The sequence below is a fragment of the Dreissena polymorpha genome, chromosome 9 (genome assembly GCF_020536995.1).
Source record: "Dreissena polymorpha isolate Duluth1 chromosome 9, UMN_Dpol_1.0, whole genome shotgun sequence".
NCBI lineage: Eukaryota > Metazoa > Mollusca > Bivalvia > Myida > Dreissenidae > Dreissena > Dreissena polymorpha.
Genome location: NC_068363.1, coordinates 84,033,856 through 84,178,034, shown reverse-complemented (window position 1 = coordinate 84,178,034; position 144,179 = coordinate 84,033,856). Strand labels below are relative to the sequence as shown.

At 35.9% G+C, this 144,179-nt stretch overlaps 5 protein-coding genes and 1 pseudogene across 21 annotated transcripts in view; 3 read left to right on the top strand and 3 right to left on the bottom strand.

Moving 5' to 3' along the window:
* The window catches only part of LOC127845750 (vesicle-associated membrane protein/synaptobrevin-binding protein-like), a 257,512-nt gene extending 214,186 nt beyond the window's left edge, over positions 1-43,326 (bottom strand). Inside the window, exons 1-7 of one of the 5 annotated variants that reach the window (XR_008033370.1) lie at positions 43,154-43,326; positions 35,489-35,641; positions 34,659-34,765; positions 34,244-34,318; positions 30,803-30,919; positions 25,693-25,794; positions 17,564-23,324 (exon numbers count right to left, since the gene is read on the bottom strand). Coding sequence is in view for 2 of the 5 variants with exons in the window: in XM_052376871.1 (XP_052232831.1) it covers positions 25,693-25,794; positions 30,803-30,919; positions 34,244-34,318; positions 34,659-34,765; positions 35,489-35,641; positions 43,154-43,211 (612 nt within the window). In the remaining 3 variants the exon portion in view is untranslated. The remainder of the gene's footprint in view (positions 1-17,563; positions 23,325-25,692; positions 25,795-30,802; positions 30,920-34,243; positions 34,319-34,658; positions 34,766-35,488; positions 35,642-43,153) is intronic. The other 4 variants (XR_008033371.1, XR_008033372.1, XM_052376871.1 and 1 more) reach the window with 4 other exon arrangements.
* The window catches only part of LOC127845741 (DNA repair-scaffolding protein-like), a 590,230-nt gene extending 534,908 nt beyond the window's left edge, over positions 1-55,322 (top strand). For 4 of the 12 annotated variants that reach the window (XR_008033352.1, XR_008033353.1, XR_008033351.1 and 1 more), the window contains one exon: positions 54,294-54,965. The gene's annotated coding sequence lies outside the window, so the exon portion shown is untranslated. Of the gene's footprint in view, positions 1-54,293; positions 55,049-55,249 lie in introns of those variants that run through there. The other 8 variants (XR_008033366.1, XR_008033363.1, XR_008033356.1 and 5 more) reach the window with 8 other exon arrangements.
* LOC127845753 (cilia- and flagella-associated protein 418-like) lies at positions 43,522-54,087 on the top strand. 2 transcript variants are annotated; one of them, XM_052376881.1, is made up of 7 exons: positions 43,522-43,718; positions 48,589-48,655; positions 49,875-49,939; positions 50,404-50,469; positions 52,122-52,270; positions 52,889-52,999; positions 53,144-54,087. In XM_052376881.1, the coding sequence occupies exons 1-7, from the start codon at positions 43,615-43,617 to the stop codon at positions 53,239-53,241; spliced, it is 660 nt and encodes a 219-aa protein (XP_052232841.1). In that variant the 5' UTR covers positions 43,522-43,614; the 3' UTR covers positions 53,242-54,087. The 2 variants fall into 2 exon arrangements, with proteins under 2 accessions (XP_052232841.1, XP_052232842.1); XM_052376882.1 differs by lacking the exon at positions 52,889-52,999.
* A 6,063-nt stretch (positions 55,323-61,385) lies between the features above and the next one.
* LOC127845749 (uncharacterized) lies at positions 61,386-63,306 on the top strand. Its single transcript, XM_052376870.1, has 2 exons — positions 61,386-62,415; positions 62,871-63,306. Exons 1-2 carry the CDS (start codon positions 62,007-62,009, stop codon positions 63,269-63,271), a joined length of 810 nt encoding a protein of 269 aa, XP_052232830.1. The 5' UTR covers positions 61,386-62,006; the 3' UTR covers positions 63,272-63,306.
* Positions 63,307-67,769: 4,463 nt separating this feature from the next.
* On the bottom strand, positions 67,770-129,443 carry LOC127845740 (exocyst complex component 2-like). The gene is made up of 26 exons (XM_052376851.1): positions 129,300-129,443; positions 120,862-120,982; positions 119,817-119,987; positions 118,848-119,021; positions 117,342-117,411; positions 117,015-117,139; positions 113,600-113,671; positions 110,227-110,372; positions 109,352-109,433; positions 107,647-107,749; positions 105,738-105,907; positions 103,564-103,596; positions 103,022-103,149; positions 102,792-102,833; positions 95,116-95,282; positions 92,234-92,355; positions 85,773-85,846; positions 82,954-83,037; positions 82,104-82,237; positions 78,757-78,826; positions 78,209-78,325; positions 75,915-76,056; positions 75,461-75,639; positions 73,262-73,323; positions 69,055-69,111; positions 67,770-68,300 (listed from the first exon to the last, which is right to left on the bottom strand). The coding sequence occupies exons 2-26, from the start codon at positions 120,971-120,973 to the stop codon at positions 68,216-68,218; spliced, it is 2,721 nt and encodes a 906-aa protein (XP_052232811.1). The 5' UTR covers positions 120,974-120,982; positions 129,300-129,443; the 3' UTR covers positions 67,770-68,215.
* A 10,340-nt stretch (positions 129,444-139,783) lies between these two features.
* The window catches only part of LOC127846231 (vesicle-associated membrane protein/synaptobrevin-binding protein-like), a 15,087-nt pseudogene continuing 10,691 nt past the window's right edge, over positions 139,784-144,179 (bottom strand).

The window sequence follows — 144,179 nt, the reverse complement described above, 5'->3', positions numbered from 1 at the left end:
TTTCAGGGGATTAAATGCATGAGTTATTTTATAATATCAGAGTAAGGACAAAGTAAATTTACACTACTCAATCTACATGCATATGGGCAGTTCTACTTTTAGGATAAAAAACTTCATAGTACGTGAAAATCGTGAATGTTTTTTCTGATGGAAAAAAAGGAATTAAACAAATAAGCCGCCTCGCCCTCTCCTTCATTCGGTTTGACAAACAACGTGGCCTGAAAAAAATAACATTATTTTTTAGTTTTAAGAACGAATTGTATTCATTTGTTGATTAATTGCACCATGATTGTTATGGTATAATGCAGGACTTGCATGCTTGTAGTCGGCTTATAGCTAATGAAGTCATAAATGTATTGTTTGATTTGCGTTATGCCTCTTATGCTTATTTTGATGTGAATAATATTTAAGTCAATCAAATAAGGCATTTTTGTATAACTTATATAAGGTCATATGATATACATATTTAATTTAAATATTGTTTCATACATATTCTTTTCAATTTTTGTACTAACTTAAATATTATCCATGAACGTGCACGCCATTGTCCTATTAACAACGGTACCATGATTACACACAATTACCCCTGTTGGTAAACGCCAATTTCCCGTTGGACATTATTGAAGTTCCACGGTGATAGCGCGCTTAAGTTCCTCTCTTGGTTAACACAATTCCTGTTGGCGCTCATTAAAGTTCCACGGTTGGTACGCACATAGTACCCCTGTTGGTATACACCGTTCCCCAGTTGGAACACATTGAAGTGCCACAGTTGGAACGCACTAAGTTCCCCTGTTGGTATACACCATTCCCCTGTTGGTACACATTGAAGTTCCACAGTTGGTACGCACTTAGTACCCCTGTTGGTATACACCGTTCCCCAGTTGGCACACATCGCAGTTCCTCATTTGGTACGCACATAATTCCCCGGTGTGCATGTAAAATTTTCTTTGATTTATTACCCTATTTATCATAATTTTTATGTCAAAATCGTATTTTAGGTTCGAAACCTGTCTGTTATTTATCACTTTCAGCTTTCTAGAATATGTGGAAATGGTGGTCCCCGGTTGGTAGGTTAAGAACACATTTCCCCGGTTGGAAGGTTTTACAAGTGTGTGTGTGTGTGTGTGTGTGTGTGTGTGTGTGTGTGTGTGTGTGTGTGTGTGTGTGTGTGTGTGTGTGTGTGTGTGTGTGTGTGTGTGTGTGTGTGTGTGTGTGTGTGTGTGTGTGTGTGTGTGTGTGTGTGTGTGTGTGTGTGTGTGTGTGTGTGTGTGTGTGTGTGTGTGTGTGTGTGTGTGTGTGTGTGTGTGTGTGTGTGTGTGTGTGTGTGTGTGTGTGTGTGTGTGTGTGTGGTGTGTGTGTGTGTGTGTGTGTGTGTGTGTGTGTGTGTGTGTGTGTGTGTGTGTGTGTGTGTGTGTGTGTGTGTGTGTGTGTGTGTGTGTGTGTGTGTGTGTGTGTGTGTGTGTGTGTGTGTGTGTGTGTGTGTGTAACAAAACAAGAATAGATATCAGAATTGTGAACCTGCACCAATTCCCAAATGAAAATACCACATAAATCTTTAACATATTGTTTATACACTTTGTAACAAAATTACACTGCAACTGAATTAAGAAAGTATTTTTAAAATTTTGAAGTAAAAGTGCTAACATAATATATACATTTCATCTTGAATATGTTTCCTTAGATTTTTCCCATGTTTAGCTTGCACTGCAGAAGCATTTTTAAATAGCACAAGGCAATTATCAAAGCATCAGATATCAATAATTTCAAGAAGCTACTGACTGTCTATTTCAATGTTAAACTTAGCAAGACCTCTTAATGAGGCAATTTATAGCAAAGACTCCACTCTCCATATCTAACTGATTTAAATCAGTCAATTTTTGGCACAAAGTAAATCGTGAAAAGGAGGGAAAGTCACTTCTACTTTATGTAATAAATGTGCAAAGTTAATATGTCTCGTGCAAAGTCCCAGAACAAATCCACGACATTAAATATAATTTAATCAATTATACAGTTTTTTTTGTAGGATATTGGTTCTCTGTGGTATTTGGTCATCAACCAATATTGACGTAGAAGGAGTTTACTTCTTGTCACATTCAATAATCTGGTAACAATGGAAACAATTGATAAAAAACAACACTTAATCTAACAAATTACAGTATTGTTAAGTTTTATCTAGGCACAATCAACAATCTGCTGCGCCTCTTTATTAATCCTTAACCATGCCCTTTTTAATATAAAACATAAACCTTTACAATTAAATATGTACTGTGATATTTTAAGCAGAATCACAGCACACATAATGCCTGTTTTGAAATAAAGAGTTCCAATCTGACATTCTGGATTCAACACTATTAGCAGTTTTACATTCTGGATTCAACACTATTAGCAGTTTTATATTCTGGATTCAACACTATTTGCAGTTTTACATTCTGGATTCAACACTATTAGCAGTTTTACATTCTGGATTCAACACTATTAGCAGTTTTAACTATTAGCAGTTTTACATTCTGGATTCAACACTAATAGCAGTTTTACATTCTGTATTAAACACTATTAGCAGTTTTACATTCTGGATTCAACACTATTAGCAGTTTTACATTCTGGATTCAACCCTATTAGCAGTTTTACATTCTGGATTCAACACTATTAGCAGTTTTACATTCTGGATTCAACACTATTAGCAGTTTTACATTCTGGATTCAACACTATTAGCAGTTTTACATTCTGGATTCAACACTATTAGCAGTTTTACATTCTGGATTCAACACTATTAGCAGTTTTACATTCTGGATTCAACACTATAAGCAGCTTTACATTCTGGATTCAACACTATTAGCAGTTTTACATTCTGGATTCAACACTATTAGCAGTTTTACAATCTGGATTCAACACTATTAGCAGCTTTACATTCTGGATTCAACACTATTAGCAGTTTTACATTCTGGATTCAACACTATTAGCAGTTTTACAATCTGGATTCAACACTATTAGCAGCTTTACATTCTGGATTCAACACTATTAGCAGTTTTACAATCTGGATTCAACACTATTAGCAGCTTTACATTCTGGATTCAACACTATTAGCAGTTTTAGATTCTGGATTCAACACTATTAGCAGTTTTACAATCTGGATTCAACACTATTAGCAGCTTTACATTCTGGATTCAACACTATTAGCAGTTTTACAATCTGGATTCAACACTATTAGCAGCTTTACATTCTGGATTCAACACTATTAGCAGTTTTACATTCTGGATTCAACACTATTAGCAGTTTTACATTCTGGATTCAACACTATTAGCAGTTTTACATTCTGGATTCAACACTATAAGCAGTTTTACATTCTGGATTCAACACTATTAGCAGTTTTACATTCTGGATTCAACACTATAAGCAGTTTTACATTCTGGATTCAACACTATTAGCAGTTTTACATTCTGGATTCAACACTATAAGCAGTTTTACATTCTGGATTCAACACTATTAGCAGTTTTACATTCTGGATTCAACACTATTAGCAGTTTTACATTCTGGATTCAACACTATTAGCAGTTTTACATTCTGGATTCAACACTATTAGCAGTTTTACATTCTGGATTCAAAACTAATAGCAGTTTTACATTCTGGATTCAACACTATTAGCAGTTTTACATTCTGGATTAAACACTATTAGCAGTTTTACATTCTGGATTCAACACTATAAGCAGTTTTACATTCTGGATTCAACGCAATTAGCAGTCTTACATTCTGGATTAAACACTATTAGCAGTTTTACATTCTGGATTCAACACTATTAGCAGCTTTACATTCTGGATTCAACACTATTAGCAGCTTTACATTCTGGATTAAACACTATTAGCAGTGTTACATTCTGGATTCAACACTATTAGCAGTTTTACATTCTGGATTCAACACTATTAGCAGTTTTACATTCTGGATTCAACACTATTAGCAGTTTTACATTCTGGATTCAACACTATTAGCAGCTTTACATTCTGGATTCAACACTATTAGCAGTTTTAGATTCTGGATTCAACACTATTAGCAGTTTTACATTCTGGATTCAACACTATTAGCAGTTTTACATCCTGGATTCAACACTATTAGCAGTTTTACATTCTGGATTCAACACTATTAGCAGTTTTACATTTTAAACATTATCACACTTATGCTCGATGACAAATGCTTAATAACTGAAAGGTTTTTCTTATTTCAGAAACAGATATAAATCTGTTAGAACATATTAACAGATATAAATCTGTTAGAACATACATGATAAGCATGGAAACTAATATTACAAAGTCTTCTTGTTAGCTTGTTCTGGTTATTTTGTTTTATTGAGGTATTATAAATTACATAGTAGTATTGGTGAAAGATTATCTTTCATACACGTTTCTATATACAAGCAGTTCAAACACAGATGATATATTGAACAATCTCTGAAACTACATAATCTACTTTGAATTCTTTTTCAAATATTTCTTTAGAGGACTAAATGATGACAGAAAGAAAGAAAGCTAGCATACAATGGTAGGATGATAAAGAAACAAGAGGGCCTCAAAGGCACAAAGTCGCTCACCTGAGCTTCAACTGACCTGTTCTGTGAAGCCCAAGATGTCATACGAACAAAATGTTCTTACCAACTTTCATGACTAGTTAACACCCTGGCAGCCTCCTTTTTCTACAGACCAAAACCCTTTTTATACACATCCAAGATATCATTTAAACAAATATTCTGACAAAGTTTCATGAAGATTCATGAGGCCATATAAGAAAAAATGCCCAGCCCCTTTGTGGCCATATTTTTCAAGCAACTGGATTTATTTTCAAACTTGTCCAAGATATCTTTGGGACGAATCTTCTGACAATGTTTCATGATGATCAGAAAATAATTTTGGATTCTAGAGTGTTAACAAGGTTTTACTATAGCTATATAAGAAAAATGCCACGCCCCCTTGACAGCCATGTTTTTCCACCAACCGGAACCATTTTCAAACTCATCCAAGATATCATTGGGACAAATCGTCTGACCAAGTTACATGATGTTCGGACAATGAATGTGGCCTCTAGAGTGTTAATAAGGTTTTACTCAAGCAATATATAGCCATATTAGGAAAAATGCCCTACCCCCTGGTTGCCATGTTTTTAAAGCAACCCAAACCATTTTCGAACTCATCCAAGATATTATTGGAACAAATCTTCTGACCAAGTTTCATGACCATCAGAAAATATAAGTGGCCTCTTGCGTGTTAACAAGGTTTTACAAAAGCCATATGAGGAAAAATGCCCTGCCCCCTGGCGGCCATGTTTTTCAACCAACCGGCATCATTTTTAAACTCGTCCAAGATATTATTGGGATGAATCTTCTGACCAGGTTTCATGAAGATCGGACAATAAATGTGGCCTCTAGAGTGTAAACAAGATTTAACTATAGCCATAAAAGGAAAAATGCCCCGCCCCTTGGCAGCCATGTTTTTCAAGCAAACGTAACCAATTTCAAACTCATCCAAGATATTATTGAGACCAATCTTCTGACCAAATTTCATGAAGATTGGACAATAAATGTGACTTCTAGAGTGTTAACAGGGCAAATGTTGACGCTGCACGCCAGACAAAAGGCGATCACAAAAGCTCACAATGAGCAGATTGCCCTCAGGGGAGCTAAAAATCAATGTATTTGTAGAAATTGTATGAGGAGTACATAAGCAAACAGCTAAACAAGCGATGTGTTTGTCAGAAACACAATGCCCCCTACTCGCTGCTTTGAAGCCATATATTTTACCTTTGACCTTGAAGGACAACCTTGACCTTTCACCACTCAAAATGTGCAGCTCCATGAGATACACATGCATGCCAAATATCAAGTTGCTATCTTAAATATTGCAAAAGTTTAACCAACAAGTATAACCAAGGTTAAAGTTTGGAGACAGAATGACAGACAGGCCAAAAACAATATACCCCCGATCAATCGATCGGGGGGCATAAACAATATTTGCAGACACAAAAGAGTCAAATAGTCTTTCCATGTCAGGGATCTTGTGAGAAAGCAAACACTTGACAAGTATTTATCAGTTTACTTGCAATAATATCATATATCTGATATTCATTAATGCATAGAGCCAGGGGTCTTGTAAGTGGGCGACTGGGGAAAAGATGACACCTTTCAGCCATTTTAGGAACTTAATCAAGATGATTCGTGTGGAATTATTCATTGAACCTGCCCATAAAATACTTTGTGACAGAAGGACAAAGTGAAAACTTACAAATAAGTATCGTTAATGCCAATATTACTAGACACTACGACAGCAAGGATAGAGAGCTGCAGGAGTTACAAAATGAGATGTGTTAAAGCTACATGTTAGCTTCTTCGGCAAGGTGTTAGCGGCTACTGTCACCCAGGACATATAACACATGGCCTTACTTTAGCTGACACAATAGGGGGCTCTTCCTGCCCCATAAGTTTGACAGGTTCTTTTCTTACTGGCTTCATCTTTACTGGAATTACCTTTTCCTCTTTAATAGGTGCAGGCGATGAGGCCTGAAATGAAACATATACATGATGCAATGAAATGTGGATTCACCAAAATAAAAATATATGGTTTCTCTTTTCAGAAATGACAATTTACATATTTTTTGGTTCAACAATTCATAGCATATTTTCAAAAATTAAATTAATAAACACAACATGTAATTTGCATCAGAAAGGTAAATGAACAAATCACATTAATTGATTTTTAAAATTTAATTAGTATGTTGTATGCATATTTGTGGAAGTCCATGAGATCTACTGAGCTTTTCATCAAATAAGCCAATGGCTACACACCTACAAAGGTGGATAAATAAATGCCCTTTAGGTAAAGACGTTTAAGTAATAACAGGCAAAAAATAAATAAACAAGACTATTGTCAAGCAATATAAGTCTCCTACCAGCTCCACCATTGTCAGAAATTCCAGATTTTTTAAAATATATATTTGTTGCCAAAGCAACCAAATTTTTTTTTATTTAGAAACAAAATGAAATGACGTGCATAATGTCCATATTGCCATCTATCCATGTTCAAGTTTCATTAAAAATATTAAGAACTATAAAAGTAATTGCAGGATCCAGAAAACCACCATTTTCAGCAGTATGTCTAGTCTATTTGTTGGCATAGCATCCAGAATTGTTTACGTCGTAACGAAATGAAATGACGGGCATTATGTCCATATTGCCATCTATCCATGTTTAAGTTTCATGAAAAAATATTAAGAACTTTATAAGTTATCGCAGGATCCAGAAAAACCACCATTTTCAGCAGTATTTCTAGTCTATTTGTTGCCATAGCAACCATAATTTTTGACATAGGATCGAAATGAAATGACGTGCATAATGTCCATATTGCCATCTATCCATGTTCCAAGTTTCATGAAAAAATATTAAGAACTTTTAAAGTTATCGCAGGATCCAGAAAAGTGTGACGGACGGACGGAGACAAAACCATAAGTCCCCTCCGGTGAAACCAGTAGGGGACTAACAAGATATGTGTCCATAAGGCAAAGATGTTCCCTCAATCCACTTTTGTCTCATAACTCTAAATATGAAAAAAATCAATCTTGCTCTGACAGTCTTTTAGACTCACACACCAAAAATAAGATAAATATCTATATGCATATCGCAAAACTGCCAGAAAAGTTTGGATTTAGAGAAAATAGCTAAGTCCAAAGCAGGTATTTTCATCAAAACCAATGGACTGGAACTTCATCTGTAGGTCATGCAGGTAGACTCTCACACCAAAAAAAATCCGTAAAAGTATTATTAAGAAGAAAATGCCTGTGCAAGGCCCATAACTTTGTCAAAAAATCAATGGACCAGAATGAACATCCTACTTGAACTGGAATTCATGAGGGTGGGCTTACCTACCAAAAATCAGGAAAATATCTCAAAGTATTCCAGAAAAAATTACCGAGTATTATCATTTTCAAGAAAATTCGAAATATTGTAAGTTCATTAAAAATTAAAGAATCTCAAACTTGATATGTCAGTCATGCAGACACACCAAAAAAAAATCAAAGTTCTGCAACAAAACATGATTTTGATATTAAACTTGTGTACGTAGATGCACATACCAAAAATCAGGTATATATCTCGATACCTTTAGGAACAAACTCAGGAATCAATATACCAGACGAACTGATAGGTTAGCTGTCTATATTTCTGGCATTTTTTTCCCCCATAATTTCTGACATTAAACAGAAACAAGAGATGTGTTTGTCAGAAACACAATACCACCTATTGTGCCGCTTTGAAATAAAATTTCAATATTTCATTTGGCAGGTTTACAAATTATCTCCCTTTTAAAGCTTATTACTTCAATTGGATTGTATTTTTTGACTTTTGACCTTGAAGGATGACCTTGACCTTTCACCACTCAAAATGTGCAGCTTCATGAGTTATAAATACATGCAAACTATCAAGTTGCAATCTTCAATATTCAAAAAGTTATGAGCAAACTTTAACGAAGATAAAAGTTTTGGTAAAAGCTTTGGAACACACACATACAATTACAGACAGACAGGCCAAAAACAATATACCCCCGATCTTTCGCTCCGGGGGCATAAACATGAATCCAAATACATTCAGCCAGGGGGAGCACAGTCAATTCAAAACATGAACAGTATTGAGAACACGGTCAATCTTGAGCTAAAACTTATGGTTTACACTATTTCATCAAGATAAAGTGCAACACACACTCTAGACCACAGAGGCTTTAAAGCCGCATATTCACATTTGTGCAATCTGATTGCTATACATTTGTGCAATCTAATTGCTATACATTTGTGCAATCTTATTGCTATACATGTTTGCAATCTGATAGCTATGCATTTGTGCAATCTCATTGCTAAATAGTTGTGCAATCTGAATGATTGCTATACATTTGTACAAACTGATTGCTATATATGTGTGCAATCTGATTGCTATACATTTGTGCAATCTGATTGCTATACATTTGTGCAATCTGATTGATATATATGTGTGCAATCTGATTGCTATACATTTGTGCAATCCCATTGCTATAGGTGTGCAATTTGATTGCTATATATGTGTGCAATCTGATTGCTATACATGTGTGCAATCTGATTGCTATAAATGTGTGCAATCTGATTGCTATACATTTGTGCAACCTCAGTCCTATATATCTGTGCAATCCCATTGCTATACATTTGTGCAATCTCATTGCTATACATTCATGCAATCTCATTGCTAATCATGTGTGCAATCTAATTGCTATACATTTGTACAATCTAATTGCTATACATTTGTGCAATCTCATTTCTAATAATTTGTGCAAACTTATTGTTATACATTTGTTCAATCTCATTGCTATACATTTGTGCAATCTCATTGCTATATATATTTGTGCAATCTCATTGCTATACATTTGTGCAATCTCATTGCTATACATTTGTGCAATCGCATTGCTACACATTTTGCAATCTCAATGCTATACATTTTGTGCAATCTCATTGCTACACATTTTGCAATCTCAATGCTATACATTTGTGCAATCTCAATGCTATACATTTGTGCAATCTCATTGCTATACATTTGTGCAATCTCATTGCTATACATTTGTGCAATCTCATTGCTGTACATTTGTTCAATCTCATTGCTATACAATTGTGCAATCGCATTGCTTCACATTTTGCAATCTCAATGCTTTTCATTTGTGCAATCGTATTGCTACACATTTTGAATCTCAATGCTATACATTTTGTGCAATCTCATTGCTATACATTTGTGCACTCTCATTGCTATCACAAAAACTTACCACAGAGTTACCAGTTGGATCAAGCACACATTTCAGCTTTGAGTCCATCAGCTTATCTGGGGACACATCTCGCCACTGAAATCGTGCAATGCAGATGAATCTGACGAAAGTATACCAAGCATGTAGCGAACAACACTTATTATAAAGCAAGCAAAACTTGTGTGTTTTGGTAATTTGATTGTGTTCATTGGAATTCCTTTGTACTATGAATTTAAGAAGAGACAATGATATGTCAACGTCTTAAGACAATTAATTAAGATAAGAACCCAGATACAAATTATTCTATGTTTCACACCAGCACAGAAAAAGAAGACACTCAACAGGCACCACTTGGGCTCTACGAAAAATAACGATATTGTTTCACAATGTGTTTGACTTGCTATAGATGTATAGGTGTTACATAGGTTTTCCTTACCAGCTGGTCCTGGTTGTCAATCTTCCCATCAGGGGCAAACATGGTTTGCACCATGAACTTGTGCTTGTTCTTCTCTGTTGGGTCATAGTCAAACGCCTGCAGCATTACTGAAACAGTGATTTTGTTAACAATTTGTATTATGTGAGTCCCAGGACTATCTAGGCTACAAAAGTACAAGTCCCACAGCTACAAGTATGCATCCTATTAACTGTTATGAATTCCTTAAAACAATCTAATGAAAATAAAGATTGCATAAGTTTTTGTTATATTCCCTGAATAACATTTCTTTTTATAATAACAGTTTTAACATAACACACAATAAGACTAGAATAATCATTGACTGGTAATAATGTCAACTACAACAAGTAACTAGACAATTGACTGACTAGTACAGGTATGACTAGAATTGACTTGATCAACCTATCATCACAAATGAGAAGATTTTTCAGCTCATAACTCCTTCTTTCTCTAGCTTGCTGCCAGTTTTAACTTAAAATCATTGTGGGTTCTGTAATTTTGAGGTAAAATCAAAAGATTGTATGCATCCTGCTCTCTCACGGGATTTGCATTTATGCATTCACAACAAAAAGTTTTCCCATTAAGGTTAAAAAATCAGTGCACATAGTCAATTTTTTTCTATTTTGCGCAAAGTAAGAAAACCTTGTCGTCAAATGCAAGAACACATAAATACAAACTTTGGTCAGAACCATATTATTTTAACCTTAGTGTCAAGCTACTTGAAATCAGATTCATTCATTTCAGACTGAAATGTGGTCCAATCAGGAAATGATTTGTGGAATTGCACTTTTGCTCTATCTTATTCTACATACTAGCGACAGTGACAGACTGCCTTGGTTCGATGATGCCACTGTTTGGTCTGACACAGTACCGTTTTGGGGCAGTGGTCTTCACTTTGAAACATACCCTCTTGTCAGAAGGGTTCCTCAAATGAAGGTCTGCTGTGACCACTTCAGTGAATGGACCTAAGCAAAAAATAATTCAGCAATTATTGGACAGAAAAAAGTTTTTTTTAAAGCCAGCATTGGTCAACTAAATCAAAATACACATCACAATACACATTTTATCATTTGTTCTTGAAGACAAGTTTTTTTAATGAAACCTTGTCGGATAAATGGCCAGAATATCAAGATATACCGGTACTCTTGATTGTCCCAAATTGTGATTTTTAGGATAAAAAATGATATTGGAAAATACAGTTAAGTTGAATGCCTGCAGAGTTTTTCTCATTTGTTTGTGTTTTTATTAACATTACATACACATAAAAGTGCTTCTCGATAAAAATTTTATTTTAATTCTCTCCCATTGGATGAGGTATTGAAAAATTTTACATTTACATTTTTATTTCACAATCAATATATGTAATCCCCATAGAAAGTTTATATATGTATTTGTTAAGACCTCAGACAATTTTAGGCAATTTTTTCATATATATGTACCGGTACGTGGAAACCTACGGTATTGAACTCACAATATTTGAAATCTATGCGACAAAGAAGTATGTATGAAAGTTACTACAAGGTTGTAGTTTGACCAACGAGTTCAAAGATGAGCATGTGATGTACCGATACTCGCTAGTATGAACCTGTAATTAACACAATAAAAAAGCAAACTATGAATTCTTTTTTTGCTCATTTCCGATAGTTGTTGTCTAACACCTTCCATTGTTCGTAAAACTTGCAATATGGTGCATCACACTTTGAAGCGTTTAGTATTTGTCACAGTTATTTTCTGAGAAGGGGTAGTACCATTGCGGTAGATAATTGAACTGTTAATTGGCACTTCCCCTGGTAATTGTCATTATAACGCTTATGCTATCGGGCGAAACCATTTTTTAATACCGGTTTGCAAGGTAATTTACCCAATAACGCAAATGTAATGGTCCGTTGCCCTCAGGCATGCACCTGCCATGTTTTATGATGTTAATCTGGTTGTAAAACCCCATGATCGAAGAGTCATTAGATATCGAAAACAGGACCGAAATTTGGTAAAAAGGCGCTGTAAAATATACTGTCTGATAACTTAGAGACATTAATTATGGACGAAAACTTGTGTGTCCGAAAATTAAAAAGCACGAAAAATAATTATTTTTCCTTAAAAAAGGGGTGTCCGAAAACTAAGTGTCCGAAAACATAGAGTAATTACGGTAAACCAAGTTAAAGAATATTATTCATTCGTGCTCTGTGCTGGGAATTATAGTTCACCCCATACTGTTTGCAGTAATGACCAAGTTAAAGAATATTATTCATTCGTGTTCTGTGCTGGGAATTATAGTTCACCCCATACTGTTTGCAGTAATTAAATTAGTTATTTGTTTCACATGTAATTACATGTACATTCTTATTGAACATGATTAAAGGTTGCATATGCATGCATTATTTGACACGCCTCGTTGTTTTAAAGGAAAAGTCTATGATACATTCTAGTTAATGACCTTGTTATGATTCCAATATCAGAGGGTGGGGATTTTTTGTTCATGGTTCTTTGTCAATTTTTTTCTCATTAAACATAAGTTTATACATTTATTTGAATATATTGAGCTCCTAACAAAAATTCTATCCAGGGTACGTTACTTCCACCTGTGCTTCCAAATGCCTCTTCCAAATGCCTCTTCGGTTACGCCGGTGGCCGATAAGAGGTTTGAACCTCAACCAGCAGACATGAGGGGTCGTTAAGAGTTATTTTTTAGCGGGCGAAGACGACTTGTTTCAATCATATGTTCTACACACCTGATCATGCCCATTCGCCGCGGTGACTGTCAGTGGCGAGTTGCCCATGTCGTCTGTACTGTCCACAGGCAGACCTTCGTCCAACATCGCCTCGGCCGACCGCACATCTCCCTGCTCGCACGCGCTCATGAGCTGTCTCAGGGGATCCATGGCGGCGTTTAAAACTACGTAACGCTCGACGTGACCATTTCCTGGTAATTATTTACGAAAAAAATCACTCCACGACCAAATACGAAGTCGTTTCCCATGTCGCATTCTTTGTTTTGGAATCTATGACTCCATTTTGACAGATGTGACGTCACGGGTTTTGGGTTAACTTGCACAATACGGGGTATCTTTGTCAGCACAATGGGTTAAAATACAATAGACATATTACAATACAATAAACTGGGATGTTAAATTATATTCTATCATGACTGTCGAATAAATGTAATAGGTTTCAAGAGGATACTTATATATACAAAGTGGCATCATTACTAAATGGTAGCAAGCTAGATATGTCATGGCAATTATTTTTTATTTCAATATAAAACAAAATATGTTCATATGATTTATTCATTTCGATTTTTTAAATAAAGCTGTTGCTTTAGTCTGATCATAAAACCATACCTATTATGTGCACAGTCAATAAACAATATATACTATGAACAATTGAAATAATCTCATCAATATTGGAACTGAACTAACCCGTTTACGTGATTTGTCTGTGTCTATAGCAATGCATACACTTCAATATTATACAGACAGGTATGCGGATAAAAGAAACAACCCAGTGTATTTCAACTGGATCGCCAGTTCATATTGCTTCAAAAGAGCACTTACACATTGCAAAGCAACATGTACAGATTCTTATGTCCATAGCTATTACTGCTCTGGTACTGTACAGATTCGTATGCACATAGTTATTACTGCTCCGGTACTGTACATATTCTTGTGCGCATAGCTATTACTGCTCTGTAACTGTTCTTATTCTTATGCACATAGTTATTACTTCTCTGGTACTTTACAGATTCTTTTGCAGATAGTAAATACTGCTCTGGTACTGTACAGATTTGTATGCCATACTTATTACTGTTCTGTTACTGTAAACATTTGTATGCATATAGTTATTACTGCTCTTATACTGTACATATTTAATGCCATAGTTATTACTGCTCTGGTACTGTACGGATTCATATGCACATAGTTTTAACTGCTCTGGTACTGTACAGATTCTAATGCACATAGTTATTACTGCTCTGGTACTGTACAGATTTGTATGCCATATTTATTACTGTTCTGTTACTGTACAGTCTTATGCACATAGTTATGACTGCTCTGGTACTGTACAGATTCGTATGCACATAGGTATTACTGCTCTGGCACTGTACACAGTCTTATGCACATAGTTATTACTGCTCTGGTACTGTACACAGTCTTATGCACATAGTTATTACTGCTCTGGTACTTTACAGATTATTATGCACAAAGTAATTACTGCTAGATTACTGTGCATATTCATATGCACATAGTTATTACTGCTATGGTACTGTACAGATTCTTATGCACATAGTTATTACTGCTATGGTACTGTACAGATTCTTATGCACATAGTTATTACTGCTCTGAAACTGTACTGATTCGTATGCACATAGTTATTACTGCTCTGAAACTGTACTGATTCGTATGCACATAATTATTACTGCTCTGAAACTGTACAGATTCTTATGCACTCTTCTAGTCTTATGTGTAAGAAATTGTTGACAATCAAAAATTATAGTAGAAATACCATTAAAGATGTTACATTTGTATTTCAATTCTCTGGGTCCTGGAATAAACATGTGTTAACTCAGCATTTTTAATACGAAATTCACCATTTAATGCTTCAGGATATGAACATAAATAACACAACACTTAAGTATGAATAAACAGTAATAGTTTATTGAAATCTAGTTTGGGAAAATGTTTCATTTCACAATAAAAACAACAATTATGTGAAAGCTACAAAACAAAGATATTTAAACGTAAACAGCTGAATTTCAATATGAACAAAATGATGCTTTAATTTTAAAGAAAATCAATGGACACAAGAACTGTTAATACAATTAGACTACCAATGTGTATAAAACACTATTCATATCACAACTGTGAAAACAAAAATCTGCTTTGGAAAAGAAAGTTGTAAAGCTAGAACTAAACATTTAGGGAATCTGTGTTATGACCATGATTACTTGATTAAGCATTGACTTTCAACATTCATGAATCTGATGGAAGGAATATGCCTTTCATTCATCTATAAACACATGATGTTTGGTACTGTGTTATTACTAATAAAGTAAGAACAGTGATAAAATAAAAATATTTTCCAGTTAATCACTGCATAATGTTTGAACTATTTTAACAAAGGTTTCTGCAAATCTAATACAACCACGTACACCTTAACATAAATGCCTGCATACTCTCAAGACAAAAACAAGCATAACCAATAGTATCAGCATATTTTAGAGAAACAACAAGTGAACACAAATATTTTTCAATTATACTAAACTATTCTTTCTTTAAAAAAATAACACAAGAACATAACATAATAAGCTGCACACAAACAAAAGTTGAAAAGAACTATCAGACAAGTTAATAAAATGCTTGGATAAAAAAGCATAATTCAGGGAGAGAAGTGGATGTTTTTTTATACATTAATACTTGTTCTTGAATATCATGGGTTTACAATTAAAACTAAATATAACACGCCTTTCCAAATACAAGCTGATTTCCCTTGAATATTCAGTCATTACCCATAGTTCATAATCAACTTGCAGTGACTCTTTTTCCGAATTGTTCATTTAAATAATGTTGCTATTAATTGCAAGGAACATGTTGAATGTGTCTTTCAACAACAACAATTGTGATAAAATTATTAAAAATAATTTAGTTGCTATTTGATACTTAATGAATGAACTAACAACATCAATTTCCAACCTTATACAGTTGTACGAGTGAGTTAACAGAGATGAGAAAAGATTAGAGTAAGTGACTTTGCAAGCCTAGTACCATGCATTTATTAGTCTGTGTCACATGTTTTTTTAAACAGATTATTGATATACTGTAGCTCAGAATCATGAATATTTCAAAGTCATAATGTCGGGGTTAAATAAAACACTAAAATAATATTTCTTTTACAAATTCTTTGTAACGAGATAACCTCCTCAAAATCATACATATGGATGCTTGCTCTAGTATTTATCAATAAATATTTGGTATGTCAGTATGCTTCAAAATTAACAACAAGTCACCGAAAAAATACAGGGAACATCACTTGTTATTACACATAGGAAGTTACCTAGTGTTGGGAAACACCTATTGTGACCCATACTAAGCACTCAATAAGTCAACAAAACTCTCATCAAGTGAAAACACAAATAATACATTAATCAAGCATACCATCCATTATTAACACCTATACAACATTTCTTTCATTTTTAGTCCGTTTATAAATGCAATTACATGCACTGCTAAAATCTTATGTGAAAAGATAAATAAACAACACAGTGTCCATTAGGCACAAATACCCACACATCCCACCTTTGTCCCAAAACCTTATTGATGTCATTAACAAGTTATTTATGGATTTTTTAAATATTAATCCCTGGAGTGTGACCTTGATCATTGAGGCCAAGAGTCAGATGATACATGCGAGGATAAGTCTCCTATTGACAGTCATTTGTGGCAAGTTATTTTGACTGACAGAATTACAGCCAGGAGAAGCATTTTTACGGCTTAATTTAACCTTTGACCTCTAAATGTGATCTTGACCTCTGAGGAGGGTAGACATGTATAACTACTTTTTAGACACACAAAAAACCTCATTATGATGGTTATTAGTATTGAGTTATTTCAAAATAGCTTGACAAATGCCAAAATTACAGTCCAAACAAGCTGTTTTACAACATTAGACCTTGACATTTAAGGAAGTGGATACATGCGTTACATGGATCAGATTGTCTTATGATGGACTGCATTTGTGCCGAATTGTTTAAAATTCCTTCAGTATACAGCAAAGTAATGGCTGAGACAGGAATTTACCAGCTGTATAACAGCCAAGTCTGACCTCTACATGCAACCATGTCCTTTGATTAAGGGAGATATTACACACTACATGCAGTTTTATATTGCCATGATTGACATTCATAAAGAGAGACAGTCGGACAGTGCAACTGCTATATGATGCCTTCTTATGGTGGCATATATCACCTGTTTTTATGTGAAAATAAATGTCAAAACCCATATCTGTATGTCATGTAAACACAGTTAAATTTTAGGGGAACCACAATGACAATAAAATGTAAATTGTAAAAGAGGAAAGAAACTTGAATAGATAAGTAATTATATTCCATTTTTCAGTTTGTTATATTTCAAGATGGTGACATGTCGGCTAAGTATGACTCGTAGTTTTTGACAACAACAAAGAGTTAACCCGACAGTCAAAACAATATTTTTTAAGTTCACGAGCATGTCTTTTACCAGACAGTTATTTGTTAACATCCTGAATACATAAGATTAATCTCACAGTAAAACATACGACATATGGAATTTTATGATTAATATACAACATGAACATCATCAATCAAACAGTACAAAAATCTGTATGGGGTGTATGCAATGAATGCACATGTGTGCCATATACTAGTATACCACATACCTGCAAACATGTGTGCGTATCCTATACACAGTTATATACATACATGAATAGTATAAATATTAAAAGCAAATTATGCATAACAACTATGACAACATCTTCCCCTTCACATATTGTTACATAGGTGTACACAAAACGCAATGAACAAGTTTATGAACATCAATCAACACCTACGAATCCAGCTAGAATAATCGGATATATCAAAATGTGTTGTACACAAAGATGACTCATCTTGGTAAAACACATGATTTGTTTTCACCATTTAATGGAGTAAAATAAATAATTACTTTTGTTCATAAACACATTAAACCAATAAAAGATATGTCTAAAAGAAAAGACAACAGTTACAGGAAATGGAAATATCCAAACTACAAACTTGTTCCATAGACAAATCTTATGTTTTAACAAGGAAAAGTAAAATGTTGAAATAAAAGTAGTTTTGTATCAGTCATTCCTTTATAATTAACTAAAGAAACAAGAGGCCCTGAAAGGCCCAAAGTCGCTCACCTGAGATTCAAAGAAACTGACCTGTTCTGTGCAGCCCAAGATGTCATTAGAACAAAATGTTCTTACCAACTTTCATGACTAGTGAACACTCTGGCAGCCACTTTTTTCAACAGACCAGAACCATTTTCATACACATCCAAGATATCATTTAAACAAATATACTGACAAAGTTTCATGACGATTCATAAGTCCATATAAGGAACAAGAGGGCCTGAAAGGCCCAAAATTGCTCACCTGAGATAACAAGATATTATTGGGACAAATCTTCTGACCAAGTTTCACGAAGATCGGAAAATAAATGTGGCTTCTAGAGTGTTAACAAGGTTTTACTATAGCCATATAAGGAAAAATGCCCCGCCCCCTGGCAGCCATGTTTTTCAACCAACCAGCATCATTTTTGAACTCATCCAAGATATTATCGGGATGAATCTTCTGACCAAATTTCATGAAGATTGGACAATAAATGTGGCCTCTAGAGTGTGAACAAGATTTTACTATAGCCATATTAGGAAAAATGCCCCGCCCCTTGGCAGCCATGTTTTTCAAGCAAACGTAACCATTTTCGAACTCATCCAAGATATCATTGAAACCAATCTTCTGACCAAATTTCATGATGATCGGAAAATAAATGTGACCTATAGAGTGTAAACAAGATTTTACTATAGCCATATTATACATGTAGCCATTTAAGTAAAAATGCCCCGCCCCTTGGCAGCCATGTTTTTCAAGCAAAGGTTACCATTTTTGAACTCATCAAAGATATCAGTGGGACAAATCTTCTGAGCAAGTTTCATGAAGATCGGAAAATAAATGTGGCCTCTAGAGTGTTAACAAGGTTTTACTATAGCTATATAAGGAAAAATGCCCCGCCCCCTGGCAGCCATGTTTTTCAACCAACCGGCATCATTTTTAAACTCGCCCCAGATATTATTGGGATGAATCTTCTGACCAAGTTTCATGAAGATCAGACAATAAATGTGGCCTCTAGAGTGTTAACAAGATTTTACAATAGCCATATAAGGACAAATGCCCTGCCCCTTTGCAGCCATGTTTTTCAAGCAAACGTAACCATTTTCGAACTCATCCAATATATAATTAAAACCAATCTTCTGACCAAATTTCATGAAGATTGGACAAAAAATGTGGCATAGAGAGTGAACAAGGCAAATGTTGACGTCGCACAACGGACAACGCACGACGGACAAAAGACGATTACAAAAGCTCACCATGAGCACGTTGTGCTCAGGTGAGCTAAAAATGCCCTGCCCACTAGTGGCCATGTTTTTCAAGCAACTGGAACCATTTTCGAACTTGTCCAAAATATCAGTGGGACAAATGTTTTTACCAAGTTTCATGATGATCGTACAATAAATACGGCTTTTAGAGTGTTAACAAGGTTTAACTATAGCTATATAAGGAAAAATGCCACACCCTCTTGGTGGTCATGTTTTTCCACCAACCGCAACCATTTTCGAACTCATCCAAGATATCATTGAGACAAATTATCTGACCAAGTTTCATGATGATCGGACAATAAATGTTGCCTCTAGAGTGTTAACAAGGTTTTACAAAAGCATGATATATAGCTATACAGTAGACTCTGCCAATACAGGACTCTCTGAATACCGTAACTCTCCCAATTCCGAATGGTCGGGCCAGTCCCGTATTTTCTACTATTTCTTTGATAAAAAATGTTGTATAAACCGAACTCTCTCAAAACCGGAAACTGAACGGATATCTCCGTGAATTAGGTCATTTTCAACGTAAAATACATTGAGTACACCGGACGGTCCAAATTCTCAAGATGCCCGAGGCGTGAAAATTACAATACCTAGTCAGCACAGCGCGTGCGGTGTCACACATATTGCTCGCGCAATCATCGATAATCGGATTAAACATACCATAAAGGTGTCAAGTCGTTACTGCGCTAAAGAAGTCCGATTAAATAATGTAAAACAAACTGTGAATGTCTATTATAGACGTGCGGTAACACCAAAAAGTGATTGCCTCGATCGTTTTATAAAGCTTATGATAAACAATTTAATTACAAAATTAATGCATTCCGTTGTGACAATCACTTTCTTGTGATCTTCTCGGGTAGTTTAAAAGATCTTATAGCCATGTTTTTAACGCTAAAATGGATGTTTGTTTGTTTGTTAGATAAAACTGTGAGAAATATGACCGTTAAATATCCATCTATCTGTCTGCAAATTCATTCATTGCCTTTTCTTAATTTCAAACGCATCTTCAGCATAAATAGTCTCAAATCTACAAGTCTTCTCAAACCGTTATTCGTCAAAATTGTCTTTGAGGTTAAATTAATTCAGAGCTATTTATAGCGAACTCGAACACGACTCCTCGCCTATATGACAAATGTCACGTATGTACATGTATAAAGCACCACACTCACATTGGGATTAATCAAAACAAGTCGGTATGGAATGTTTTTTGCTATTAATCGAATAAAAACACATTTTTTGAAGAATGCTTAAAACATTAACCTTACAGTTGTACAGTTATCACATGGTACATGAAAATGTATATGGTTTGTTTTATTCTTATATGATTTTGTACACAATGCATACAATGTATATTTCGGCAATATGCATACTCTTAGTAAACCGGAACTCTCTGAAAACCAGACGATCACGCCGGTCCCCAGACCGTCCGGTTTACAGAGAGTCTACTGTATTAGGAAAAATGCCCCGCCCCTTGGCGTCCATGTTTTTTAAGCAACCAAAACCATTTTCGAACTCATTCAAGATATCATTAAGACAAATCTTGTAACCAAATTTCATCAAGATTGGACAATAAATGTGGCCTCTAGAGTGTTAACAAGGTTTTACTATAGCCATATAAGGAAAAATGCCCCGCCCCCTGGCGGCCATGTTTTTTCAACCAACCGCCATCATTTTTTAACTCGTCCCAAATATTATTGGGATGAATCTTCTGACCAAGTTTCATAAAGATCGGACAATAAATGTGGCCTCTAGAGTGTTAACAAGATTTTACTATAGCCATATATAGCCATATAAGGAAAAATGCCCTGCCCCTTGGCAGCCATGTTTTTCAAGCAAACGTAACCATTTTCGACCTCATCCAAGATATCATTGAGACAAATCTTCTGACCAAATTTCATGAAGATTGGACAATAAATGTGGCCTCTAGAGTGTTAACAAGGTTTTACTAAAGCCATATAAGGAAACTGCCCCGCCTCCTGGCAGCCACGCTTTTTCACCGATCTGGACCATTTTCAAACTCTTCCGAGATATCAACAAAACCAATGTTTTGACCAAGTTTCATGATGATTGGGCAAATATTGTGACTTCTAGAGTCTTCACAAGGTTTCTCTATAGCCATATAAGGAATACTGCCCCGCCCCCTAGCGGCCATGTTTTTTCACCGATCTGGACCATTTTCGAACTTGGCCGAGATATCAATAAAACCAATCTTTTGACCAAGTTTCATGATGATTGGGCAAACATTTTGACTTTTAGAGTGTTCACAAGGTTTCTCTATAGCCATATAAGGAATACTGCCCCGCCCCCCTGGCGACCATGTTTTTCAACGGACCGGAACCATTTTTGAACTCAATCAACATATCATTTAGACAACCACTTTGACAAAGTTACATGAAGATTGGATATAAAATTTGACTTCTACAGTGTTCACAAGGTTTTTCTATTTTTGACCTAGTGACCTAGTTTTTGACCCAGCATGACTCAGTTTCGAACTCAGTCGAGGTACCAATGGGACAAATGTTCTGACCAAATTTCATGAAGATCAGACAATAAATGTGGCCTCTAGAGTGTTCCCAAGGCAAAATGTTGACGACGGACGACACACGACAGACAAAAAGCCATCACAAAAGCTCACCATGAGCACGTTGTGCTCAAGTGAGCTAAAAATAAATTGTTAAGAAATAACAATGTGTAATTGCTGTCAAAACAAGATGTGTTTGTGAAACACTATGTCCCCATATATTTGACCTTTGACCTTGAGGGATGACCTTTACCTTTCACCACTCAAAATGTGCAGCTCCATGAGATACACATGCATGCCAAATACATGTATCAAGTTGCTATCTTCAATATTGCAAAAGTTATGGCAAATGTTAAAGTTTGACGCAAACAAACAAACACACAAAGCAACAAACCAACAGACAGGGCAAAAACAATATGTCCCCCACTATAGTGGTGGGGGACATAAAAATGTGGAAATTTGTGACATGATAATGAATTTGCAACCTAAACAAACTTTTTCAGGTACAGTTTTCATGTTGGACAGTTAATTTACAAACTTTATCGATGTGAGACAACTCAGGGCTAACCTTTCCACACCCCTTAGAATTTTGTTGATTAAGTGGACGTATTGTAATAACTCTTTCCATGTTTTTCACTCTTTAAATGTATTTTGTAATTGTTTTATGAAAATTATCATCCCAGGCTTGTTTGACGGACATATGTCCCCTATTGAACATAAATATTTACATTCTATTTAAATTTGTACACCTAATAACAAAGACGAAACTTTTAAAACAGTAAGCAAGCTTGCACACTTATGTACGCAGCTTTCAATGGCCCCAATTTATTATGTATTTTGATGCTCAGCTTTAATATGAACAAATTTATAAAGAACACCAATTAATAAAGAAAGCTGCAAGTTTTTCGTTTACAAAATATTCATAATTATAAGCTTGAGGTGATTTCTAGTGCAGTATTACAAGTATACATCTGACCAACTACCAATAAATAAAGAAAGCAGCCACATATTATATTCTTATAGATTAGCTTGGAGTGCATTTTATTAGTATATGTACATTTCTGTGTATGAAATAAGCTATCAACAATTGCACTATGGGCATCACCCTAAAAGAACAAGTTTTGTAAAATCCATAAATAGATAGAACAGTAAACTCTTAAACTGCAGAAGCTCTTTTTTGTTTAAACAACAATCGCATCAGTTTGTAAAGTTCACATACAGGCGTACCAGCTTGAACATTCAAGCAACTACAGAATCACCTTGCCAATTAGGACACCAATAATTAGACAAATGATCAGGTAAAGGTAAGGTGGAAGACCGCTGCTGGTGGATTCTACATTGCCAGGCATAGTCGTTGGGGTTTGGGACACTGTATCCGATATGGCTACCTTCCGTAAACGAACCTCATTTTCCTGAAAAGAAACCATCCTATGCTCCAAACTTATGTTCAAAGTCAGCATGATTGAAACAAACTATGAATGTGGTTTTTTGTTAAAATAATTAGTACCAAAACCCCACATATTTCTAAAGCTTAATTTAGTTTCATAGAATTCTTAAGCAGAAACCATAATATTAATTGTTTACCTTTTATTACAGAAAGCATCACCACATTTACTTCTTAAATATTAATTTCATTTCAATAGCTTAACTTTTTGAAACCATTACAGTGACCATAATCATCATTAACACCCAACGTTTACTAAATAACAAGCATAGTTTTGATAATAACTAGTATATATGTATCAAGTTTGTTTAACAATGCCTCAATTTGTTATCTAATTATTCAATTAATTGAGCAAAGACCATATCTCTAAATTAAGTTTTGGCAAACCAACCTGAACAATCTACTCCAGTCACACATTGATAAAAAGGCGCCCGCACAATCAACCTATCTTATGACTCTTACTCTGGCAAAGAATTTTATTAAAAGAGCCTCTTTCCAGTAAAAATGGGCTTAATGCATGTGTATTGGGCAGGAATCATATTTTCCCGCAACATCAATCGGTCTGGATATAAATGGGGAAAAAGTATCAGAAAATTTATATCCGAAATCATGACAAATTACGTTAAAATATATACCATTGATTTTGCCATTTACGAAGGTGGTATAATAATGTACAAGTAAAATTCCCTTAGGCATTTAAAAAAAAACAACCCGAACATACGAGTTTTCTCAACTGGTTTTATCATTTGCTATTTCATTGTTGTTTCGTGTGCTGTTTTATCCGGGGTTTTATCAGACTTTTTTCATCGTTGTCAATATTATTAATCTGTGTAAGTCTGATGTTTTAAATCGTTGTTGACTTGATAATAGCTTACAAACATGCACTGAACCAAACAAATGTCTGTGCATAGGTTGGCTACTGACAATAGCAAAACCAAATAATTAAAAAAATAATGTGTGTATGTTATAGTTTGTTGTCGAATAACCCACGGCCGATATTTTAGATGTGTAGGGATTAAATCACGAGTGCAAAGCACGAGTGATTTGAAACCTTTCATCTAAACTTCCGGTTGTGGGTTATTCAACAACAAACTATAAAGTAGGAGAATTATTTTGATTCTAACACAGTCTTTACTCAAGATTTATACAATGCATATTATTTTTCTTGTGTTCTATTTTTATGTGAAGTAAAAATAACATTCGGCTGTTCTGTCGATCAGATCCGCGACTTTCATTCATAATTATATTACCACAGTATTACACTGGTGGAAAATGTAGCGGCATGTTTTGTTTAGTTACAGCGCTAGCTTTTAGTGTATAAGGTCCGCCCATAATTATTGCAGAATAACCCATAGACGATTTTCTTTTTGTTTACCGGTATGTGAAAGTTTTCACGTGCCGTGTTAGAATCGTTTTTTACTTCTATCTCAGATATTATTAAATTCATTACAGTTTACAGTGATAACAATACATTACAATCACAACATATTGTTTTGTATCACATGCACGTCAATTAATGTCGAAGACCGATTATAATTAAACCAGTGCGCGCCGTCACATTAGCAGACAAAACCGCCATAACAATGATAACTATCAATAGACACACAATGACGCTGATAATCGATCAATATGTACATCAAAGGCCTTAAGTCTCTTAAATTATTTTGCGATTTTTTCAGTTTGAAAATTTTTCGAACACCCTCATTAATTTCGGACGCGTCTTTTATCGCTCCGCTGGTCACAAGTTTTTGATTCTTGGTCTGAGTGATGTGCAATAAACCGGTCCTGACCGGTTTAGAGACTGCAGCGAATGGTTTATAACACCTAATCAAGATAAGAATGTCATTAGGGTGTGTTAGCATGTGCTGTGTGTAATCAAATTGATGACATGGGAATTTTAGCAAACAGAATCGGACCGACTGTTTGGGATTTTCAATTGGTCTTTCATGACTCCAATCTGTCTAGGACCGCCAAAACCAAAAACAATATGATCCCTGGTATTAGGTGTTGTCCCTGATTGGCCTGTACAGTCAGCATATGATATCAGGGACAACACTTTTCACTTTTATGGTATTTTTTGTTTTGAGGAAGTCTCTTCATGGCAAAATCAAGTTAAGTGTCATCTTTCATAAGCCTTAGCAGACTGGACTGCATGCATTAAGTGTCATCTTTCATAAGCCTTAGCAGACTGGACTGCATGCATTAAGTGTCATCTTTCATAAGCCTTAGCAGACTGGACTGCATGCATTAAGTGTCATCTTTCATAAGCCTTAGCAGACTGGACTGCATGCATTAAGCCCACTTTTCCCAGAACAAAACTCAAACATCAAGCATACTTCAAGTCTCTTTTTCTCAGCTTTCAGCTGACGTATCTCCTCAATATATTGCTGAATTTTATCCTCTTCCCTCGGGCTACTTGACTCAGTGCTACTTGTATTCTGTAACAGACATAAATACATCATTAACATCTAATGTTGTCAGTTTCGAAATTAATAATAAACCAGCTTCCTTTCTTAAAAGTATGCTGCTGGGTAGACAACAATTACATTTGTGTGACTCCAACTGTTCACCATCTAACCACAAGCAGAGATAACAAAATTACAAAACAGTGACACCTGTCTAACTAACCTTGAAAATGAACCGATATGAAAATATGTTCTTACATAGATGAATGATCATTTTAACAGTTTAAAGTTTTATTATCATATCTAGAACATGTTTTAAATTTATAAATAATAATCTTTTATCTTATCATCCTTCGCAAAAAAGTGCTTTGACCTGTGTGTGTGTGTGTGTGTGTGTGTGTAACAAAACAAGAATAGATATCAGAATTGTGAACCTGCACCAATCCCTAAAAGAAAATACCACATAAATCTTTAACATATTGTTTATACACTTTGTAACAAAATTACACTGCAACTGAATTAAGAAAGTATTTCTAAAATTTTGAAGTAAAAGTGCTAACATAATATATACATTTTATCTTGAATATGTTTCCTTAGATTTTTTCCATGTTTAGCTTGTACTGCAGAAGCATTTTTAAATAGCACAAGGCAATTATCAAAGCATCAGCTATGAACAATTTCAAGAAGCTACTGACTGTCTATTTCAATGTTCAACTTAGCAAGACCTCTAAATGAGGCAATTTATAGCAAAGACTCCACTCTCCATATCTAACTGATTTAAATCAGTCAATTTCTGGCACAAAGTAAATCGTGAAAACGAGGGAAAGTCACTTCTACTTTATGTAATAAATGTGCAAAGTTAATATGTCTCGTGCAAAGTCCCAGAACAAATCCACGACATTAAATATAATTTAATCAATTATACAGTTTTTTTTGTAGGATATTGGTTCTCTGTGGTTTTTGGTCATCAACCAATATTGACGTAGAAGGAGTTTACTTCTTGTCACATTCAATAATCTGGTAACAATGGAAACAATTGATAAAAAACAACACTTAATCTAACAAATTACAGTATTGTTAAGTTTTATCTAGGCACAATCAACAATCTGCTGCGCCTCTTTATTAATCCTTAACCATGCCCTTTTTTAATATAAAACATAAACCTTTTCAATTAAATATGTACTGTGACATTTTAAGCAGAATCACAGCACACATAATGCCTGTTTTGAAATAAAGAGTTCCAATCTGACATTCTGGATTCAACACTATTAGCAGTTTTACATTCTGGATTCAACACTATTAGCAGTTTTACATTCTGGATTCAACACTATTAGCAGTTTTACATTCTGGATTCAACACTATTAGCAGTTTTAACTATTAGCAGTTTTACATTCTGGATTCAACACTAATAGCAGTTTTACATTCTGTATTAAACACTATTAGCAGCTTTACATTGTGTATTCAACACTATTAGCAGTTTTACATTCTGGATTCAACACTATTAGCAGTTTTACATTCTGGATTCAACACTATTAGCAGTTTTACATTCTGGATTCAACACTATAAGCAGTTTTACATTCTGTATTCAACACTATTAGCAGTTTTACATTCTGTATTCAACACTTTTAGCAGTTTTAACTATAAGCAGTTTTACATTCTGGATTCAACACTAATAGCAGTTTTACATTCTGTATTAAACACAATTAGCAGTTTTACATTCTGGATTCAACACTATTAGCAGTTTTACATTCTGGATTCAACACTATTAGCAGTTTTACATTCTGGATTCAACACTATTAGCAGTTTTACATTATGGATTCAACGCAATTAGCAGTTTTACATTCTGGATTCAACGCAATTACCAGTTTTACATTCTGGATTCAACACTATTAGCAGTTTTACATTCTGGATTCAAAACTATTAGCAGTTTTACATTCTGGATTCAACACTATTAGCAGTTTTACATTCTGGATTCAACACTATTAGCAGTTTTACATTCTGGATTCAACACTATTAGCAGTTTTACATTCTGGATTCAACGCAATTAGCAGTTTTACATTCTGGATTCAACGCAATTAGCAGTTTTACATTCTGGATTAAACACTATTAGCAGTTTTACATTCTGGATTCAACACTATTAGCAGTTTTACATTCTGGATTCAACACTATTAGCAGTTTTACATTCTGGATTCAACACTATTAGCAGTTTTACATTCTGGATTCAACACTATTAGCAGCTTGACATTCTGGATTCAACACTATTAGCAGTTTTACATTCTGGATTCAACACTATTAGCAGTTTTACATTCTGGATTCAACACTATTAGCAGTTTTACATTCTCGATTCAACACTATAAGCAGCTTTACATTCTGGATTCAACACTATTAGCAGTTTTACATTCTGGATTCAACACTATTAGCAGTTTTACATTCTGGATTCAACACTATTAGCAGTTTTGCATTCTGGATATAACACTATAAGCAGCTTTACATTCTGGATTCAACACTATTAGCAGTTTTACATTCTGGATTCAACACTATTAGCAGTTTTACATTCTGGATTCAACACTATTAGCAGTTTTACATTCTGGATTCAACACTATTAGCAGTTTTACATTCTGGATTCAACACTATTAGCAGTTTTACATTCTGGATTCAACACTATAAGCAGTTTTACATTCTGGATTCAACACTATTAGCAGTTTTACATTCTGGATTCAACACTATAAGCAGTTTTACATTCTGGATTCAACACTATTAGCAGTTTTACATTCTGGATTCAACACTATTAGCAGTTTTACATTTTAAACATTATCACACTTATGCTCGATGACAAATGCTTAATAACTGAAAGGTTTTTCTTATTTCAGAAACAGATATAAATCTGTTAGAACATATAAACAGATATAAATCTGTTAGAACATACATGATAAACATGGAAACTAATATTACAAAGTCTTCTTGTTAGCTTGTTCTGGTTATTTTGTTTTAATGAGGTATTATAAATTACATAGTAGTATTGGTGAAAGATTATCTTTCATACACGTTTCTATATACAAGCAGTTCAAACACAGATGATATATTAAACAATCTCTGAAACTACATAATCTACTTTGAATTCTTTTTCAAATATTTCTTTAGAGAATTAAATGATGACAGAAAGAAAGAAAGCTAGCATACAATGGTAGGATGATAAAGAAACAAGAGGGCCTCAAAGGCCCAAAGTCGCTCACCTGAGCTTCAACTGACCTGTTCTGTGCAGCCCAAGATGTCATAAGAACAAAATGTTCTTACCAACTTTCATGACTAGTTAAAACCCTGGCAGCCTCCTTTTTCTACAGACCAAAACCATTTTTATACACATCCAAGATATCATTTAAACAAATATTCTGACAAAGTTTCATGAAGATTCATGAAGCCATATAAGAAAAAATGCCCAGCCCCTTTGTGGCCATATTTTTCAAACAACTGGATTTATTTTCAAACTTGTCCAAGATATCTTTGGGACGAATCTTCTGACAATGTTTCATGATGATCAGACAATAATTTTGGATTCTAGAGTGTTAACAAGGTTTTACTATAGCTATATAAGAAAAATGCCACGCCCCCTTGACAGCCATGTTTTCCACCAACCGGAACCATTTTCAAACTCATCCAAGATATCATTGGGACAAATCGTCTGACCAAGTTACATGATGATCGGACAATGAATGTGGCCTCTAGAGTGTTAATAAGGTTTTACTCAAGCAATATATAGCCATATTAGGAAAAATGCCCTGCCCCCTGGTTGCCATGTTTTTAAAGCAACCGAAACCATTTTCGAACTCATCCAAGATATTATTGGAACAAATCTTCTGACCAAATTTCATGACTATCAGAAAATATAAGTGGCCTCTTGCGTGTTAACAAGGTTTTACAATAGCCATATGAGGAAAAATGCCCTGCCCCCTGGCGGCCATGTTTTCAACCAACCGGCATCATTTTTAAACTCGTCCAAGATATTATTGGGATGAATCTTCTGACCAGGTTTCATGAAGATCGGACAATAAATGTGGCCTCTAGAGTGTAAACAAGATTTAACTATAGCCCCTTGGCAGCCATGTTTTTCAAGCAAACGTAACCAATTTCAAACTCATCCAAGATATTATTGAGACCAATCTTCTGACCAAATTTCATGAAGATTGGACAATAAATGTGACTTCTAGAGTGTTAACAGGGCAAAAAATGTTGACGCTGCACGCCAGACAAAAGGCGATCACAAAAGCTCACCATGAGCAGATTGCCCTCAGGGGAGCTAAAAATTAATGTATTTGTAGAAATTGTATGAGGAGTACATAAGCAAACAGCTAAACAAGCGATGTGTTTGTAAGAAACACAATGCCCCCTACTCGCTGCTTTGAAGGACAACCTTGACCTTTCACCACTCAAAATGTGCAGCTCCATGAGATACACATGCATGCCAAATATCAAGTTGCTATCTTCAATATTGCAAAAGTTTAACCAACAAGTTTAACCAAGGTTAAGGTTTGGAGACAGAATGACAGACAGGCCAAAAACAATATACCCCCGATCAATCGATCGGGGGGCATAAACAATATTTGCAGACACAAAAGAGTCAAATAGTCTTTCCATGTCAGGGATCTTATGAGAAAGCAAACACTTGACAAGTATTTATCAGTTTACTTGCAATAATATCTTATATCTGATATTCATTAATGCATAGAGTCAGGGGTCTTGTAAGTGGGCGACTGGGGAAAAGATGACACCTTTCAGCCATTTTAGGAACTTAATCAAGATGAGAAGTTGTACATGATTCGTGTGGAATTATTCATTGAACCTGCCCATAAAATACTTTGTGACAGAAGGACAAAGTGAAAACTTACAAATAAGTATCATTAATGCCAATATTACTAGACACTACGACAGCAAGGATAGAGAGCTGCAGGAGTTACAAAATGAGATGTGTTAAAGCTACATGTTAGCTTCTTCGGCAAGGTGTTAGCGGCTACCGTCACCCAGGACATATAACACATGGCCTTACTTTAGCTGACACAATAGGGGGCTCTTCCTGCCCCATAAGTTTGACAGGTTCTTTTCTTACTGGCTCCATCTTTACTGGATTTACCTTTTCCTCTTTAATAGGTGCAGGCGATGAGGCCTGAAATGAAACATATACATGATGCAATGAAATGTGGATTCACCAAAATAAAAATATATGGTTTCTCTTTTCAGAAATGACAATTTACATATTTTTTGGTTTAACAATTCATAGCATATTTTCAAAAATTAAATTAATAAACACAACATGTAATTTGCATCAGAAAGGTAAATGAACAAATCACATTAATTGATTTTTAAAATTTAATTAGTATGTTGTATGCATATTTGTGAAAGTCCATGAGATCTACTGAGCTTTTCATCAAATAAGTCAATGGCTACACATCTACAAAGGTGGATAAATAAATGCCCTTTGGGTAAAGACGTTTAAGTAATAACAGGCAAAAAATAAATAAACAAGACTATTGTCAAGCAATATAAGTCTCCTACCGGCTCCACCATTGTCAGAAATTCCAGATTTTTAAAATTATATATTTGTTGCCATAGCAACCAAATTTTTTTATTTAGGAACAAAACGAAATGACGTGCATAATGTCCATATTGCCATCTATCCATGTTTCAAGTTTCATGAAAAAATATTAAGAACTATAAAAGTTATTGCAGGATCCAGAAAACCACCATTTTCAGCAGTATGTCTAGTCTATTTGTTGGCATAGCATCCAGAATTTTTTACGTCGTAACGAAATGAAATGACGGGCATAATGTCCATATTGCCATCTATCCATGTTTAAGTTTCATGAAAAAATATTAAGAACTTTATAAGTTATCGCAGGATCCAGAAAAACCACCATTTTCAGCAGTATTTCTAGTCTATTTGTTGCCATAGCAACCATAATTTTTGACGTAGGATCGAAATGAAATGACGTGCATAATGTCCATATTGCCATCTATCCATGTTCCAAGTTTCATGAAAAAATATTAAGAACTTTTAAAGTTATCGCAGGATCCAGAAAAGTGTGACAGACGGACGGAGACAAAACCATAAGTCCCCTCCGGTGAAACCAGTAGGGGACTAACAAGATATGTGTCCATAAGGCAAAGATGTTCCCTCAATCCACTTTTGTCTCATAACTCTAAATATGAAAAAAATCAATCTTGCTCTGACAGTCTTTTAGACTCACACACCAAAAATAAGATAAATATCTAAATGCATATCGCAAAACTGCCAGAAAAGTTTTGATTTAGAGAAAATAGCTAAGTCCAAAGCCCGTATTTTCATCAAAAACCAATGGACTGGAACTTCATCTGTAGGTCATGCAGGTAGACTCTCACACCAAAAAAAATCCGTAAAAGTATTATTAAGAAGAAAATGCCTGTGCAAGGCCCATAACTTTGTCAAAAAATCAATGGACCAGAACGAACATCCTACTTGAACTGGAATTCATGAGGGTGGGCTTACCTACCAAAAATCAGGAAAATATCTCAAAGCATTCCAGAAAAAATTACCGAGTATTATCATTTTCAAGAAAATTCGAAATATTGTAAGTTCATTAAAAATTAAAGAATCTCAAACTTGATCTGTCAGCCATGCAGACACACCAAAAAAAAATCAAAGTTCTGCAACAAAACATGATTTTGATATTAAACTTGTGTACGTAGATGCACATACCAAAAATCAGGTATATATCTTGATACCTTTAGGAACAAACTCAGGAATCAATATACCAGACGAACTGATAGGTTAGCTGTCTATATTTCTGGCATTTTTTCCCCCATAATTTCTGACATTAAACAGAAACAAGAGATGTGTTTGTCAGAAACACAATACCACCTATTGTGCCGCTTTGAAATAAAATTTCAATATTTCATTTGGCAGGTTAACAAATTATCTCCCTTTTAAAGCTTATTACTTCCATTGGATTGTATTTTTTGACTTTTGACCTTAAAGGATGACCTTGACCTTTCACCACTCAAAATGTGCAGCTTCATGAGATATACATGCATGCAAACTATCAAGTTGCAATCTTCAATATTAAAAAAAAGTTATGAGCAAACTTTAACGAAGATTAAAGTTTTGGTAAAAGTTTTGGAACACACACATACAATGACAGACAGACAGACCAAAAACAGTATACCCCCGATCTTTCGATCCGGGGGCATAAACATGAATCCAAATACATTCAGCCAGGGGGAGCACAGTCAATTCAAAACATGAACAGTATTGAGAACACGGTCAATCTTGAGCTAAAACTTATGGTTTACACTATTTCATCAAGATAAAGTACAACACACACTCTAGACCACAGAGGCTTTAAAGCCACATATTCACATTTGTGCAATCTGATTGCTATACATTTGTGCAATCTAATTGCTATACATTTGTGCAATCTGATTGCTATACATTTTTGCAATCTGATAGCTATGCATTTGTGCAATCTCATTGCTAAATATTTGTGCAATCTGAATAATTGCTATACATTTGTACAAACTGATTGCTATACATTTGTACAATCTGATTGCTATACATTTGTGCAATCTGATTGCTATACATTTATGCAATCTGATTGATATATATGTGTGCAATCTGATTGCTATACATTTGTGCAATCCCATTGCTATATGTGTGCAATCTGATTGCTATATATGTGTGCAATCTGATTGCTATACATGTGTGCAATCTGATTGCTATAAATGTGTGCAATCTGATTGCTATACATTTGTGCAACCTCAGTCCTATATATCTGTGCAATTTCATTGCTATACATTTGTGCAATCTCATTGCTATACATTCGTGCAATCTCATTGCTAATCATGTGTGCAATCTAATTGCTATACATTTGTACAATCTAATTGCTATACATTTGTGCAATCTCATTTCTAATAATTTGTGCAATCTTATTGTTATACATTTGTGCAATCTCATTGCTATATATATTTGTGCAATCTCATTGCTATACATTTGTGCAATCTCATTGCTATATATATTTGTGCAATCTCATTGCTATACATTTGTGCAATCTCATTGCTATACATTTGTGCAATCGCATTGCTACACATTTTGCAATCTCAATGCTATACATTTTGTGCAATCTCATTGCTACACATTTTGCAATCTCAATGCTATACATTTGTGCAATCTCAATGCTATACATTTGTGCAATCTCATTGCTATACATTTGTGCAATCTCATTGCTATACATTTGTGCAATCTCATTGCTGTACATTTGTGCAATCTCATTGCTATACATTTGTGCAATCGCATTGCTTCACATTTTGCAATCTCAATGCTATACATTTTGTGCAATCTCAATGCTTTACATTTGTGCAATCGTATTGCTACACATTTTGAATCTCAATGCTATACATTTTGTGCAATCTCATTGCTATACATTTGTGCACTCTCATTGCTATCACAAAAACTTACCACAGAGTTACCAGTTGGATCAAGCACACATTTCAGCTTTGAGTCCATCAGCTTATCTGGGGACACATCTCTCCACTGAAATCGTGCAATGCAGATGAATCTGACGAAAGTATACCAAGCATGTAGCGAACAACACTTATTATAAAGCAAGCAAAACTTTTGTGTTTTGGTAATTTGATTGTGTTCATGGGAATTCCTTTGTACTATGAATTTAAGAAGAGACAATGATATGTCAACGTCTTAAGACAATTAATTAAGATAAGAACCCAGATACAAATTATTCTATGTTTCACACCAGCACAGAAAAAGAAGACACTCAACAGGCACCACTTGGGCTCTACGAAAAATAACGATATTGTTTCACAATGTGTTTGACTTGCTATAGATGTATAGGTGTTACATAGGTTTTCCTTACCAGCTGGTCCTGGTTGTCAATCTTCCCATCAGGGGCAAACATGGTTTGCACCATGAACTTGTGCTTGTTCTTCTCTGTCGGGTCATAGTCAAACGGCTGCAGCATTACTGAAACAGTGATTTTGTTAACAATTTGTATTATGTGAGTCCCAGGACTATCTAGGCTACAAAAGTACAAGTCCCACAGCTACAAGTATGCATCCTATTAACTGTTATGAATTCCTTAAAACAATCTAATGAAAATAAAGATTGCATAAGTTTTTGTTATATTCCCTGAATAACATTTCTTTTTATAATAACAGTTTTAACATAACACACAATAAGACTAGAATAATCATTGACTGGTAATAATGTCAACTACAACAAGTAACTAGACAATTGACTGACTAGTACAGGTATGACTAGAATTGACTTGATCAACCTATCATCACAAATGAGAAGATTTTTCAGCTCATAACTCCTTCTTTCTCTAGCTTGCTGCCAGTTTTAACTTAAAATCATTGTGGGTTCTGTAATTTTGAGGTAAAATCAAAAGAGTGTATGCATCCTGCTCTCTCACGGGATTTACATTTATGCATTCACAACAAAAAGTTTTCCCATTAAGGTTAAAAAATCAGTGCACATAGTCAATTTTTTTCTATTTTGCGCAAAGTAAGAAAACCTTGTCGTCAAATGCAAGAACACATAAATACAAACTTTGGTCAGAACCATATTATTTTAACCTTAGTGTCAAGCTACTTGAAATCAGATTCATTCATTTCAGACTGAAATGTGGTCCAATCAGGAAATGATTTGTGGAATTGCACTATTGCTCTATCTTATTCTACATACCAGCGACAGTGACAGACTGCCTTGGTTCGATGATGCCACTGTTTGGTCTGACACAGTACCGTTTTGGGGCAGTGGTCTTCACTTTGAAACATACCCTCTTGTCAGAAGGGTTCCTCAAATGAAGGTCTGCTGTGACCACTTCAGTGAATGGACCTAAGCAAAAAATAATTCAGCAATTATTGGACAGAAAAAAGTTTTTTTTAAAGCCAGCATTGGTCAACTAAATCAAAATACACACACATCACAATTCACATTTTATCATTTGTTCTTGAAGACAAGTTTTTTTAATGAAACCTTGTCGGATAAATGGCCAGATTTTCAAGATATACCGGTACTCTTGATTGTCCCAAATTGTGATTTTTAGGATAAAAAATGATATTGGAAAATACAGTTAAGTTGAATGCCTGCAGAGTTTTTCTCATTCGTTTGTGTTTTTATTAACATTACATACACATAAAAGTGCTTCTCGATAAAATTTTTATTTTAATTCTCTCCCATTGGATGAGGTATTGAAAAAATTTACATTTACATTTTTATTTCACAATCAATATATGTAATCCCCATAGAAAGTTTATACATGTATTTGTTAAGACCTCAGACAATTTTAGGCAATTTTTTCATATATATGTACCGGTACGTGGAAACCTACGGTATTGAACTCACAATATTTGAAATCTATGCGACAAAGAAGTATGTTAGCAGAGATTTCTTATGTTGATATTTATATTCATCCCACCATTAATAACAAAATCACTCAAGTGTGCACATTACTATAAACTATTATTTATAACCTATGGTTGTAGATTAGTAAATAGCTGTGATTTTTAGACCATTAAAATTGCTATTAATTTAATAAAATTACGTTTTTTTCTTTTGATTTTTTTTTCAATCTTGTATATACTGTAATGATGTTTATAACGCATGTAAGTTTGTCCAATACTAATGAAGTGTGATTTATAAAGTGACCATTAATTTTACTTTTCTTACCACTCTTCACACCTACACAAACGATGTATTGGATTTATGAATGTGGGTCAATCGGGACGACCACATTTCCAATAACCCACAGACCCATTCCTCAAATGTTACAGAGTCCAATAAATAAATATGAAAAAATTCCCAAATAAAATTTTACACGTTCATTGAACAACACTTTATTTCAGATCATACACTGTAAACTAATGTCAACATTGTTGACAGGTTCATTCGGATATGAAAAGATATGAAAATATCAAAATAACACATTACTTGCATATTACCAAATCCTCCATCCAACCAAGATCTTTATTTGTTGAAATAACAACTGTCTGCCCAATGTTAATGTCAAAATTCATCATGATTGAGGACTGACAGTAATTTAAAGTTCCTGAAATCAAATACATTTAACAAATATGTTTTATTATGCTGCAATTGAGCCTTGTTTTGAAATAAAAGGCAACAGCATTTCCGAATAAAAACATGATGCTTTAAAATTGTGCATTCCTCTTTTGAAAATCATTACATTGCAAACAATATCATTAAAAAATTCCAGAAGATTAAAATATATGTTTTACTTTGTTCTCTGTATATAGAAGGATATGTTTGCAATGTATTTTGTGAATGAACAGTGTGGTTATATTTCACATGACATTCATCTAAAAGACATCTATGCTGTCAAAAATGTGCTGTTTGAAAATTGTGATTGAATGTACAAAGTCATGTATTAAATAAATGATGTTTGAACTTTGAAAAGTACCATATTCATTATTTACTATATTGAAAACTGCATATTCTATTATGAAATGTGATTGTTTGTGCGCGCTATACATTCATACAACGCTATCCTGCCTCCTAGCTAAATGGGAAAAATTCATGTATTTATCGTAAATATTCATTATAGCCACCATTTTTATTCCAGAAAATACACCCTATAATCTTACACACTGAAGGGGCCGTTGTGGAAACAACAAAAAGTCAGTAACAGCAGATATGAACGGGGTGGCAACAGTCTTTTACAAAAATTAAAATGTTTGCAAACATTTCTTTGTCTGTGTTTGTGTTTGAACACTTCAACATTGGCAGCTAACGTTGGGCTGGTTAAAGTACATGTCAACAAGGTCTTTTTTGCAGGTAACGGTAGATGTCATCAGGGATTTCTTAGTGTTTTCCAGTTTAGTCCAGATTTTTGGCCCCATCATTGTTCATCACATTCATGCCTGTGTAGTGCGACAAACAAGTCAATAACCCCACCATAATGGATGAACAGTTTTACTTCAATACTGACATATCTCAACAACTGTAGCCCTGTCTCCCATGTGCAACAAAGTTATTATTCAGCATTCAAATGTCAAGCCCATGCTTTCCCACAGGAAGAATGTTATGATGTACATGAATTCTTATTTTCACATGCTTTACAAATAATGCATGTTGACTGTTAATCTGTTGCTAGAAAATTACAAAATTGTCATAAATATAGTGATACGCAACCCATGCTTCTTATCATAATGATGCTTTCTCTTTTGAAAGCTTAATTAATTATTCCAATGACCCAGATTATTTGATTGTGCAGTAGTAAAATTGCAGCCATTTTCAGTCTGATTTGGTAGTTTTATTGGCTTGAAATATTTTTTTCTCCATTTTTGCATTTAAGACAGCTTGCGTGTTATACATGGGGGCGTGCTATACATGGGAAAATTCGGTAATAGTATAAAGCATATATTATTAATGGATAACCACTTTTTCGCGCCGAAAAACGAAAACTAGTTGGCCATAAGTGTCAGAATTTTTCAAGTCCAAATGGGGACATTTCATAAAAAATGTCGGGACATTGACGACAAAGCGGGACAACAAAAACGATCAATCATACCACCTTTACTGTAGTCAGCAATAAGTCTATTTCTTCCAAAACCTCATAATGTATGGCCAATATTGACAATAAATGTGTCTAAGAATTTCATCAACACAGATGTTCTCCATTTTCCGGAAGTAAACACACGTGCACTATGCGGATGACTCCACAGTGATTTTTTCCCTTCTTTTGAAAGTACCTTTAAAAGGTAATTTCCCAATTGAAAAAAACTACAAAATTCCCAATTTCTGTCTGAAAATTTTCCAAAAGGAAGGCAAATTCCGCCAATTTTGTTCCAAAAGTGCATCATCTGCAAGTAAACAAACGAGAGCACCGCATAACGGGTGCCACGCTCGGCTGCTGGTGCAGTTTTGAATAGATGAAAACTTGTGAGATTTTTTTTTTAGAGGTCACAGTGACCTTGACCTTTATCCTAGTGACCCAAAAATGGGTGTGGCATGTAGAACTCATCAAGGGCAGCTACATATGAAGTTTCAAAGTTGTAGGTTGATGCACTTTGATTTTAGAGCGAATGTTCAAAACCTTGACAAAATGTTTAAGGTTTTAGCACGACACGGACGGCGGACAACACGACGACGGACACGACGAGCTGGCTATGACAATACCTCGGGTTTTCTCTGAAAACAGCCGAGCTAATAAAATGAGCACTTACACTTAACATTTCAAGCCAAAATGAATGTAAATCAATATTTTAGTAGATTTTTGCTTTTGTTATCAAGCAATTAAAAAAAACCTATAATTCCGAACTGGAACATTTCACGACGCGAATTTTCCCAATTTCAGTGTTTTAGCGATGATTTTTCCCAATTGGCATGGTACAGGTACTTTTCCCAATTTGCGAAGAAAAATCGCTGCTCCATAACGTGAAAAGTGGGGCATGCCTCTATTTGACATCCAATCAGGACAGAGGCATGTGTAAATCGTGTCAAGCGATGAGCGCCCATCGAGCACTGTTTTTATTTAACCAATCATAAAGTAAGTCTACCGGTAATCTTAGGTTGATGCAATATGACAAACTATTTTCTGAAAATTGGTCAAAAACGAAAGTAAATTTATTTGAAACATCCATGTGTATCGGTCAGCGCACAATTTTTTTTACACATCAAATTAGTGCTTTGACGGGTTTGTTAGCCTCAGGTTGTATAATATACAGAATACCGCGTAATAGTATCTTTGGACTTGATTCGGGCCATGAAATACAAATGCAGTCTGCTTTTTATTCACTAGGATAGACCTATCGCTAGCAATTAGCCAGCCCTATCATAACAAGAGATGTGTTTGTCAGAAACACAATGCCCCCTATTGCGCTGCTTTGAAATAAAATTTCAATATATCATTTGGCAGGTTTAGAAATTATCTCCCTTTTAAAGCTTATTACTTCCCTTGGATTGTATTTTTTACTTTCGACCTTGAAGGATGACCTTGACCTTTCACCACTCAAAATGTGCAGCTCTATGAGATACACATGCATGCCAAATATGAATTTGCTATCTTCAATAAAGCAATTGTTAGGGCCAATGTAAAAGTTTTTGGACAAACGCACAGACTGACAGACAGACAGTTCAACTGCAGGGCATAAAAACACCATGGTGTGAATGCCCGATAAAATCAATAATTTGCAGATGGATTGCTGATAAGGTGTCAAAAACAATACTCGTGCACTCGACTATAGTTTGTTAATAGGGGGCAATAAAGGGATAAGCGATGGTAATTTTAAGCCAGACAGAGCTTGAATAGCGAATTTTATTGTGAACTTAGGCCTAAAAAAAAAAAAGGTTTGTTTCTAGTTACATGCCCCAAAAAATGTGGTTCAGTAGGTAGGCTTTTTTCTTTTTCTTATCACAACACTTAATTGAACATTTAACTCAATGAGAATGTCATTATTTTCAAGTATCAGCAGTGTGAAATGCATGACGACATACAGTTTGTCAATCAGTTCCCGATAATCAGCAGTTCCGATTAATTTGATTTAATTTTCCATAATGCCACAATAAAAACAAAATGACAAGTGTCTAAGGTATACATTAGGTAAAGGAATAAATCAACAAAGTTTTAGCAAGAAAGCTTTTGTATTATGCTTACAGGGGGGATAAAAAAGTTAACTGGATCTGATTGAATGAGTTATGTTTTGAAATGTGCATATGGATATAGAAGGCTGTATTATTTTCAAATAAACCTTTTGCTGATTAAAAAACAAACGCCATGACATGTTTTTGAAATACTTATTCTGTAAGTTGAATGATTTTTCATAATTTTCCGAAGGGTGAACTTTAATTTGCTATTTTTAAAAAAAAACTGCATATGCTGTCTGGCCTAACCTGTTATCATACAAAATAAATTTGGCCTTTATTTTTACATCTTCTTACATTGAAACTAAACCCGAAAGATATTATTGTGGTCAAACGAATTAACGTTTTCTGCCGGGTAATTCTAAACTGGTTGACTGACTTTAGTACTAACTTTCAGAGATAGTTCTTAACATGAAGATGTTTGATCCAGATTGTCTTTATCTGTAAATACTGTACAAAAAAATATTCTTTGAAAACTTAAGACAGCATTTTGAATAAAGCATTTATTGACTAGAATAAATGTCAATGAAACAAAACATTAACAAAAATAACAGTTCTGAATGTTTCAGATGCTTAATGCAGTTGCGTAAAGTCGGACATCAAATTCGGATGCGATTTTAGTAACAGAAAAAACTTTTGAGTCGGCGGTTAAAAACTTTAAACAGTCTCGGTCGGGTAACCGGAAACAAGACTTCTTTTTTTTTAGGCCTTATAGAACATATGTTGTTTTTAAAGGATATCGGGACAAATTATGTCACATCTGGACGCCGGGACAAACACCACAAAATCAGGACTGTTCCGCCAAGATCAGGATGTCAGGCATGTATGTTAGTTGCAATAATTCAACTCTCAGCTTTACAACCCAATGGGTTGCTGAGAGTTGCAATGCGCTCTCTCTTGTCCATGGGTGCAAAATGTTATCAACAATGCAAGGGTTAAGGAACACTGAAACTGCAAGAACTTTTTAAAGTTTACCTGTCTAAACCACAAACTCATCCAAATGGTACCATTAAAGCAAGAAATAATTGGTTTTTATTTACTTAGTTTTTCTTTTGTACGCTGTATCCGCCATATTGGAAAATTGACCCAATATTGGTTAGGTCGCAGTACACCAATATTTTGCACGTCGGATTATGTGATGGAGCCTATTAAAGTCGATAACGATTTGGTATACTGTTTTAAATTTAAACATAAAAATGTCAGCGAGAAAAGTGTGTTGAAACATTGTTGTGTTTTTATAGGGTGCATGCAAAGGATAACATCTGTAGGTTGCCATTCAGGTACATTTAACATATTTATGAAGTTTGTTCATTATTTTCCTCAATTTGTCTCGATTGACCTCTATTTAGTGAAGCGCATGGATTCCGTGCGCTGAACTGCACCCATGTTTATGAAGGGGTGCAAATGGACAGCCAGAGCCGCCATAGCAAAAATTATCAAAGGCTCTTGGAGTCCGTTTATATGGACTTGCAGAGCTCCAGATAAGGGTCGTATTTTCGTAATTACGAATTATTTTCAAGTCCATTACGTATTTATTTTAAAATCTTGTCGTAACATTAAGAATTACAAAATCAAGTTACGAATATTATTTTTACATCGGTTCGTATTGATTTTTATTGAGTTCTTTTCGCGTATTAAAGATCTTTGCGGTGCTTATATAGAATGGTTATCGGGTTTGTTTAACAAAGCGCATTTTTTCCAATAAAAGCGGCGAGTACAGCCTATCTGTCAAAAAACAATGGCGGCGCCCAGAGAGCGTCCTTAAAAACTGCAAAACGTCCAAAAACACGCTTTCAACATATTGTACGCAAAGTGAGCCGAAGTTAAATGTTTAGAAAGACATTATAGAAATGATCTTATACGATGTTGTATGTTCAGTTTCCGACATAGTCGGAAAAGCTAAACAAAAACGCGACACGACTGGTCCAAACTTAAACACACAAAAAACATTGAACGAGTGTAAGGGACAAGTCCCGTGGCTAATCGTTGAAAAGATTGAAGGGGAGACACGTTTTAATTGTGAAATATGTAAAAATTCATCTAAGGCATACAATCTAAGCACAGTTTGGGCATATGAAGGTATTTGAAAAATAAAATTGTATAATACTGAAAAGACACTGTTGAACTCGTATAAATAAAGTTGCTAGTATGTTTATTTTGATTTTTTTGCATGAAAATAACCATTATTATTTATTTTAGGTCATTTATAAAAAATAAGAATTATTTTCCAAAACTTAGTAGTAACGTTAAGAATAAAATTTCAGAGTTAAGAATTCTTTTTGAAAATCTGGTAGTAATTTAAGAATTTCACAAAACCTTATCTGGAGCTCTGGACTAGCATGTATGTGTTTTTTGTATGCAAAAAAACCCATCAACAACAGTATTCTTTGAACTTTTTTTAAAATGCTGTGATCTTTGCTTATCCAAAGAAAACCGGCTCTATTCCAAAAATGGTGAAAAAAACACTGCGTTTATTTACTGGAAAAACATGCTAATAATGTTGCACAGGTGGTTTTTACTGTCATTTCTACCATTAATTTTAATACTAGTGTATGAAGTGTTTTTTAAAAGCAAACACAAATTGAATTAAACAATTGAGACTGTGCTTCTTTTGCAACAATAGTTCATGACTCGCACACATCAAAGGATCTCATAATGGACATTGTGATAATACGGACACTGGATAGTTTCGGATTGACCTACGCTGGACAAAAATGAGATGAATTTATTGATCAACGCCACTCAAACCTTTGAACAGCAACTCGGTATTCGGCTCAATCTTCAATATTTGTTCCAGCTTAGACATCTTTATAAACTGAACAACGTGTACTTTAATAAATATGTGTTATTCAAATTAAAAGATTTTTATTTCAACATCTGACACTTAGTCGTATTATTGCGCATGCGCGAACCGCCCGATTGTCGGCTAAATGTATAGGCGAAATAATTTATTATAAAAATGCGTTTGAATACAGTTATGTATTTATGCATTCACAAATTGCTTTTCATAATTACACTTTTATTTTATTTTAGTTTAAATAATAAGCAAATACAGCAATAGTTTGAATTGAACTATCATGGAAGTAAATATTTTCGTTCAATATTTTTAAGTCATAACAACTGTAAACTGTCAACCAAATAAACTCAATTAATTTTAATAAAATAAATAAGTTGATCTTAAAAGTTTTTTTTTTTATATATATATAACAATGGCAGACGATATCGATATCGATGATTTACTTGATGAAGTCGAGACGAAATTTGTAAGAGGAAAATCAACGGACAAGAAAAATGCCGCAGTGAAATCTTCCAGGTAACTTTTTATTATAGGCTATAACGCACTAAATATCTGTTAATTTCTCTTGTCTTTATTGGCTTACAATCTGATAATAATCTGTGCGTTTATTTTCCAGGGCAAATTATATGTTCATAACGAATTTAATCAGTTTACAACGTTAAATTATTGGATTGACAAGAGGCTTGATTTTATAGCCACAGGGCTTTCCTTTGACCAGAGCTCCCAGGTTTTGACGCTTGAACATTCCTGAAGACCCCTTTTTGACTCTTGAGAAAATTACGTCATGCGTCACATTTGACCGGGGGGAATATACCGACTTGCGTCAACGAGATCAAAAGTTGTTAAGTCTAAGCGATAATTGGCTCGGGGCGGAGTATCTCATTTAGTAAACGCTAATCGTTAACGCCCGTTTCTAATCATCGAAGCACAAGTCCATCCAGTAGGCGGAGTTTGGTTAATTGAGAAATCTAGTATTGACCAATTAAAACACTGCTGGTTCGATGACGCGTGTATTAACTTTTCATTATTAATCATAAAGTTTGTTATCAGCTGTTTGCGGAAAAGACGTGTAGTAAACCCACCTAGTTGCAATAATCCAACTCCCAGCTATTGACCCTCTGAGCTGTACGTATGTACTCTTAAAAGCTCAGAGCATTTAAGAACTATAAACCAGGGGTTTTTTTACTAAGAAAGTGACGCCGATAATCGGCGTCTTCCCCTACCAGAATTTTTCCCCTAAAACTACCATTTCCCCTCCAAAAATATAATTTTTCACCAAAATATAATATTTTACCCTCAAAGAAATGTTTTTTTCTTTCTTTTGGGAAGTCGACACTTATCCTATTTGTACCATGTACAACGATCTCGCTCTCTCTCTCTCCCGAAGAACACTCAAATCTGGGAATCCCAGTGATTCTATATATAGCTATTAAATAACGTCATGGAAACCGGGCAACTAATCGTATTAATCATGTGACTATTTTACTGGATTCCGGTCTTGCACGAGAAGGGTGATTCGTCAATTAATTACCGGAAACCAGTCGAGTTTTCATCCGGGTTATGTGAAAGCCAAGATGGGTATAAACGTTAAAACAGAAAAAAAGTCACACAATTGGCGTTCATACACGAACAAAATAAAACGTTCGGACTTGGAAAATATTAATTGCGTTTACGCATTTTTTAAGAATTAATCATCAAAAACCGTTGAAACCCAGCAGGATTTGGAGGTACATGTAATCAACATCGATTAATACTGTCGAATTATTGTGAAAGTGAAAGTAGACAATCGGCAGCTGCCGCACCTTTCCCTTCCAATACTGTAGCAGATCTAGATCGTCAACCCATTCATCATGAAATTGAAATCACAATATTGAAATCGTTCCCCGGCCCCAGTTGAAAACATTTCCCATTATTAGATCTACCCCTGCAACTTTATTTAGGACTTTGACTTTAATATCATACTTGTTCATGTGTTTAAGAACAAAAAGGTCAGAGACATGTCTCTTTTTCTAAAAAAAACCCTGAAGTCTGTAGGCGAGTTATAGACATTGAAATGAATAGTTTTTATTTTTTCCCCAAATATGTCTTTTTCGCGCTCGATTTTCCCCTTTTACCCAGCGTCCAGCGTCTTCCCCTTTTTCTAAAAAAACCCCCTGTAAACCCACCAAAACAAAATGGACTCATCCGCGTCAGTTTTAATAATATTCAATATAAAATAATAACATCCATATCCACAGTACACTGTAAAGCATATTTTGAGATATTTCCAGAGTATGTCAGAATGTATTTCCAAAGCTGAATGCACCCATCACTGTTTTACTTCATGTTTGCTCAGTTCAAAGACACGCGAAAGTTATGCTGTGATATGTATTGTCTACAACGTCAAATTACACGCTTTGCATTAAAGTTGCTAAAAATAACTATAGAACCGGAATAACTGACCTTGTGGCAAAGTGACAATTTTTGCATGTGCTAATTGATTACAAAATACATGAAGGCGTAATAATTGACCGTTTTAGAAGGCATAGATAACGGCGTGTTTGTTGCACGTCTTCAGTGAAGATGGCACATAAAATAATTAAAGGGTGTCGGAATTTTTGATGGGATTAAATACGGAGGCACCTTTATCGGTGAGTAGAAATAATTTCCTTTTATAGTTTACCGATTTATATAAGCTATTGTGTTTAGGTGCCACCCGTATGGGTTTTTTTTTTGTGATAGCCAGCGGAAATGTTTTTTTTCACATTTTGTATTTCATTCTTAATTTAATAGCCACGCGAAATGGTCAAACAAAGTTATTGGATAAAGTGAAATTGTGCAAAGTGTAATTGTGCTTGTGCATTCGGCAAATGTCGCAGAGAAACCTTTTCGAATTCGGAATCGGTAGTAACTCTGAAAGTGTGTGTAAGACGCCAACGACAAAGCGTACTTTAGATCTAAATGACAGTGCTCCTAACACCCCCAAACGTGCGAAAGAAGATGTGAGCGACACTAAGTCAAAAAGAAAAGAAAATTTAGGTGTGAATGGCTGAAGGAGTATGAGTTTTGAGTATATTGTTTTGCTGTATACATGAAGTAAATGTTGTATTAGAATACATATTTTGTATGTAATCTTTGAGATGTTATGTAGGACATATGACATATTGCTCTTTGAAATGTTGTGTAAGACATGATATGACATATTGCTCTTTGAGATGTTGTTTAGAACATATGACATATTACTCTGCTGTATACATGAAGTAAATGTTGTATTAGAATACATGTTTTGTATTTATTAATCATTGAGATATTGTGTTTAAATGCATAGTGTTGTAGTGACAGTACAATGTAAGAAATAAATGTTAACATATCTTTTAATTTGTTTTTTATATATTATATCTCAGTTATTTGCTTAAATTGCAAAAAATCATTGACTCTCCTGCGTTATTATTAGGACTCTTAGAAGTTTGATTTTGACTCTTGAAAATATGGTCCCAAGAGTCCTTGACTCTTGAGATTTGAGGTCTAAGGAAAGCCCTGAGCCAGTTTAAGACCATTGTGTTGTGCAGGAAAGTTGACAGTGGTATCCCATGTATATTATATTTATATATGTAGTATAATAGAGTATGTTTCTTAAAGGTCCATGTGATAAAGTATAAGGAAAGATTTCCTTTTAAAAAACTGTCTTAAATTACTGTCTTGACTTATGGGGAGGTTCAATGTAAAATATTAAAAAATCAGTCAAAATGAGGACATTTCATTACAGTAGCCAAGACATTTGACTATGTTGCACTATGACACTATGAACAATAAAGTATTTAGGGGGAAGGTTCAATTTAAACTTGAAACTTGATTTAAAATTAAAATTTTCAAGTCAAAATGAGGACATTTCACTGCAATAGCCAAGACATTTGACTATGTTGCACTATGACCTAAGAACAATATAGTATTTTAGGGGGAAGGTTCAATTTAAACTTAAAACTTTATTTAAAATTAAAATTTTCAAGTCAAAATCAGGACATTTCACTGCAATAGCCAAGACATTTGACTATGTTGCACTATGACCTAAGAACAATATAGTATTTTAGGGGGAAGGTTCAATTTAAACTTAAAACTTTATTTAAAATTAAAATTTTCAAGTCAAAATCAGGACATTTCATTGCAATAGCCAAGACATTTGACTATATTGCACTATGACCTAAGAACAATATAGAACTTTATTCCATAATTCACAACTAACACAAACTACTACTATTTTAAGAGACTATTCTGGCCAATATTAACAATAAATGTGTTTTAGAGTATTACCAAAAAGTTTTGTCATTTTTTGGATTTAACATACTGAATACAGGATGAAAGTGCAATTCATTTTTGTGGATTATAATTGTATATTTGTCTACATTAAAATGACATATTTGTTTGCTGACAAACAAAATCATTGATTTGAAACATAAAACTAGCTCTTCTAAACCTTAGACTGTATAATAACATTAAGAAATAAGTTAAATTTGGTATAACGTCTTTTATGTAAAAGACAGGGCCCAGTGTACATTGTATGTCTCAAATTCAAGTAGACAGTTCATATTAAGGAGCAAGTTTCGCTTAAATAAAAATCTATATAGATAGATATAGGGGCAGAAAGTTGAGTGACATATAGCCATTATGGCATACATAAATAACAATCTTAAAATAATCATTCTTCTGACCCATATGTTTTTCAACATATAACCAACACGTTTTTTAAGCCTTATCAATTAACAAATTAACAAATCTAGCAAATGTTTAAACTACAGACTTTATTCATATGATTTTAAAATGAGATTGAGAATGACTTTTTAAAATTTTGACCATTCAAATGTAATGTGTAAGTATAGATTTCCAAATCATAAAAATGCCAATTGAAACAGGAAGATTTTAACAGATATTAAATTACTTTATCATTTACTAAACCAAACTATGCTTGTTGATGAGTATCGTAAACTATTTTAATGTAAATACTGTAATTAAGAGAAATAAATAGATTTGTTATTGTTTCTGTCAAACACCTAACATGTTTTTAACCTTATTTTTTTTATGAATACTGATGTAAAATTTTGCTATATTTCCTGTAAAAGATACTTATCTTTTTCTGACATTTTTCTTCTGAGAAATAAAGTAGAAAAAGAGGTATTATTGTTGAAGAACGAGAAGTTCTCATTCTACTACTTTATTTCGTTGCAATACTTTTATGGTTAACCCATGAGAGCCATGACTTATTGTTAAAAGTTCTAAAACTGCACTACATGTAACAGAATGCATGAAATTTACGCTTTCAAGAGTAGACAAGATTTATTTTTTGTTAACTTACCTATAATTATTTATATATCTTTAACCCTGAATGCCTAAAACTTATTCATGTGTGTTTCAGAAAAAAATCAGATGATTACGACATCGACAAAGTGTTAGATGATATATGTGGGGATACAGACCAACTGGTAGATTTCTTTTAAGTACTACACTTGGAGACTTTTCTAACTAGTGTGTATTGCCATTGTTGATTTATATTATAAGACAAGTGATCGTACGGTCTTAAAGCTGGGTTCCCACTGCCGATTAGATCAACTCGATCAAGCCAGACCAAGCGGTCGGTTACTGGTCTGGTTCGGTCGGCATGAGTGGTCGGGTAGGTTGGCATTGATCGGCTGTCCTACCCGATATTTTTTGACATGTCAAAAAATATCGAGTAGCGGTCGAGTAGGAAATGGATCGAGAAGCGCTCGGGAAGTGATTGTGTATTAGTCGAGTAGAAGATCGAATTGATCGTTAAGCAATCGTGTGGCGATCGGATTGACATCTTTTACACGATCTGTACCCGATCTGCTCGACCTCTACCCGAGTTATTTTAGATCGCAACACGATCCACTCAAGCTCTATTCAATTTGATGTACAGATTTACTAGACTGCTACCCGACGGCTACTTGACCGTACACAATCACTTCCCGATTGCTATTCGACCATACACGAGCTTTGTACCCGATCCACTCGACCTCTACCAGAGTTATTTTAGATTGCTTTGTACGACTGTAGTACGACCATCACGCTCTGGTCGTGTGAAGATCTGGTGGCGATCGAGCTGAGGTCCACTTGGTCGAGCTGAGATCGTATAGGGCTCTTGTATAGGTCGAGATGATCGAGTGGAAATCGGAAATGGTTGAGAGGACGACGTGAATGAGTCGTGTGGGGGTCGTGTGTTATCGACAAGAGGTCGAGAAGAAGTCGTGTTTACCCTTTTTAGTCCAGTTTGGTCAGGTTTGGTCGGGAAATTTTGGTGATCGAGTTGATCGGATCGGCAGTGGGAACCCACCTTAACCTTTGAGTAGTTCTATGCTATAAAGGAAAGGTTGAGATGTTGGAAGATATGTGTTTTACATGAAACTTCGTCTTGTGATAGTTTACTTTTGCAAAGGTATTCTAAAATACATCCCATATATAGAAAAGTTTTGGCTGGGGAAGGAATTTTCATGCCGTCTTGTAGCCAAATTTTAGATTCAACCTCTTAATGCGACGTTAACCTTTTATTGCAGATGACAGATTTAGTATTATTTTTATTATTATGAAAGTTGGTAAAATCAGTATGTAATGTTTACCATTTCAGGCAGAACTGTGAGTATTATGCACTATAAAAAAAATGAGAAAAATAGTGAACCATTTCAGGAGAAGTGCAATATAGTCAGGAATGTACCCAGCAATTTATCCACGTCAAGACCAAAACCTTCCAAGTAAGCTCTCTTGATTCCTTAAGAAGTTCCACATCATAGCAACTAAGTTGTTAATTGTTCTGCAGTAGTTCTCATCTCAAGTAGAAAGTTTTAAAGGATTATAAAAAAGAGAAAATGGGTTTATTCAGAAAGAAAAAAGCTGTCTCCATGTACTAGGATTTACATGCATTTTGTAATGATATAAAGGAAGTATATTTTCTTCATGTTAACACTCAAAATTAACATTTGACAAGCTGATTAAAATTCTTCTTAAATCTTGAAACTTTGTTACTTTTTGTATGTAGACATACACTGTCATTAATAAAATTACACATTTCCTGATTGCATTTCTAATTACATTCGCGTTCCATCTTTATTACTACATGTAAATGTCTCTGACAGAGCTCTCTGAAAGTCAAAATATCACATTTTACCAAGCCAAACATTTTTAGAGATTGATTATATAACTCAATTGACTGTTATAGATGTTTCCCATTATGCATTGGAGGGTCATCATTAGCACTTGGAAAAAGCACATCTGTGAACAAAAGGTATGTAAATGTATTGCTGATTTAATTATTGTACATCGATGTCAATGTGGCTATTGTAAGATATTTATGCCCCCGGTAAAGTGGCATATAGCAGTCCCTCTGTCAGTCTTTCCAACATTCCATTTTGGGATTTCTTTCCTTAACACTTCGAGATACATGTTGAATGTACCTAATTTTTTGTATTTGAGTCTAACTGCACGACAGATGTTACAGATCATGTTTGTGTTCCGCTCTGATCCATTTATTTTTAGTGAAGTTATGGACCTTGGATCTAACATTTTTCTCTACACCAACAGTTTTCTAGACTTTTTTGCTAAACAATTGCAGATATTTACCTGATTTTTGGTGTGTTAGTCCATCTATATGACTTCATATATATCAAGTATGAGTTTGTGTTCCTGTCCATTGATAATTGACACATTTGCAGGTCTTGGATTCAGGAATTTTCTTTAAAATATTAATTTTCTGGACTTTTTCTTTGATACACTTTTTTGATACTGATCTTACTTTTTGCGGGCAGTCTGTCAACATGATCACATATCAAGTTTGTGTTTTGTTCCAGTCCATTGATTGTTGACAAATTTAAGGGCTTTGGACTTTATAATTTTCTCTAAAATAAACCTTTCAGAAAGATTTTTTGCAATTATTTTTTTTGATGTTTCCTTGATTTTTGTGTGTGTCTACCTTTTCAACCCTCAGATTGTGTTAAGTTTTATTTTGCATATATGGAGTTTGAGACAAAAGTGGAATGAGGGGGCGTCTGGGCCCTATGGGCACATATCTTGTTCATATAGTTTTCTCCAAACTAAGCTAAAGGAATTGTCAAAATAATTTGAAATAAAATATAGAAATATGAAGTTAAGTGAAGCAATTAGCCAAAGGAATTGAAAACTCATGTACCAAAAAAAAGAAATGTTTTGTGTCCTTTCTATATGATTACATTGACATTATTACTGTTGTTTTCACTAGTTGCGACACTTTGTATACGCAGTTCAACTTAAATCTTTACAGACTCTGTGATACAATGATATATCTTTCCAGGTTGTGTGAAACACTGCTCTTTAGTTCAGCATAAATCTTTCCAGCTCCTGAAATGCTTTTAAATGTAACATAGATCATAGATACAGTCCATTGTTACATAGTTCAACATAAATCTGTCCAGGTTGTGTGAAACAGTCTGTTGTTACATAGTTCAACATTAATCTCTCCAGTTCCTGTGATACAGAACAATGTTACATGGTTCAACATAAATCTTTCCACGTTGTGTGATACAGCCCGATGTTACATAGTTCAACATAAATCTTTCCACGTTGTGTGATACAGCCCGATGTTACATAGTTCAACATAAATCTTTACACGTTGTGTGATACAGTCTGATGTTACATAGTTCAACATAAATCTTTACACGTTGTGTGATACAGTCCAATATTACATAGTTCAACATAAATCTTTACACGTTGTGTGATACAGTCTGATGTTACATAGTTCAACATAAATCTTTACACGTTGTGTGATACAGTCCAATATTACCTAGTTCAACATAAATCTTTACACGTTGTGTGATACAGCCCGATGTTACATAGTTCAACATAAATCTTTCCACGTTGTGTGATACAGTCCAATATTACCTAGTTCAACATAAATCTTTCCAGATCCTGTGATACACTACGATGTACAAGCTGTGATTTTCGGGTGGTTTCCTTTAATGACTTCCAGTGGCATAAAGATACAGACTACTTGTTTCTGAGAAACAACGCACCAGACTTTGACAGACTCAAACCGAAACTAAAGTCTAAACAGGGTTTGTTGCAAGCATAATTGACACTGTTTTAAAGCGTTATACTGGAAAGTTGATTTTTTTAATTCTATAATTATACTGTAGGAGAATGATTGACACTCAGATTATTTTCTAATGGTAATTTCACAACTGAGTCTGTGTTTATTGACTTTGCAGACAATATCATAAATCACAAAGTATCATCATCATGTATCAAATAGAGAACATTCTTATAACATGTTAACACTCATTGTTATTGGTATCACAAAATTGGCCACTGTCTTGCTACATTTTAATCTTGAAAAAATAAACTTTTTTTTTGTTCAACTTTGTTGTTTGTGAATTATAAGTTTAAAAAAATTTGATGTGTATGATTAGTACTAGTATGTTTTTACAATCCAGGCCATGTGAAAAATACCAAGCATTCAATTTAATCACAGGTTCTAAACCTAGGAATCGATGAAGATACCGGTACTGAATTTAAGTGATAAGTGTGTTTGTGTTTTCTTAAGTTCATGAGGTCCTTTTCCCACCTGAGGCTGCATTATGTGTGAACCAGAAAGTGCTCCAGCACTTTTACCTTATTAACTTACTAGACTCAGAAAGTTGGGACAAATTTTGAATTATAGCTGCACTTTTCAGCAACTCTTTTTTACTCAGAAGCCGGAGAACCAGAAAAAAAACTGGACCAGTCCAGTATGGTGACCAAACTCACATGCTTCCTTGAACAAGGATTGAACCCGGGTCGCCCAGGTGAGAAGCGCTTGTACCAACCACTTCGCTAGCCGGACAGATTGAAGTGCTAAGAGATGTTGGTGCAGAATGTTTGTATGTTTCTTAATGCGTTGTACGATGTTTACAAATCCTGGCCCCTAATCTTACCTTGTTGACTTTCAGGGAGCCGATCCTACTGCTGCCAGTGTTGTCACATGACCATGGATTCTCTCACAGAAATCAGGGATCTCCCAGTGAAGTGGGTCTGTGGTAACCACTGACCGAACACAGATCATAGTGTGTGATGTGTGACTTAGGGATTGAGATAGTGTGATCTGCCATTCATTGCCTTCAATAGCCATGTGGTGATTGGGAACAGTGATACAGTCTATATACATTCCAATACTTCCAGACATATAAAATAATTGAGCAGATGGCAGGTAAAACTTGTATCAAAGGGATTAAATCACAGAGCATGTTATGAGTGAAAGTTTAGGATTAGCTTGGATAATTTATGATATGACTTCATGGTGCAATTATTTGTAAACAATTATGTTTCAATTACACATATAATGTAGAGATCACATGCAAGATTTATTGGATCAGGTTGTTATAATGAAACAGACATTAATCGCAGTGATTTTTTTTTCAAACCAATTTGGGACCATAAATCACAAGAAAAGCTAAAAAGTACCTTATGAACAAATCAAAATTCACAATTTCTGCTTATAAGTGTTTGTTTGAATTCTATTTTAACTGAAATTGGACCCAGGCCCATTCACCAAGGACTGGATTATGACACTTGATCATGTGTTAATAATTGGCTTACCTGCTTGCATCTGTATCTGTCCATTTGTTTGTATAAGACTTGTAAATGCATTTATTGCAAATCCGTCCATTGGTTTATACAAGAAATGTTACACATAATCTGTGTTGTTTTTAGCTCACCTGTCACAAAGTGACATGGTGAGCTTATGTGACCGTGTGATGTCCGGCGTCTGTATGTGCGTGTGTGCGTGCGTGAGTGTGTCCGTCAACAATTTGTTTGTGTAGAGGTCACAGTTTTCATCCAATCTTTATGAAATTTGGTCAGAATATTTATCTTGATAAAATCTGGGTTTTGATTGTATTTTGGTCATCTGGGGTCAAAAACTAGGTCACTAGGTCAAAAACTAGGTCACATAATAGGTCAAATAATAGAAAAACCTTGTGTAGACAATAGAGGTCGCAGTTTTCATCCAATCTTTATGAAATTTAATCAGAATGTTTATCTTGATGAAATCTGGATTGGGATTGTATTTGGGTCATCTGGGGTCAAAAACTAGGTCACTAGGTCAAAAACTAGGTCAAATAATGGAAAAACCTTGTGTAGACAGTAGAGGTCACAGTTTTCATCCAATCTTTATGAAATTTGGTCAGATTGTTTATCTTGATGAAATCTGGGTTGGGATTGTATTTGGGTCATCTGGGGTCAAAAACTAGGTCAAATAGTAGAAAAACATTGTGTAGACAGTAGAGGTCACAGTTTTCATCCAATCTTTATGAAATTTGGTCAGAATGTTGATCTTGATAAAATCTGGGTTGGGAATGTATTTGGGTCGTCTGGGGGTCAAAAACTAGGTCACTAGGTAAAAAACTAGGTCAAATAATAGAAAAACCTTATGTAGACAATAGAGGTCGCAGTTTTCATCCAATCTTTATAAAATTTGGTCAGAATGTTTATCTTGATGAAATCTGGGTTGGGATTGTATTTGGGTCATCTGAGGTCAAAAACTAGGTCACTAGGTCAAATGATAGAAAAACCGTCAACAATTTGTTTGTGTAGACAGTAGAGGTCACAGTTTTCATCCAATCTTTATGAAATTTGGTCAGAATGTTTATCTTGATAAAATCTGGGTTGGGATTGTATTTGGGTCATCTGGGGTCAAAAACTAGGTCACTAGGTAAAAAACTAGGTCACTAGGTCAAATAATAGAAAAACCTTGTATAGACAATAGAGGTCACAGTTTTCATCCAATCTTTATGAAATTTGGTCAGAATGTTTATCTTGATGAAATCTGGGTTGGGATTGTATTTGGGTCATCTGGGGTCAAAAACTAGGTCACAAGGTCAAATAATAGATAAACCTTGTGTAGACAATAGAGGTAACAGTTTTCATCCAATCTTTATAAAATTTTATCAGAATGTTTATCTTGATGAAATCTGGGTTGGGATTGTATTTGGGTCACCTGGGGTCAAAAACTAGGTCACTAGGTCAAATAATAGAAAAACCTTGTGTAGACAATAGAGGTCACAGTTTTCATCTAATCTTTATAAAATTTGGTCAGAATGTTTATCTTGATGAAATCTGGGTTGGGATTGTATTTGGTTAGTCAGGTGAGAGTACCAATTAAATGTGCACATATGGTAGTTGTTGGAATTGTTATGGACACAAATCTCACCTCCAATTTAAATTCACATTTATGAAAAGAAGTGCCATCTTTCTCTGATTCTTCTTTTAAAAGAGCGATTTAGATTTTAAAATTAAATGTTGCAGTACTCTGATATGAAAATCCTTGTTCAATGAGTAATCAACAACCATGCTGTCATAAATGCATGTATGTATGAATATATACACAAAATTAGTCTTGCTTGATCAATATTTATGTCCAAAAGAATGAATTTTGTACAAAAATGTTTTAAAAAAAAATAGAAAAGAAAGATTGTGAGTTATTATTTTCAAATGTCTGTCAATATTGTAATTGTGCAGTGATCTTTTATTTAACTTTGATTTCATAAGCAGAATACAATGACAAAAGGAAATATGCAGAGAGAGAACGGAAATTCAAATATTGGAGTATTTTAAAACTTTTAATATGAACAGATTTTTGCAGCAATAAAAACAAAAACATATCTATTTTCTATCCGTATTCCTACTGTAGTATGACCATGAATTATTTCTGTAGTTTACATACTTAAGGTAGCATGCCATTTTGAGCTTGTATTTAATACTAACATTTTTCACAAAATGAATTGCAATTATGTTTGGTATTAGTTAAGTAATATTTTAAGTAGTGAGTTTTGTCTCTCATTAATATGAATTTACTTGGATTTTAAATGTCAATGTTAATGCAAACATGTGTTGTATCTATTGCTCTGCCTATTAGTGTGTTTGTTTAGAATTCTGTTTCATGATCATGATTAAGTAACCTAGTGTTTGGCATCTACATAATATTTGCATGCCTCTAGACTTAATGAACATTATACTGGTTTAAAATTTCATAAAACATCTTTTGGTGTTTCTAGTTGTTTATACCTTTAACAGATTTGAGTCAAAATCATGTGAATCAGCAACACAGACTGTGAATTTGGGCTAACATAGATTTATTTCTTGAAACGTTTCTCTTTTAATATAGTTAACTTGTTGTGTAATTTCCAAAAAAAGAGTATGAAGAACATTGAAAATAAATCTGTAAATGAAAAGGGGTACTGACATTAGCCCTTTAGGACATTAGCCCCTAGGACAAAAGCCCCTTCAAAAAAATGCATGCTCGGACATTAGCCCCCAGGTGTTTTAAAACGTTCATAACTTTTTATGCCCCCCCTTCGAAGAAGAGGGGGTATATTGTTTTGCACATGTCGGTCGGTCGGTCGATCCGTCCGTCGGTCGGTCCGTCCACCAGATGGTTTCCGGATGATAACTCAAGAACGCTTAGGCCTAGGATCATGAAACTTAATAGGTACATTGATCATCACTGGCAGATGACCCCTATTGATTTTCAGGTCACTAGGTCAAAGGTCAAGGTCACAGTGACTCGAACCAGTAAAATGGTTTCTGTATGATAACTCAAGAACGCTTACGCCTAGGATCATGAAACTTCATAGGTTCATTGATCATGACTCGCAGATGACCACTATTGATTTTCATGTCACTAGGTCAAAGGTCAAGGTCACGGTGACTCGAACCAGTAAAATGGTTTTCGGATGATAACTCAAGAACGCTTACGCCTAGGATCATGAAACTTCATAGGTATATTGATCGTGACTTGCAGATGACCCCTATTGATTTTCAGGTCACTAGTTCAAAGGTCAAGGTCACGGTGACTCGAACCACTAAAATGGTTTCGGGATGATTACTCAAGAATGCCTAGGCCTAGGATCATGAAACTTCATAGGTACATTGATCATGACTCGCAGATGACCCCTATTGCATTCCAGGTCACTAGGTCAAGGTCACGGTGACTCGACACAGTAAAATGGTTTCCAGATGATAACTCGAGAAAGCTTACGCCTAGGATCATGAAACTTCATAGGTACATTGATCATGTCTCGCAGATGAACCCTATTGATTTTCAGGTCACTAGGTCAAAGGTCATGGTTACTGTGACTTGACACAGTAAAATGGTTTCCAGATGATAACTCAAGAAAGCTTACGCCTAGGATCATGAAACGTCATAGGTACATTGATCATGACTCGCAGATGACTCCTTATGATTTTCAGGTCACTAGGTCAAAGGTCAAGGTCACAGTGACAAAAAACGTATTCATACAATGGCTGTCTCTACAACTGACAGCCCATATGGGGGGCATGCATGTTTTACAAACAGCCCTTGTTTTTTAAGTAAGTATTTTTATTCCATTTTTTTATTTCATATGTAAATACATACAATTATTAATATGTTGAAGTCTAATATATATTTTTTTCAATAAAAAGCTTGAAAAGGTGTGAATGCATATTGATGTTAAATTCATAATCATTTTTGTTTAACCAGTTGTTCAAAACTTTAATAACTTTTTATTAAGTTTTAATCACTCTTAAAATAAACACATTTTAAAGAAAAACATGGTTTTGTATAAATATACTAAGTGCTCTGTTTGTAACTAAAGATCTCATAATGTTATCTTGATATTTATACCATTTTCTACCTTTTAATTGCACTTAATTACAAAAAAAGATGAAATTAAATACCTAAAAAATGAATTTAACAAGAGCTGTCACCATAGGATGACAAATGCCCCCTGATAAATGCTTTGATCGAAATTATGAGCATTTTTGGAAACCTAAACGCATTTTTCGAAACCTAAACGCGGACCCTAAGTTCAAGGTCAAGTTCAAAGCGGTCAAAATGTGTGTGTATGGAAAGGCCTTGTGCATATACACATGCATACTAAATATGAATGTTACATCTGAAGTGACATAGAAGTTATGGGCATTTTTCGAAACCTAAACGCAAAGTGTGACGGTCAGACGGACGGACAGACGGACAGTGCGATCACTATTAGCCCACCTTCGGGGGCATAAAAATAGGTAGAGGCTAACATCCTAAGGGGCTTTTGTCCTAGGGGGCTAATATCCTAAGGGGCTTTTGTCCTAGGGGCTTATGTCCGAGAGGGCTAATGTCCTACACTCAAATGAAACAAACCATGTCCATTACAGGAGCTTTCAATTTAAATATATCCACAGTTCTCTGTTTTATAACCCGGTACTAAGTCCCCTACCAGTGAAAGGACAGGGAACTATTATTTTATCGCAGGTCTATCGGGTCTGAATCCTGCAATTATTAAAATAGTACTCAATCCAGGTTGATGAAACTTTATATATAAATAGAAAGTCATAAGGGGAATATGGACATTATTTCTTTTTTTTTGTCAGACACAAATTGTGGTTGTTATGGTGACAGAGATAATAAAAAAATCTGTATCCTGCAATAATTAATAAGCAAGTTCGTTGAATTGATATCCCCCGCCAAATAAAGTTTGTTTAATGTGAAGAAAGACAATTGTTTCGCCTCATTCAGGTATCATTGTATATACTCGTCACCAAATTTGATCTACCAAAAAAACTTATAAAAAGATATTTTTAAGGAAGAGATACTAGTAGTTAAAACGTTGTAATTAAAAAGCCCAGGGCTACACCATTTTGGACCTTTACTTTGGCCATAGGAGTTCATTTAGCCTCACTGCCTGATAACGATGAACAATTACATCGGGGCACTTGCGAATCACTTGATGTATGGTAGAAACCTTACAAAATAAGGCATATTTAAACTTTGGAACGTTTGACCTCAGTTTGCGAGCTTGACTCCATTGACGCATAGTGAAGTTATGGAAAAAATATGAATATCTCATCAATTTGTGATCTTCGACCTAAATGTGTGACCTTGCCGAAAAGGTTAATGGTCATGGATGTGACTCATGCCCAAAATGATAAAGAACAAGGTAAGCGCTGACGCGGTCGAAGTCATTATGCCAAATCATATGCGCATGACATAATCAATACATCTTTTATCGCTGATAATGTGTCACCAAAAACAATTGACATGACGCCTTATCTATGATCGCTCCGCCCACTAGAATTGATCCACCATTCAGCGATCGATTAATCGGGCGCACTCGTTAGCAACGACCTGTCCGCCATTTTCTAGACAAGCTACATGTTTAGGTTCACTTTTATTCCAACGAGTTTCTTTTGTTTTCCTCTTTAAAAAACGATTAAAAATGGTTAAACGGTGTCAATGGGGATTATGTAACTCGGACAATCGAGAGCCTGAAAGATTAGTTGGTGACATTTAATTTATATCGTTTTCAAAGCCGAAAAGAGATCTAGAGAAGTGTAAGAGATGTATAAATACATGCGGTCGTCACCACGAACAACTGAACGTCAACACTGTCAAAGACAATTATAATATATTTTTATCGGATATACTAGGAAAGTAGCTTAGTAGGTCATGTTTATTCCAGGGTGATGCCATGATTTTTAAATACTTATTTATTTTATGCTTTCCGGTGGTTTATAGAGAAATATCAGTGAATTAAAACTGATAATTTCACTGTTTCAAACAATGAAAATTATCGATAATTTTCACTGTTTACTGTGAAATGACGTCATTTGTTTTGACGTAATGACGTCCTTATCCCAGCGAAATTCTTTAGTTAAACTCTTTAAAAAATGTATATAAACGGTGAAAAAAAGCATAAAATAAAAAAGAAAATGTGTTGAATTCGGTGGAATATAGATTTAAATTCACTCGTGATTGTGTTCCACTTGTTTGCTTTAAAATCATTAAAGAATAAGATTGAATTAAAACAGCTTAAGACAAAACATTTTTTTAATAAATCAGGCTGGAAAGTACATGTTTTGTTAACAAATGGATGCATCCATTTGAACTATTAAGAGTTTATATACTAATGGCTGTGATAAACACAGATAAAACACGCATTCAAAGCAAGATAAAAGATAAAAGATTTATATCTAATCTTTAATAACAAAGACTACTTCTAGTTAAAACAAGCAAAATAACTTTCCTATAATTTATTTTTTAATTAATGCTCCTATATTGATAATAATCAATTGAAACCGTGAAACGTATATAAACGTTTGTGAGGCTTTTGATTGATAATTTAGCAAAATGTGTAACACATGGTTTAAACTAAATTAGCAATCAAAAGCTTTCATTGGGCAGTGGTAGCAACTTTTATCCCCAGTGGAGGCACATTTTCCTATTTAAGTATTCTGCTTTAAAGCTATAATAGTTATTACAATTATGTTAGAAATACATTTACTTATATTATCAAAAAATAAGAAAATAGGTGTCCCTTTAACATTCTTATAATGATGATTGTAATGTGCTTTAGTCCAGATTTCATCCTTTACCTAGCTTTTATTGACAAAAAACAAGATATCGCATTTTAATAATAACATTCAAAATTTTATACTGGCGAAGAATGGCGCAATCAACAGAATCAAAAGTCTCATTGCAAAAAGGGTCAGACTAAATATACGACTACTGCTGCACTGTGTGTGAGGAGAATGGGGCATTTAACAAGGAGGCACAGTTCTTCTGTGAACAATGTTTCAAGTGTTACTGCGACAAATGTGTGGGACTTCACAACCAGTTGTTCATCAAGCACAGTCTGACTTGACTGGACGACAGGAACTACATGAATGGTAGGTTACCAAGCCCACAGAGAATGAGCTGGAAAAATGCCCAGAGCACCGATATGAGATTGTTAAATCATTCTGCGAGATCCACCAACAGTTGTTGTGTCAAGACTGCCTTCGAACTAAACATAGGTAAGATTAAATACGTATTTATAGTTTTATATTGATGTTTTCTCTTTTTTCTTTGTATATATTCACTATAATTAACATGAAATTTGACATGATATATCGGTTTAAAACTTACTATTTCTACATATATGCAATATAATTTTGGATTACTCATTTTGGACCTTATCATTATTATTTCTTAGAAGTGAACTAAGCTGCTGTGACACAGTGTTCATGCATACTAAACCATAATAGCAATTGATTACTAATGAAAAGCTGACAAGGTTATTGTTTGGAAACATCTTTTCTTTTATATTATTTCTGTACAATTTTAAGTTATGACAAAATTAAGTTCTTCGCCAGGAAATGCAGCAAAGTGGTGACTATTGTTGAAAAGGTTAAACGCCTTCAAGGGAAAGAGGATTTCCAGAAAGCAGCCAGAAATATTGACTTATTACAAGAGAAATTTAGTCGGAGAGTAAATACCCTTGAAAACGACATTCAGTCACTTCAGAAAACATATAAAAAAATACTGGATGACATCAGTACATTACACAGGCAGCTCAGTGAAGCTGTAAAGAAACTTAAGACAGACACAATTAAAGAACTTGATGCACTTATGGCTACCATAAAGGCATCGATAGAAAGTGACGCTGAACAATGTACCAAACTTCAAACACAGTTGAATTGCTTCCAAGACAAAATTAAAAGTCTAGAAGACCATTTTGAAGCCATGTCTATTATTATGTACACTAAAATTGCGAACCTTGCTTCTGAGACAGAGACTTTTCTAAAAGACGTGAAAACACATAATAAAGTTAGTATGACATTTACTCCTGATGCAACCATTACACAGTCTTTATCCACACTGTCAGGTTTAGGAAAAACTGAACGTTTTTCCAAAGTTTCGCATCCACCAAGAAAATAAAATAATGATTCTATTGAGATTGACTTTGGGACATTTTAGACGAGACAGACAAAATACTTACTGTCAATGGAATTTTTAAACGGTGTAGAATGAAAACAGACACTGACACAGAACCCTGTTACATATCTGGTATTTGTGAAACAGCAGAAGGCAAACTGATCATCTCAGACAAGAGGAACAAAAACGTGAAATTACTGGATCATAGGTACAATGTGGTGTCTCAATGTAACATGCCCGCCCCAGTCTTCGCCATGAACAGCGTTGAGCCCAGTCTGGTAGCTGTTGCTGTGGATGGCCGTCATTGCCACGAGATACATTTTATAAGAGAAATAAGTGGTCAGCTAAAATGGGGCAGAAAGCTGACACTGCAACACCTTTGTATAGGCATTGTCCATCACCATGGCAGCCTGTACAGAACATTAGGTACCGCCCTGTACCAGTACACTGCGGATGGGGAACAGCTCAAGAAAATCTATGAGGATAATTCTCCCCGCTCTGGTAATGTTCAAGCACTTCCTTTATAACTTATTATTTCTTAGTTCAGTGTAGCACAACTTAACATGTAATGTTGTCTGTATTTGTGATTTTATATCATTCGAATTTTTCAACAACAAAAAGCTTTATATGATTGGTCGTAATAAATGTACAATCATCTCTACACCTTTTACACATTTATATGACAGTTTCTGACCTTAAACACCATAATGAACATCTGGAGCTGGATATAGTTAAGTGATTAATTTATTTCAATCTTTTTCACTTCAAGTTAATTCACATTGAAATAAAATTTTCGCGACACGTCACATAGATGCATACTGTAGCTATGCTGTTTCAAAAATGAACATGTACTGAAAAAAAATGAAAGAAGTTTCAACAAATTAATGCAGTGAACATGAAATTGTCCGATTTGGCTCACTATATGTTTATTTATGGCAGCATACATGTTTTTACAGTTTCCTCGTGTGCCGTAAGTAGAGATGGGGCCAGGCTATATGTGACTGATCAGATCACAAATAAGCTTGTCACTATGTCCAGGGATGGCACAGTGATCTCCACACTAACTGAACCTGAATTAGACAAAGTTAGATATTTCGAATGGGCTTCATTACTTATAGAAAAATCCGTGCACGCGTTTTCAGTATCTTGCTTTGTCCACGTGACAGAGATGGGACAAGTTCTAGTGTGTGGACGTGACTATAATTCAGTCCTCCAGGTGGACAGAGATGGGAAACAGATACTTTCAGAGGTGTTTACAAGGTTGGTAGATGAACCAACATCTTTTTACTACAGTAGAAACACAGGCACTCTCATTTTGGGATTGCTCAAATTTGACTCGATTTACTTGTTAACCTAATATTTTTTTAATCTATGTTAAGCAAAGAATTTGTAATGTTTATAAAACAAACAAACACATAAACATCATTACTTCGTCTCCACCTTCGTATGAACTGAGTATATCGTCATTACAAGATTCGTCAACAGCAATAGAAATTGACCTGTTTCATGAGAAATTGATTTACCGTAGTTACTCAAGTTTCCGAACACACTTTTTACGAAAAAATGGTTATTTTTCGAGACTTAATTTTGGGGCATACGGGTTCTCTTCCATAATAAATGTCTCTTAATTTTCGGACAGTATATTTGACTGTGCTACTATACAAATTTCGGCGCTGTCTTGTGACACTTCGATCATGGATTTTTACAACCGGATTAAGTTCATAAAATCTGGCAAATGCATGTCTGAGGGCAATATACCATTACATTCGCGTAATTGGGTAATTAACTATGTATACCGGTAGAAAATAATGGATTCACCCATCAGCATTTGAAACAGTGCCGTCTTATAAAGGAAGCTGACTATTTTCTGGTTTTACTTTTTTTTGTTCTATATCATTTCAGGCAAGAGTAAGCAAAGCTGTGAAGTTGTATTTATTTTTTGAAGCAGAAAAAGAAGAGTTACTCACAAGATAATTTATTTACTGCATTTATTTCAAAATAATTATAATTTTCGGCCACCTGTAATCATCCCCCGCCAAAGGCGGTGGGATATTGTTTTGGCGTTGTCCGTCCGTCCGTCTTTCCGTCCGGAGCCATATCTTGGAAGTGCTTTGGCGGATTTCATTGAAACTTGGTATGAGTATATATATAGATAAGAGGATGATGCACGCCAAATGGCATTGTACACCATCTGTTTATAACGGAGTTATGGCCCTTTGTATCTTAAAAAAATGCTTTTTTAGTGTCAAATTTTGTGTCCAGAAGCATATTGGCGGGGGACATCAATTCAACGAATTTGCTTGTTTTTGAATATTTTTCATATATAAATTTTCGAATTTATTTGTTATTTTTTAGTGTCCGAAAACTTAAAGTCATTACGGTATATCTTTTATATCGCTAGCTAAGCTCAACACCAGACTGCGCATAAGCTATCTTCTAAAGTCATGAAAGCTTTTGTGGTCTCATTAGCGTACATTATAGCTCCTGACCAGATTGTACGAATCCAAAGGCTGTACTGGAGCTACGCTGGATGCATAGATATAGCATGAGGCCCAGTTAAAGCCACAGGTGGTTAGCGTGTGGCTATGATATTAATTAGTGAAAACATCATTTTGAATTATAAATAATCATATTATAACGAACAATCAACTTTTCTAAAAAAAACACACTATCAAATACATTGTATATATATATATATATAACAAGGTATCCAACTCAAAATCACCCGAAAACGGGGTGCATCGCTTTGAACAGCCAAACTTCATCAATTGTGCAGCGATTTTCACGATCTTGATCTTATTCAACGCAGAAATGAATTTCCTTTCTATAAATGTATATATCTTGTTATATTTGTATAAATGCTGGGTCAAATTTTAAGAAATAACACGATACACAACTCGCGTAACCTACTTGACACCGATCAGACAGAATTAATGAATGAAATCTTCAGTTGTAAAGACACAGTTTCGCATTGGACCAATGAAATCACTCGTGTGTTTAAAATGTCGGTTAGTTGAAATGTATGTAAACAAAGGTTTCAAACGGCGCTGGACAGTTAGTTTTGATGCATAATGCAACGGCAAGCGCGGTAAGAATGTTTTTTAATACGTTTATTGAATTATGGTATCGTGGTCCGTGAAATTTGCAGGGAAAATGCCCTTTACTCCGTGAAGATTTCATTCATTTAGCCTGTCTGATCGATGTTAAGTAAGTCATACGAGTTGTGTATCGTGTTATTTCTTAAAAGTTGACCCAGCATTTGTAAAAATATTGCAAGACATGTACATTTCCAGATAGGAAATTCATTTCTGCGTTAAATAAGACCAATATCGTGAAAATCGCTGCACAATTGATGAAGTTATGGCTGTTCATAGCGCTGCACCCCGTTTTCGGGTGATTTTGAGTTGGATACCTTGATATATATATATTTGATAGTGAAATTTTTTTTCAGAAAAGTTGATTTTTCGTTATAATATGATTATTTATCAATCAAAATGATAATTTCACTAATTAATATCATAGCCACACGCTAACTACCTGTGGTTAAAGCGTTGATGTAAGATGTGTTTGAGCCTAAAATTCTTCCAATATATATTAATTGAATGTAACAAATAATTGCTTATCATTATTACTGGTACTTGTTTAAAATCCTTAAATATTGCTTACTGTATGATAAAATTGGACTTAATATTCCAAAATATTGGTTTTACTGCTCTTTTCAAGCTTTTTTGTGATAAAGCACAATTAAATACCATTGATGATGTTGATGCAATATTACTGAACATATATTGTTTATTTTATTCATTCATCTACCATAAAATTCTTTTTTTATTTGCTTTATAGGTAATATACATAAATTAGTCATTTAGTTACATTTTCATTGAGCAACTTACTTCTTAAGATGCATGTTTCTTGAAAGCAAAAAATTTGGCCTCTAAAAAATTGCTTGTCAGTTAATTTCTTAAGGACCTAGTTTTTTACACCATGTGGCCCAGTTTCAAAAATTACTGATATATCATTGGGACAAATGTTCTGTCAAAGATTTATGAAGATTTGGAAATAAATGTAACCTCTAGTGTTCACAAGCTATTTCCTTAATTTGACTTATTGGCTAGCTTTTGTACCCATGTGATCAAGTTTCAAACTCAGTCAAGGTATTATTAGGAAAAATGTTTTGACCAAGTATCATAAATATTGGGCAAAACATGTGGCATCTTGATTAATTTGATCTATAACATGTTTCATGAAGATTATGCAATAAATGTGGTCTCCAGTGTTCAAAAGGTATATATTAATGACAGAAAACGCACTAAGAAAGACAGATAAAAGGTGACCATCATCATCATCAAGATCATCATTCCCTTTACCAGTATGGCTGTTGGCGGGAAAATGAGGGATGATACAGAAATCCTACGCCAGTAGTCTGTTCTGGGCTGCTGAGAGCAGTTCATCCACGGGGAGTGATGTTTTTCTCGTCCATCTAGCAGTTCTTCTGACCACCTTGTCAGCGACCTCCCTGTGACGTGCCTTGATGCACATTCCTGCACAGACTCATGCCTGGTGAAGTGCCCGAACCAATCCAGTGTTTGTTGTTTGACAGTTGTCAGTATGGGCTCTTGTGGGCAAACAAGTATTGAAGTTATATTGCAGGGATCATAACTGTGGCTATGTTGAAAATATCCTTAAAAAAAATATGGAGTTGCGCAAGTTCACATGCTGGTTTACACGTTCACTTAGTTTCATCCCCATATTTTTGAGTTTTAAGTGATGGACTATTCCCTATACAGCTATTCTGGTAAACCTGAGAACATAACAGATGCTGTGTGCTCTAAAATATTTTACTTCAAATTTCTCTGATTCTGTTATTTCACCAATTCAAGTTATTTAAGTGATTATAGCCCTCTGTATTTTATATGATTTTTTTCAGAGATGCAAGGATAGAAATTGTGAAGCCAGTTCAGGACTGTAATCCTGAACTTTTTGAAAATGGGAAATGTTTCATACTGGTAACATACACACATTAACTGCAATAGAAGATTGTCTTTGAATGCAGGGATTTTAGGTGTGCTAATAGTCATGTAGGTTTTGAAAGTATACACATACACAAATCATTATTACAGGTGGAGGCAATAGTTTTAATCAACTACTGAAAAGTCTTATCTAATACTAAAGTACAATACAACACTGACCCCTTGAAGTACCAATAGTAGTTCCATTTCAATAATAAACTTTGACAAAGCATATTGTTTTGAAAGGATTTTGAATTGGTCAGCATGATTGTATCCCCAGATAGAAATGTTTTTCCCCAAATCTAGAACATTCCTGGGTATGTCCAATGTGCATTTTGCTCAGGCATTTAACTCATCTGGGTGTGTGTGTGTGTGTGTATTTTGAAGTTTATGAAGCCCCACCTAGCCTGAGGCAGCATCACGTGAGGACCTGGAGTGTGTCCCAGCACTGTTACCTATCAACTATTTGACTAAGAAAGTTGGTATGGTAACTACTTTCTCATCTGAATCTATAACTGAAGAGTGCTGTCACTAACTGTGGGATACACAACTCCACTGCAGGCCAGGAAATAATCTTAATGAAGTGTGCCTCGTTCTTGGAAACTGGGCTTAATAAATGTGAGTTAAGTGTCTTCCCAGATAAGCACTGACTAATTAGGAATGACAGTTACTGCTTTTATGAGAGTTTTTGCACAAAAGGAAGACCCTTCTTAACAAAAATCCAGACTGTTTAGGCGGAAAGTATCGTCACCTATTAGCCTGTGCAGACTGCAAAGGCTAATCTGGTATGACACTTTATGTATGACAGTTTTCTCATAAGGGGACTTGAATAATATAAAGTCAAACAATTTTATACATATTTATTATTATATCATATTACGTTACTAGCGTATATACATGGTTCTTAAATACTGTAATGACGTAAGCGATTGATTTCACAAAATAATATATATATATTGCACATTATCATCAAGTGAAGACGAAGAACATCTTAAACTCTTGTAACAATACATTTTAAACAATACAGAAAGCTGTCCTCTACCGGTATTTATGATTCAAAATAGTATCATATCACTTAAAATTAAAAAGTGGATCATGCAAAATTATTCAATTCAGTGAAAATAAATATTCATCTTTTTAAAGCTTTTGAAAAAAATCACCATAAATAAGTCTGTACAAGTGAATGGAATTGTAAATATAACTATTGTGAAGAGACTTCTTTCCTAAATTAACAATAGTATGGCCACTATAATTAGTTTCCCAAGCAACATGGCGATGATATGATTGAATTCCTAAGCAGCTGCCTTGTCCTTGGTAAAGCACATCAGCTGGAATTTCATCTGGGACCGGAATGTCGTCATCAGCTCCTCCACTTTCCTGCAACAGGCCACACACCACCATATCAACAGGCTACACACAGCCTTAACAACAGGCCACACACAGCCTTATCAACAGGCCACGCACAGCCTTATCAACAGGCCACACACAACCTTATTCAGGGCAAATATAAGTATCAACAAAATATACATAGTATATCAGTTTAATAGCACACATGCTACACACAGAACAGGGATTTGAATTGAACAAAATCCTGCTCTTCTATGTAGTATTTAGAAATTCTCTTAATTTTGACTCTAGCAAACTTTCTACTTGACATAAGTTTGATGCAAACATGATCAAAGACCTTAATTCAAACGTACATATTTTTAACTATACTGATGGTAAGTTCTGCAGTGTTAAACTTAAATTCATGAAATGCAAGATTTGCAGACAATTCAATATTTTACTCCTGATTTCATAACCTGTTCAATTCCTGATAGACTACGATAGGGCAAAGGGTGGGTGGGCAATCAACAGCTTCAAAACTTATGAGCCCCTCTGTAGGAACACTGGGCTTTATAAATGTACACACATTTTGTCCTCAAAGATAAGCCTGTTCATTCTGTCCAGGCTAATAATGTAGGACACTTTCAATTTTTATTGTTTTTTATTTTAAAGGAAGTAAATTCTTAGCAAAACAATCTAGTTTAGGCGGTGTCATTTGCAGACTGCACTTGCTAATCTGAGACGACACTACATGTATTAGGCCCCATTTTCCCAGGGCAAGGCTACAATGACGACTCATACATACTTTTCATTTTCTTCCGAGATATCAGGCAAGTATTCCAATGCTTCTCTTAGGCTTGTTCTGAAAACATACAATAAATATACTTTTCTGTTCATGCATGTCAATCTTGATTCAAAGGACTTCTTTTAATTTTCTTCAAAAGCAATTCACAGTAAACCCAGGTTGTTTATTACAGCTAAATACATTACTACAGATCAAACAATTTCCCTAATAGATATACATTTTTTGAAATATTTTAACTCTTATTTGCAAACAAGTATAATCAAAGACCTAAACAAAAAAACTAAAGTTCTTTGGTATGATGCACATTCAGTTCACACAAGTACACAAACAAGTACAAAATAAAATAAAAAAACAGAAAGAGTTGTCCCAGTTTAGCCTATGTGGCCTACACAGGCTATTCTAGGAGGTCATTTAAAGCGTATCCATTTTGCCTGGTTTTCCCATAGCGAGGCTAATATAACTATGAGGTGTCGACTTACTCTGACTGCTTGTTCTGGTACAACTATAACGATGTCGACTTACTCTGACTGCTTGTTCTGGTACAACTTTAACGATGACGACTTACTCTGACTGCTTGTTCTGGTACAACTATAACGATGTCGACTTACTCTGACTGCTTGTTCTCGTACAACTATAACGATGTCGACTTACTTTGACTGCTTGTTCTGGTACAACTATAACGATGATGACTTACTCTGACTGCTTGTTCTGGTACATCTATAATGATGTCGACTTACTCTGACTGCTTGTTCTGGTACAACTATAACGATGTCGACTTACTCTGACTGCTTGTTCTGGTACAACTTTAACATTGTCGACTTACTCTGACTGCTTGTTCTGGTACATCTATAACGATAATGACTTACTCTGACTGCTAGTTCTGGTACAACTATAACGATGATGACTTACTCTGGCCGCTTGTTCTGGTACAACTATAACGATGATGACTTACTCTGACTGCTTGTTCTGGTACAACTATAACAATGTCGACTTACTCTGACTGCTTGTTCTGGTACAACAATAACGATGATGACTAATTCTGACTGCTTGTTCTGGTACATATATAACGATGATGACTTACTCTGACTGCTTGCTCTGGTACATCTAACGATGATGACTTACTCTGACTGCTTGTTCTGGTACATCTATAACGATGATGACTTACTCTGACTGCTTGTTCTGGTACAACTATAACGATGTCAACTTACTCTGACTGCTTGTTCTGGTACAACTATAACGATGTCGACTTACTCTGATTGCCTGTTCTGGTACAACTATTACCATGACGACTTACTCTGACTGCTTGTTCTGGTACATCTATAACGATGACGACTTACTCTGACTGCTTGTTCTGGTACAACTATAACGATGACAACTTACTCTGACTGCTTGTTCTGGTACAACTATAACGATGATGACTTACTCTGGCTGCTTGTTCTGGTACAACTATATCGATGATGACTTACTCTGACTGCTTGTTCTGGTACAACTATAACGATGTCGACATACTCTGACTGCTTGTTCTGGTACAACTTTAACGATGTCGACTTACTCTGACTGCTTGTTCTGGTACAGCAATAACGATGATGACTTACTCTGGCTGCTTGTTTTGGTACAACTATAACGATGATGACTTACTCTGACTGCTTGTTCTGGTACAACTATAACGATGTCGACTTACCCTGACTGCTTGTTCTGGTACAACTATAACGATGTAGACTTACTCTGACTGCTTGTTCTGGTACAACAATAACGATGATGACTTACTCTGACTGCTTGTTTTGGTACAACTATAATGATGTCGACTTACTCTGACTGCTTGTTCTGGTACAACTATAACGATGTCGACTTACTCTGACTGCTTGTTCTGGTACAACTATAACGATGTCGACTTACTCTGACTGCTTGTTCTGGTACAACTATAACGATGTCGACTTACTCTGACTGCTTGTTCTGGTACAACTATAACGATGTCGACTTACTCCGACTGCTTGTTCTGGTACAACTATAACGATGTCGACTTACTGTGACTGCTTGTTCTGGTACAACAATAACGATGACGACTTACTCTGACTGCTTGTTCTGGTACAAATATAACGATGATGACTTACTCTGACTGCTTGTTCTGATACATCTATAACGATGATGACTTACTCTGACTGCTTGTTCTGGTACAACTATAACGATGTCGACTTACCCTGACTGCTTGTTCTGGTACATCTATAACGATGATGACTTACTCTGACTGCTTGTTCTGGTACAACTATAACGATGATGACTTACTCTGACTGCTTGTTCTGATACATCTATAACGATGATGACTTACTCTGACTGCTTGTTCTGGTACAACTATAACGATGACGACTTACTCTGACTGCTTGTTCTGGTACAACTATAACGATGATGACTTACTCTGACTGCTTGTTCTGGTACAACTATAACGATGACGACTTACTCTGACTGCTTGTTCTGGTACAACTATAACGATGATGACTTACTCTGACTGCTTGTTCTGGTACAACTATAACGATGACGACTTACTCTGACTGCTTGTTCTGGTACAACTATTACGATGACGACTTACTCTGACTGCTTGTTCTTGTACAACTATAACGATGACGACTTACTCTGACTGCTTGTTCTGGTACAACTATAACGATGACGACTTACTCTGACTGCTTGTTCTGGTACAACTATAACGATGTCGACTTACTCTGACTGCTTGTTCTGGTACAACTATAACGATGTCGACTTACTATGACTGCTTGTTCTGATACAACTATAACGATGTCGACTTACTGTGACTGCTTGTTCTGGTACAACAATAACGATGACGACTTACTCTGACTGCTTGTTCTGGTACAAATATAACAATGATGACTTACTCTGACTGCTTGTTCTGGTACAACAATAACGATGATGACTTACTGTGACTGCTTGTTCTGGTACAACTATAACGATGTCGACTTACCCTGACTGCTTATTACATTTATAATGATGATGACTTACTCTGACTGCTTGTTCTGGTACAACTATAACGATGATGACTTACTCTGACTGGTTGTTCTGATACATCTATAACGATGATGACTTACTCTGACTGCTTGTTCTGGTACAACTATAACGATGACGACTTACTCTGACTGCTTGTTCTGGTACAACTATAACGATGACGACTTACTCTGACTGCTTGTTCTGGTACAACTATAACGATGACGACTTACTCTGACTGCTTGTTCTGGTACAACTATTACGATGACGAATTACTCTGACTGCTTGTTCTGGTACAACTATAACGATGACGACTTACTCTGACTGCTTGTTCTGGTACAACTATAACGATGACGACTTACTCTGACTGCTTGTTCTGGTACAACTATAATGATGACGACTTACTCTGACTGCTTGTTCTGGTACAACTATAACGATGTCGACATACTCTGACTGCTTGTTCTGGTACAACTATAACAATGACGACTTATTCTGACTGCTTGTTCTGGTACAACTATAATGATGATGACTTACTCTGACTGCTTGTTCCGGTACAACTATAACAACGACGACTTACTCTGACTGCTTGTTCTGGTACAACTATAACGATGACGACTAACCCTGACTGCTTGTTCTAGTACAACTATAACGATGATGACTTACTCTGACTGCTTGTTCTGGTACAACTATAACGATGACGACTTACTCTGACTGCTTGTTCTGGTACAACTATAACGATGACGACTTACTCTGACTGCTTGTTCTGGTACAACTATAACGATGACAACTTACTCTGACTGCTTGTTCTGGTACAACTCTAACGACTTACTCTGACTGCTTGTTCTGGTACAACTATAACGATGATGACTTACTCTGACTGCTTGTTCTGGTACAACTATAACGATGATGACTTACTCTGACTGCTTGTTCTGGTACAACTATAACGATGACGACTTACTCTGACTGCTTGTTCTGGTACAACTATAATGATGTCGACTTACTCTGACTGCTTGTTCTGGTACAACTATAACGATGTCGACTTACTCTGACTGCTTGTCCTGGTACAACTATAATGATGTCGACTTACTCTGACTGCTTGTTCTGGTACAACTATAACGATGTCGACTTACTCTGACTGCTTGTTCTGGTACAACTATAACGATGACGACTTACTCTGACTGCTTGTTCTGGTACAACTATAACTATAACGACTTACTCTGACTGCTTGTTCTGGTACAACTGCACTGTATCACGCAGGCACATCAGCTCCAGCTTAGCCTGCACAATACAACAGATTTGTGTTACTATAGAACTTCTTTATGAATGGATGGATGGTATGCTTTCAGCTAATAAAAGATTTGTGGATACAGATGATCCATAAGACAACCATAATACAAATGAAGTTTGTTTCATGGATCAAAGCAATTTTTTGCTTAATGTATCTTTCTTTTCTTGAAATTAAAATTTCAACTTGAATAAAACAATTATATAAATTTGGATCAAATTTTATATGTGAAATAAAATTATACCTGTTCCCCAAAGGGAAAGACTATGAACTCCAATGATGACTTATTGTTATTTATCCTGAGATTCAGATGCTTTATAAATATGGGCTGCTATAATGACAATATAAGCAGAATGTTTGCCAAAAATATCTGTACATACAGTTATCATACTATAACCACATGCAGTAACACAGAAACATGGTAGAAATGGCAGAATTTTTTAAATACATAAATTTTGTTTTAAATTATTTGAACTTACAGTTTTCTGCATATATTGGACATTAGTTACAAGAATAATGAAATAAGTATGTAAACTTATGATTGTCACACATGCAGACAGTTATGTGACAAGAAAAGTGCTCTAGTACCTTAATGGTCCCATTGGTTCCCAGTGCTTTAGTACCTGGATGGTTCCATTTATTCTCAGTGCTCTAGTACCTGCATGGTCCGATTGGTTCCTAGTGCTCTAGTACCTGAAGGGTTACATTGGTTCCCAGCTCAAGTACCTGAATGGTTCCATTGGTTCACAGTGCTCAAGTACTTGAATGATTCCATTTGTTCCTAGTGCTCTACTATCTCGATGGTTCCATCAGTTCCCAGCCCTAGTACCTGAATGGTTCCATTGGTTCCAATGGCATTGGTACCTGAATGGTTCAATTGGTTCCCAGCCCTAGTACATAAATGGTTCCTAGTGCTCTAGTGCCTGCATGGTAAATTGGTTCCTATTCTTGAATCTGAATGGTCCCTTTGGTTCCCAGTGCTCTAGTGCCTGAATGGTCACATCGGTTCCCAGCTCTTGTACCTGAATGGTTTAATTGGTTCACAGTGCACTAGTACCTGAATGCTCCAAATGGTATCCAGGTCAGGCACACACTGTATGAGGCAAGCATAGTGCTCTTGTACCAGAATGGTTCTATTGGTTCCCAGTACTCTAGTACAAGAATGGATCATTTGTTTCCCAGCTCTAGTACTTAAATGGTTCAATTGGTTCCCAATTCTAGTACATGATGGTTTCATTGGTTCCTAGTACTCAAGTACCTGAATGGTTCCATTGGTTCACAGTGCTCAAGTACTTGAATGATTCCATCGGTTCCTGGTGCTCTACTACCTCGATGTTCCATCGGTTCCCAGCCCTAGTACCTGAATGGTTCCATTGGTTCCAATGGCATTGGTACCTGAATGGTTCAATTGGTTCCCAGCCCTAGTACCTAAATGGTTCCTAGTGCTCTAGTGCCTGCATGGTAAATTGGTTCCTATTCTTGAACCTGAATGGTCCCTTTGGTTCCCAGTGCTCTAGTGCCTGCATGGTCACATCAGTTCCCAGCTCTTGTACCTGAATAGTTACATTGGTTCACAGTGCACTAGTACCTGAATGCTCCAAATGGTATCCAGGTCAGGCACACACTGTATGAGGCAAGCATAGTGCCCTTGTACCAGATTCTATTGGTTCCCAGTTCTCTAGTACAATGGATCACTTGTTTCCCAGCTCTAGTACTTAAATGGTTCAATTGGTTCTCAAATCTAGTACATGATGGTTCCATTGGTTCCCAGTGCTCTAGTACCTTTATGGTACCATTGGTTCCTAGTGCTCTAGAACCTAAATGGTTACATTGGTTCCCAGTGCTCTACTACCTGAATGGTTCAATTGGTTCCAGCTCTTGTACCTGAATAGTTCTTTTGGTTCCCAGTGCTCTAGTACCTAAATGGTACCATTGACTGGTTAAATTAGTTACCAGCTCTAAGATCTGAATGGTTTAATTGGTTCCCAGTGCTCTAATACCTGAATGGTTAAATTAGTTACCAGCTCTAAGACCTGAATGGTTCAATTGGTTCCCAGTGCTCTATAAGTACCTGAATGGTTCCAAGCTCTAGTACCTGAATGGTTTCATTTGTTCCCAGTGCTCTAGTACCTGGATGGTCCCATTGGTTCCCAGCTCTGGCACACACTGTATGAGGCGGGACATCTCTTCGGAGACTGCACCCACTATACGGGTCATCACCGGGGTAACGAAGGCCGGGGAGATGGAGAACACCTCGGCATGAACCTCGATCAGTCCCATGATCACCTCCTTCACATAGTTACGCACATCTGCAATAGCAGGAACACGAGTAGGATATATTTATTTGTTGTTAGAATTTGCTGATATTTCCTTCATTCAAATTGTTATTTATCGTTAAATTTAGTATACTCGAAACATCAATTATTTAAAATAAATATTATCAATATAACTTTCATATATTCTTTATAATCAAATTATGTTTTGCAATGTCTTCAGAGTGAAATTGTTTTCAGTCGAAGTAGAATAAAAATATAAATGAAACTAAATATTAACTTTCAATAAAAAGATTTTTATAAGCTCTTACCTGTGGGTTGTTTGCAGTGCCTCCAGTCAAAGTGCCCACGGTACATGTGTGGCTCCATGACTCCCACAATTGGGTTCGACTTCTCCTCTATGTACGCCTCAAACAGCTTACGATCCAGTGCCTTGTATGTCGCCTGGCAGGTCTGAGAACACAGAAATCAATGATGTTAGCAGCGCTGGTCATATTTTGCAATGTTGTCATTTATGGGCTATGTTTATTTTGGGGCATTATTTTGACTTTTCAACTGTGGTTTATTGAAAATCTAAACAGAACAAAATGGATTTGTGTCCATAGGTCCTGCATGCCGTCACATTTCACTTTTGTAAAAAAAACTCCACTAACACAAAAAAATGACCAAAATACCCACATGCGTAGGTGCTGCTTAATATGTTGCTTACTTGTCATTACAGAAGCAGCCTTTTGAATTACATGGGACAAATAAAAACAAGAGATGTGTTTGCCAGAAACACAATGCCCCCTACTGCGCCACTTTGATTTAAAAAAAATATTTTATCCTTTTAGAAATATTACTTCCCTTGTGAAAATGATCTGTACCTGCCAATTGATAAATAGAAATTATCTCCCTTTAAAGCTTGTTACTTCACTTGGATTTTGTTTTTTGACCTTTCACCTTGAAGGATGACCTTGACCTTCCCTTACCTTGAGTACTTTGTTCATCTCCACATAGCCTTCCTTACCTGGAGTACTTTGTTCATCTCCACATAGTCACCCTTACCTGGAGTACTTTGTTCATCTCCACATAGCCACCCTTACATGGAGTACTTTGTTCATCTCCACATAGCCACCCTTACCTGGAGTACTTTGTTTATCCCCACATAGCCATGCTTACCTGGAGTACTTTGTTTATCCCCACATAGCCACCCTTACCTGGAGTACTTTGTTCATCTCCACATAGCCATGCTTACCTGGAGTACTTTGTTTATCCCCACATAGCCACCCTTACCTGGAGTACTTTGTTCATCTACCCATAGCCACCCTTACCTGGAGTACTTTGTTCATCTACCCATAGCCATGCTTACCTGGAGTACTTTGTTCATCTCCACATAGCCACCCTTACCTGGAGTACTTTGTTCATCTCCACATAGCCACCCTTACCTGGAGTACTTTGTTCATCTCCACATAGCCACCCTTACCTGGAGTACTTTGTTCATCTACCCATAGCCATGCTTACCTGGAGTACTTTGTTCATCTCCACATAGCCACCCTTACATGGAGTACTTTGTTCATCTCCACATAGCCACCCTTACATGGAGTACTTTGTTCATCTCCACATAGCCACCCTTACCTGGAGTACTTTGTTCATCCCCCCATAGCCATGCTTACCTGGAGTACTTTGTTCATCTCCACATAGCCACCCTTACCTGGAGTACTTTGTTCATCTCCCCATAGCCACCCTTACCTGGAGTACTTTGTTCATCTCCCCATAGCCACCCTTACCTGGAGTACTTTGTTCATCTCCACATAGCCACCCTTACATGGAGTACTTTGTTCATCTCCACATAGCCACCCTTACCTGGAGTACTTTGTTTATCCCCACATAGCCATGCTTACCTGGAGTACTTTGTTTATCCCCACATAGCCACCCTTACCTGGAGTACTTTGTTCATCTCCACATAGCCATGCTTACCTGGAGTACTTTGTTTATCCCCACATAGCCACCCTTACCTGGAGTACTTTGTTCATCTACCCATAGCCACCCTTACCTGGAGTACTTTGTTCATCTACCCATAGCCATGCTTACCTGGAGTACTTTGTTCATCTCCACATAGCCACCCTTACCTGGAGTACTTTGTTCATCTCCACATAGCCACCCTTACCTGGAGTACTTTGTTCATCTCCACATAGCCACCCTTACCTGGAGTACTTTGTTCATCTACCCATAGCCATGCTTACCTGGAGTACTTTGTTCATCTCCACATAGCCACCCTTACATGGAGTACTTTGTTCATCTCCACATAGCCACCCTTACATGGAGTACTTTGTTCATCTCCACATAGCCACCCTTACCTGGAGTACTTTGTTCATTCCCCCATAGCCATGCTTACCTGGAGTACTTTGTTCATCTCCACATAGCCACCCTTACCTGGAGTACTTTGTTCATCTCCCCATAGCCACCCTTACCTGGAGTACTTTGTTCATCTCCACATAGCCACCCTTACCTGGAGTACTTTGTTCATCTCCACATAGCCACCCTTACTTGGAGTACTTTGTTCATCTCCACATAGCCACCCTTACATGGAGTGATTTGTTCATCTACCCATAGCCATGCTTACCTGGAGTACTTTGTTCATCTCCACATAGCCATGTTTGTTGAGGTTCTCCACCAGTCTGGGCAGAAGCTGGCTCCGTGTGTGGTTACAGTTGCTCAGCATGATTATCAGCCGCTTGTGCTGCATACAAACAAGACAACAACATTTAGTGGGGTAGAAGCTCTACCAATCTTCTTAGTTTGTTTTTTTTAAGTGTAATTTGCACCATTTTCAACAGTGCATGTCTTTCAGTCATACAACTGCTGTCAGTGATCAACACACACTTTTCCTGGGTAAGCTGGTTAACCACTATTGCACATACTAACTGCAATCTGGACTACTTAATGTATAAGTTGAAAGAGAAGGGTCGTAAAAAGGATTCATGACAAATCCTCACATAAGTTTTGTTGCCTGGCCAGTGATGGAACCAACAATCCTCTGATTTGTGGTAAAGAACTCAACCAACTTAGCTAAACAGACAATATGAAGTGAACAACAAAGTTTGATACTTTGAAGGGCTGAAGTAACTACTAAGGGATGTACCTGCCAACAAGTTTTCCAGCTGCACTCACCTTTGGAGGGATTGTGTCTTCTGGGGTGCTCTCTTCTATGTAACTGGTTCTCTTATCTGCAGCAGGAGGCCTGCAAATAATTGCAACATCATCACTCTGTTCATACTTAAAACAACTGTAGATGAACCTTGATTTTTGAGTATTTCAACTTGAAATAATAGTGGCCCTGATCTAACTCTGCCTGGCCAAATAATGGTATTACAATCTAAGTGTGCATCTTGTAAGCAACCATTGCATTAGACAGCAGCACAATGTCCGCTTGCACCTTATTATTGAGAAAAAAGTGTTTTCCTTTTTCTGTAACAGTGACCCTGACCAGAACTTTATAACATAAAAAAAATAAAATGCTAGATAAGCATGAATGCTACCTACACACACATTTTAGCATAATGTATTTAAACATTTTATAAATGAAGCCTGCATCATAACAAGAGCACCCCCTTGCGGGTGCAGACCGCTCATCTATTTTTCTTTTTAAAGGTGTAGGGACCTATCTCAATTTCAATCACAAAGGAGGGAGGGTTGGAGTGGAGAGGGGTGTACAGTGTGGGGGTGTGGTCATTTATTACATTATCTTCCAACAAGAGATGTGTTTGTCAGAAACACAATGCCCCCTATTGCGCCGCTTTGAAGCCATAAATTTGACCTTTGACCTTGAAGGATGACCTTGACCTTTCACCACTCAAAATGTGCAGCTCCATGAGATACACATGCATGCCAAATATCAAGTTGCTATCTTAAATATTGCAAATGTTATGAAGAAGGTTAAAGTTTTGGTTAAAGTTTTTGAATTTGTTTTTTTGACCTTTGACCTTGAAGGATGACCTTGACCTTTCACCACTCAAAATGTGCAGCTCCATGAGATACACATGCATGCCAAATATCAAGTTGCTATCTTGAATATTGCAAAAGTTATGACCAAGGTTCAAGTTTTGGTTCAAGTTTTGAGCACACACACACAATGACAGACAGGCCAAAAACAACATACCCCCGATCTTTCTATCCGGGGGCATAAAAATGCAAAAAAAATATTTATTTTTTTTTTTCGGGAGGGGGGGGGATTCTTGGGTGGGATGGTTGGACAGTATTGCAAAAATAAAATAATAAAAATAAATATTTGTGTTTTTTTAACCATGAAAAAAACAAGAGATATGTTTGTCAGAAACACAATGCCCCCTATTGCGCCGCTTTGAAATTTTTATTTTTTTTTTACCTTTGACCTTAAAGGATGACCTTGACCTTCAACCACTCAAAATGTGCAGCTTTATGAGAACGCCGCTTTGAAATATTATTTTTTTGACCTTTGACCGTGAAGGATGACCTTGACCTTGAAGGATGACCTTGAACTTGAACTTCCACCACTCAAAATGTGAACCTTCATGATAACGCTGCTTTGAAATTATTATTTTTTGACCTTTGACCTTGAAGGATGACCTTGGCCTTGAAAAATGACCTTGACCTTGAACTTCCACCACTCAAAATGTGCAGCTTCATAAGAACGCCGCTTTGAAATAAAAACAAAAATGAACTTTGACCTGGAAGGATGACCTTGACATTGAAGGATGGCCTCGTCCTAAAACTTCCACCACTCAAAATGTGCAGCTTCATGAGAACGCTGCTTTGAAATTTTTGATTTTTTTTTTTACCTTGAAGGATGACCTTGACCTTGAACTTCCATCACTCAAAATGTGCAGCTTCATGAGATACACATGCATGCCAAATATCAAGTTGCTATCTTCAATATTAAAAAAAATATGGCCAATGTTAAAGTTTTCAGACGGACAGACGCCATTTATTTGACATTTGACCTTGAATGACCTTGAATGATGACCTTGACCTTTCACCACTCAAAATGTTCAGCTCCATAAGACACACATGCATGCCAAATATCAAGTTGCTATCTTCAATATTGAAAAAGTTATGGCCAATGTTAAAGTTTTCGGACGGACAGACACCATTAATTTGACCTTCAAGGATGACCTTGACCTTTCACTGCTCAAAATGTGCAGCCCCATGAGATACACATGCATGCCAAATATCAAGTTGCTATCTTCGAAAGTGAAAAAGTTATGGCCAATGTCAAAGTTTTTTTCAGACGGACGGACAGACTGACTGACATACTGACGGTAGTTCAACTGCTATATGCCACCCTACCAGGGGCATAAAAATTATTTTTTCGGGGTGGGGGGGTATAGTATGAGGTCATTTATTAGATATTCTTTAACTAATAATGGGGGAGGGGGGGATTGACGGGGGATTCGGGGGGGGCATGGGGGATGGTTTGGGTGGAGTCTATTGTGGTATGTCAGGTAAGAGTTGTTGTATCAATCGAATCTTATCATAAATAAAGAAGTTATGGCAATTTTAGCAAAATTTAATCATTTGACCTTGAGAGTCAAGGTCATTCAAAGGTCAAGGTAAAATTCAACTTGCCAGGTACAGTACTCCATGATAGCATGAAAGTATTTGAAATTTAAAAGCAATAGCCTTGATACTTTAAAAGTAAAGTGGATCTAAACAAAATGTAACCATATATTCAAAGTTACTAGGTTACAAAAGGGCCATTATTCCGTAAAAATGACAACCAGAGTTGTGCAACTTGTCCTTTACTGTCCCCTTATGATAGTTTGCGAGTGTTCCAAGTATGAAAGCAATATCTATGATACTTTAGGGGTAAAGTGGACCAAAACACAAAACTTAACCAAATGTTCAAGTATAGAGGGCCCATAATTCCGTCAAAATGCCATTCAGAGTTACATAACTTTGCCTGCACAGTCCCCTTACGATAGTTAGTAAGTGTTGCAAGTATGAAAGCAATAGCTTTCATACTTTAGGAAAAAAGTGGACCTAAACACAAAACTTAACCAAATTTTCAATTTTCTAAGTATAAAAAGGGCACATAATTCTGTCAAAATGCCAATCAGAGTTACATAACTTTGCCTGCACAGTCCCCTTATGATAGTTAGTAAGTGTTGCAAATATGAAAGCAATAGCTTTGATACTTTATGTGAAAAGTGGACCTAAACACAAAAGTTAACTGGACGCCGACACCGACGCCAAAGTGATGACAATAGCTCATATTTTTTTTTCAAAAAATATATGAGCTAAAAAAGGAATGCATTGCAACCAAAGAGCGAATTTAAATGTATGCAATTAAGGAGCCAAATACTTTGCCTTTAACCAAATGTAAATAGAATGCATTATATTAAAAATCTTATTTAAATCCATATAAACCAATTCCAAACAATTTAATTCACATTATTTTAAAAGCCAAAATGCCAATTGGAATGCATATTATCAAAGAGCCGACTGTTGCAGGCCAATTACTTTCATACACATGCCTTCACCTGAGTGTTGCTGCGGCCTGGTCCCCTGTGTCCAGATTGGTCAGAGCCAGGTGCTCCAGACACGGGGCGAAGGCTTCCAAGAGTTGTTGACATAGTCCAGTGGCCTCCTTCTGTACAGGACGCTGACTGAATATCTGCAATAGAAAAAAACAAATATGTACCAGCTTTTCTATGAACACTTTTCCATGTAGGCATGTATTTAATATTACAGCACAGATAGTGTACAGAATAGAAAGGGAAGGTGAAATGATCTATTTGGATGCCTGCCATCTGCAGTGGGTCCAATGATAGGTTGTTGTTAGACAGGAAGGGTACACATTAAAGTAGCAACAATGTAGTGGTTAAGGTATCAGCCTTTGTTATCTAGATTTTCAAAACTCACTTTGTCCTGGTTCTTTCATAGAAAAAGATTGTACAGAGCATCTCTTTAAACTTAAGGCTTTTGATGGAAACAAGCTCATAGAGAATAGTAGGTTAGAGTTTCATACTTATGATTTTATTTAGGGAGGCTTAGAAAACCAAAACCACAACCCTTGGTGAATCATTATTAAAATGGTTCAGGATTTCAAACCAAGCAAATAAACTTATCTTTGTTAGGCAGTTTATATTTAACAGATAAACATCACACTTTTCTGTCTTTATTTCTTAAAAAACAACAGAAAATGGATGAAAAACATTAATTATTAAAAGATGTCATGAACTTAAACAAAATAACAAAACTTCACTGCATGTGTTTGCAGTATTCAACAATATTGAGATACACCAACATTCATCAGATAGGATGTTATTTAATTTATGCAGGTGACGATGATGTGACTAAGGTTAATATGTTCCAACAAATGCCACAAACCTCTGATTCGCCACTCCTGTTTTGTACGACCACTTCATGAAGATGCTGTATAGCCTCGTTCACAATATTCTCAAATAAAGCTGGCTGAAATACACAACCCAATAATGCATATTTATACAAGGTTTTTATATACGAATACTAGAGAAAGTTTAGTTTAATATTGTAAGAAAATGTTTAAATGACATGACAGATAATATAATTGATACTAAGTGAGACTTAGTAAACATTTAAAACATGTTTGTGTCCATAAATATCTTGAAACAAGAGCACCGCCTTGCGGGTGCAGACCGCTCATCTATTTTCTTTTTAAAGGTGAAGGGACTCTCATTTTCAATCACAAAGGAGGGAGGGGTGGAGTGAAGAGGGGTGTATAGTGTGGGGGTGTGGACATATTACATTATTTTCCAAAAATGCGAAAAAAAAAAAAAAAAATTCAGGGGGGGAGGGGGGGGGGGTACGATAGTTGGACGGTATTTCAAATATAAAATAATACAAATAAATATTTGTGTTTTTTAACCGTTTAAAAAAAACGGGGGGGGGGGTATAGTGTGAGGGTGTGGTGGTCATTTGTGAGATGATCTTAAAAAAAATAAAAAATTAGGGGGGGTGATTCGGGTGTGGGGAGGGGGGGGGTAGGGGGTATTCTTGGGTGCGATGGTTGGACGGTATTTCAAACATAAAATAATACTAAAAATATTTGGGTTTTTTAACTGTTTAAAAAAATAATGGGTGGGGTGGGGTGGGGGGGGGGTATAGTGTGAGGGTGTGGTGGTCATTTGTGAGATGATAAAAAAAAAAAAGAAAGGGGGGGGGTTTGAGGGGGGGGGGGAATTCGGGGGGGGGGGGGGAGGGGGAGGGGGGAAGGGCATGGGGGATAGTTTGGGTGGAGTCTATTGTGGTATGTCAGGTAAGAGTAGTTTTGTCACAGTATCAATCAAATCTAATCATAAATAAAGAAGTTATGGCAATTTTAGCAAAATTTAATAATTTGACCTCGAGAGTCAAGGTCATTCAAAGGTCAAGGTAAAATTCACCTTGCCAGGTACAGTAACCTCATGATAGCATGAAAGTATTTGAAGTTTGAAAGCAATAGCCTTCAGAAGTAAAGTGGATCGAAACACAAAATTTAACCATATATTCAAAGTTACTAAGTAAAAAAAGGGCCATTATTCCGTAAAAATGACAACCAGAGTTATGCAACTTGTCCTTTTACTGTACCCTAATGATAGTTTGCGAGTGTTCCAAGTATGAAAGCAATATCTTTGATACTTTAGGGGTAAAGTGGACCAAAACACAAAACTTAACCAAATTTTCAATTTTCTAAGTATAAAGGGCCCATAATTCCGTCCAAATGCCAGTTAGAGTTACATAACTTTGCCTGCACAGTCCCCTTATGATAGTAAATAAGTGTTGCAAGTATGAAAGCAATAGCTTTGATACTGTAGGAATAAAGTGGACCTAAACACAAAACTTTAAAAAAAATTCAATTTTCCAAGTATAAAAAGGGCACATAATTCTGTCCAAATGCCAGTCAGAGTTTTATAACTTTGCCTGCACAGTCCTCTTATGATAGTTAATAAGTGTTGCAAGTATGAAAGCAATAGCTTTGATACTGTAGGAATAAAATGGACCTAAACATAAACCTTAACCAAAATTTTCAATTTTCTAAGTATAAAAAGGGCACATAATTTTGTCAAAATGCACGCCAGAGTTATCTAACTTTGCCTGCCCAGTCCCCTCATGATAGAAAGTAAGTATACCAAGTTTGAATGCAACAGCATTGATACTTTCTGAGAAAAGTGGACCTAAACGCAAAACTTAACCAAAATTTTCAATTTTCTAAGTATAAAAAGGGCACATAATTCTGTCAAAATGAACGCCAGAGTTATCTAACTTTGCCTGCCCAGTCCTATCATGATAGTTAGTAAGTGTACCAAGTTTGAATGCAATAGCAATGATACTTTCTGAGAAAAGTGGACCTAAATGCAAAACTTAACTGGACGCCAACGCCGACACCGACGCCAAGGTGATGACAATAGCTCATAATTTTTTTTCAAAAAATAGATGAGCTAAAAAGGACCAGAGATTGGCACAACATACCTCCCATCATTCTGGCATGATGACCTACGTATTTATATAAAACATGTTATTATACCAAAGATAATCTTCACATTAAACAACTTAAAATTAATTCTGTAAAAATGTCATTAACACAAAGATAATCTTCACATTAGATAACTTAAAATTAATTCTGTATTGATGTGTATAAGACAGACACCCCAAACACACACTTTATATAGTTCATGTCTATATGTGTAAGGCCATCTCAACGGATTTTCCTGCAACACTTTGTCAGCTAAGTTTAAGGACAAAAATCACTAAGGAATTTGTGGATCACTGTTGATGAAATAAGATGCTGCACTCATCAGATGCTGATGCTGCCAGTTGAAGCCTTGTCAGTATATTGGCATATCTAGGTCAAAATGATCATTAGAAGTTGAGTGTTCATAGATAAGATCCATGCTTTGTAGGAACCAGTATTGATGTCAGATAAAATGGTCAATTTGGGCTATTCAAGAATTTACCTTCTGAAAAAGTAAAAAAGTAGGGTAATTTCAAGGATCTCTTAAGAGTTATCATAGACAACATCCATGCATGAATCAAATTTTTGTAGCAAGCAGGAATAATGTTAGACAAAAATAATAATTTTGGGTTAAGCAATATTAGGACATATTCACTGAGTTGCTGAGTGACTGATAAAGGCCATCTACCTGTGAAGGTATAATAACAGCTGTGATAAATGTGAGCTGCCCACCTACCAGTTGTGTGGTGCCTCCAAACTCATCATCTAGCTCTACCATCCAGGTCTCTTTGCTGTCAAGGCAGCGCACATCTACAAAAACAAGAGAATATGGACATGTATACACACTAGATAACATGGACAGGTAAACAAACAATAGAACATGGACATGTGAACACAAAACAGAATGTGGGCATATGTGGCATGATAGAACAGGAAAATCTGAACAAATGAGAGAACATGGATATGTGAACTCACTATAGAATGTGGACATGTGTGAACACATGACAGAACATGGACAAGTGAACACACAATAGAACATGGACAAGTGAACACACAAGAGAACATGGACACATTAACACACATGAGAACAAGGACATGTGAACTCATGGTAACATAAACACATGAGACAACATGGTCATGAAATCACTCAATAGAGAAAATGGACATGTGAATACACAAGATAACATGAACATTTGAACACACCCGAGGACCTGGACATGTGAACACATGAGAGAACATGGTCATGTTATCACACAAGAGAGATAATAGACTTGGTTAAACTCTACAAAACGTGGGCATGTGACCACACCTGAGAACATGAACATGGGAACACACAAGAGAAAATGGACATGTGAACACAAGAAAGAACATGGAAGTGTGAACACAACAGAGATTGACATGTGAACACAGAAGATGACATGAACATATAAACTCACTTGAGAACATGGACATCAGAACACATGAGAGATCATGGACATGATAACACAGGAAAAAAACATGGATATGTGAACACACAAGAGAACATCTATATGTAAGCACACTAGAAAACACAGTCATGTTAACACAATAGATAACATGAGAGAACATGGACATGGGAACACACTATAGAACATGAACACGTGAACATGCAAGAAAACATGGATCTCTAAACACGCCAGAGAAAAAAACATTAAAACACACCAGCAAGTGTGTGAACATGCAAGAGAACATAGGAACATAGACATGTGACCACAACAGTGATCATGAATATGAGAACATGCAAGAGAACGTGGATATCTGAACACACAAGAGAACATGGACATGTGTACAAACTAGAGAACATGGACTTGTGAATACAATAGATAATATGTACATGTGAACTCATGTGAGAACATGAACAACTGAACATACAAGGGAACATGGAGTTGTGATCACATGAGAGAACAGAGACATGTGAACACATGAGAGAACAGTGACAGGTGAACACAGGATAGATCATGGATGTTTAAACAAAAGAGAGTACATGGACATGTGAACACATGGGGGAATACGTGCAGCTGAACACACAAAGGAACATGGAGATGTGAATGGATGAGAAAACATGGATGACTGAACACACAAGAGGACATGGAGATGTGAACGCATGAGAGACGATAGACATCTGAACAGGCTGGGGAACATCGAGATAAGAACAGATGAGAGACAACATAAATGTTTAGATAAACAGAGAGAGCATGCACATCTTAACACCAGAAAGAAAATGGACATACGAACACACAAGAGAATTTAGACATGATAACCCTCTGTTTGGAAAAACAAAATAATATTTGTATTTATACATTAAGCTCTTAAGCTCTTACCACATATGTTCAAGTTTAGGAAAATAATAAAGATGTTTTACATATACACATAAATAGAAGTTTTTTGCTTTATCACAATTATGTTGAAATTCTTCAAAAATGATAGCCTTGTTACATACCATCAATCGCCTAGTTACATACCATTGATAGCCTGGTTACATACCATCAATCGCCTAGTTACATACCATTGATAGCCTTGTTACATACTGTAAACGTATAGAAAATCGTCTGTATGAAATTTCGTTGTTTAATAAAAATCAACTTATGCGTTGACACGTAATTTCGTGGATTTCAAATTTTCGGGGAAGACTGACCGTCATAATAAAAAAACTTATTTAAACAATCAGAGAGAGTAATAACAAAGCATTATCTGTGTTGACAGCAAGACTTGAGGTTAATGTGCACTGAAGCATGAAAGTGTTGCCGATTATTGTCGATAAGAGCGATAAAGCGGCGCACTTGTGGGTCCCCGCTCGCTAATTGCCATCAATGTTGTTTTGACAATATTTGCATTTCTCAGTGCAATTGATCCCCTAGTAGTAACAATTGAGTAATTAAGTCCCCAAAATACAGGTGTGAAAACCGTTATGTCTCTTTTAACTTTAATTGGCACTAATTGACATATGTGATAAATCTGTAAACTGTTTATTTGACGACCTCACGTAAATGAGAACAATAGTTGATGAACAGTTTAAATACCCTGATCGATTAAAAAAAATAACATTAACATTTTCAATTCGGTAATATTTTAATTAGTCAAGATATAGTGTAATGTGACCTACTGAAGTGAAGTAACTGTTACAAAAAACAAGTATCTCGCATAACCGACAACAAAAGAAAATGTCGAAAATGACATTCGAAAATGACTGATTTCGGATTAACAAGAGGGCCATGATGGCCCTGAATCGCTCACCTGACTCATTAAGATCAGATGAAAACTATGACCTCTATTGTCTACACAATGTTTTTCTATGATTTGACCTAGTGACCTAGTTCCTGACTCTAGATGACCCAAATACAATCCCAATCCAGATTTCATCAAGATAAACATGCTGACCACAGTTCATAAATATTGGATGAAAACTGTGACCTCTATTGTCAACACAAGGTTTTTCTTTTTATTTGACCTAGATTTTTACCCCAGATGACCCAAATACAATCCCACCCAGATTTCATCAAGAATTCTGACCAAATTTCATAAAGGTTGGATGAAAACTGTGATCTCTAATGTCTACACAAGGTTTTTCAATTATTTGACCTAGTGACCTAGTTTTTGACCCCAGATGACCCAAATAAAATCCCAACCCAGATTTCATCATGATAAACATTTTGACCAAATTTCATAAAGATTGGATGAAAACTGTGACCTCTATTGTCTACAGAAGGTTGTTCTATTATTTGACCTAGTGACCTAGTTTTTGACCCCAGATGACCCAAATACAATCCCAAACCGGATTTCATCAAGATAAACATTTTGACAAAATTTCATCAAGATTGGATGCAAACTGTGACCTCTACTGTCTAAACAAACAAATTGTTGACGGACGGACGCACGGACAAACGCAGGCACGCACAACGGACGCCGGACATCACACGATCACATAAGCTCAACGTGTCACTTCATGACAGGTGACCTAAAAATATGTGTCGGAGATAAACATGAACAGTTGTGGTTAAAATCCCATAGAAACAAGGGCTGTTTGTAAAACATGCATGCCCCCCTATATGGGCTATAAGTTGTAGTAGCAGCCATTGTGTGAATACGTCTTTTGTCACTGTGAATGGTGGTGGTGGTGGTGGTGGTGGTGGTGTAGTAGCAGTAGTAGTAGTAGTAGTAGTAGTAGTAGTAGTAGTAGTAGTAGTAGTGGTAGTAGTAGTAGTAGTATAGTAGTAGAAGTAGTAGTAATAGTAGTTGTAGTAGTAGTAGTAGTAGTAGTAGTAGTAGTAGTAGTAGTAGTAGTAGAAGTAGTAGTAGTGGTAGTAGTAGAAGTAGTAGTAGTAGTAGTAGTAGTAGTAGTAGTAGTAGTAGTGGTAGTAGTTGTAGTAGTAGTAGTAGTAGTGGTAAAAGTAGTAGTAGTAGTGGCCAGTAGTAGTAGAAGTAGTAATAGTAGACGTTGGTGGTGGTGGTGGTGGTGGTGGTGGTGGTGGTGGTGGTGGTGGTGGTGGTGGTAGTAGTAGTACTAGTAGTAGTAGTACTAGTAGTAGTAGTAGTAGTAGTAGTAGTAGTAGTAGTAGTAGTAGTAGTAGTAGTAGTAGTAGTGGTAGTAGTAGTAGTAGAAGTAGTAGAAGTAGTAGTATCAGTAGTAGTAGTAGTAGTAGTAGTAGTAGTAGTAGTAGTAGTAGTAGTAGCAGTAGCAGTAGCAGAAGCAGTAGCAGCATTACAAGACCAATACTTAAGAATGATCAAATGGGAAAAGGTAACCTAGCACTGGCAGAAAATATGGGGCTCATTTACAGGTCAGATTTGGAATCTCTGCTGTAAAATGAGATTTTGAATGCATTAAAGGGAGGCAAATCTGTAATAAAAAGAACATGCATAAACCGTAGTTGTTTCCCTTGTTTGAACCATGCTAAATCCTTACAAGTTTGGAAAGAATTGGATGAAAAATTTGGACTTCATTGCATAAACACCATTTTCTCAATTCAAGGGGAGGTAATTCTGTACTTCATGGACCAATAATGCTCATTTTTTGTAGGGTTTGTGTCCTCATTGATATAAAGACACTGTGCAAATTTGGAAAGGATCGGACAAAAAATGTGGAAGATTTGTGAAAGTTTTGCACAAAATAGGAAAAACGAATAAACATGCAAAGTTCAACGAGCTCCTGCGGCTATGTTTTTTGACGAATCAAATTTCTTTGAACAACTTTTTCAGGGGAGCCCTAAATGGTCATCCCTGTGAAACGTTTTGAAAATCTGATGAGCGGTTTCTGACAAGAAGATTTTTTAAGGTTTTTACCATATATGGTCATGGCGGCCATCTTGGTTATGCGATCTAATTTTTTTTAACAATTCTTTTGTCCCATGACCTAGGGATGCTCCACATGAAATTTAGTTGAAATTGGCTCAATGGTTTAGTAGAAGAAGATGTTTACAAATTGTTTACAGACAGATGGATGGACGGATGGATGGACGCCGGACGCTGAGTGATCACAATAGCTCACCTCGAGCTATCACTCAGGTGAGCTAAAAATGTATAAATAATCGTTGGTACTAGAATTCGTGGTTCAGCAGACCAACGAAATCCACAAAAATTCGTACCACACGAAATTTAATGGTTTTACAGTACCATTGATAGCCTTGTTACATACCATCAATCGCCTTGTTACATACCATTGATACCCTGGTTACTACCATCCGCAGCCTATTTACATACCATTGATAGTGTGGTAACATACCATTGATAGTCTGGTTAAAAACCATAGAAAGCTTGGTCACATTTGATTGATAGTCCGCGTACATATCAGTAATAGCCATTGATAGTGTGGTTACATACCAACAATCGCCTTGTTACATACAATTGATAGCCTGATAACATACTATCAATTGCCTAGTTACATACCATTGATAGCCTTGTTACATACCATTGATAGCCTAGTTACATACCATCAATCACCTAGTAACATACCATTGATACCCTGGTTACTACCATCAGTAGCTATTTACATACCATTGATAGTCTGGTTACATACCATTGATAGTCTGGTTAAAAACCATAGAAAGCTTGGTCACATTTGATTGATAGTCCGCGTACATATCAGTAATAGCTTTGTTACATACCAATGATAGCCTGGTTACATACCATTGATAGCCTGGTTTCATGTCATTGATAGCCTGGTAACATACCATTGATAGCCTGGTTACATACCATTGATAACCTGGTTACATACTATTGATAGCCCGCTAACATACCATTGATAGCCTGATTGCATAAAATTGAAAGCTTGGTAACATACTATTGATTGCCTGGTTACATACCAGTGATAGCCTGGTTACATACCAGTGATAGCCTGGTTACATACCATTGATATTCTTGTTACATACCATTGATATCCTGATTACATACCACTGATAGCCTGGTTACATAACATTGATAACCTGGTTACATCTCATTGATAGCCTGATTACATACCATTGATAGCTTGGTTACATACCATTTATATCCTGCTTACATACCATTGATAGCCTAGTTTTATACCATCAATAGTCGGTTTACATACCACTGATAGCCTTTTTACATACCACTGATAGCCTTGTTACATACCATTGATAGCCTGGTTACATACCATTGATAGTCTGGTTACATACCATTGATAGCCTGGTTACATACAATTGATAGTCTGATTATACACCATTGATAGCCTGGTTACATACAATTGATAACCTGGTTACATACCATTTATAGTCTGGTTACACACCATTGATAGCCTGGTTACATACAATTGATAGCCTGGTTACTTACCATTGATAACCAGGTTACATACCATTGATTGCCTAGTTACATACCATCAATAGTCTGGTAACATACCATTGATAGCCTGGTTAAATACCACTGATAGCCTTGTTACATACCATCGATAGTATGGATACATACCATTGATAGTCTGGTAACATACAATTGATAGCCTGGTTATATACCATTGATAGCCTGGTTACATACCATTGATAGCCTGGTTACATACCACTGATAGCCTTGTTACATACCATCGATAGTATGGATACATACCATTGATAGCCTGGTTACATACCATTTATAGCCTGGTTACATACCATTGATAGCCTGGTTACATACCATTGATAGGCTGGTTACATACCATTGATAGCCTGGTTATATACCATTGATAGCCTGGTTACATACCATTGATAGCCTGGTTAAGGAGTAGCTTCAGGCAGTTGGTACGCATGTCAAACGCCAGCTCCTGTATCATATCATGGCAGTCCCCTGGCAAGTCCTGGCTGCACAGCGAGCTGGCACACGACCTTCATATAACATTCAATAATTGTAATGGATTAATAAAGAATCATCTGAGATCACAACAAATACAGAGGGGCTATAAAAAGTGGCAGGCTGAGAAGCCTTAAAGGCATTTAGCCCGACTGGCATTTATTAGCCTAACCCTAGAAATGTGTTAGTCAAACTCTTTTAGTAAGGATATTCTTATTGTTAGCCATGAAACAAAACTCAAGAAAGGCCTTCATTGTGGAATATACTTTTAGTGACAAATCACTTGGTGTAGTGGCAGGTCGCCTTGGTGTAGTGGATATGTTGTCCGCCTAGCAACTGGGAGATCATGGATTCCATCCCCATGATGGGAGCGTTCTTTAGATCTCACCCATAGACAACAAGTACTGGTTCTAGTCCCAGGAAACGAATTCAAGAGCATTTCAAACAAGCAATTTCGTTGAATTGATATCCCCCGCCTTCTGTAATTCTGTACACAAAAGTTTTCTGGACGGATGGACAATGGCAACGTGCATCTTCCTCTTATCCATATATATACTCATACCAAGTTTCAATGAAATCCTTCAAAGCACTTCCAAGATATGGCTCCAGACACAAAAAAAGCATTTTTTCAAGATACAAAGGGCCATAACTCCGTTATTAACAGATGGTATACAATGTTATTTGGCGTGCATCATCATCTTATCCATATATATACTCATACCAAGATTCAATGAAATCTGCCGCAGCACTTCAAAGATATGGCTCCGGACACAAAAGTGCCGGACGGACGGAAGGACGGACGGACGAACGGACTGAAGGACGGACAAACGCCAAAACAATATCCCTCCGCCTATGGGTATAATAAGCCTTAGGCTTTCTATGCAATTGGGCTAAAATAAATAGGTTTAAAAAAATCACTTGGCAGATGTGTATTTTTGTTTTCTGACTTTTGATGAAAAATTTGCCTTCGACTAAAATGACATATTAGTCACTGGGCTTATTGGAAAAACAACTGCATTGACTAAAGGTAATAATTGTCCTTTGACTGACTGGGTCTTATCAGTAGACTTAAATGGTAAATTAAACAAAAAGATATCTTTTCTGGAAAAAACAAAGTGGTCAGATGCAATCAATCACTTAATTAACCAGATATTTCTAACGCTTGACTAAGCAGACATAATTGACACATGGCCTTCTGGATGAACCTTTGACTAAACTTACCATACATTTAACTTAACAAACACTCTACTTAACCAGACATACACTTGACTTGACTAACCAGATGTATCATTCACTTAACTTACTGGATGTTCCATTTACTTGATTTACCAGATATACTAGTGTTTTTCCCAGGCCGTTTTATCGTGGTGTGGCGCCATGCCCTTTTTTGTAGCACCACGCTGCCTCTTTTCAAAGACATTTAGCGCCACACTGCCCTTTCCAAAGGCCGCCGCCCTGCCCTTTTTGAGTACCCGATGTTTTCCACCCTTATTGATAACACCTTAATTGCCTCTTGACCAAACTTCGAAGCCGGATAGTATCAGATTATGGCCCCAAGGCAGCGAAGATTCTCGCGGTTGTGAATTAGTCATGCGTGAATAACCCCGCGTCAATATCAATCAATAATGTAAGAGGCTATGTTATACGAAGCGCACTTATCGGTTGGTGATGTGTACTCCTCCACAATCAAATCGTGGACTGTTACTTCGGAGACTTTTGATGAAAAACTTGATGTTATTCTCGTGGAAATTGTGCATTTCATGCATTATTCAGTTGTATCAAAACATATGTTTTTACGCATATTTACATTTAAAAACACAAACAAATTAATTCTTTATTGTTATTGTCTTTACGATAATTAATTATTGAAATAATAACTGAGACGTATACTAATTAAACAAAATGCGAATCGCGTATTTGGCGGAGGCATTGTACAATTTTACTTTGATATGCACACCTGTCGCTTACATCATAATTTTAACAAGATGGCGGACATACAGAATTAAATTGTGACTTGGCAAAAATGGCAAATAACGTCGTAAACGATCGAATTAACGATGGAGATCATACATTTAGAAGGAATTAATGAAATGTCTGTGATAATCAACGATGCATAAAAATGTTTTAGATAGCAATAACATATTTATTTGTAATCTACTCATTGGATGTATGTCACGGAAACGAGTGTTTGCATATTGTAAGCGATCAGTTTACTCGCAATGTTAAACATCTCACAAGATTATCGTTAGAAAATGGGATAAGACAAACATGGTTTCATTTTATATGTTAGTGCATCTGTGTATAATCAGATTCATATGCATATATTGCTTTAATATGTTTGTCATGCTGTACAGTGTATTGAAATAGCATGGAACTTTAATCTACATTGCAAGGTAAATATATTAATATTAATCAAAGTAAGTTAATTACATCAATTACCATTAAATGTGCTTGTTTATATTTTGTTTTGTTTCCACAACTACCTATGATGCGATTACATGTTTTTCCCTAATTCTGGTCTTCACAGAACGTTTTTGCCCTATTTTGCCTAAACTGCGCGCTAAAATGCCCTTTTTGAAAGTAATGCGCCATGCCCCTTTGCCCTCCTCGGAAAAACACTATATACCATTCCAATGACTTACTGTACATCTCATTCCCATGACTTACGATACATATCATGATTCACATGACTTACAGTACATCTGATTCCAATGACTAACTGTACATATCATTCCCATGACTTACTGTACATCTCATTCCCATGACGTACCGTACATCTCATTCGCATGACTTACCGTACATATCTCACACAGTGAGGCAGCCAGGCTCCAGACACGTCCTGACTATCAGACCATGCTCCATACTCCTTTCTTGTGTCAGCAGGAATAGTTGCCAAGGACTTGGGCAAGAAAGCAGCTCTAATCAGGTTGGAGAAGTACTTAACAAGCGATGATACCATCTCCTAAAATAGTATTCACCGTGGTTCAGAAGAAAAGAAAATTGGTATGTCGATTCTTTATCATATTTTCTATAATCAAGAATGCAATAAATAGAGCTGATGTCTCTATAGCTGGACTCTATACCAGGAATGCAATAATCACGAACTGAGGCATTTATACATGGACTCTATAACCAGGAATGCAATAATCTAGAACTGAGGCCTTTATAGGAAGACTCTATAAACAGGAATGCAATAATCTAAAACTGAGGCCTTTATAGGAAGACTCTTTAACCAGGAATGCAATATTCTAAAACAAATTTTTTAAATAAAATTCATTTTAATTATTAAATACTTACCTGTTATCGTATGCTTATACTTTCCAGGGGGAAATAACTCATCCGGAATTTTAACTGGGAATCCGCCACCTCAATACCGTAATACAGGCCAGGTTAAACATAGTGCAATGCAACCTAGCCAAAAATCGGTAACCAACCCTCAATATTCTTTCAATATATATACAAAAATATTAATCGAATAGCGGGGTGGGAGGTGGGACTTACCGATAACAGGTAAGTATTTAATAATTAAAATGAATTTTATTTAAAAAATTTGTTTAAATGTCATAAATACTGACCTGTTATCGTATGCTGATTTTGCAGCTGCGGTGGGAAGGTTCGTATATATTTTCCCAACACAGTAGAACCCATAAACAGGGTTATCAGCTAATGATATCAAGTAATCTTCGTTAAAACGGTATAAATTATGACTTCTCGGACAGAGTAATATGTCTATGTCGTAAAGAAGACACTACCGTTAGTGAAACCACAACAAGCCCAAACGTATACAAATTGTATTGTTGGCACTTCAGAAAACGAAGATAAAAAGATGACAAGGTGGTCGGATTCCTCCAGTAAACAGCTTAGAGCACGTCAAAAAGTGGGGTGTGATTAATATATGCCCACAAAACAGACAGAGCTCTTAATTCATGCGGTCAGATCCTAAAAAGGAATGAATCCTTAGATAGGATAAGATTAACTTTCCTTAGTCGAGGTCTAACCCCGAGAAATAGAAGCCGCAGACACATCTCCCCCCCCCTTTTTTGGGGAAATGAAGAGTGTCTTTGAGAACCTCGAATGGACTTCTGACTAACACTGCTGAGATAGAACTTCAAAGCCCTGATTGCCCAAAGAAGTTTATCCTCATCTTCATGACTACCAGTTTAAGAAAACTTGGAAACTTGAAGGTAGAAGCCATATAGAGGACTTGATATTAAGCAAGGAATCCTGGCTGACACAACAAAGTGAAAACGACAATAGATCCAACTGGAATTGGTCGTATTCAACAGAAAAAGCATGAATTTCACTTCTCTGTATCGTAAAAGCCATAATAAGAAGGAAAACCGTCTTAAAATTATATTGGAACTGTTAATAAGCCTGATGAAAAAGGTTCATAAGGAGCTCATTAAGCATCCCAACATGTTACACAAGTCAAAACCGCTTAAGAAGGTAAAGGAACGAAAAACATAGTGTTGACGTTCCATAGTTTGGATCAGTTCCAAAATAGGTAAGACAGCACAGAGTTGCGATGACTTACACAAAACAAGGTATACGAAAGCATAATCTCTATCCTTTGATGAAGAAAAGAACAAATTTCTTATCATCAAGAAAAAGATGAGAAAAACCTCTATGTATCTAGCAGAGTGATTAAGGTAATAACTATGCTCTCAATTACCCAGTAAAAAAATGAATTTCCATAGAACCTTTATACAGTTCTGATGGAATTATCCTTGCACAAGTAACAAGGATTGAAACTCTAACAGAAAAACGTTCTTCTGTAGAGATAACTAAAAGTTATTAATGGCCAGACATGAAGTGGCACATGTTTGGATCAGTAAAAATATGTCTCAGTGAGATATGATATTTGACCTGTGAAGAAGTTTCCTGAAAATAATTGTACAGGAGACTTAAAAGGTCGTAGAACCATAATCCCATGGTTCATTAAGTATATTTCATGAAATTATGGCAAAAACTCAGTTATTGCAAAAACTCACCAAGAAGGCAAGATATTCCAGTTTATGTCAATGGACGAATGTATAACAATCGCACACCCTGCTGGATCGATTTCTGTGAACTGCATTGTTGACGTTGTTCAGCATACCGGTATACACTGCGATATACGATCGCATAACGCTAATAACTAGCGTTTGATGATAAACAACATTCTTTGTGGTAAGTGGTGACCGAACCGGACCGGTCAATGACCGGTAACTGTAGCCCGGTGAATGGACCAGTCATAATATGACCGGTGACGTTACCAGTTAAAGACCGAAAAATGGTGGAATCCATATGGTCTGTTATCAATGTCAAGCACTGCTCGGAAAAGAAGATCATGCCAAAAAAAAATCCAATCCGATGGCGATGAGACATCACTTATTCTGACCGGTGATCAGTGATCGGTGATATGACCGATGAATGGTGACCGATGTCCGGTGATCGGGACCGGTATAATATAACTGCGTCAGAATGGAAATATCTGGTGCAGAAGAATGACCATCCACGAAGTCATCTGATAATGTTAACCGGAAAACAACGGTAGATTATCAGTATTAATAGGCATAAGTGTCCTTGTAGTCGTAGTGGAGAAAAGAACAGCTTATCCCGAAGCCTGAATGTTAAACGAACTAGTGTTCGTATACAACTACGGCTCGGTGACTGCAACATGTGTGGATGCCATAAGAAGAACCATCACACGTGGAATGGAGACATGATATTCCTACAGGAATAAAATGGAGAACGTCGATATGACCAGTAGGTTCATTAACGCCTACGTGAGAAGTGGCGACATCCATATAACTTCGATGCCGAAATATTGTTCGGCTACGCTGGAAATATTGTCTTCTACAATATTGTCTCCGTGAGCATTGACATGATCGCTTACGAGCGTATCAACGCCGAGAACTGCTCAATGAAGGAGAGGTATGTTCGATAACTATCCAGTGGTGCTCAATGCAGTCCGCTGATGTCTACATGAAGGTTGACGGCGTCCTCGTTTCCTGCGATGTCGAGATCTGGATCGGCCGAGATGTGGATCGGCTGCGATGAGACCGAGATCTTCTAGAATAACGTCTCCGTGAGTGACGACGTGATCGCTTACGAGAGCCGCGACGATGAGAACTGCTCGACGAAGAAGAGCGTGTCCGATGTCTAATCCTTGATGAAGACGATGTATTCAACGAAGAATAGGAGAATAATTCAATGAAGAAGACCGAGTTCTTCTTCTTGACCGGTGACTGGTGTTATCGGTGGCAGGCCTAACTGATGACTGTTGACCGGTGACCGGAGCGGTGATCAATGACCGGACCGGTGACCGGACCGGACCGTTGACATGACCGGACCGGTGACATGACCGGACCGGTGACATGACCGGTGACCGGACCGGACCGGTGACATGACCGGTGACATGACCGGTGACCGGACCGGTGACCGGACCGGACCGGTGATCAATGACCGGACCGAGGACCGGACCGGACCGGTGACCGGACCGGTGACATGACCGGTGACCGGACCGGACCGGTGATCAATGACCGGACCGGTGACCGGACCGGACCGGTGACATGACCGGTGACCGGACCGGTGACATGACCGGTGACCGGACCGGTGATCAATGACCGGACCGGACCGGTGACATGACCGGTGACCGGACCGGCCGGTCAGACGTCGATCAATGGTCCGTGATCAACGTCCCCGGTGACGTACCGGTCATATCATGACCAGTGTTGTCACCGGATAATGACCGTATGGCGGATGCCAAATGGTCCGGCATTGGTCGATGTCCTTGACCAATGCCATCGGGCAAAGACCGGCTGACGGGTGTCGCCATATGGTCTGATGTTGACCGACTGTCTAAGAGACTTAGCATAGTACGGTCGCGATCGTGCCCGATACCCGGTGACTGATACTGCAACTATCATCCATGATCTGCGAAGTCACCGGGTATTTATCCACTCTTGTTTCTGCGACCATCATGTAGTCGAATATATGAAAAACAAGAGCAAAGCATATTCAACCATAAACTGGTCACAGACCAGATTATCATACGGCACATAAAATCATTATTTGACCATAATGAAAATTATAATAATACTGCCGTAGATCATAAATTAAACAAAAGTTTAATTCAAAACAGATGAAAAATAAAATGACGATCAATTAGATTGTCATACGGAACGTTAAAATCATTATTGCACACAATGGCAAATGATAAACAATCTGTCAATAGAAGAACACGCTTTGCACGATCTCGTAACACATTAGAAGAACATGCTTTGCACGTTCTAGCAATGTATTAGAAGAGCACGTTTTGCACGTGGTCGTTCGCGCCTGAAAACACCCAGCATGGTAGAAATAAACCATTGTTCGATAAAAACAAGCATGGCTTACCTTTTACAAATGAAACAAAATCCATTAAATCCACACAAATTAATCCGAATGAGAAATAAAAAGATAAATAACACAATTTATCTATTCAAAACCCCAATCAACCAAGTGAAAAACAATATTTTAATTCAGAGCCGTAAAAGACACGTATACACCTGGTTGATCCGGAAAGAATATTGAGGGTTGGTTACCGATTTTTGGCTAGGTTGCATTGCACTATGTTTAACCTGGCCTGTATTACGGTATTGAGGTGGCGGATTCCCAGTTAAAATTCCGGATGAGTTATTTCCCCCTGGAAAGTATAAGCATACGATAACAGGTCAGTATTTATGACATTAAAACTGAGGCCTTTATAGGAAGACTATTTAACCAGGAATGCAATATTCTAGTACTGATGCCTCCACAAGAGGACTCTGTAAACAGAAATGCAATAATCTAGAATCTAGGCTATCATAGCTAGACTCTATATCAGGAATGCAATAATCTCGAAAATGGGCCTTCATAGCTGGACTCTATAACCAGGAATGTAGTAATCTAGAACTAATGCCTTTACAGATTGACTCTATAAGCAGGAATGCAATAATCTAGAACTGAGGCCTTTATAGCTGGACTCTATAACAAGAAATGCAATAATTTAGAACTGAGGCTTTATAGCTGCATTCTTTAACCAGGAATGCTATACATGTATTCTAGTACTGATGCCTCCACAAGAGGACTCTGTAAACAGAAATGCAATAATCTAGAATCTAGGCTATCATAGCTAGACTCTATATCAGGAATGCAATAATCTCGAAAATGGGCCTTCATAGCTGGACTCTATAACCAGGAATGTAGTAATCTAGAACTAATGCCTTTACAGATTGACTCTATAAGCAGGAATGCAATAATCTAGAACTGAGGCCTTTATAGCTGGACTCTATAACAAGAAATGCAATAATTTAGAACTGAGGCTTTATAGCTGCATTCTTTAACCAGGAATGCAATAATCTAGTACTGATGCCTCCACAAGAGGACTCTGTAAACAGAAATGCAATAATCTAGAATCTAGGCTATCATAGCTAGACTCTATATCAGGAATGCAATAATCTCGAAAATAGGCCTTTAAAGGTGGACTCTATAACCAGGAATGTAGTAATCTAGAACTAATGCCTTTACAGATTGACTCTATAAGCAGAAATGCAAAAATCTAGAACTGAGGCCTTTACATGTGGACTCTATAAGCAGGAATGCAATAATCTAGAACTGAGGCCTTTATAGATGGACTCTATAACAAGAAATGCAATAATTTAGAACTGTGGCTTTATAGCTGTCTTCTTTAACCAGGAATGCAATAATCTAGAACTGATGCCTCTACAAGAGGACTCTGGAACCAGGAATGCAATAATCCAGAACTGAGGCCTTTACAAGAGGACTCTATAAGCAAGAATGCAATAATCTAGAACTTAGGCTTTTTTTACAGGAGGACGGCCTTTATGCAGGAATGCAATAATCTAGAACTGAGGCCTTTATAGGTGGACTCTATAACAAGGAATACAATAATTTAGAACTGAGGCTTTATAGCTGCATTCTTTAACCAGGAATGCAATAATCTAGAACTGATGCCTCCACAAGAGGACTCTGTAAACAAAAATGCAATAATCTAGAACTTAGGCCTTCATAGGTGGACTCTATAAGCACACATGCAATAATCTAAAACTAAGGCCTTTAAAGGTGGACTCTAAAGCAGGAATGCAATAATCTAGAACTTAGGCCTTAATAGCTGGACTCAATAAGCAGAAATGCAATAATCTAGAACTTAGGCCTTTATAGGTGGACTCTAATGCAGGAATGCAATAATCTAGAACTTAGGCCTTTATAGTTGGACTATATATGCAGGAATGCAATAATCTAGAACTTAGGCCTTTATAGGTGGACTCTATAAGCAGGAATTCAATAATCTAGACATGGGGCCTTTATAGGTGGACTCTATAACCAGGAATGCAATAATCTAGCCAGCCGCTTTATGGCAGTCGTTATTCAATCGATTTCCGTGATGTATGCAATACTGCTGAAATCAATGGAGCATGCTGATTGTCGCAAAGTGGTAAAATGGTGTTAATTGTGATGATTTGGTGTGTTGTTACAAGTTTTCTTAATTGGTCGTCAGTTTTATTGCTTCAGAGATAAGGCAACATTGAAATATACAGAATTTGGACTCTATAATCATGAATGCAATAATCTAGAATTGAGGCCTCTATAGCTGGACTCTATAACCAGGAATGCCATTATCTAGAAATGAGGCCTTTATAGGTGGACTCTTTAACCAGGAATGCAATAATCTAGAACTTAGGCCTTTATAGCTGGAATCTATAGGCAGGAATGCAATTATCTAGAACATCACATTTTCTGCAATGTTAGTAAATTATGTTAGTAAATGATATCAAGTCCACCTAAAGAAACCTCAGTTCGAGATTATTGCATTCCTGGCTATAGAGTCCACCTAAAGAGGCCTCAGTTCTAGATTATTGCATTCCTGGCTATAGAGTCCTAGAGTCCACCTAAAGAGGCCTCAGTTCTAGATTATTGCATTCCTGGCTATAGAGTCCACCTATAAAGGCATCAGTTTTAGATTATTGCATTCCTGCTTATAGAGTCCACCTATAAAGGCATAGGGTGAAAGAAAGTTTATAATGCATTTCATAATCTTTCATAAATATGTTTTTAAAACCCAACATAGTAGCTACAGTTTTATATTTATTTCTTCATCAGATTCTGGGAATGAAAGGAATGTATAATAATAGCATTACTTTGGAACAGCAGAATAAATATATTTGGTGTAGTACAAACTCAGCAACAACTTAGAAATAAGTGATTCAATAAAATTATATAATATGATAAACTCAAAAAGAATGGAATCAGCACAGAGTTAATATATATTTATATTTGTTGATGGTTTCAATTACAGAAGAAACTTGAACTAATTCCCAGTGGGTCCACATACACCACACATGTCCACATACACCACACATGTCCACATACACCACACATGTCCACATACACCACAAATGTCCACATACACCACACATGTCCACATACACCACACATGTCCACATACCTTGAACTTATTGCCAGGTGGAACTTTGCCAGGTTTAACCTCCTGAAAATACCAAAACCAAAATAAAAAACAGACACATCAGAATTCTGTCTAGAAGATGGACTGATTCTAATAAAAAATAAAAGTCAAATAAAAACAATAAGGTTCTCAAATGTTTCATGTTCATTTTACTCAAAGTAACATAACATAAATGTATAATAATTTAATCACAAAAAAGGAAATAATAATACCTCACGAGACCCAATCTGCCCTGATATATAGGCCTGTCCTAATTTCCAGAAGTCTGGGAAGTTGCAAGTCATGATATCTGTAAGCTCTTCCACAAACAGCACTTTCTGTGGTGTGCGGAACTTGAAACCTGAGGAAGGGAACTCCAATATCAACAATCCAACACGCCCAACAAAACTGACACGGTCATTCAGGGAATAAACATATGACAAGTAGCAACATTGAGAAATCCTATAATCCTAACACCCTTTACAGGTACACACAAAAAATATGTTATATATAACTTGCATCATTCACAGTAAATGATGGATAACATCTATACCGTAAGTTGTCACGTATAAGGCATATATGGCATTTAATAAACAATTCTTATAACAACATATGTATTGATTGACAGATATGACTTATGTTATGAAAGTACATTTGTTAACCATGTTTGTCCAAGTTTTACCTTGATAGGGTGTTGATTTATAAACGAAAGTGATCAGTCAGTTATGATTAAGAGATGGCAAACAGAATAACAAATAAAAGACATATGCTCTACCTGGTTCACCCAGCGCACTGGACCCTCGTGATCCTTGGAAATACAACAATACAACAATATACGACATGTAAAACATATATCTGAATTGTTATAAATATAGAAAATTTATAATAACAAGACTATTGCCAAGAAATATATGTCCCCTACCAGCTCCACCATTGTCAGATTTTTTTATATTTGTTGCCATAGCAACCAGAATTTTTGACATAGGAAGAAAATGAAATGACGTGCATAATGTCCAAATTGCCATCTATCTATGTTTCAAGTTTCATGAAAAAATATGAAGAACTTTTAAAGTTATTGCAGGATCCAGAAAAGTGTGACAGAAAGACGCACAGAGCGCAAACCATAAGTCCCCTCCGGTGAAACTGTAGGGGACAAAAAGAACCATGGAAAGCATTTCTTACACAAATATTTTATATGAAGATTTATTTATAGATTATCTAAAAAACTATGCCAAGAAATGCAGGCTTTACCAAAAATGACAAAAAACATGCAATTTATTAACAAACAAGAACAAATACTTTGCTCTGTCAAATATGAATGACAATACTAAGTAATACAAGAAACCGTTGGAGACGGGTGATGCTCCCCAAAGTTTTTTTTTGTCACAATATTGCACTATACAGTCGAAACCCTATGGCTGGAACTTGCTTGGCTCGAATTTCCGGTTGGCTCGAACTCGCATCAAAGCACCAATTGTTTATGCCTATATATTCATATAAAATTTTGTTGGATGGCTCGAACTCGCTTGGCTCAAATTATCGGATGGCTCAAACTGTTTTCACAGTCCCGGCTACAGTTTTCACACGTTCTTTTGTTTGGATGGCTCGAACTCGCTTAGGGTCCCAAAAAGTGTTATTCAATTAGGACCAATTGATAAAAGGCACGCAATAATTGATTTAACACCTGTTTGCTAACATGTCATCGACTCAATCGTTAATTGATTTGAGTAAAAGATGGAATTTTGTATAAGACATGACGTTCTTGTAGATGCTTTATCATAATGGCTGCAACAACTAAATCGCTAAAAAGCTTCGTTTTTCGACGACTGCTACGGAACACAACACAGACAGACATAATGTAATTCTTTAAAAAATATAAATAAAAAAAGGAATATACTTCTGACTCGTATGTAATGTGCATATAGTGCGATGCATGTTTCGACTTTAGTGCTCTTTGTTACCTTAAAATGTGCTACGCTAAAACGTGCTGATAATTTACTAAATGCTATTTGTTAATTGTATTTGTAACTGTTTAAAATTATTCATAAATTTGTTTAAAATTATTCATAAATTAAAGTATTAAGCAAATATTTGTTTCTTATTAATTTATGAATTAAAAAGCAGTAAGTAGTGCGAAGTAGTACGGAGTTTAAGCAATATGTGTACTCTTCAACTTGAGGTGAAAATGTACTGCAGACTTGTTCGTAAACAAAAGTTTATAAGAAATCGGATGGCTCGAATTTCGGATGGCTCGAACTATTGTTGCCGCTCCCGACGAGTTCGAGCCATCGGATTTCGACTGTATATTCAGATAAAAGTAAACGTCTTGAGGGCACAGTAGTTGTGGGAACAAGAATTTTTTTATAGAAAATTTCAAAGGGCCATAACCCTGTGAAAAAACATCCAACCAGAACCCGCTGATAATATGCACATCTCCTCTTTGTAGTGAAACTTTCCATAAAGTTTCATTGAATTCCGGTCATTAGTTGCTGAGAAATAGCCCGGACAAAAATTGTGCACGGACGGACAGATAGACAGACGCACACACGGACAGACGAAGCGGCAACTATATGCTCCCCCCCAAAATAAATTTTGGGGAGCATAAAAATATCATGCATGTACAATTTAGAAAAATTAATTTAACAAATATCTACATATCATGATATCTATTTAAAAATATCTACACACGATTTTATCCAAAGAACTGGAAAAGACTTTATATCTTCAAGCAAAATGCATGCAATCTCCAGAAGAATAAAATACATTCTCATATGAGTGCACATGATAACTGCTCACTAGTAATTTTTAATTAAGGTTGCACTGCACATGCTAATCTGGGACGACATTTAACGCACATGCATTAAGACCAGTTTTCTCAGACCAAGGCTAACTTCAGGAATACTAATGACTTTTAAAAGGGCAGACAGATGCATGGCTGAGTCTCCCTACCTCTGCCATAGTTCACACTCAGCGTTGCAGAGTTCTTCTGTGACCCCGGGTCGGCGCTCACCTCCAGGTGCGAGGTCTTGCACTGCACCAGCAGGCCGTGCAGCCAGCGCTCCTGATTGGTCAGGCACTCCCAGGCTGCGTCTCCCCTGATCTCCAGGCTCGTCAAGTACCTGCAGGATAAGTGGAGAAGTTTCACTCATAATATAAGTTTTTACAGTAAATTGTGTCATATAAGTCTTAAGCAATTCACAATTTGAAATAAGTAACAAGGGACAAACTTGTCACAAAACCAGGTTTTCAAAAAAAGATATTTATAACTAGAGAGCTTTGTCACAGACCCCCACATGCTACACTGACACAGAATATCTTGCATGATGTCTTTTCAAAACAAGAAAAGCTAATTTATGGCGATTTGTAAGAATTATTATTCCATTATCATTATTAGCCATTTCGACCTCTGAACTTGAATTTTTTTGCATGACACACAGTCCAATTACTGTGAACGAAATTAATGTACAGAGTCATTTTAAAATCTCTCAATGAATGACATAGTTATGACCTGGACAAGTTCATTTATGGCCATTTTTGACTTTTGAACTCTAAGTGTGACCTTGACCTTGGAGATATCAAAGTAATTCTCCGTCCAATGATTGTGAACAAATGTACCAAGTAATTTTAAAATCTCACAAAGAATGACATAGTTATGGCCGGGACAAGATCATTTATGGCCAATTTTGACCTTTGAACTCAAAGTGTGACCTTGACCTTGGAGATATCAAAGTAATTCTTTCGCATGACACACTCTCCAATGATTGTGAACAAATGTACCGAGCAATTTTAATATCTCACAATGAATGACATAGTTATGGCCCGGACAAGATCATTTTTGGTGATTTTTGACCTTTGAACTCACAATGTGACCTTGACGTTGCAGATATCGATGTAATTCTTTCACAAGACACACCGTCCAATGATGGTGAATAAATGTGCCTAATGATTTTAAAATCTCACAATGAACCCTTAGTTATGGCCCGGACAAGCTCATTTATGGCCATTTTTTACCTTGAACTCAAATTGTGACCTTGATCTTGGAGATATTGGCGTAATTCTTTCGCGCGACACACCGTCCAATGATTGTGAACAAATATCACAAATGATTTTTAAATCTCACAATGAATGACATAGAAATGGCCCGGAAAAGCTCATTTATGGCCATTTTTGACCTTTGAACTCAATGTGTGACCTTGACCTTGGAGATATCGATGTAATTCTTTTGCGCGACACACCGTCCAATGATGGTTAACAAACGTGCCTAATGATTTTAAAATCTCACAATGAACGACATAGTTATGGCCCGGACAAGCTTGTTCCACCCGCCTGCCTGCTCGCCTGCCGACATTCGCCAATCTAATAACCAGTTTTTTCCTTCGCAAAACCTGGTTAAAAATTCAAAGGGTTTTTCAAGTAAATTATTTAATTTTTATTAAGTGTCAAAAAGCTTAAGCATTCAATATTATAGATTTCAGATAAATAACTAATATTTTTCTTCTTCCATTTTGATGAGACTTCAATAGCCAAAATTAAATAAGTTCTAAAACAAAGTCAAAGAGTAAATTACTCCTAAACATCCATCGAGACTGGTTTGTGAAAAACAGGGCTTAATTCATGAGCGTAAAGCATTGTCCCAGATTAGCCTGTGTAGTCTGCATAGGCTAATCAGGGACAACACTTTCCGCCTGAGCTGGAGTTTCTGTTGGAAGGGACTTCCTTTTAACAAAAAAAACATACAAGCATCATCCCTGATAAGCCTGTGTGGACTGCACAGGCTAATATGGGACAAACTTTACATAAATGTATTAAGCCCAGTTTTCCCAGAACAAGGCTCCATAAATGCAAGCCTTGTTCTCACCCGATGATCTTCTTCTGCTCATGCAGAGTGTTGGGCAACTTCATCAACTTCTTTCTCAGCATGTCTCTGAAGGATTCAACCATGCTCTCCACTTCTTTGTACACTGAAGCAAAAGCACAACCTCAGGAAACTGTCATATATAAGTTCCATGACAACTTTTGAGTAAAAGAGTAACATAAGCCCTGAAGCGCTCATCTAAGTTGATGGCTCTGAAGTACTCACCTAAGTTCACTGTACACCAATATTGAACAAGAGATGTCAGAAACACAATGCCCCCTCTTGCGCCACGTTGAAATAAAATTTCAATATATCATTTGGCAGGTTTAGAATTTATCTCCCTTTTAAAGCTTATTACTTCACTTGGATTGTATTTTTTGACTTTTGACCTAGAAGGATGACCTTGACCTTTCACCACTCAAAATGTGCAGCTTCATGAAATACAGCCTTGCTATGAACAAACCACAGGCATTTTCAAACTCATCCTCAATATCATAACTATTCATTTTTTTAATATTTTGAGTGTTCAAATGGTTTTTCTTTAGATACATAAGAAAACTACCAATTAAGCCTTATAGGGTCATGTTTCTTAATTGACTTGCACCATATCTCAGAAAAAGTGTTCACAAGCTTTTTCTTCACTTTGACCAAGTGTCCTACCTTTTGACCCCACATGACCCTGTACAAAAACTCTTAATAACCTGTGGAAGTTTCATGAACATTAGGCGATAAATGTGATTGCTAGTGTTAACAAGCCTTTTTTAATATGTAATTTTACCCAGTAACCTAGTTTTTTAACCCATGTGACCCAACTCAACTTTGAATGGGTAATAAATGTAGCATCTGTATTTTTCACAAGTGTTTTCTTTAGTTTGACCTTGTGACTTAGTTTTTTACCTTCAAGTGTTCACAAGGTAAATATGATGATACAAAAGGCATTGTTAAAAGCTAGTCATCAGTACATTGTGGTTAGGAGAGCTAAATGTAGGAAAATGTTATGTTTTTTGTGCTATGAACATCCACTTTATGATACCTACCAATTAATTAAGTTTCAACTACATATGGATTTTAGTTTTTGAGATATGTTTCTGCTTAAGTGAAGAACACAATGAACAAAATATAATAATTCAAAGGCATAACTCATACAGGCCTGGTGATATTTGCCCGTTATTAGACTTGGCAACCATTTTATGCCTATGCCTGAACATCAGACAGTTAGGAAATGATTAGATGAAAACTGGTTGTGTTAGTGAGTGGAAACCTAGTATTGGCCAATAACTGACAGACAAAGAGTGAAAAAACAATATGCCTCCCTTTGGAAGCACAACTAGAGCTGTCCATATGAATGCTTCAGGAAGAAGTGATGCTGTTCATGTGTACAAGACAATTAATTTATTAATCACAAAGACTTGCTAACAGATGTGCACAACTTGAAAAATTTGCAACAAACATGTAAAAGCATGGTGTATTATTTAACCTGGTTCTTTCTTACCTATCTATTTTAGCTTGATTGCATAAAAAGCCTTAGGCTTATTTGAAAGGCTTTTGAGTCTGTCTCCTGGGACCCTGGGACTAGAACCAGTACTTGGTGTCTATGGGGGGAATCAAAAACAGTGGGGATTGAACCCTTCACCTCCTAATCGCTAGACGGAAACCATATTCACTACACTACTGCGACCTATAAACCTTGTTGATGAAGCTGCCCTACCTTTCTGGAAGACTTTCACATCCTTCTTGGCAAACAGGGACCTTGCCTTGATGTAATCATTGATGACCACACTGTAGTCTCCCTGAGAAAACACAAAATAAGCAGATAAATTATAGATGTCCTTCGCAAATATGTCAAGACAATTGTCAAAATTCTTGCAGTTATTTGTCTTTATGCCTGTTCCCTATTGTAGCGCCTGTTGAAAAGAACACTAAAAATTATCTAAATCAAGAGATGTGTTTGTCAGAAACACAATGCCCCCTTCTGCGCCGCTTTGAAGCCATATAATTGACCTTTGACCTTTAAGGATGGCCTTGACCTTTCAACACTCAAAATGTGCAGCTCCGTGAGATGCACATGAATGCCAAATATCAAGTTGCTATCTTCAATATTGCAAAAGTTATGACAAATTTTAAAGTTTTCACACGGACAGACGGACTGACAGATGGACAGTTAAAAATCTATATGCCACCCTTAGCGGCATAAAAACATATACATATTAACAACAATCTCAAATTTTTCACTTGGTGATCTTTTGAGGCAACTAATTAAATAAATTTCTGACTTATGCAAATATTTTCCAACCTTGACCTTTAGAGCTTTGTTCACAATTATAATGTGTGACATAATTGCTCCACATGGTGAACATTTGTAGTAACTTATTTTATAATTACATGATGAATGATGAATGATGCAGTTACAGACTTTGCACAGGTACAAGCACATATGCAAGAAAAAAATGCCATTATAATATTGCATATGATTGCTGTCTTCAAAGAATGGGAAACACAGGTTGGTGTATCCAAAGGTGAGCTATTTCATCAATGTCATTGTTCAATTTGATATAATATTGTAACAACAGAATGAAATGTCACCTTCTCAATGTTCCTCTTCATGTTGAGTGGCAAATAGAAGAGGAACTTGAATCTCTGCAGCACATTGAGGGCGTTCCTAGTCTGGTCTGCCTGATCCTTGCGGCCCAGCACCTCCTGAAACAAGCCGTCTGCACACGACTTTGCCTCTGAAAGTAGAAAACAGGCCATCTGCACACGACTTGGCCTCTGAAAGTAGAAAACAGGCCATCAGTGCATGACTTGGCCTCTGAAAGTAGAAAACAGGCCATCTGCACACGACTTGGCCTATGAAAGTAGAAAACAGGCCATCTGCACATAACTTGGCCTCTGAAAGAAGAAAACAGGCCATCTGCACACGACTTGGCCTCTGAAAGTAAAAAACAGGCCATCTGCACATAACTTGGCCTCTGAAAGTAGAAAACAGGCTGTCTGCACATGACTAGGCCTCTGAAAGTAGAAAACAGGCCATCTGCACACGACTTGGCCTCTGAAAGTAGAAAACAGGCTGTCTGCACACGACTTGGCCTCTGAAAGTAAAAAACAGGCTGTCTGCACATAACTTGGCCTCTGAAAGTAGAAAACAGGCCGTCTGCACATAACTTGGCCTCTGAAAGTAGAAAACACTCAGTCTGCACAGGACTTTGCCTCTGAAAGTCGAAAACAGGCCATCTGCACACGACTTGGCCTCTGAAAGTAGAAAACAGGCCACCTGCGCACAACTTGGCCTCTGAGTAAAAAAACAGGCCGTCTGCACACGACTTGGCCTCTAAAAGTAGACAAGAGGGCCATAATGGCCCTGAATTGCTCACCTGACTCATTAAGATCAGATGAAAACTATGACTTCTATTGTCTACACAATGTTTTTCTATGATTTGACCTAGTGACCTAGTTCCTGACTCTAGATGACCTTAATACAATCCCAATCCAGATTTCATCAAGATAAACATTCTGACCACAGTTCATAAATATTGGATGAAAACTGTGACCTCTATTGTCAACACAAGTTTTTTCTATTTATTTGACCTAGATTTTTACCCCAGATGACCCAAATACAATCCCACCCAGATTTCATCAAGAATTCTGACCAAATTTCATAAAGGTTGGATGAAAACTGTGATCTCTAATGTCTACACAAGGTTTTTCTATTATTTGACCTAGTTTTTGACCCCAGATGACCCAAATAAAATCCCAACCCAGATTTCATCAAGATAAACATTCTGATCAAATTTCATAAAGATTGGATGAAAACTGTGTCCTCTATTGTCTACAGAAGGTTGTTCTATTATTTGACCTAGTGACCTTGTTTTTGACCCCAGATGACCCAAATACAATCCCAAACCGGATTTCATCAAGATAAACATTTTGACCAAATTTCATCAAGATTGGATGCAAACTGTGACCTCTACTGTCTACACAAACAAATTGTTGACGGACGGACGCACGGACACACGCAGGCAGGCACAACGGACGCCGGACATCACACGATCACATAAGCTCACCGTGTCACTTCATGACAGGTGACCTAAAAATATGTGTCGGAGATAAACATGAACAGTTGTGGTTAAAATCCCATAGTAGTAGTAGTGGCAGTAGTAGTAGAAGTAGTGGTGGTGGTGGTGGTGGTGGTGGTGGCGGCGGCGGCGGTGGCGGTGGTGGTGGTGGTAGTACTGGTGGTAGTAGTAGTACTAGTAGTAGTAGTAGAAGTAGTAGTAGAAGTAGTAGTAGTAGTAGTAGTAGTAGTAGTAGTAGTAGTAGTAGTAGTAGTGGTAGTAGTAGTAGAAGTAGTAGTAGTAGTAGTAGTAGTAGAAGTAGTAGTAGTAGTAGTAGTAGTAGTAGTAGTAGTAGTAGTAGTAGTAGTAGTAGTAGCAGTAGCAGTAGCAGAAGCAGTAGCAGCATTACAAGACCAATACTTAAGAATGATCAAATGGGAAAAGGTAACCTAGCACTGGCAGTAAATATGGGGCTCATTTACAGGTCAGATTTGGAATCTCTGCTGTAAAATGAGATTTTGAATGAATTAAAGGGAGGCAAATCTGTAATAAAAAGAACATGCATAAACCGTAGTTGTTTCCCTTGTTTGAACCATGCTAAATCCTTACAAGTTTGTAAAGAATTGGATGAAAAATTTGGACTTAATTGCATAAACACCATTTTCTCAATTCAAGGGGAGGTAATTCTGTACTTCATGGACCAATAATGCTCATTTTTTGTAGGGTTTGTGTCCTCATTGATATAAAGACACTGTGCAAATTTGGAAAGGATCGGACAAAAAATGTGGAAGATTTTTGAAAGTTTTCACAAAATAGGCAAAAACGAATAAACATGCAAAGTTCAACGAGCTCCTGCGGCCATGTTTTTTGACGAATCAAATTTCTTTGAACAACTTTTTCAGGGGAGCCTTCAAAGGTCATCCCTGTGAAATTTTTTGAAAATCTGATGAGCGGTTTCTGACAAGAAGATTTTTTAAGGTTTTTACCATATATGGTCATGGCGGCCATCTTGGTTATGTGATCAAATTTTTTTTAACAATTCTTTTGTCCCATGACCTAGGGATGCTCCACATGAAATTTAGTTGAAACTGGCTCAATGGTTTAGTAGAAGAAGATGTTTACAAATTGTTTACAGACAGACGGACGGACGCCGGACGCTGAGTGATCACAATAGCTCACCCCGAGCTATCGCTCAGGTGAGCTAAAAACAGGCCGTCTGCACACAACTTGGCCTCTGAAAGTTGAAAACAGGCTGTCTGCACACGACTTGGCCTCTGAAAGTAGAAAACAGGCCATCTGCACACAACTTGGCCTCTGAAAGTAGAAAACAGGCTGTCTGCACACAACTTGGCCTCTGAAAGTAGAAAACAGGCCGTCTGCACACAACTTGGCCTCTGAAAGTAGAAAACAGGCTGTCTGCACATAACTTGGCCTCTGAAAGTAGAAAACAGGCTGTCTGCACTTGATTTGGCATCTGAACGTAGAAAACAGGCTGTCTGCACACAACTTGGCCTCTGAAAGTAGAAAACAGGCTGTCTGCACACAACTTGGCCTCTGAAAGTAGAAAACAGGCCGTCTGCACACGACTTGGCCTATGAAACTAGAAAACATGGTTGTAGTATTGAACATACTCGTAATAGGAATACCAGAGTGCTCAGTACTGACAAGTTTATTCATTCCTGCTTTCAAAGACTAAAGCAGACGCCTTAGCTCGTAAAGAACAGCTTGAAAATCATCCATTGACATCACAAACATATACATGATGTCATCAAATTGTTTAACAGATTTAAATACATCCCTTGGATTTCATCAAACATAATGAAGCCTGAAGCAATCTTTTTGTTGCGAAAAAAAAAATAAGTTGCAAACAAAATAAAATGTGTAAAAACATCTTTTTTACTTACGGAATAAGGACACCGCATACGAATCGATGCATCCTCTTTGTATGTCATCCTGCGTAAACTTGTCATACATAGCTGAAAAAAAGTGTTACAGAGTATATGAAAATAAATCAAAAGAAAAGATTTTCATAAATATGATTAGAAATGCTGTTGAATACCGATATTATATGAAACAACAAGGGTTGTCATGAACAGCTAGCAGCCGGCTGTTTCAAACATCCGCCTTAATTTTCAAAGAATGAAAATCTACCTATTGTTAAGTAATGCATTCAATAAATTAAATCAAAATCAATACCCGGTAGCTGTTTACGTCTTTTTGGACAATATTGCTAACAGCATTAATAATTAATACAGAATATTACGCTAGTCAATTGTTTCATGTGTTTGTATCAGTCGAGTGGCTTGTGTGATGATGTATCTCACGAGAGGCGGTTGCGTGATATGAAATAGCGCAAGCCACGAGACTGATACAAACATTTGTAACAATTGACTCGCATAATATGCCTTTTATTATATACAACTTTGAATCATTATGTTAAAAAAATGAGTTTAAGCATTCATAATTAACCAAGAATGCTCTTAGAATTTTCTGCATTCGAAGTGACATCATTAAAATAAGTCATGCTAGTATGGTAATACGGACTTGGAAAACTAGCGAGTAGCATACTACAGGAATTTTTTCTGTGCAGTTGTATTTTACAGATTGATACAACTGGTATTTTTTGGGAACATAAAACAGGTATATAATAAATAATATCATTTGAAGCGTATTTGTAGTGCATAATGTGTCAAAAAAAGATATAACTTTGCACCTGCATAACAAAATGTGTGATGCCCCATCGAAAATCACAGGTTAAAATTCAAATTCTTAAAATATACTTATACACACATAATATTGGAAAATGTGTTCAAACTTGCTAAAAAACCAGGACTTTTCATATGCGTCACGGGGAAATAGGGGGCATCAATTCCAACATGAGCCTTCTAGGCAAAATCTTAATGACAAACCTTAACAAGCATTTGTGATCACTGCTGATTAAACAAGATCACTGCATAACGGGTGCCACGCTCGGCTGCGGGTGCAGTTTTGAATAAATGAAAGCTTGTCAGTTTTTTTTGTTTTTTTTTAGAGGTCAGTGACCTTGACCTGTGACCTAGTGACCCCAAATGGGTGTGGCATGTAGAACTCATCAAGGTGAAGCTACATATGAAGTTGAAGGTTGAAGCACTTTGATTTTAGAGTCAATGTTCAAAACCTTGACAAAATGTGAAGGTTTTAGCACGACGCGGACGACGATGGACACGACGAGCTGGCTATGACAATACCTTGGGTTTTCTCCAAAAACAGCCGAGCTAAAAATGAACTATTTGCCAATCAACAACTTTTAGCAAAAAAGTGACTTTCTTGTTTATAAGAATTGTTACATGTTTGTTGATATCTACAAGTTTGCAGAGCAAATTGCTAGCCCAAAGCTTAAGCCAAAGCTTTTAAAGGATGTATGCTTGAAATAAATATTTTTCTTGATACTAGGATACAAATGCTATGGATTGTTAACAGAAGAAGACCAAATAATCAAAATAAATGTTTTCAAAAGACCAGAATCTTTTCTAATTTTACAAAGATATCATATCAATGAAAATTATGAGCATGTTTTATGGGATGATTAGGCAACCATTGTGATCTACAGTGTTCATAAGGTTTCACTACAGCCTTGTACAAAATTCTCGCAATCGAAAAATCATGTTTTCTTCAAAAAAATATATCATTACAACAAATGATTTCATGATGATTGGGCAAAAAAGGCGACATAAATTGCTCATATTGTTTTACTGTAGACACGTATGCAAAACTGCTCCGCCTCCTTTAACTTTTTTTTTTTTAACAAACTGGTACCATTTTTTAACTTAGATGTTCTAAGCAAGTGTCATGCAGAATGGGCAATAAATGTGGCCTCACGCCTCTAGAGTCTTCACAAGCTTTGTATGTAATTTAACCTAGTGACCTTAATTTTCAACCACAGATACCAAGTTCATGTTCTTACCACGTTACATAAATATAAGGCATTAAATAAGGCCTCTCTTCTGTGAAGAAGGCTAAGGTTGATGACAGGAAGCACACAATGCCATTCGGACAAAAGGTGATCACAATATCTCACCATAAGCAAGTTTTGCTAAGTTACTCTTAATATAATGGCAAAGTTCACATTCTGCTTTATCTATGTTTTTCATATAGGACACACTTAATCATTTCCCTCTACTCTGACTACAGTGGGTTTTTTGGGGAGAAGTTTTTGGGCTAAAGTCCAAACCATTCCCATCTAAACAAGCAAATTTGTTGAATCTATTTTCCCTGCCAAATAAATTTTGTTTATGGATGGGTGCAAATCCATTGATATATAAAAAACAAGGGACAAAATTGTCACAAAACCAGGTTTTCATTGTGAAAAAAAATCTGATAAAGGGAGAAAACTCAAACTGAACTTTTGAAATGAACAAACAAAATTAACCCCCTTTGTAAGTTTGTTTTTAAAAAAAATCTATTTTTAGTCGTGGCGACCTTGACATTGGAGATATTGACGTGATTCTTTCGTGCGACACACCGTCCCATGATGGTGAACAAATGTGCCAAATGATTTTAAAATCTCACAATGAATGACATAGTTATGGCCAGGACAAGCTCATTTATGGCAATTTTTGACCTTTGAACTCAAAGTGTGACCTTGACCTTGGAGATATCGACGTAATTATTTCGCGCGACACACCGTCCAATGATGGTGAACAAATGTGCCAAATGATTTTAAAATCTGACAATGAACGACATAGTTATGGCCCGGACAAGCTTGTTCCGCCCGCCCGCCAGCCAGCCAGCCAGCCAGCCCGCCCGCATTCGCCAATTTAATAACCAGTTTTTTCCTTCGGAAAACCTGGTTAAAAACAAAGGGCAATAACACTTAAGAAAGTATAGGGTTATGTTTCTTGTACTTCTCCTCATTGATATCTATACACCTATGAAGTTTCATATTGATTTCTTATATAGTTTCTGCGATATAGCCCTTAACAGTTTTGTGACAAAAGGACGGATGGACGCACGGACTTACAGACTGACGGACAACGCCAATTCTATATCCCTCCGCCTTTGGCGGGTGATAAAAAGTATTCATTTTTTCACAAATGACTGCCCCCAATTCCCATTTTAAGGTTTCCAAAAAAGATTAATGTATATTCATTTAATTTCCATATACATCTTTAAGAGTTAATCTTTAGCAATTATAATACTCAAACACTTTATTCCAAATTGTATAATATATGTCAGCAATTTTTTCCCCAATTTTGTCAAAGCAAAGCCAATTTTTTCCCTGCCCCATTCCAAAAATGATGAAAAAAACCAACCCCACTGGACTAATTGCCCACCACTCACTGTTGAGGCTGTCTAGACAGTCCAGTATGGCACCAATGTTGGCCTTTACAAAGGCAGTGGGGCCCTCAGAGCGGGACCGTGAACTCAACCTCATGTTGGCTAGACCCAGCTTCAGGTCTTCAAAGCTGTACATAGCAGGCAAACAGTACAGTTAATTAAAATTTGGAGCACATGAATAAATGTATTTCTGTCTAGAACATAGTGTATTCCAAACATTGGAGTTTAAAGAGCCTATAAGATTTTGGTAGTTTAATTTTACATAAATAAGAGTCAAGATAAAAGGCTAGTTGACAAAAAATGTTAATTGCAATAAGTGTGTGGGTGTACCTTGCTCCCTGGTGATTCTCTAGCAGGTACCAGGCAGGGGAGAAATTCTCCAGAGACATACTTCCAGAGGCTGGAGACAACCAATAAACATGTTCTTGATACACTTGTTTAAATACTTTTTAAAAATGTAGCATAGCATGTGTGTGTGCTGTTGTTCATTGGAAAAGACATAAAACTTTACTTGAACTAAAAAATAATAATTTCGAATATGCATGATCTGACATAAAAAAACAACAACATAAAATTAATCCTAATTCAAACAGTGAATTAAATTTGTATACATGTACTGTTGTGATTCCTGAAAGAGTAACTGAATACCTTATTCTTGATACACCCCCTTCAAAAAACATGTATAACAATTTGACATATAAAAGATATTTGTTGGATTTGGTGGAATATCGATTTTCATTCACGAGTGATCATAGAAAATAAAATGTTCATGAGTGGTGCAGCCACAAGTCAAAGTATTTTTTTTTTATGATCATGAGTGAATTAAAATCAATATTCCACAAAATCCTAAAAAAAATCTTTTTATTTTATGCTTACAAATAATAATGTTTGTATTTTTGCCATTCTGGTTGATCTAATTCCCTGTTGGGCGCCCCACATGTCATTATATGTATGTTCAAGCGAAACCCATCCGTATGTTGTTATAAACATTCATAGAAGAGAAGTTTCCCTTGGTAAAATAGGGTTCAAAATGGGGAAACCAAACAGATCTAAAAATAATTCCGGTAAAACAATAAAATTATCTATAATTTTCACTGTTAATTTTTACTGTTTGAAACAGTGAATTATCAGTTTAAATTCACTGCCTTTTCTATACAAACCATCGGAAAGCTTGAATTAAATATTTTTTAGCTATGATAAAGAAAATAGAAGCTAAAGCCTGAATTTCAATACAGAAATGTTAACCATTAACAACAATTCCAAGGTAAACTCTGGACATGTGTATTCATGCTAAGCATATACAACAGTTCCAAGATCAACACTTAATTAATAGGTGTTTTAATGTGTAGCATATACAACAGTTCCAACAGTTCCATGTGTAGTCATGCTTAGCATATACAACTGTTTCAAGGTCAATTGTTGACATTTGTACTAATGTAAAGCATTTACAACAAGTCATGTGAACCAGTTTTTTATTCTTTAAAAAAGTATCCGTAAAAGGTACTCACCCAATCAAGAAAAACTACCAAATTGCCTTCCAAAAAAGTTCCCAAAAGTAAGGCAAGTTGCCTCAATTTTGTTCCCTAAATCAAATTATTTGAAAGACAACAAATAAAATGAGCAATTAAACTAAAAGTTTCAGCAAAAAGGTATGTACAAGAAATTAAGATGGTTTGTACAATTATGTAAAACACACAAAAAACACTATATTTTCCAATCTGAAGATTTCATGACACAAATTTTCCCAATTTTATGGTTTTTTCTTGTAAATTTTTACCAATTGGCGTTATACCAGTACTTTTCCCATTTGGGCAAAAAACATCGCTATGAACGTACACTCCGGGAACATCTCCAACATGTCTTCCTCCTTTGCCCTCTTGCCCTCGTCTGACAGACCCAGAGGGTCCTCACTGTCCTTGCTTGACAACGCAGACTGGTTACCACGGCGACCAAGCTGATTCAGCACAGACTGGGTCTCGTCAACCCAGACTGCCGACTCCTGCAGAGGGCCTACAGCCACAAATGTCAATATCCACATAAATGCAGTGAGCAATATTAATGAAAACAAGAGCACTACATAACGGGTGCCATGCTCAGCTGCGGGTGCAGTTTTGAATAAATGAAAGCTAGTCAGAATTTTTTTTTTTTTTTTTTTTTGACAGTGACCTTGATCTTTGACCTAGTGACCCAAAAATGGGTGTGGCATGTAGAACTCATCAAGGTGCAGCTACATATGAAGTTTCAAAGTTGTAGGTTGAAGCACTTTTATTTTAGAGCCAATGTTGAAAACCTCAACAAAATCTTAAGGTTTTAGCACGACGCGGACGGTGAATGTCGGACGATATGAAGAGCTGGCTATGACAATACCTAGGGTTTTCTCCGAAAACAGCCGAGTTAAAAATTATTCACAGTCAAGAATTCAACAAATAAAATAACCAAATAGAAAATAACTTTGTTGCCATGGTTTCCCATCCTTTTCTTTCATTACTAATAGTAGTTTGAAGGGCATACAAGCCTTCAAAGAAAATGCAGGGGCCAACTTAACAGTTCATTTTTACATTCCTGCAACACTTAATTGACTGGACAGAGAATTCTTATTTTATTATTCACATGGATATCATTGTGGTCCTCCAAATGTCACCAAAGATTAAAGTAAGGACAGGTAATCGGTACAGTTCATTACAGATCATTAAAATAGCAAATTCTGTCCATTTTTCACTTCTCTAGTAATGCTCTGGAAACAATCCTATCAAACATATATATATTTTGCCGACCCTGTTTTGACAAAGGTGTTTTTGAAGTTACCTATCTGAATGGAGAAGCCCTTAAATCCCACAGTGCAGCTTCCTATGCCCCCAGATTTCGTGGTCACTATGATATCCCCTTTTCCTTTGCCAAGCCCTGTGCGTGCAATCACTTTACTGCTGGATTTCCACTCAGCTGATAACAAGCAGTCCACTCCACAGATCTTCAAACCTGAAAAATGAGTAATGACCATTCTATATAACAGCCTATAATGTATAAACATATTTATCTGAGTTTTTGAGAAAGCGGTGTAAAAGTAATGGTGTTGCATGGTAAAATTCTAAGTTGACTACTTACAATTTAAAATAACTTCTTGTCACGTCAATCACATAAAGAAATAATTACAAAGCTTAGCATACTATGAACATATCTTTATTGTTAAAAAAATAAATAAAACTGTGTCCTAGTAAACACCCCAGTTACCCCAAGGGCAGAGTCAATTTTAAACCAAGGGGCATGATTTGAACACACTTGGCATAGGACCAACATATGATGTTACATGATAAATATTATAACTCTGGGTGTTCTAGAGAAGACTTTTACAGTTTTCATAAAATTCATATACAGATAACAAGTCACAGCCAGGGTGGGCCAAATTTTGATCCCAAGGGAAAGATGTTAACAGACTATAAAAAGGACCATTATACAATGTAAAGTTTAAACTAATTGACATCTGAGCCATATGGTTTCAGAGAGGAAAACTGTTGAAGTTTCGATTCTTGACTTCTATGTTTATCCCTTTTGACAAACAGTAAACCAGAACAATTTGAACAACTTTAAAAAGGGTGAACCAAGGAGCATATCTTCTTGACAATCTGCCAAGCCGTTTGGGAGATGTAATTTGAAACAAATTATTGTCGACTGACAGTGGAGGACACACCTCACTTGATATGAGATAGCAACTCACTGCAACAGCTCATCATGAGCAGTATCTGCTCAGTTGAGCTAAAAGTACTAGAACTATTTCTACATGGTGCCTTATCACTATCGTTCTGTGCATGTTACCATTGATAATGAAGTAAGTCGCACAATATGGAAAGCTTACCTATTAAATCCTTCATGTCTCGTCCCAGGTTCTCTCCCCTGATTGTTACTCGTGTTCCAGGGGGCCCCTCTCTAGGAGAAACACCTGTCACAACAGGTAGGGGAACTGGCATGCTGAAAGCCTGAAAACAACAGTACTTCAGTAACTTAGAATTTAAAGATGAGCATTGATGTGCTGGGATTTAATTTTGAGGTGTAACAAGGATTTCAATAAACCAGAAAACATGACTCGTTTTTGACCCAACCATTTTTTCTGCTTTGCATCATTTTGACGCACCGAAAATTTGACCTGTATGTCAGTCAGCTAACATCTCAAGTCCTTAATAATAAATCCCATAATGCTCTTAACTGACAAACATGAGCCAATATTTGAAACTATACATCGAGGGGATAACACAGCATAGTTTATCTTATCTCATCTCTTCCAATAAACATGTCTCCATCTACAGGGTGCGTGACCGCTAATTGGGCAATTAGCAGTATTCAAACAGCAACTTTGAATTATGGTTCATAATCCAAAATAAACTCCAAACTGCGAAAACACCTATGACTAATTGCTGTGTATGCATATTGCACAACAATCCCCTATGAATTGACATAAGCACGACAGTTTCTTTTCGACCCGTATTATCAATTGTCAATACTATAATCCAAACTGAGGGAACAACAATTGTTTCAATCGGAGAGATCAATTAAGGCGTATTAATTGACAACAAACACAATACGGTAAGTGACTCTTTTTGCGAAATAAAATTTACACAAGATGAGGATCATAGCATCCTTTTGAATAGGCACCGATTAGCAGGCACCGTATATATATAGAGAAATTGTTGAGAACTGAAATGTTCTTCATGTAATGTCATTGGCTTGGAAAGTTCATTGCTTAAGTGTAACATTCAGTAACATTTGCAAACTTTTTTTCATTGGATCAGATTGATTGTATGTGAATAACAAAATGTTATTTGTCTTTGTAAAAGATACTATGGCTAAAGAATATTTTTATAGTTTCTCAATAATTTTTAAGCAAAAAATATTGACGGAATGGCCTATCCGCCACACAAAGAAATAGAAAATTCAAAGAGGAATAGATGGTCTTTTTCATGGTTGGTGACTTAACAAACTGAGAAAGATGGGCTTATGATGAAGTGCCAGTGGTGCGCTAACGATGGCACAAAAGTCTCTAATAATTACCAGATGAGTGCACTCACTCATAACAAAGTGCATGTTGACCATGTCATGGAAGTTTATAGTAGGATGGCCAAGATCAAGAAACAGACAGTACAACATATTATTGAAGAAAAAGCTGAGAGTGCAAACTGTAAATAAAAAACTGCTCAAGTCAGGACCCTGAACAAAGAAGCAGTATTACATAATAATATTGTGTGTCATTATCATTGAGTACCAATTCATTTACATTATGCTATGAAGATTGGTCATTGACAGAAAACAAGCTTAGGTCATTTCTCAAATCTGAATTGCAATTGGGTGATCAAGCGGAACAAATTGAAATCGACAGAGCACACCGAATTAAATCCAGGGACGATCAGAAATGTACTATAATTGCACGTTTTGTTCGCTATAAAGATTGTCAAATGATCCTCTCAAAAGAAAATGATGTATTAAAATCAAGAAGAGACTTTTCTGTGCAACAAGACTACTCGGAACATATCCGTCGGCATCGAAAAATACTAGGTGAATGCATGATTGAAGAACGCAGAAAAGGCAATTACTCATTGATACGCTACGATAAACTAATAATAAACAAGGGACAAAATTGTCACAAAACCAGGTTTTCATTGTGAAAAAAAAATCTGATAAAGGGAGAAAACTCAAACTGAACTTTTGAAATGACCAAAAAAAATTAACCCCCTTTGTAAGTTTTTTTTTTTTTTTAAATCTATTTTTAGTCGTGGCGACCTTGACATTGGAGATATTGACGTGATTCTTTCGTGGGACACACCGTCCCATGATGGTGAACAAATGTGCCAAATGATTTTAAAATCTCACAATGAATGACATAGTTATGGCCAGGACAAGCTCATTTATGGCCATTTTTGACCTTTGAACTCAAAGTGTGACCTTGACCTTGGAGATATCAACGTAATTATTTCGCGCGACACACCGTCCAATGATGGTGAACAAATATGCCAAATGATTTTATAATCTGACGATGAACGACATAGTTATGGCTCGGACAAGCTCATTTATGGCCATTTTTGACCTTTGAACTCAAAGTGTGACCTTGACCTTGGAGATATCGACGTAATTATTCCGTGCGACACACCGTCCAATGATGGTGAACAAATGTGCCAAATGATTTTAAAATCTGACAATGAACAACATAGTTATGGCCCGGACAAGCTTATTCCGCCAGCCCGCCAGCCAGCCCGCCAGCCAGCCAGCCCGCCCGCATTCGCCAATCTAATAACCAGTTTTTTCCTTCGGAAAACCTGGTTAACAATTGCATGTACAAATATGATGAGTTTACACAGCAGATAGTAAACAATGGTCAACGCCGTACTACAACTCAGTCTAGCGATCGTGGGAATGCACATGGCAGAAGCAGACGATTGGATAATGACATGCACGGGAACAATGACGTAGACCCCCCACTTATCAGCGCCTCTCAAGAACACGTGGAAAGCGACAGCGACATTTACACAAAGGGACTAGGCCAAGGCTATATACAGAATGGCATGCCTTCTGAAGATATAAATATCCTCACGTGGAACGTAAACGGGTTATACAAGTTTGTTGACAATTGTGAAGTGAAAACATTTCTCTACAATTATGGTATAATTGCACTAAATGAAACATAGAGTAAATTTAACGGAGAATTTAATGAATTTTTAGAGTCTTACATCCACTTTGATTTTGTAAGAAATATGAAAAATACATCTGTAAGGAATAGTGGAGATATTAGCGTGTACATTAAAAGCTTTCTTGCTAAACGGGTCAATTTTCGTCGTATATTTGATACATTTGATAATTGCATTGTCTTATACTGTGAATTTTCAGCCTTTTATAAATGTGAAGATATTATTATGTATTTTACCTATATTTCACCAGAAGGATCATGCTATTACAATGATAAGGAACAAAAGGATGGTATTAAAAACATGTTTTCACACTTAGAATGTATTCAAACAGAATATTTTGTCACTCCACTTTTTATTGCAGGAGATATGAATAGCAGATGTAAAGATTACCTAGATTTTATACCTGATGAAACATTGTCTCATATTTTTGGTAATGTTGAATATGAAGGTAGCTATTTTGATTTACCTCGTTCTAACAGAGATAACTTCCGTGCAAATAATTTTGGCAAGTCTTTAGTCAATCTATGTTGTATTTTTGATGTTCACTTCCTAAATGGGCGATTTTCTAGTGATATTGATGGTAATTTTACTTGTATCTCAAATGATGGTGCCAGTGTAGTGGATTACATGTAAGCGTCTTCCGGTTTATTTTATTACATAAAGGATTTTTGTGTAATCAATCGAGATGAATCTGACCATTTTCCAATCTCATGTTTGCTTAAGCTTAACCAACTACCTAACCAAACACCTGTTAATATAATGACAAGGAATCTTCTACCTATTAAAAGATTTAAATGGAAACAGGACAAACTTATACAATTTACGGATGATTTTAAGCACTTGCTACCAACCATATATGACTCACTGCGAGAAAGTATTTCTCAGGATGTTAATTCCGCAGTTGAAACTATTACTTCTTTGTACTATAACGCAGCTCAATGTATGCTGGTCAAACATTTTAGTATACACACCTTTTCCAAACCCCCGTGGTGCATGGAATTTGATATGTGATACCCTCAAACAGATCAAATATCAAGCATTAAGAAAATTTCGAGAAACAAATTCTTCTTTTTACCTACGGACATATAAAGATAAGCGAAATGATTTCAAAAATTAGTGCCGATAGTTAGTCAATAAATTTCAGGAATCCAACAGAAAATTATTGTTTGCCAGTAGAAACGATCCCTGCATCTTTTGGAAAGTTCTTAACAAAGGTAAAACAATTACGTCTTTAGACAATAGTATCTCACCGTCTGAATGGTATCAGTACTTTTCCAGACTTTTGTATGATGAAAATATTACTAATGTAGATCCAGATACTGATAATTCACATAATCTCGCTGATCCTACAGTCACTGTCTTAAATGAACCGATCACAATTGAGGACATTCAAAGGTCTATTTCTAGCTTATCTTTTGGAAAAAGTAGCGGTATTGATGGTATACCAATTTCAAATATACTACGGATGACATATCTCCCATCCTGTTACTCCTTTTTAATCAAATATAGAAACCGGAAGTATCCCTTTATCATGGGGTTCTAGTGTCATAACTCCTATTCACAAATCTGGTCAGACAAACATTCCTGGCAATTACAGAAGTATATCTATTACTACCACATTATATAAAATATTTTCTGGCATTATAAATAATCGATTGTACAGTTAGGCTGAAGATTACAAAAAGATTGATGAATCACAATCTGGTTTTCATAGGGCTATTAAACTGTCGATAATTTTTTCTGTTTACAAGCAATGGTACAAAAATATCTTTCTAAGAAAGGTGGTCGTTTCTACTGCAAGTACGTGGATTTTTGTAAGGCATTTGATAAAATCAATCATAGCAAGTTATTTATCTCTTTAGAGAAGAAAGGCGTGCATGGTAACTTCCTTCGAATCCTTAGAGCTCTATATGCAAATCTTAAGTCATGTATCAAGGTTCAAAATCATATCACTGATTTTTTCCCGTGTAACATCGGAACGTGTCAAGGTGACAAATCAAGTTCGACCATCTTCAATCTTTTCATTGATGTATTATCTGCCCTTTTACGCAACAAGTGTAGCACAGGAATATTTATAACTGACGATATCCCAGACATTCTTTGTTTAATGTTTGCAGGCGATGTGGCCGGATGTGCTGAAACTGCTGCAAAACTTCAGCAACAAATCAATATTATTGACCAATTTTGTTATGAATCTGGTATGGAAATTAATTTGGACAAAACTGAGTTAACTGTTTTTCGAAATGGCGGTCCTCTTCGCAAATAGGAACACTGGTTTTATCGCGGAAATGAAATAAAAGTATCTTCCGTTTATAAATATTTGGGTATATTGCTAACATCAAGTCTCTCATGGTCGTCTGCCCACTCAAAACTAATATCACAAGCTCAAAGATCTCTATTTTCAATCAAAACATTTCAAAAACCTTTCGGCTATTTTTCAACTCCAGACTCATTTTAAATTTTTGACTCTATGGTGAAGCCAATTCTTTGTTATGCGTCCCAAATTTGGGGCTATGAATACATTGATTCTATTGAAGCTGTTCAAAACAAATATTGCAAAAATATACTGCACGTTGCAAAAACCACAAACACGTGTATGGTTCTAGGGAATGTGGTAGATTACTGTCATGCACGACATACTTTATCAATTGTATTCGATACTGGTGTACTTTATTAACCATGCCATCACACAGATACCCAAAACAGTGTTACAATATGTTAAAATCGCTTGACGATGTAGGCAGAACATGTTGGGTAACCAAGGTTAAAACTCTCTTATACAAATATGGCTTTGGGTTCATATGGATAAGTCAAGATGTCGGAAACAAAAATAACTTTATTAGAATGTTTAGACAGCATGTTATCAATTGCTGTACGCTAGACTGGTACGCTTCTGTTGAAAATTCAAGTAGATGTTATCACTATAGCCACTGTTAAAGTCTTTAAATATTGAGAAATACTCGTCATTAGACATTTATTTCAAATACCGTACAGCCATGTCCAGGTTTAAATTATCAAACCATAAATTAAATATTGAACTCGGTAGACATAGTGGTATATTGAAAGAAAACCGTATATGTAGTTATTGTCTACAAAATTTAAACACATTAGTTAATAATTGTGAATTTCATGCCTTTTTTAAATGTCATAAATATGATGATGTTAGAAATTTATATTTGTTTAACTGGTATACACATGGTACTGATCCTCAAGATTTCTATGTACTGATGTCATCTCAAGATGCTGATATTGTTAAGAAAGTCTCTCTATATGTGTACCACTTGATGTTATTGATATCTCATGAAAATTGAAATTTGACACAACATAAATTCTTATAACTGTATTAACAGCGACTTTTTTTTGTCCGATTGGGAAAAATACCCGTACCGGTCCAATTGGGAAAAATTGAGTAGTAAAAACCTGAAAATTGGGAAAAATCGAGTCGTGAAACCCTCAAATTGGGAAATTGGTGTATTTGATTTTATGCTCCCAAATACTTTAAAATTGATTCTAAGTGTTTTCAAGCTGTCAATATTATATTAACCTAGGTTCAAACCATAGAGCTGCACAGGGAAACTAACAAAATGTTGCATTTTCAAAAAAAAATAAAATTTTTTTTTTTTTTTTTTTTTACCTTAAATTGGGAATTTTTGGCCAGCAATTGGGAAATTTGTAGTTTTTTCGTAATTGGGAAAGTGCCCTTTACCGGTACTTTATAAAGAAGGACAAAAATCGCTGATTAATGACATGTATTTACAAATAAAGAATTATGTTCTGTTCTGTATGTATTAAATAATTTAATAAAGCGATATAACTTTTTAAGACATTGTATTACTCTAAGTCTACTTTTATACAAACATTTTGAATAAAACAAACAAAAAAGACAATTCACATACACTTATTTTTGCACTTCAATATTGACCCCAGCATTTTTTAATTTGACTCCTTGAAATTCAGTCCAATGGTCATTTACTCCTGGTATTTAAAATATATTGAAATTCTTGTGTAAAACTCTGTATCATAACATTTGTATAACTATGTTTTGCAATAAAAGATAATAAGGTATACTATAAATTATCAATTGACACTCTTGATTACATTGCCAATATGATAACATTACTTCTATGGTAAAAAAAACTTGGGCAAACTTTTATTTAGAATTAAAAGTGGATATTTTCAGATTATTGTTAAGATTATGAGTAGATTACAGGGCTATATATAACTTTTGGGCATATTGGGTAATTCACCCCCTGTTTTGACAACAATAGGGTTTTGTAAATTCAATAGAGTTTTAACCAAATTTTTCACCCCCTACTTTTGAGCTAAATTGGGTTTTTCAATCCCATTATTTTGAACTCAATTGGGTAATTAAGGGAATGACATATATAATTTAATAAAAAACTACAAAGGTTACTATATTATTTATACAAATGGAATTAAAAAAAGGTACCTGTACATAACAACAAACAATTACTGAATTTCTGATCAAAGTTCAGACATTTTTGCGCTGAATAAGACTGAGTTCGTGAAAATCGCTGCACAATTGATGAAGTTATGGCTGTTCAAAGCGATGCCCCCGTTTTCGGGTCATTTTGAGTTTAATACATTGAAAATGAATGTAGAAATCGTACGGGTCTAAAAATAATTACAAAAATACCACAAAGATTGATAACTGCTGGAAAGACTGCCTTCTTTTCTTCATAGGACGGCATTTAATCTATCCGGCACATTTCTGTACGGAAAATAACCAGTCTTAAAAATACGTCCGGTGCTTGTAAGAATTGCGTTTTGTGACGCAATGTTTTTTACGGGAATTACGTTATTAAATTTGTATTTGCGTTTTTGTACGCTTTATTTTGAATTTAATTACGTTTTTGGTTATTTTAATTGCGTAATAACGCAAATATGCTTGTTAACTATAGCCCTGAGATTATAACTAAATCTCGTTCAGACGATAAATGATTCTGGTTTGGAACCAGACACTGACCAAATATTGATGGTCTTGTGTATGCAAGCAAATTCAAGGTCCATACATCTGATATTAAAATGGATGTTCAACTGGAAATTATTTGACGACTCTTCTGTATCTGTATCTGTATGGTACTCGAAACTAGCTCACTTATGAGCAAAACTTATCGAGGGTGTGGTGTGTGCCCTTTGATGTTAAAATGTTAGTAGCACGATTTAATTAGAACACTTTTGAATTGTTCACTTTTAGTACAAGTCACTACACTGTCTGGTAAAGAGTTCCAGTCCCGAATAGTACGCGGAATAAAAGAGTATTTATAAATGTCAGTGTCACTTGTTGCCAGTTTGATGGATTTAGAATTATGGTTACGTTGTGGGCGTTTGTTGACTTCTAGGAGATTGTCAGCTGTAACATGTTTAGAAACATATTATATTTTTATAGTATGCATCCATTCATGGATCGTGATACCACAAAAACTAGGTAAGCGATCATTATGGACTGCAGTTCATGAAATGACAATTTGACTATCCGAAAACAATATCCGAAAGTGGTGATAATTGTTTTTTTAATTCTTTCATAAAAATAATAAATAACATGTACAACAACGATATAAAATGAAACACATTCGTGTGCATTAAATAAATCACTTACCTTTTATATATGGTACTTCAAAAAAAGCTCAAATTTATCATTGAAAAATTACTTCTCAATTGGGTCCCTGTTGTTGTTGTTGTTTTTCAATACTCAGTACAATCGTTACCGACAGTGATAGTTTTGTCGATTTTCTCCTGCTCATTGCAGCAGGCCCCGACTGCAGCCAATCCGTGATTTTGTTAAGTGAGACTGAATGATGTACGAGTCAAAATGAGGACCCGGTGCGTGTCACGGGAGACCTACCTAATAACTTAATTGGCTCACGCAAACTGTACATTCGAACAAAATCATGACTCCCAAAAACTAACTTGCCCTAAGAGTTAATACCATTAAAAATAGTTGCATTTCTGCCCACTTAAAAATAAAATAACATTCTAGACGTTATTTGTTTCAGTTAAAATGAAAAGCAGTAAAGGCCATGGGAAATGTGAGAGCAATCATTAAGGATTTCAGAGAGAGACCTAAGAGAAGACGGCTAGTTCCGAACACACCATTGTAAAGCGAAACAAGTTGGTCTGCAAAGTAAAAAAGCATACGAATCTTCGCTAACCATTTCATAGAAATACGCCGTTAGTTTGAATATTAAGCGCAAAACGAACAGAATGCGAAAGGACGACAAATCGCATATAAGCTATGAACGGCAAGAGAAACGGCGACATTTGTGATAACGCTTTTTAGAGCCCATCACGCAAGCACTTCAGGCTGTTCAATTAGACATGACAGGTGTCAAAAAACACGTCGATAATCTGACATCGTGTTCATCGATCATAGAGTAAATGCGGATTTTCGCGGAGGATAAATTCGGTCCGGCATTCAAAACAGCCAAAGCTATTGGTGTAACAATGACAATACCACGGCAATGTGGCCGTCAAGTACACCGAGAAAATGTTGGTGGAACCAGTGAAGAATACTATCCCCGCCCACGATTTATTTTCAGAACATGGACTCCGTGTATCAACTCCATCCAAAACACATTAAAAAAAATTCGATTCAGATTATAAAGATTCAGTCCGAACCATCGACGAATTTTATCAAATCGATAATTTTGAACAAGACGCAATGCATGGTACGACATGAACAAGAAGGAATCCATCAAACAGAATGAGTAAGATTTTGTTGACATGGTCAAACAACGGATTTGTTTCCGGCCGTGCATGAGGCGGTGATCGTATTACTAACCCTGCCCGCCACCACTTGTACGGTGGAACGATCATTTAGCACGCTGAGACGAGTCAAGACATGGCTAATATCCACTATGTCCGACGACAGGCTCTCAGGATTATGCATGATGAGCGTACTCAGGGATCGGATCAACACCTACAAGAATATGTTTATTAAAAAAAATCATCGAGAAATTGACAGAGACCCACGTCGCCTTCACTTCATATTCAGGGACTGAAAGTAAATGTAAATGGATTGACTTCTCCCCTCGATTTCGCACGCATGAATCATGTTTAAACAATGTTTTGACAGTAAATAAATTGTGCAATAACCGCATCCATGACTTGTTTACATGTAAATGGGAGTTGATGTTCGTGTGAAACTAACTAGGGTCATTCTGACCCAAATTGTTCAATTCAGGAATCATAATTGTACACGTTTTAGATTTTTCCCTATTCAATTATCCAGAGGGGGTAATCAATTGACAAACAAGATCGCGACGTCCATGTAGAGGCAGGTATTTTTCGTCGTTTTATACCCTTTATTACTTGTAATATATTTTCTATGCCGCTCACTTTCCAGCCATATTAGTAAGCAAGTTACTGGCTTTTATTTCATAGTAATAATCGCTCTTTATCTCGACTTTACTCGGTGCGAAACTTAGCGGGATGACCTAATTAGGGCTCCATTAAGAAAAGTTGCGGGGAGTAAAGTCGAGATATAAAGCGAATTTAAATACGAAATAAATGCTAATCACCCTTTTACTGATATAGCTTGAAACTGAGCGTCATTTAAAAAATAAATAGAAGTAATAAAGGGTATAAAACGGCGAAAAATAACTGTCTCGGTATGGACGTCGCCATCTTGACTATCACGTGATTACCCCCGCTGATTATCTTTTTCGCCGATTTTCCAGGGGGGGGGGGGGGTCAGCTGACCCCAATTTCCCCTATTTGCGGACGCCCATGGTACAGGCGTGTGAATTGGCCTAACTCCTGAATGTGGTAGATTTTGGAAAAACATAATAATAAATCTGTGGATACAAACAGAGCTGACACATTAAAAATCCTATCGAATACACAAGGCATATCATCCTTTATTATTGGAAATAAACCACTATTGATGGACCAAATGTGTCAGCGTTGTTTGAACCAACAGATAAGATGGAATTTGATAAAGTTGCAACGATCAGATGAAAATCCATAAGTTTCATCGCCAGTTAAGAGATATTTTATTTCTCAAGTTCAATTGACATGAGTGCTATTTCGATTTTATAATAGGATGAGATGTTTTATTACTTAAAATTTGCATCTGAAACATATTAAAGCTGCATATTTTTATGTATATATTGAAAATTTCAGAAGCATATATTTTTTAAACATCATGTGTATACACAATTTTGCGATGTAACCTTAAAAAGGCTATGCGTGTGTGAGGTTCAAGAATCAACCCCAAGGCATAACCATGATAATTTCTTCTCTACAACAAGTTTTTTCATTGATTGTACTAGTTTGTAATACAAATGTGTGACCAGCATTTATATAATTTATTTGTAAATTGAATTATTCATAACACTAGCATCTGATTTTGGTATAGAAATGATTGATACATTGCCTGAAATGTGCGTATATTAAAGCAGTACTATTTTTATTTTTTCATTAATTAGATTTATGGCAACACTGGTTTTATCAATAAGTGTAAATAAAAACAAATTTTGTTTTTATTTTTTATTTTCTGCTGATGCCAGACAAGAAGAGATTAATAAGTACAATATATTTGACCAAACTGCATGGACAGATTACAACATCAAATTTACTCACAATAACAATTTGTTTATACCAGTTTTAAAAATATATTCAAACAAATTAATTTCAACAATAACATACATAAAATGCAAGAAATACGGTTGCAAATTTGACATGGAAATTGAACACAGATTACTAGTATACTTGATCGAAGTTAACATAAAGAGACTGAAGCATAACATCAAACACATTAGGGTAAAATTACATTTAACATTGTTGAACATTAATTATAGAAAAGGTACAAAGATGATATCATCATCAGTCCAATAACATTTAACAATATAGAAAAGGTACAAAGAATATATCTATATCAGTTAGTAATTGTACACAAATACTATACGATAGAAAGTGAGAAAGAAACATGTTTGACAAAGTATTTTTCTCCAGATTTATTTTTAGCCGGAAATCATTTATTGACTTTTGATCTGTAAGACTTATTTTTAGTTCAGATTACATTTCCATATTATGCATAAATAAATTCATATGTCAACATATACATTGTGTATAGCACCCTTGACAAGGTTGTCAAGGACAAAATATATCATTTTCCAGAACTTGTAGGGCCACCCATTTGTCCATGCCCAGACATTTGACCTGGCATTGACCCTTGATTTGGCATCTGGCTGACCATGGATCCCTGGTTTGAAATTTGACCTTGCATTGACCCCTGATTGAGCACCTGGCCTGGCATCGGTCCTTGACCTTGCATCGGGTTACCCATCATTCCTTGTTCGGGCATCTGCGACATCATTTGACCCTGGCAATAAACATACATTTCAAAAACACAAGTTCAAATATAAGTTCATAAATTTAAACTTTAGTTAATGAATTAACAACATCCGTTATTATACTTTAGTGTTTGAACACCACTGTCATGGTTATTTCCTAGTTGTTGGAATCAGCACTCAAAATATGGGTTGATTAATCAGAGACAAATGTGTCTGATTAATTAATTACTCATGGCAAACTATTTGTGTTTAAAGTTTATCATACATCTAAATGATTTAATATAACAAATAACAACCTATCGAATAAAGATAAGGTTTATTCAACAGGTTGCTTTATTCAACACCTGCTCTGGGACTACTTTTGTCTGTCTTTCAACCCTCGTTCACTTGTTCTTTAATTTGGATTTATACATGAATTGAATGTTTACTCTTTAATATACTGTTTATAAATAAAAGCCGTAATTTATAAATCCATTGCAGCGTTTCTTTTAAATTCATTTAGCTAAAGAGAAAAAAATCATGTACCCAGCGGGGTATTGAACTCTTGTTTCCCTTGTTGTAACCAGACACTCTTACGGCGACGCTTAAGAGCTTGCACCATTTACATATGTTAGAATTATAATAATGCATTGCCGCCATTGCAAATAACAGTGTGGAAATATATTGCTCCAACGAAACCGGTGAGACTTTTAGATTTCTTAAAAAGTCAAATGAACTAAAATAACGCAATGTTTTGTTGAACAATTTACGAAGTAAGAAAAGTGTAAATGAATTATTCTTTAACTTTTTGAAGAAAAATCGATGTTAAACTAAAAGGGTATATTTTTTATGAAGAAGTCGTTTCTTTGTCAGTCGATCAAAGAATGTTTATCCACAAAGAATTGCCTGCTTACACCACGTGCTTTAAAATAGAAAAGATTGATGGCAATGAAGAAATGTATATTTTGTAATGTGTGCAAAATTTTCATGGAATTTTTTCTCATCATGGAAGCAAACAAAACCTGACGAAAACAAACATGGTTGTTGCACAAATTTTGTGAGTCGAACAAGAACCAGTTGATGACTTGTTTATGCCATTTAGTAAGTATGTAAAAAGAAATGTTGTATTGAGCAAAGGCCAATCTCTATCTCTACATTAAGTTATGGTTAATGGACCTGAACAATGTATTCTTCACACATTGATAAAAGGGCGCTCGCCCAATCAACCGATCTATTGACTCTTACTGTGGCAAAGAATTTGATTAAATGAGCCTCCTTCCAGGGAAAAGGGGCTTAATGCATGTGAATTATGTGTTGTCCCTGATTGGTCTGTGCAGTCAGCACATGATATCAGGAATAACACTTTATGCTTATATGATATTTTTGTTTAAGGTAAGCCTCTTCTTGGCAAAAATCCAGTTAAGGCAAAAAGTGTCATCTCTCATAAGCCTGTGCGGAGTGCATGCATTAATCCCACTTTTCTAAGAACGACGCTTAAATATCAAGCATATTTCAAGTCTCTTTATCTCAGCTTTCAGCTGACGTATTTCATCAATATATTGCTGAAGTTTATCCTCTTCCATCGGGCAACTGGTATTCTGTAATAGACATAAATACACCAAATGTTGTAAGTTTCAAAATTAATAGTAAACCAGCTTCCTTTCTTAAAAGTAGGCTGTTGGGTAGACAACAAATACATTTGTGTGACTCCAACTGTCCACCATCTAACCACAAGCAAAGATAACACAATTACAATACAGTGACACCTGTCTAACTGACCTTGAAAATTAAAGTTTTATTATCATATCTAGAACATGTTTAAAATTTATAAATAATAATCTTTTATCTTAACAACCTTCGAAAAAAGTGCTTTGACCTGTGTGTGTGTGTGTGTGTGTGTGTGTGTGTGTGTGTGTGTGTGTGTGTGTGTGTGTGTGTGTGTGTGTGTGTGTGTGTGTGTGTGTGTGTGTGTGTGTGTGTGTGTGTGTGTGTGTGTGTGTGTGTGTGTGTGTGTGTGTAACAAAACAAGAATAGATATCAGAATTGTGAACCTGCTCTGGACAAAAACCAATGCCAAAATGAAAATACCATATAAATCTATCACACATTGTTATACACTTTGTAAAAAAAATTACACTGCAACTGAATAAAAGATCTAAAATTTTGATGTAAAAGGGCTAACATAATATATGCATTAAATCTTTAATATGTTTCCTTAGATTTTTTCTTATTGATAAAATTATCATATTATTGTAGTTAGTATACAATGTTATTCCACATAATGGATTCCGTATTAAAACAGCTGTTTGAAAGCAATACATGAAATGGGAATAACATTGAACTGTTCTGGATATTTATGCATGATGATTTACATTTACTACAAATTAATGCTGAATCCATAGTAGGCCTCTTACATGTAAAATGTGTGCACATGCGGAAATCCCGAGCCAAGTTTGACATGACACATGTAAACAAAAGCTTGTAACCGCTGTTTTTCTTTAAAAAAAATACCGATCAGGGCTCAGCCTACACTCAAATTTGAGGGAGAAGTGACTTCTCCCTCAGCTGAAATAAGGGAGAAGTGAAGCAACTTAGAGGAAAAGTAGGTTCTGTTAATCAACTCCTCACTTGTTTTATATATGTCATTACACCATGTCCATCATCATTAATTAGAACAACTCACGCGGGGAAAACATTAATCAATATAAACAAACACACTTTAGTGTTATTGTTGTGTTATTGATGTATTTTACTAATAAATTAATATACTTAACCCTTAACCTGTTATGTTTGTAATAAAGGATAAGCCTCATTACTGCTGAATTAATTTCTATAATAGAGGCTGAAACAGGTGGTCGATATCATAGGACTGCATTTCATTTATTATAAGACAAGAGTGTATAAAACGGATACTTTTTATCCCCACGCTCCGAATTTGAGAGGGGGATTATGTGGTTATCTCCGTCCGTCCGTCCTGGCCACTATCTCCTCCTACACTTTTAGCACTAGAACCTTCAAACTTAAACACATGGTAGCTATGACCATATGTGCGACGGTGCACTATTTGAAATTTTGATCTGACCCCTGGGTCAAAAGTTGCGGCCTGGGGATACGCGTCGGCAGCGCCATTTCTAGTCTTATTTTTCATTGATTGTATATTGTGTACTTTTAAGATTTTGATGGATTTTCCATGTAAAGGTGTATTAATTTATAAAAATTGTAAGAATACCAGTAATCTTCAATATCTTTTTACTTCCTCGAAAATTTTAAGCAATTTAGCATTGAATCAAATTTTGTTGCAAGTATGCTGTAACTTACAGCAGTGATTCCAAATCAGACCTTTAAACAAGTCCCATATTTATGAGCAAGTGCAATCTACTTTACTTCAGCAGAGCTTATGTCTTCCCATTTTCTCTTTCTTGTGTGTTGTTTTAAAGGCCATTTAACTTTGAAGAAGAATATTTAAATAGCACAAAGTAATTATCAAGGCATAATCTATGAACAGTTTCAAGAAGCTCCTGACTGTCCATTTCAATGTTCTGCTTTGCAGGAACTCTAAAAAGGGCAACCTATAGCAAATACTCCACTTTCTCATTAAAAGCAGGGAGAATTCACTTCTACTTTATGTAACTTATGTGCAAAGTTAATATGTCCCAGGCGAAGAAATTGCCCTCATCGGCTTCACAGGTGAGCCCTGCTTATAACAAACAGTCCAAAATGTACAGCATTCAAAGAAATGGTTTTCTGAAACAAAGTGTATGCTAATTAAACAAGAATATAATATAATCAATAATACATTTATTTCCAAATATTGAATATCTGTAGGAATTGGTCATCGACCAGTATGGAAGTAGAATGAGTTTACTTCTTGTCATATTAAATAATCTTGTAACAATAATTATTTTTTTTTAAATCATGTAACAAATGACTGCTATGTTGAGTTTGAATCCCAGACAATCGCTTCCACGGACAATCGCTCCTACGCTTATTTCGACAAGGCGGATGTTCGCTCCTACGTTGTTTTGAAAACCCGGACATTCGCTCCTACATGATTTTGACAACCCGGACAATCGCTCCTACATCATTTTGACAATCAGGACAGTCGCCCCTACATTATTTTAACAACCAGGACAATTGTTCATACGTAATTCCTATCAGGGACATTCTTTCCTAAATATTATTGGAATAAGTGTCGATTTTCGAATGGAATAAAACATGTTTTATGGTTTAATTTCAGAATACATTAGGCTTGAAGCCCATGAGTACATATACAAATAACACACAATGCAGTCAACAGTGGTCAATGACATGCACGCATATACATATATATATCTTGAAATATAAATTTAGAATTAACAATAAAAGGAATTTGCAATTCTAAAGACATGCATATTGAAAATAAACAGCTATGTTTAACATGTTTGCATATTTATAACACTGTTTACCGTTAAATTAAAGGTAGGTATGTAATATGCAGATTGTAGAGTCGTATTACACATATGTACATTTATACACACAGCTGGATGTATACGAGTCAATAATGATTAATCACAACACATCCTGGTGCCCTAGACTAATTCGGTGTCCAAATTTCTGAAGAAACTCGACCATGGTTCCAGCCACATACTGATCGCACAAAAATTTCAGTGTCTGTTGGTTGCACACGCCTCTATACTCATCGTCAATCATGCCCTTTACAAAGCCAATTAGCGTCTAGAGCCTTAAAATGTGTTAAATGTTAATAAATTACATTTATATGGTTCAATTTTTCCTTGTTAAAGTACCATTTGTGAAAGTACCATTAATTTTAATTTAAAAATCCTTTTTTTCATAGTTATAATTGTAATTACATTTTATAATTACGTTTCATAGTTATAATAAGTGGTCAAACAGATACATTGCTATGTCAGTAATTAAATATTGATTTTAATATAAAACATTAACCTTTGTAATTAAATATTAAATGTGACTTTTTTAGCAGAATAACAACACACACAATGCCTGTTTTGATGTAAAGAATGCCCCTCTGACATTCTGGATGAACACTATAAGCAGTTTTACATTTTAAGCATGATCACACTAAAGCCCCGGTAAAAATGCTTTATTATTATAGCTGATACAATTTTCTTATTTTAGAAGCAGATATGAATCTGTTTGAACACACGCTTTATGATTAGCATGTCAAGTTGTACATATATGTCTTCTTGGTAGGTTTGTCGGGTTATTTTTTTCAAATAAGGTACCGTGAAACCATTTATTTTCGACAGGACAATATGTCGTACTTTTTCAAAAAATGACTATTTCATCAGCACTTAAATTTGCCAATTTCTGATTTTGAAACGACATGCGCCAGTCAATATCAGATTTGTTTGTAATACATGTCCGCGATAGATTGCGGTGTCGAGGTCGCGACAAATCGTGGTGGGGAAAAGGGATGGCACTTAGGAGTCCTGTTTGTCACAGGCCAATTAATTAGCCTTTTGTTATCAGGTGATAGTAATGGGCCCTTATTATTGTATGCCATTGACAAGTTCAATGTTATAATTATGGGACCGAATAACCGTTGACGTGTGTTTTACGTTACGCGTTTTACAGCAACGCCACGTGTTAGGTAAATACACGGTGCAATGTGCACCCCTTTGTGTCAAAACCGAATTTATCTTGACTACGAAACAGACTTCATTATGTATGCGTGGATTACATTGGATTTCAATGTTTTAATTTTGTGTAAACATTGGACATTTTTATTTGTTATGAGCTGGTTACAATTCAGGTGGTATACAAAACAATCTTTGAAATAACATAATCTTCATTGGATTCTTTTCCATTTCATTTCTTTAAATGACTAAATGATGACAAAAAGAAAGAAAACTAGCATATGCAAGTTGGATAATTAAGAAAAGATGAATGTTTGTGTAGGAATCGTACCAGGAGTACATAAGCAAACAGCTAAACATATTTGCAGAAACAAAAGAGTCAACTATAGAGTCTGTCCATGTCAGGGATCTTGTGAGAAAGCAAACCAGGGTGCAGAATCAACAGGGTTTTTGGAGGTTTACACACGGGCTGGACAGAGTGTAATCACATCGTTAAGAACTTTATTTTCCCAAATATCTCAAGTTATTGAAATACGTTTGCAAAAATCTATAGTGCATAAAAGACAGGTTTTCTTGCAGTTTGTGCCGATATCTTAATGTATAAGAATAAATCCTTGAATACGTCTGAAATCGGTGACAAAATTTCACGTTGCGTGAAACTCTATCGCGTACAATGAATGCAGTAAAAATTGAAATTTGAACAAAAACACATGTTTATTAAATAAAGTAATTCTGATATATTTCACATTGCCATAAGCAGCATAAAAATCTTTCTTTTATGTACTAGTTAAAATTCTTAAGAAAACTTGATTAAATCAAAGTACTGACAGTACTGGTGTGACGATGCTTTTGAAGAGGATTGATATACAAGCATCTATTTAAGTTTATCTACATCACCACAATTATTTACATCACCACAATTGTGTATGTGGGTACGAACATTTTGGGTAGGAAAAACATGGGTACGAAAATTTTGGGTACAAAAATTATGCCCCCAAAAAATTGGGTACGAAAAAAGATTTGGTTACGAAAAAAAATTGGGTATGAAAAAAAATTGGGTGCGAAAAATGTAGGGTACGAAAAAAAATTGGGGGTACGGGGAAGTAGTACCCGTGGGGAACTTGATCCATTCAGCGAAACTGGGAGGCGGGTTACATTTTTGATCAAATATAACAAGAAATATCTTTAAAAAGATATTCGACGTGTATTTTCTGTACCACTTATCTTAAAAAAACGTTCTGTTACAGTAAAACGTTTGTGGGTTATAACATTACGTCTCAGCATATAAATTCAAAACTTGACATGCTCTTTAATTACACCATGCTCTTTAATTTCACATGTATATCATACAAAATTTTATATTTCGTTGTTTCCTTTCCTAAGTTAATGATGCTATGTGTACGGACGTGATTTCACATGCCCATGTGCATGAACATATTTTTCTCTTTTGATTATTGTTTTTTTCTCTAATTCAATAAGCTTAGGCATGTTTGTTCGTTAAGTACGGCAATAATTTCATGATGATTCCCGAAAGTAGGTATGAGCACATAGTCGTAAGAGCACTTTAATATGTGAGTTCGCCCATGAACACATGGTAAGGTTAACTAAATCTCCGCTATATAACCTAATATGTGTTTAAAACAGCAAACAATATCCAACAAACGAATGAATTATCAAACATAGTATGTGCACTGATGTGGCTCTGTAATTTCTGTTTGAAAAGTTGATTAAATATGCAAAATGAGAAAGCACGCATAAGAGCGAGTTTCACAGATGTCATACGGCTATTATGATGTTTATATACCATAGTCGCTACAACGTTTACAAATGGCAGGTTCGAAATAATTCGTTTTCTTTACACTCATGATCGCGTTGAAAGTTTATTATACACGTTTTAATTCATCACTTACCGTCCAATAAATCCAATAAAGTTAAAAGGTGGAACCCCAAAAAGTAACGGAATCCTGCACCATGCAAACACAATATATTGACAAGTATTTATCAGTTTACTTGCAATAATATCTTATATCTGATATTCAACAATCCATAGAGCCAGTGTTATTGAAATAAGGCGACTGGAGAAAAGCTGTCACCTTTCAACCATTTTTGGAAGCAAATCAAGATTAGAAGTTGTAAATGCTTCGTGTGGAACTATTCATTGAACGTGCCCATAAAATACTTTGTGACATAAGGACAAAGTGAAAACTGACCAATGATAAGTATCATTAATGCCAGAATAACTAGAAACTAAGACAGCAAAATGAGAGAGAGAGAGAGAGCTGCAGGAGTTATTAAATGAAATGTGTTAAAGCTACATGTAAGCTTCCTCGGCAAGGTTTCAGCGGCTACCGTCACCCAGGGCATGTCACACATTGCCTTTTCCTCTTTAATAGGTGCAGGCGAGGAGGCCTGAAATGATACATATACATGATTAGATGAAATGTGGATTCACCAAAATAAAAATACATGGTTGTCTTCAGAAATGACAATTAACATGCTTAGGTTGCAACATTGAGAATGTTTGGTACAACAATTCAAAGAATATTTTCACAATATAAAATTTATAAACACCAAATGTAATTTGCATCGGAAAGAATACATGCACACATCACTTTAATTGTTTTTAAATTGAAAAAATGTTGTAGGCATATTTGTAGAAATCCATAAGACCTACTCAGCTATTCATCAAATTAGCCCATGGCTACACACCGGAAAAAGTGGATAAATAAATGTCCATTGGGTGAAGATGTTTTATTAATAACAGGTAAACAAATAAATAAACAAGATATGTGTCCATAGGGCAAAGATGTTCTCTCAATCCAATTTTGTCTCAAAACTCCAAATATGAAAAAAATCGATCTGGATCTGACAGTCTTGTAGGTAGACTCACACACCAAAAATCAAGTAAATATCTGAATGCATATTGCAAAAGTGTTATTTTAAAGAAAATAGTTAAGTCAAAGGTCCGTATTTGCGTCAAAAATCAATGGACTGGAACAAAACTGGAACTTTATCTGTAGGTCATGCAGGTAGACTCACACACCAAAAATAAGGTCTGTATATAAAAGCGTTTCGGAAAAAAATCCTTCAAAAGTATTATTTTGATTTTTTTTATATGCAATGCCCGTAACTTCGTACAAAATCAATGGGCCAGAACGAAAATCCTACTTTATCTGCAATTTATTAAGGTAGACTTACATACCAAAAATCAGGTAAATATCTCAAAGCATTCTGGAAAAATTACGGAAAAGTATTATTTTAAGGAAAATTCCAAAGTCCAAAAACTGTAAGTTCGTTAAAAATCAACGAATCTCAAACTTGATCTGGAAGTAATGAATATAGACACTGACGCCAAATATCAAGTAAATATCTGCAAGTTTCTGGCAAAAAAAGTCCGGAAAACTGTTCTTGTAAATAAATGCTAAGTCCATACCCTGTAACGTCGCAAAATATCAAAGCACCGCAACTCAACTCGAACTTGATATTGAACTCATGTAGGTAGACTCACATACCAACAATCAGGTATATATCTGGACGCGTTAAGGAACAAACTCAGGAATCAATATGCCGGACGAACTGCCAGTTTAGCTTTTAATATTTCTGACATAAAATTAAAAAAAAAATGAATCAAAATACATTGAGCAAAGGGGAGCTAAGTTAATTCAAAACATTAGCAATATTAAGAACACGGTTTCTCTTGAGCTGAAGCCTATGGTTTACACTATTTCATTAATATGAAGTACAACACTAACTCTAGACCACAGAGGCATTTAAGCCGTCGCATATACACATTTGTGCAATCTCATTGCAATACATTTCCATTAGTGATATCCAATTGCTATAAATTTGTGCAATCTCATTTCTACACATTTGTGCAATCTCATTGCTGTACATTTGTAAAATCTTATTGCTGTACATTTGTGCAATCCCATTGCTATACATTTGTGCAATCTGATTGCTATACATTTGTACAATCTGATTGCTATACATTTGTGCAATCTCATTGCTATACATTTGAGCAATCTCATTGCTATACATTTGTGCAATCTCATTGCTATACATTTGTGCAATCCCATTGCTATACATTTTTTTCAATTTCATTGCTATACATTTGTGCAATCTCATTGCTATACATTTGTACAATCTTATTGCTACAAATATGTGCAATCTCATTGCTATCACTAAAACTTACCACAGTGTTACCAGTTGGATCAAACACAGATTTCAGCTTTGAGGCAATCAGCTTATCTGGGGACGCATCTCGCCACTGAACTCGTGCAATGCAAATGAATCTGACAAAAGTATACCCCACATGAAGCGAACAACACTAATAAGAAATCAAGAAAAATTGCAACCTCCGCGCAGAGATTTGACAGAACCAGCATAGCTGGCTTAAATACATGCCTTCATAACCAACCACGTGATGATAGCCTAGCCACGTGGTAAATACTTTTAGCATTGTTATTTTTGCGTTTTTTAATTTACGTAATTTTTGTTTTTTTGTAATGAACCTAAACTTATACACTATTTTCAAAATGTAAAAGAAAATTATACTACTTTCAATAATATAATACTTAAACCCATAAAATGAAATCATACCAAGTATGAAAGGATTTTCTTGTGATGACAGAGATTGTATATGTGAGAGCGAGGAACGACAACTCTGCGTGGAGATTGGCAAAACTGTTGTGTTTTTGGTAACTTGTTTGTGTTCATGGAAATTTCTTTGTACGATGAATTTACGTAGAGACAATTAAGTAAGATAAGAACCCAGCTACAAATTATTATATGTTTCATACCAGTACAGAAGAAGAAGACACTGAGATCATGTAGACAGTCACCACTTGGGCTTTACCGAAAATATCGATATTGTTTCACAATGTTTTTGACTATCTATAGATGTATAGGTGTTATATATGCCTTACCAGCTGGTCCTGGTTGTCAATCTTCCCATCAGGGGCAAACATGGTTTGCACCATGAACTTGTGCTCGTACTTCTATGTCGGGTCATAGTCAAACGGCTGCAACATTACTGAAACAGCGATCTTGTAAACAATTTATATTATGTGATTCCCTGGATTATCTAGGCTAATAAAGTACCACAGCCACCAGTATGCATCCTATTAACTGTTATGATTTCCTTAAAACAATCTAATGAAAATAGAAGTTTCAAAGAAGGTTTTGTTATATTCCCTGGATAAAGTTTCTTTTTCCATAACAGTTAACACACCATAAGACTAGAATAATCATTGACTGGTGATAATGTCAGCTACAACAATTAACTACCGTAGCTGCCTGACTGGCACGTACCTGTATCCCTAAAATTGACTTAGGCTAGATCACAAATGAGAAAAGTACAAAGATTGTTCAGCTCATAACTCCTTCTTCCTCTACCTTGCTTCCAGTTTGAACTTTAAATCATTGTGTTTTTTTTGTAATTTGTTTGTTAAAATCAAAACATTGTATCCTGCTCACTCACTAGATTTACAATTATGCATTCACAGCAAAAAGTTTGTGCCAAATACGCGGGGCTCTGAGATTAAAGTGATATTATGGGCATCTAGCAGTATATGCTATGTTTATAGGTGTCTATCGCAACCGTTGTTT

Coding starts and splice junctions, on each gene's coding strand:
- LOC127845753 (XM_052376881.1), top strand. CDS start 43,615: ATGGCAGACGATATCGATATCGATGATTTACTTGATGAAGTCGAGACG. Junction 43,719..48,588: donor GCCGCAGTGAAATCTTCCAG/GTAACTTTTTAT, acceptor TGTGTGTTTCAG/AAAAAAATCAGATGATTACG. Junction 48,656..49,874: donor GTGGGGATACAGACCAACTG/GTAGATTTCTTT, acceptor GAACCATTTCAG/GAGAAGTGCAATATAGTCAG.
- LOC127845749 (XM_052376870.1), top strand. CDS start 62,007: ATGAAAACAGACACTGACACAGAACCCTGTTACATATCTGGTATTTGT. Junction 62,416..62,870: donor GGATAATTCTCCCCGCTCTG/GTAATGTTCAAG, acceptor ATGTTTTTACAG/TTTCCTCGTGTGCCGTAAGT.
- LOC127845740 (XM_052376851.1), bottom strand. CDS start 120,973: ATGCCAGTTCCCCTACCTGTTGTGACAGGTGTTTCTCCTAGAGAGGGG. Junction 113,672..117,014: donor CTGTCTAGACAGCCTCAACA/GTGAGTGGTGGG, acceptor ACTTTTTTTCAG/CTATGTATGACAAGTTTACG. Junction 76,057..78,208: donor AGATGAACAAAGTACTCCAG/GTAAGCATGGCT, acceptor CTGTGTTCTCAG/ACCTGCCAGGCGACATACAA.